Raw genomic sequence first — 144,179 nt, 5'->3', positions numbered from 1 at the left:
AACAGGTTGTAACACCCTTGCCACGCGTGCTGTAGCGCAACGTTCCCCAGCAACACGTGTGCAAGGTGCTAATTTTTAAGTGCGTAAAACTTGTAGATATACAACCGGTAATTCCTCTGATATACTCTGGTAATTCCTTGACACGCATTCTGTTTTTACTTTCTCTTTCAGCCGCAAGGCTGGTTTCGCATTGCTCTTGTATTACATCGACTTGCTTTCTTTTGGTAATTTCTTTTTGAGCCAAAAGCCTGGTTTCGAGTTCTTTAGTGATTTCTCGACATGCCTTCTGTTTTTACTTTCTCTTTCAGCCGCAAGCCTGGTTCTGCGTTGCTCTGGTGATTCCTCGATACGCCTTAGTTGACGTAAATTTGACATTCCTAATCTGGCCCTTTCTCTTTCAGCTGCAAACCTGGTTTCACGTTGCTCTGGCTATTCCTCGACATGCCTTCTGTTTTTACTTTCTCGTTCAGACATAAGCCTGGTTTTACGTTGCTCTGGTGTTTCCTCCTGGTGTTCCCCTTTTTTTGGCATTGTAGAATTAATGATACTTTCTATTTTTTGTGACATTGTAGAATTAATAATACTTTCTCTTTGAGCCGCAAGCATTAATATTGAATCAGGTCCAATTTACAACAATAATTTCTACTAAGCTTTAAACCTCTGGTTTTCCTTTTTAAGGTTTTTGAATTGCTTTAATCGAGTGTCAAAATTTATCCAAAATATAAACCAATGTGTTGTAATTGGTTTGTTAGTTTCCGCTACAACCTGAAACATTTTAGCCACTCAAAATTTTAGCCACTATGAGCTATAGTTACATTAATTTAACTTTAGCATATTTACACACAGGAAGTAGCCTATGGCATTTTCCAACTTGGAATTATAAGAGACGAACCTCAGAGACACAGGCCGCAAACTAAATCTAATAATTATCAAGGTGTATTCTCGACTAGGTTTCAGTTATTTCTACAGACAATCTCTATATTTAATACTAGCTGGGTCCCAGCAGCTTCTCCGCCAAATCTCAGCATGGCACACGGCAGGCTTCTATATATGGATTCTCAATATCCCTTGTGTTCTAACCGCAGACAGTATACTTAGCTGGGTCCCACCAGCTTCGCTGCCGGGCCCCATTACGGCAAACGGGTGGCTCCTATATATGGATTCTCACTGTACCTTGTGTTCTTTTGCAGTTATTGCAAAGATATTTGATTATTAGAGCAAGTCCAATTTCTAACAATGATATCTACTAGCTTCAAGGTTTGGTTATCTTTTTTAAGGTTTTTGAATTCTTGTAATCCCTTGTTTTTTTAATTTTAATTTTAATTTTTTTTTTCTTTTTTGTTTTTTTTTTTCTTTATTTTCCTTTTGGTTTTATTTACTTTTTTACCTTTTTTTAGTTTTTTTATAGTTTTTCTTCTTGCTTTATTTTATTTTTTTCTTTACTTTTTTTCCGGAACGTGCCCAGGAACACGTGTGCAAGGTGCTAATTTTCAACTGCGTAAAACTTGCGGATATACAACTGGTAATTCCTCTAATATACTCTGGTAATTCCTCGACACACATTCTTTTTTTACTTTCTCTTTCAACCGCAAGCCAGGTTTCGTGTTGGTATTGTAATACATCGACACGCTTTCTTTTGGTAATTTCTCTCTGGGCCGCGAGCCTAAGCACCCTCCATAAAGTAACTCGTATGCAAGGTGCTAATTTTAACTTTGTAAAACTTGTGGATATTCAACAGTCCTTGCAGTCCCATTGTCTGTGCATATAAATAGATCCTCCAATTTACCGACTCTAAAAAGTGCAAAATATAATTGTCCATGGGAAAAACAATCCGTATTAAGATCTATACAACATTTTTCTAATAATTGCCCCAGGGCTTTGTTGATGGTGATTGCAAATGCTAATCAAATTGGGAATTGCAGTTTTTCAAATTTGAAAGGCAGATCCGTTTGAATCATTGGTATCCGAGGAATAAGAACAGCCTCACCCTCGGAAGGCCCTTTTAAGATTGTTGCTTCTATGACGTTTTCCATTTTTGTTTTTTTTACGGCAAGTCGCATTCGCAACAGCATTAATGGTAGGCTTAAAGATCCACCGGAGATCCAGGGACTTTAAAAATTCTGATGGATAGTTAACCGCTTCATTTGATTCCAGAACTGTGTCGACTGACTCTTAAATGACTGCCTGGTCTCGAATCTTGCTCAGAATAATATTGTTGATATCAAGGACGTCTTTGGTCTTGGATGCCAAAAGCGCTCGTTCACTTAGCCATTTATGATTTTTATACTTGGTTAGAATATTAGGAAATACTTTTTCAACCAAATCATTTTTTGATGTCACTAAATTACAGAATTCAGGAGGCAGTTGTATACGTCCTGAAATTGAGTGACCTGGGAGCTTTCCGTTTCCAATTGCCAGCAATTGATCTGAAAATATTTCTGCAAAATGATCGTTTTGCAACCACCACGCATATTTATAGTTAATTTAATGTCTTTACGTGTACCAATAGTTAGAATTTCTTTAACCATTAGAATTTCTTAAGGCAAGCATTCATTTTGTCTGCAGGTGTCGATCTAGGAATAACAGGTAATGTTTGTCTCAAATCTCCCGCAACCAATATTAATGTGCTGCCAAAGGGTTGGAATTTCCACGCAAATCTTACAAAGACTGGTCAAGAGCCTCGAGCGATTTTTTGTGTTCCATTGTGCACTCGCCCCAAACAATGAGTTTGTATTGCTGCAATACTTTACTCATCCCAGGTGATTTGGAATTGTTGCACGTGGGAGTTTCTGTAGACTGCATATTCAGAGGCAATTTCAAAGCAGGATGAGCAGTTCTTTCACTAAGCAGCAACGTTGCGGCTATTCCAGACGATGCAAGGGCCAACGCTATGTCCTTTTTGGATCGAATTGATGACGTAAATTAGACATTCCTAATCTGACCCTTTTTCTTTGATGCACAAGTCTGGTTTTGCGTTCCTCAGGTGTTTCCTCCTGGTGTTCCCTTTTCTGTGACATTGTAGGATAATTATACACGCATTGCTTTTGTAATACAGTGACATGCTTTCTTTTTTTACTATCTCTATTAGCCGCAAGCCTGGTTTCATGTTGCGAACATAACATCATTTATAAATTTTTATCTCTTTTTAGTTTTTTTCCTTTTTTAGTTTTTTTAATTTTTTTTCATATTGAATATGATGTCATATATAGTTCTTTTTTAATTTTTTTCTTTTTTTATTTTTCTTTTTTTCAGTTTTTTCTTTTTTTAGTTTTTTTTCATTTTTAGTTTTTTTTCTTTTTTATTTTTTTTCTTTTAAATTTTTTTTTAGCAATTTTTCTTCTTTTAGCTTTCTTCCTTTTTTTCTTTTAGTCTTTTTTTTTTCTTTTTCTTTAGTTAGTCTTTTTGTCTTTTTTAGTTTTCTTATTTTAGCTTTTTCTTTTTTAGTTTTTTCTTTTCTTATTTTTAATTTTTTCTTATTTTTCCTTATTTTTTAGTTTTTCCTTTTTTTAGTTTTCTTTTAGTTTTTTTTTTCTTTTTTCAGTTTTTTTATAGAACATAGTTTGTAATTCTTTTAAGTTTTTTAGTTAGTTTTTTGTATATATTGACGTCATACTTAGTGACAGACAGACGGATGGACAGACGGACAGACACTGCATTTTATATATGTAGATAATCATATAATTTTGATGGGTTCCTTTTTAGCGTATATACTCTAGTTCTTTTTTTAATATAATTTTGTTAATTACTGAAGCACGTAAATGTGACGATTTATTGATGTTATAATAACATAATCAGCTACTTTGCTATAGAAAAATATAGTTTTTCTTATAAAATTGTTTATATTTTATTTTTTTATTTACAATAAAATGGTTGTGGCGATTTACTTTCAAATGAGCCATTAAACCTCTCTCTACGATGTTCCATTGTCCCGCTATCCGAGGAAAAGAAAAAAAATGCGGTATATGTAGAACTAGCTGTTGGGGTGGCGCTTCGAGCCACTCCAACACCTAGTTGGTGGGGGCGCTTCAACACCCCCCCCCCAAGCCCCCCCGCGCGCGTAAGTTGTTACGCACCATGGTAGTTGTGTCCCTGTGTACCACCTATGAATATAGATAAATTTATATATGTGTTTTGAACTATGTAAAACTTGCGAATATACAACGTTCTTGGCTTTTCCATTGTCTGTGCATATAGAAAGCCTTATGTACTAATAATGACGTCATTTGCAAACGCTCTTTTTACAAACAAGCAAACATGCATACACAAAACTCGTTTTTATATAGATAGATAGATAGATAGATACAATACAAATTAACTGCGTAAAACTTGCGAATATACAACATTCTTCGCTGTCCAGTTGTCGCTGCATATAAATAGATTGTCAGGTTTACCGACCCTCCAACATGCAACGTACAATTGTCCATGGGAAAAACAATCAGTATTAAGATCTATACCACATTTTTCTAGTGATTGACCTTGAGCTTTGTTGATGGTGATTGCAAATACTAATCGCATTGGGAACTGCAATCTTTTAAATTGAAAAGACAGATCCGTTGGAATCATGGGAATGCGAGGAATAAGAACAGCCTCACCCCCAAAAGGCCCTGTCAAGATTGTGGCCTCTATTACGTTTTCAATTTTTTTTACGGCAAGTCGCGTGCCATTGCAAAGCTTTGGTGCGCTGATATTTCTTAACTTTATTATTGGTACGCCTATTTTTAGTTGTAGCACGTGTGGTGGAAACTTTGAAAGATCTACGGAATTTAAAAATTCAGATGGATAATTAACTGCCTCATTTGGCTCCAAAACTGTGTCGACCAACTTGTAAAGGACTGCCTGGTCTCGAATCTTTGTCAAAACAATATTGTTGATTTTGTGGATGTCTATATTTTTGGGTGCAAGAATCGCTCTTTCACTTAGCCATTTATTATTTTTATAATTGTTTAGAATATTCGGAAATACTTTTTCAATCAATTCATTTTTGGACGTCACTAAATTACAGAATTCAGCAGGTAGTTGTATACGTCCTGAAATTGAGTCTACTGGGAGCTTTCCGTTTCCAATTGCCAGCAATTGATCTGAAAATGTTTGACCAGAGTCATCATTTTGCAATTGAACACGCATATTTGTAGTTAATTTTAATGTTTTTTACGTGTGCCCATAAATTGGAATTTTTCAGGCAAGCATTCATTTCGTCTGCAGGGGTTAATCTAGGTATTATAGGTAATGTTTGCCTGAAATCTCCCGCAAGCAATATTAATGTGCTGCCAAAAGGTTTCGAATTCCCTCGCAAATCTTTCAAACATTGATCCAGAGCCTCGAGCGATTTTTTGTGTGCCATTGTGCACTCGTCCCAAATAATAAGTTTGCATTGCTGCAATGCTTTACCCATCCCAGATGATTTGGAAATATTGCACGTAGGAGTTTCTGTAGAATGCAAATTCAGAGGCAATATCAAAGCAGAATGAGCAGTTCTTCCACCAGACAGCACCGTTGCGGCTATTCCGGACGACGCAACTGCCAACGCTATATCATTTTTTGATCGAATTGATGCCAGAATCAGTTTTATCACAAACGTTTTACCAGTGCCTCCTGGCGCATCCAAAATGAAAATTTCTCCAACGTTGTTATCGACACAATGCATTATCGTATCATAAATGTCTTTTTGTTCCGACGTTAACTTGGAAATGTTATTTTGTACATACGACAATAGATCACTCGTACTGTAACTTTGTTCACGATCCAATTCTACACATGTCGAAACAGCAGCGGTACGATTGGGTGAAGGCATTCCCAGATCCTGAAGAGGTTTGTTTGCAAGCCAAAAACTGCCATGTCACTGCTTTTGTTGACGTATTTACATATGTATTTGATTGCCTTTACGGAGTTACAGTATTCAACGTTTATGTGTGCATTAAATGAATTTGATAATAATGGGGAATATGGAACAGCCCACTGGTTATCTACTTCGATGGTGGTACCGTTACGCTTCTTTATTATTGCTGTTTTACCACCATCTTCAGTAGATCTTTTTCTATATTGTGGGTAACCATCATTGCCAGTAATTGTGTTGGATACTAAAAGTCGAGGATATTGCTTCGTGCACCTTCCTTTGGCGATGCATGGTGAATTTTTGTTCAGTGCACCGCAAGGTCCATGTATCATATTTTTTACAACAATATGATATAACCCCTTATCGACATTTCATCAGGTATTTCAGCAGAAATCACATCATCAATTTCGTTAGAAGTAATTTTATTAGGTAGCCAGATTAGTATATGTGCGTGTGGCAAATCTTTCCACTGAGTACATCCAGTATCGCACTGAAACAAACACTTCAAGTGTTACTATGTAGTTTATCAGTGATTTCAACTTTTGCCGGAAGACACGGGCCGTAATGTCATGTCTATGAACCGCCGATTGTCCTTGAAGTAAAAGCTGATGTATCTCGTCCCAAAATTGATTACATATAAAAGTAATAAATAAATCTGGACGACCATAGAGACGAACATACGCAATAGCATCTTGAGCATATTTATGCATATGACGGGGACTGCCAGCATGTGACGAAGGTAAAATCGTTAATCTTCCAACGACGTATTGGTGAAACAATTGACGGCATTTTAAAGTATAATTCTCTTCATCCTGCCGAATCATTAGTCTATAGGAATAATAATGCATTGCACTGAATTTCTTATTCATTTCTTTGTTAGTGACTGGATTCATCAATTTAATATTAAAGTGATAGCCGTCGGCTCCATCCCAAAAAATGATAGGATATTTTAGGGCATCGTAGCATCGATGAGTTTCAGCAATTCTTACCAACTGAGCTTTTCGCTTATGAAGAAGAATATGTCGAGGTAAAACTGATCACCGACCATAACGATTGCCACTTCATCGATAGTTGGAGCACTGTATCTACGCACATGTTGGCCAGGAGGCGTTTTGTCAGCGGAAATAACAATTTTATGCGTATCAGTAGGCATCAAATCGATGGCTGTTTTGAACAGACGCACTCAATTATTATTTTCGTGGAAAAGATGTTGCAATTGGGAAACGATTGTCCTTTCAACGTTGGGAGAAATTTTGCAACGTGTATTCAATTCAGAATTTCTATCACTGATGAAGTACAATTGTAAAAATTTATGATTCTCTCCTGAGAATGGTAGAAGGGACCCTGCTCTATGATAAATTTGCCCTTTTACTTTGAAAGTAGATATAAATTGATCTTGATTTTCAATTTGGGCACCAAACGACGTCATTTGGAAACATGAGTTATATTTTCTGATGTTTGATAAAAAAAACGCCTAGATACTCACGTTGTTCCAGTAAGCAAAGTTTTCAATGGCTCTGGGGGTGCAGCCAGTAGAGGAAGTTTAACTTTCCTTGAGGCGCAACACATTCCCATTGTTTCACCATTAAATTTCAAGACCTTGCAATAGGGACAAATTTTAGACATAGTCGAGATTTGAACACATCTACTATTATCATCGACTGGGCTGTATTTGAATGCCATGCGATAATTTTCAGGTTGCTCTTGTGATTCCTCGGCACGCTTTCTTTTCTTACTTTCTCTATCAGCCGCAAGCCTGTTTTCACGTTGCTCTTGTGATTCCTCGGCACGCCTTCTTTTTTCACTTTCTCTTTTAGCAGCAAGTCTGGTTTCACGTTGGTCTGGTAGTTCCTCGACACGCTTTCGTTGACGTAAATTGCACATTCCTAATCTAGCATTATCTCTTGAAGCCGCAAGCCTGTTTTCACGTTGCTCTTGTGATTCCTCGACACGCCTTCTTTTCTTACTTTCTTTTTCAGCAGCAAGTTTGGTTTCGCGTTGCTCTGGTAGTTCCTCGACACACCTTCGCTGATGTAAATTGCACATTCCTAATCTAGCCCTTTCTCTTTGAACCGCAAGCCTGGTTTTGCTTTTTGGTAACATTCTATAACATTGACAGTTGGAGAAATCTCCACGTGCCAAGCTTGCTAAAGCTTAACAATTTATAATAAGCCTCAAAATTTTAAGTATCTTTTTTAAGGTTTTCAAATTACATTAATCTATTGTCAAAATATTTCGAAATATTTATGCAATTCCCAGTTTTTACATTTAAACCCTCAACACAAAAATACATACAACTCATTTACATATATATATAGAAGATATAATCTGGCGTAACAGACAAAGTGTAACAGACATAACACACAGACAGCTTATTTTTATATAGATATCTATAAGATACCATGGTCTAAGTCACTTCTTATGATTTTTAAATCAATTTATTTTCCTTGTTGTTCAATGTGGGGGACAGTAAGTTTCATATATAGGGGGTTTTCAACAAAGTAGTTCTAACAGTGTACTTCTTGTTTTAATCTGACTGTATTCTAAGGAATTATTTGCTATTGCAGTTATTACTAAAGGACGTGATCGTCTTTTACAAGGTTGCTAGCTACCGCTGTAACCTGGATTTTAGCTACAATATTAACTGGCATGTTCGTAGCTAGGTGAAAGCTATCTCTACAGCTATGATAATGATTAAACTTACTTAATCCCTAATTATTATGAACTATACCATTGTTTTATGCACAAATATACAGATGTCATTTTGGCTAACCTCACAATATTGCATTTACTTTTACATCATATATGATTATAACTTAGATTATGACGTCATTCAACAATCTTGTATAGGAAAGTAGAGTTTTTTTGTAATAAAATTGATTCTATTTAAAAAAAATTTCTTAACTACAAAGGATTTTTAAATAAATCAATTTCATTTAAAATGAGCCATTGAATTTTTTCTTATGATGTTCAAGTGGCCCGCTAGTTGTGGAGGAAAAAATAGAGGAAAACATGTGGAAAGATGAGAAAAGAATATTTTATTTCAAGCCCCTTATCTTGTTTTGCCAGCCAATAGATTTTGCTGGTTATTCAAGCCAAGCAGCCCTACAAACTTTCATACATAGGGGTTTCGGACACGACGATTCTCATTGTAAGCTTCTTGTTTCGAGATGACTCTATTTTTGAGAGCTATGAGCTATTTCCTTTCTTAGTATGGGACTTGATCGTCTCTGACCAGATTGCTAGTAACCACTGCAACCCGGATAATTGAGAAGTTCTTTTAACATATATTATGCATGGGAAAAGCTTTTGGATTTTTTTTTATCAGGACGATTAAATAAGATCTACTTTGTCATCTTTACCCAGAACATCCTACAGGGTATTTTACTATAGCGTCATTTATGGTTGTAAGCTACGATTAGGGCGTCATTCATTATCTTTCACATATTTCAAAAAATTGGGTTTTATTTTAAAAATGTTCTTTTCTAGTTATAAAGGGGGCTATAAATAGTAAATTTCTTTGGCTAATTGTATTCGAGCCCGCCTCCATTAGTATAGATGGAAAAATCGAAGAAAAAGAAATCATATAAGTGCTTCCTATACCAGAAAATATAATTTTCCTGTTTTCAAGCCAAGGGACTCATCTCTGTTATTGAAAAAGGACAATATTAGAACGCCTTGTCCAATAGCCCTATATAATAAACTAACAGTCCCTTGGCTTGAATAACGAGGAAGATTCATTGGCTTTAGAAAACAAGAATAGTGGCTCCAAGCTCACTATCTTCAGCATAGATGGAATCTTTTTTCGTTTTTTTTCTCGGCGTCTAGAGGGGTGCTGAAAATCATAAACAGCTATAGAAGAAAGATTTTGGAAACATAATCAATTTTGTACAAAAATGAATTTTTGTTTAGCTCTATAGTAGCAAATGTTAGTAACAACGTTTTTCATACGAGAATCAAAACAGAATTTTTAACATTGTAAGAAACATGTAGATATAGTTATGCAAACTTCAGTAGTTTCTTTTTAGCTTTAATAAAAAGTCTGACTTGTCAACTGAAGCTACAATAATTCCTGAAAATGTTTAATAGAATAATCTAATTTCATCTCTCACTTCGAAGCAATAATTGTCTCCTGGAACCAAACTTGCTTTGGCGTGAATTCTAAAGTAAGTATCTCTCTAATGTTGGGAGATATTTTCATAGAAAAACATTGTATAACTAGCAAATATCTGAAAATTTTTGTATTAGCTATGATTTTTGCTAGCTTCTTACTACTTGACACGTGACTTCATGGGTTTTTAAACATCAAAAAGATATGGTCTCAAATGTACAAAATAAAAGAAAAAAAACGAGATAAATAATAGAGACAAGTAACCGAAACATCTACTTTAAGAAAATAGAACTTGAAAAAAAGAGATAACATCCTAGAATATCAGAGAATTTATCAAAAAAGTGTATTTAATATAAAAATAAAGGCTGCCGAAAGAAATTAGGCTCCAGTACACGTGAGAATGGCTGTATAAGTTGTCTAAGCAGTCTAGTTGTCTTGTGATCCAGGTTTAAAGAAAATAAAATATGACAGTGAAAAACAGAGGTTTTTATCAAACCATAAGCAAAACCTGAGAAAGCCAAACAAAAATCAAAGAGAGTTATCATAATGACGAAGATTATCGAGAGGCAAAAATTGAAGAAGCAAGTCAATCCGAGTTGTGGCGGAAGGTAGGAGCATGGTAAAAGACGACCACGTTTAATACTAGCAAATGTAATAGCCTATTGTTCCTAAAAATAGAGTCAGATAAAAACAATAAGTACACTGCTAGAACCACCTTGTCCAAAACCACTACATAGGAAACATACCGTCCCTTGGATTGAATACAGTGGAAAATATATTGGCTTGAATTACACAAAAGATCGATGTAGCATATTGTCTCATCGAATATAACTGAAACCTAGTAAAGAACAAACCATGGTAACTAGTAACTAAAAGTAAACATTTGAAATGATACTTGTCTTGGGTATAGCACTTTACTGAAGCTCATCTTTTTTCTAATTCAACTAAGAAAAAACCATAGATATTTCCTTTTTTAATCCAACTAAGACAAATCCATAGCTATTTTATGTTTGTAATTCACGTTGTAGCGGTATCAAAAGAAGATACGAAACCATACTGATTTCGTCAATAATAGAAAGTCTTGTCCCCTTAAGTGCTCTTCTCCAAGTACGAAGCTTTTCAGTTGAGAGAGTTATATTTCGAGTTATATCCCACGTCAACTTAAGAATTAAAATAAATTTTACAATAAATAGTCGACTCTAACTTAAAACAAACAGAAATAACTATGCGTAGGGCTGATAACCCCATGCCTTCTCAACACCACACTATAATTTAAATTTTAATGAAAAAAGACCATGTTTTGTCAATATAATTGACATATACTAATATTTATTTCTTTAAGTTTGATAATTTTTCTTTTATGATATTAAAAAAGGTGAAAATATTTGAAACTTATTTTGGTTTCATTAAAGCGCAAATTATGTTGTAATCTTAAGAAGGCATGGAAATAATATTTCACATGTCTTCTCATGTTTCCCAGGCCTAAATATACATCCTTATATAAAGAAATTTATAACTTTATTTTCGTTTTTACTTTCTTTTATTTATTGTTGATGATTTGCGGTAGTTTTACGCTTGGAAGATTATTTGAACTTATTTCTGCTCATTTTTAGCTTAGTGGAGCTCTTTACTTGTTTTTTGGAAAAATGTTTTTAAATAAATTTCGACTTGTTTTTTGTTGAGTAAGTCTTTTTTATTGAAGAAAAATAAAATTTCGTGTCTTTTCAGTTTTACTATAAGAATCCGTAGATTGGGCTTCTTTTTGCGTGTTGGAGAAGCTTTTTCAACGTTTTATAAGAACACTCAGAACCTTCAGTCCACTTAAAAAGCTTTCAGCAAATTCAGTTTCACACTCATTTCAGCAATTCAGTAACCAAAATAAGAACTTCTGTGAGCCTAATACCAAAATTACAAGAATAGCAATTTGAATACTGCTTGATGAGTCACTCTTGTCTCTTTAAATCTGTTGGGGATTGATTTGATTTGCGGTCGGGGAACATTTAAAGGGGTCAGAATTTGAAAAAAAGACCTTATATTACATTATTTATTATTTATTATATTACATTATATTAAAAATTAATAGAAAGCTTGTAAAAGCTTTTCAATTTTGAAAAATACTCCTGATCCTCCTGACTCTAATTTTGTATTTCCTCAAACTTAATCTATTTTCTATTTGCTACAATTTCTGAGTTACAACCTATTATCTATAATTCCTAGTATCAATTTATAGCCTAATAATTCTTTAAATTAAACTCTTTAAAAACAATAAAAGTCTTTAATAAAGTCATATTGACTTTATTATCATATTGACAACTTGCTCTCCTTCATTTCCTACAGAGTTGTGGGAAAAACAGGCAAATGACTAAGGTTATCCTCCACCGAATACGGCTAGAGAGGTCAGATTGACTTTGGACTTTACAACTGAAATTTATAACTGCACTTTAGTTATTGTGCGGATTAAAGATTCGTGCATATCTATGGCAAACAAACTTCTCTAGCATTTGGGAATGCCTTTGCCTAATCGTACTGCTGCTATTTCTACATGTGTAGAATTGAATCGTAAACAAGGTTACAACACGATTGATCTATTGTCGTATGTACAAACCAATATTTCTAAGTTAACGTCTGAACAAAAAGGCATAGTGTTTTAATATTTCACTTATGTGCTTATGTTGGCTAGCTGACTAAAGGCAACAAGTTCGGCAGTTTTATTTTGTGAGATTTTGCTTGATAATAAAGTTCTTCTATTCTATTCTAGATGCAATAAACGCAAAGATTGATATTTAAGGAGCTTCTGTCAAATAAATGTTAAACAGTTAACGACAAACCATAAAACTTTTTGTTCAAAATAAGAATGCAGCAGCCGATGCCGACTATCTTGCTTAGCAGAACAAGAATTTCAAAAAAGGAACAGAGGACATCCTAGCTAGATGTGACAAACAGAAAGATCAAGACTTAAGTAAAAAACCTAGGTAAAAAAATGTTAACATTTAACGGACAGCTATCAAGACGCATCATTTGAAGCTTAGGAGCTGACAAATCTTTTGATGAAAATAATAATACAGCAAAAGAAACATATATTTTGAACAAAATTAAATAGAACGTGATTGAAAAAATGAATCACCACTGCCAGTCAATATTAATCCTGGAAGTAATACTATAATAGGGAGTCTTATGAGATTGAATGAAAATGGATGGCAAAAACAACAAAATAATTTAAACAAAATTAATTTCAATAATTTAAATTAAATAAATAAGTAATATATTTTTGTGACGCTCAATCCTAATGAAATTTACTAAATCAAGATAAAAATACTTTACCTTAGATACAAATTTGGGCTGTATACATGCACACTAAGGTTTTGGGGGCAAATAATTGTTTTCTAACTTCACACTGTCCGAATACTGTACCCCTACACCTAATGTGCAAATATATAGCACTTATTATCTATTTTCCATCTATTCTGTAACAAACAAAAAACAAGATCTAAGAGCTCATATGGCGCTTGTGACAAGGTCGGGAGAACCAAGAGCTCATATGGTATGAGCTCTAGCAAAATTCTAAGAATCAATAGATTGATTTAAAAGTAAAATCAGAGGCTGAATGCCGGTTGACATTTAAAATAAGAGCTCTGAGTCACGAGGTCCTTCTAAACATAAAAATTCATTAAGATCCGATCACCCACTTGTAAGTTAAATATAACTCAATTTTTCAAATTTTTTCTCTCCTTTCAGCCCCCCAGATGGTCGAATCGGGGAAAACTGCTTTGTCAAGTCAATTTATGCAGGTCCCTGACATGCCTACCAGTTTTCATCGTCCTAGCACATCTAGAAGCACCAAACTCGCCAAAGCACTGAACCCCACCCTCTAACACCCCTAAGGAGAGTGGATCCAGTCCGGTTACGTCAATCACGTATCTACGACATTTGCCTATTCTACCCACCAAGTTTCATCCCGATATCTCCATTCCAAGCGTATTCTAAGACTTCCAGTTTCCACTTCCAGTCCCCCCCCCCCAATGTAAACAAACCTGGTCAGGATTTGAAATAAAAGATTTGAGACATGAGTTCCTTCTAAATATCAAATTTCATTAAGATCCAGTCACCTGTTCAGAAATTAAAAATATATACATTTTTCAAATGTTTCCAAATTAATAAAACCCAGCTCCCCCACAGAGAACGGATCTGTTCCCATTATGTCAATCACGTATCTATAACTTGTGCTTATTCTTCTCATCAAGTTTTATCCCGATCTTTTTCACTCTAAGCGCTTTCCAAGATGTCCGGTTTCCAAGATTTCTGTTTCCCTCCTCCAACCCTCTATGTCCCTGGATCCGATTCAAATTCAAAATGGAGCATCCGCGACATAAGATTTTTTTATATATCAAGTTTCATTAAGGTCTGATTACCCATTCGTTAGATACCTCGATTTTCACATTTTCCAAGAATTACGGTTTCACCCTTCAATTCCCCCAATGTCACCAGAAATGAAAGTTTTAAAGTACAAGATCCTTCTAAATATAAAATTTCACTAAGATCCGATCACCCGTTCGTAAGTTAAAAGTACCTCATTTTCTCTAATTTTTCTGATTTAACTGTCCCCCCACTCCCCCCGCATGATTGAATCAGAAAAACGATAACTTCTAATTTAATCTGGTATGGTTCTTGATACGCCTGCCAAATTTCATTTTCCGAGCTTACCCGGAAGTGCCTAAATTAGCAAAACTGGGACAGACAGACCGACAGACAGACCGACCTACCGACAGAATTTTCGATTGTTATATGTCACTTGGTAGATACCAAGTGCCATAATAAACGATTCTATTATGCGTCTATGAATGAACAACTTAGGTGGTAGGGGTTTATCATACATGTACCCCAGCTCCTATATCTGGGGGAAAACACGGGAAGCGTCGGATTATTTTGGCCCAAACCACGTATTGTGCTTCGGGTCGAAGGCTTTTAATCATTAGATCGGTAACGTCACAACGAAAACCATTAGGCAGCATGCGAAAAAAAAAATTTAACAGCAAAATGTAATTTTCGAAACAAACTTAAGGTAAATTTTTAAAAATAGCATGAGATCACTGAAATTGGTATCGGAACGAAACATAAGATAGACGATTGTAATCACCTTGGGAAAGAACCTTGTACGGGATATTTATATTCCCGTGGCTGAAGCAAAAAAGAAATCACTATTTTGTAATGGTTGTACAGTTATGTTCTCTATTTTCTGTTTTTTCTTCTGATGCTACCATGGCTATGGAGTGTCATAAAGAGCTGTGTAAGGACTCATTTTAAAGAAAATTGATATAATTGATACTTTTGAAGTTAACAGAAGCTATATTTACAAGAAAATTAATATCTATACAAAAAAGTACATCTGCGTATGCAAGGTGATCAAAAACGTCATAGTCTTAGGTTAAAACTATAAATGATGTTACACCAAAACTACTTATTATGATGATATTAGTTGCAAAGAACAATTATAAAAGTATGACAGGTCAAGTCATTGATAAAGTTATCAGAAAAATTTAAGAGATTCTTGAGGCGGTATTGAATGTACTTTACCACCTTTAGAGTACAAGAGGCCAAGCCCACTCAGCTTAGGTTTCACTTGTTTGCCTGTGAGTCCAAGCAAATGCAGTCCCAGATTTTGCCTACAAGTCCAGTGGACATTTATCGTCACGTGTCAACCCAAAATCAATTTCTAATTTAATCTGGTCTGGTCCCTGATATGCCTGCCAAATTTCATCGTCCTAGCTTATCTGAAAGTGCCTAAACTAGCAAAACCGGGACACACAGACAGACCGAAATGCGCCATCGAGGTTGTAAAGTAGGTTTTTCAGTTTAAATATACCGGAAGCACAGTAGAGAACAGAGGCAATAAACGAAAAGATTCATCCTCGTATCGGATAGTCAAATGGCTCGTGTGCCAGGGCTAGACAGATTTGGTGCTCACAGAACGTGTCAAACCGGCTAAAACTTCGAGTCTTCAACAGTAATGTCCTTCCAGTTAAGTTGTTTGGAATCAAATGCTGGAAGTTGAATCAGCAGCAAGAGAAGAGACTCCAAGCCTTTGAGAACATTTGTCTACGAAGAATATTCAGCATAAACTGTACACAGCACGTCTCGAACTAGACAATACGCCAAATTACTGGGCAACCTCTAGTCACCGACATGATGGGCATCCGAAGATGGAAATACTTGGGGCATTTTTTACGAATGAATCACGACCAAACACCAAAGTCCATCCTCTGTGGTAACCAAGGGAATGCGGCGAAAGGGAAAACCAAAGAATACACTACGCCGAACGCACCAGAGGGACCTTCTCAACGCGATTACGTCTATACAACCCCATTAGGTAGAGGTTGTGGCAGCAGCCATTTGAGGGACGACTGGCAACTCTTGCATAAAAAACGATCAAGATGGGTCAGAAGTCTGAGAAAATTCGTTAAAAACCTTAATTTTTTTTGCAAATGACGTCCTGTACTATGTTAGTACAACATATAATCATTTCTTATGACATTATATAAGCATTTGTTTATATAATGTTTTGCATAGCATAAATAAGATTGTTGAGTTTCCAACGTATCAATTATTTATGTAATATAATGTCTGTTGGAAGGCCCAAAAATGAAAACTTCGGTTGCAGTTACTATACATGATGATTCTTTGGAACCAACACCTGAACTATCAAACATGATAAGATGTGAAAATCTACAACCTGAACCATCAATTGCAACAATACTAATACGGGCAGTTAAAACAAAATTCATTGCTAAATTGTCGGAAGTAATCTAAATCCAAAAGCGTGTTATAAATGAATATAAAGAGAAAATATATGGGTGGTTAGAAGATATGCGAAAACTATAACTAAGCGTTTGTAAAATTAAATAAGGAGTTAAATAAGGACTTAAATAAGACACGAGCAGTTAGAAGACATACGACACTGAGCAAGTGAATGAGTCAAAAATTAAAATAAAGAGCAAGGAAATACTTAATTTGAAGAGAAGCGGTGTTGTGTCAAAGATGAAAATGAAGAGCAAAGACAAATTTAGTTAGAAACCGAGTTTGACACCGAGCATGTGAGCGAGTCAAAAACGAAAATGAAGATCAAATACACACACATTTAGAAGAACAGCGGCAGTATTTCAAAATTGAAAATGAAAAGCAAAGTCAATGAAAATCAACCTGTACATTAGGAATCAAAACTTGTCAAAATTAATAATGATAGCAATGATGATTGGCCTTGAAATTTTGACACCCATAAGCTCATTAATGCCTACCATACCTTTGTTAAAAAACCAAGGGTTAAGCGAAATGTATTTCATAATGACGAAAGACTAGCCGAGGGAAAAAGAACCAAACAAATTAAAAAGGATAGCAATGATTATTAGATTTTGGGATGGATAAGGTCAGGTAAAACGAACCGATTAGATTGAAAATGGTAGCGATGAATGTTAGGTTTTGGATTTCGATATGGATAAGGTCATCAATGCCTACCATACTTTGAAAATCAAAAAGCTGGACTAGATAAATAGATGGAAGAAAAAGAGGTTTTTGTCCCATTTGAAAATGGCAAAAGAGTCGATACAAAACAAGTTTCTGTCCTGCCACCTGAACAATTAAAAGAAACAAAGGTTTAGCGATATGTCTTTCATTATGACAAAAGACAAGCATATGCAAAAGTTAAAGCTCCAATAAAAAAACGTGTTATTCAAAGGCAATTCATAGGCAATTCATAATGACATCTAAAAGAGGCTCAAATTGTCTCCGTTGACGAGCGACAGTGAGAATCCATATATCCATATAACCTGACAAGTGCCGAGTGCATATATATATATATATATATATATATATATATATATATATATATATATATATATATATATCACGAAAAGAGAAATCACCAATGCAACAGCACAAACACATAAAAAAAAAAAAAAAAAAAAAAAAAAAAAAAAAAAAAAAAAAAAAAAAAAAAAAAAAAAAAAAACATGAAAGAGACAGAAGGAGAAAAGGAAGACTGTTTTCCTAAATTAGTGACTAATATAGACCAGCACTTGAATGAGGCCGAGTGCATATATATATATATATATATATATATATATATATATATATATATATATATATATATATATATATATATATATATATATATATATATATATATATATATATATATATATATATATATATATATATATATATATATATATATATATATATATATATATATATATATATATATATATATATATATATATATATATATATATATATACATATATATATGTTCTAAATATAAACAGGCATATATATATATATATATATATATATATATATATATATATATATATATATATATATATATATATATATATATATATATATATATATATATATATAAATATATATATATATATATATATATATATATACATATATATATGTTCTAAATATAAACAGGCATATATATATATATATATATATATATATATATATATATATATATATATATATATATATATATATATATATATATATATATATATATATATATATATATATATATATATATATATATGTATATATATATATATATATATATATATATATATATATATATATATATATATATATATATATATATATATATAAATATATATATATAAAAATAAGTTGTCTGTGTGTGGATCTGTGGATCAGGTGACGTCATGTTTGTTTGCATATGACGTCTGAATTATTTCACACTAATACAAAAGAAGAAAAAAAACCAAAAAAGGTAAAAACTACAAAAAAAACTAAAAAGAAAAAAAAACTAAAAAAGCTAAAAAACTAAAAAAAACTAAAAAAAAGGTAAAAATCTAATAACTAAAAAAAACTGAAAAAAATAAAAAAAGGCAAAAACTACAAAAAAAATAAAAACTAATAAAAAACTAAAAAAGCTAAAAAACTAAAAAAACTAAAAAAAACTAAAAAAAGGTAAAAAACTAAAAAAAAACTAAAAACTAAAAAAGAAAAAAACTAAAAAAAAGGAAAAAACTGAAAAATAAAAGAGAAAAAGAAAACTAAAAAAATATGAATAAATATATATAAAAATAAGTTGTTTGTGGGTTATGTCTGTCTGTCTGTCTGTCGAGTGACGTCGTGTTTGTCCGCATATGACGTCTGAATTATTTCACACTAATACAAAAGAAGAAAAAAAACTAAAAAAGGTAAAAACTACAAAAAAAAACCAAAAAGAAAAAAAAACTAAAAAAGCTAAAAAACTAAAAAAAACTAAAAAAAGGTAAAAAACTAAAAACTAAAAAAAACTGAAAAAACTAAAAAAAGGCAAAAACTAAAAAAAAACTAAAAACTAATAAAAAAACTAAAAAAGCTAAAAAACTAAAAAAACTAAAAAAAGGTAAAAAACAAAAAAAAACTAAAAACTAAAAAAGAAAAAACTAAAAAAAAGGAAAAAAACTGAAAAATAAGAGAAAAAGGAAACTAAAAAAATATTAATAAATATAAAAAATATAAATATAAATATAATATAAATTAGCAATCAACAAAGCACCGAGACACAAATGACGACCGGGACACAGGGAGTATAAATGACGACCAGGACATAAATAAAAAAAAAAAAAAACTAAAAAAATGGTAAAAACTACAAAAAAACTAAAAACTAATAAAAAAACTAAAAAATCTAAAAATCTAAATAAACTAAAAAAGAAAAAAAAGAAAAAAGGAAAAAAATAAAGGAGAAAAACAAAACTAAAAAACGAATGTATATACAGACCGGGACACCGGGATACAAATGACGACCGGGACACAGGGAATATAAATGACGACCGGGACACAGGGACACAACTACAATGGGGACACCGGGGGGCACAGGGGGATATAAATGACGACCGGGACACCGGGACACAAGGAATATAAATGACACCCGGGACACTCAAAGAGAAATCACAGACTGGAACACCGGGACACAAATGACGACCGGGACACAGGGTATATAAATGACGGCCGGGACACAGGGACATAACTACAAAGGGGACGCCGGGGTGCACAGGGGGATATATAAATGACGATGGCGACTCAGGGAATGGTCGATTAGCAATCACCATCAACAAAGCTCAAGGGCAATCATTAGAATCATGAGGTATAGATCTGAATACGGATTGTTTTCCCATGGACTATTATATGTTGCATGTTCAAGAGTCGGTAAACCTGACAATCTATTTATATGCACAGACAATGGGACAGCAAAGAATGTTGTATATTCGCAAGTTTTACGTAGTTAAAAACATATATATATATATATATATATATATATATATATATATATATATATATCTATCTATATTCACAGGTGGGACATAGGGACACAACTACAATGGCGCGTAACGACTTACGCGCGCGGGGGGGCTTGGGGGGGGCGCGAAGCGCCCCCACCAACTAGGTGCTGGGGTGGCGCGAAGCGCCACCCCAACAGCTAGTATATATATATATATATATATATATATATATATATATATATATATATATATATATATATATATATATATATATATATATCATGAAAAGAGAAATCACCAATGCAACAGCACAAACACATAAAAAAAAAACAAAAAAAAAACATGAAAGAGACAGAAGGAGAAAAGGAAGACTGTTTTCCTAAATTAGTGACTAATATAGACCAGCACTTGAATGAGGCCTTAACCCTACTCATTCATACAATCACATAGCTCAAACAGCATAGCCATACACAATCAACCATAAAGATTAATCCATGGACAGGCAGTCATGTCGTCAATAAGTATAAATCGTCATTTACCAAACAATAGAAACAATAAAGACAAATAATTCAGAGGCAACAACCCAACACCGGGGCTCATCAGGAGAATACACTTGCCTATACGGTTTCGCCACATTAAATTCTCTACCCAGTCAAGTGTTGTGGCTACCACAGAATATCCATGGCATCCCCGTGTCAGGTATCACCCCCAAAATACATGCCTATGAAAAAAACCCAAAAAAACAGCAAATATATATGTTCTAAATATAAACAGGCATAGGCAGTGCAATAATGCTGCCTAAGTACAGAGCGATGTGAGCACAATGTTTTTTTTGTGTTTTTTTTAGACCAGGGCACTTTTTATCGAAGAGGTTGTCACAGAAACTTCAAAAAAGGCTCATTCGGCTGGAAATCCATCTTTCTGTGAATTTCCATATACTCTTTACACTATTTTGAACTAAATTACCATCTCAAAATTTTAATCAGATCCATTTGGGGAAAAGAAGACGTGGATGGGGATAGTTGCCATTTTATCCCTTTTTGACTCTTGAAATGGATAGTAGTACTTCTGATTTCCAATTGAATGAGCCTTTTCTGAAGTTTACACCACCACCATTTCTATAAAACCTTTATTGTTAAAAATGGGCAACTAAAGTAACCTATAGCCCTTGCCCCAAGGACTTTGGTGGAGGGGCTCATCCCCAAAGACATAATTACTGGGCCTTTCACCTAAACGGAACAGATTGGCTATATAGAAATTTTGATTGGATGTATTTGGGAAAATTACGGATGTGGGGCGGGGGGGGGGTGTAACTGCAAAGCTAACATGATTGAAAAGAAATGTTGATTCACTCCATCGTTGGCTCCCCCAGAAAACTATCAATCATCTCTTTGTACATCTCGATTGTTACTTGATGATTGGGTGCCCGGGACTGTGTCGGTATTGCTGTTATTATTCCTATCATTATTGCCATCATCATTACTGTCATTATTGCTCTCTTTAATACTGCCGTTATTACTGAAATCAGAAATAGCTCTAAGATATACTAGAGAAACTGGGAACAATTACGTCGTACATGAGAACAACTAATACTGCTATGGATAAACCACAAAAGAATTTTTCAAAAATGAATTTTTAATAGATAAATAATAAATCAAGCATAAAAAAACGAAATTTACACAAATAATACCAGGAATACCGCTCCATCTACAAATGAAATAATGAATTGGATTTGTGCTTTACTTACATAAAATATATATAAACAGTTTTTCTTTTATATAGAAAATCCACCGTCTAATCATTTGTTGTTTCGTCAATTCGTAATATCATTCTTTAAACTAAACTAATTGCTTCAAAATGAATAATCTTCATTTTAGATGTTTTATTTAGACGTCAATCCTTAAACTTTTAATATGAAATCACGAAGAAAAATTCATATAAAGTTTCGATAAACAGGCCATCTAGAGCAGAGCAAGATTTTACGGTTTGATTTTATAGATCAGGACTTCTTAAACTATGGGTCGCGACCCCATTTGGGGTCACGTAGCAAAATTATGGGGTCGCCACTGGTAAAAATACAATTTAACAAAAAAATGTTTTTTTAACTTGTAAAATTATTGTTATAAAGAAAAATAACAATCATCGTAGATAAATATATCATAAAATCTTCTGGTTCGGAAAGACTATTTATACCAGCATTTCAATTCCGATCATTATAATATCTTGTATAAATTTACTATAAAACAGAAGATGTTATAGAAATTTAAAAAAAATGTAGATTTATTTTTGTCAATATCTTAAAACCGAAATCAGAAACCGAAAACCGAAACCGAAAACAGATGGTGCAAGAGCGATGACGGGCAAAAATATTGGTTTTAAATCATTTTTTCAAGCTGTTCATTATGATCATATAACATTTACCACTGCCTTATCCACCGAGAGGCTCTTGTGGCAAAAAAATTAGCACCAGAATTGAACGATGTGCTTCAGAATGCTGTTAAGGTCATATATTTTATTAAGAGCCATGCCCTTAACAGTCGTTTATTTTCAAATATCTGTAAGGATACAGATTCCAACTACACAACTTTGTTCTTACATGCAGAAGTAAGATGTTTGTCAAGAGGTCAAAGTTTAAAAAGATTATTGTTATTAAAGGACGAGATCGAAATATTTTTAACTGAACGAAAATGTGAATTTGCTGCTTTTTTTTTCAAAATGACTTGTGGCTATCCAAGCTGTGTTATTTGTCAGATATTTTGCGAAGTTAAACGATTTTAACTTGTCTCTTTAAGGTAAAAATTGCGATATATTTACTTCAAACGATAAAATTGAAAGTTTTATTAAAAAGATCAGCATTTGGAAGAGTAGGGTCGAAAAAAATTTGTTTGAAATATTTTCCAGTGTCGACAATTTTGTAATTGAGAAAATTCATTGTAAAACTTTTATTGCAAAAACTATTGTAGATCACTTAAATGCGCTAGAAATACAGTTCTGGACATATTTCATATTAAATATTGATTTACAAAAATTAGTTTAGATTCAAAAGCCGTTTTGGATTTGCTTAAGTGAGATTGATCATCTGCTACTAAAAGCTCAAGAGGAATTTGCTAAGCTTTCGTGTGACTAAAACTTAAAACTACAAATCCAACAAAAGCCCTTGACTGAATTCTGGATCGGAACTAGAACTGAGTTTCCCACAATCGCCGATATGGTGTTAAATGTACTTCTGCCATTCAACACCATCTATTTATGTGAAGTTACTTTCTCAGCTTAAACACACAGTAAATCTCAACATCGTTCAGCGATAACAAATTTTGAAGAGGTCTTACATCTAGCAGGTTCAAACATTACGCCAAGATTTGATTTGTTATGTAACAAAAACAGGCACATCCATCCGATTAAATTTTTAACGTAAACTTTAATTTAATATTTACCACGCAACTACTTATATTTACCACGCAACTACTTGGATATATTCGAGAGAATTAAGACGGTCAGAATCCACTTTTGTTTTGAAACTATAATAAAAACATTTCTATAACATTTTGTGCAAATTTCAATTTTAGATTTTTATATGTGTCAAAACGAATTCTAAATTTATATATTTTTCATATGCATATGTATATTTTTACTTAATAAATATATCATCAACAAATATTAATTTATTTTTCTTTTATATTTGTTGGGGTCGTTAAGAAACTTATTCCCGACACCATTAATGGGGTCGGGAATCACAAAAGTTTAAGAAGCCCTGCTATAGATTGAGCTGCGCCAAATTTTTCACTGAAATACAAAACATAACAAAAAAAAATATTAAGACACAACTTTAAAATATAAAATTTTTTGAACTTACTTTTTTAATTTTATGTTTTTTAAGCTAAAAAAGAATTACATACTATATTGTAGCGAAGCGGTGACGAATTAGGTCTACTTCTGACGCAGTGTTTTTTATATGTTCAGTAGTTAAAGTGATTTATATATTTTTAATTAAGTATTTTATGTGTTTTTTAAATGAACTTTTAATGTTGTTTGTTTTCATTTGTATTTTCTATAAGAGCTTGATATATTAGCGTGTACAATATAATACAACAACTTATGCTATTACTCTTTATGTATTGATATTTGCATTACATTCCCTATTAATGTTTCTATTGTTACGTCCAATATTTTTATCTTTTGTTCCTTTTTTTGTCAGTGTTCTGTCGCTTTCTATTATGAAAGATTTTCAATTTATAAATAAATAGCTTATGAGCTTCTTGGTAGAGGCGAAATTTTACATACCTAATCTAGACATTATTATACATTTCAGAAAATAGTTTGTTATTCAGAAAAGTTTAATTGTTGTTCGCCAAATATCAATTCAATACCCTGAATATTTCAATTCTGATTTACTTGAACGAAGTTCAATTTACTGTGGGTAAAGTTTCTGATATTCCCTAACTTCTACCACAAGTCTTCTGCGTGTGTTATGTTCTTCCCAAACATGTCTCGTTCAAATTTAGTCAGAATATTAAGGCTTGCAGAACTTGGCTCAGCTGATGGTTTAAGTCCCCGTACATAATAAAAAACATCTTCAAGACAAGCCTGAAACAAGATAAAAAAAATATAATGCATGTGATGAATTTATATATATATATATATATATATATATATATATATATATATATATATATATATATATATATATATATATATATATATATATATATATATATATATATATATAGGTAGAGGAAGTACACTTCTCAGAACCCTGTCAGTTCTTGGAAACCGGCAAGAAACCCAAAACAAACACAAATTACATTAAATAGTCGAGTGAAACTCTAAATGAGCAAAAATTAACATAAGTAGGGCTCAAAACCCCTGTGCCTTCTAAAGACTAGAAAATTGGCCCGTGTGGGGCATTGAGGATCGTAGGTTACCTCTACAAATCCCTGAATAGCATGCAATTTATTGAAATTAGGGGGGGGGTCCTGGAACTGTACATGGAGCCTCTCTGAAGCTTGGCCCTTTTGAGGGCTCTGGGTTTGTGTGAGGTTAGGAGGATCACAAATTCCCTTTCAAAATCCCATTTTAAAATATTCATGGGGAGAAGTGGCCGCTAGCATGGAACTCTTTGAGATTGGGAGCCCCCCTGAAGGGATGGTATGGGGGCCTCCAAATGTTTGCACAAAGGGGCAATGGGTTTGCAGTTTTGTAGCAAATACGGTACATTTTGCCAGAAGAAACAGCATGGGAATTTTTGTTTGAGTTTATACGGTAAATTTTAGTTTATAAGTTTTTTTTAGTTTATACGGTTTTGTTTTGTCAGATGAAACGATATAGGAATTTTTGTTATTACGGTCAAGTTTAGTTTATAAGTTTTTTGTTTATTGTAATACGGTTATTTTTATCAGAAGAAGTGCATTGGAAATTTTTATTTATCTGTATACAGTCAATTTTAGTTTATACATTTTTTTAGTTTATAAGGTTATTTTTGTCAGAAAAATCGTCATGGGAATTTTGGTTTAAGTTTATATTCGGTTATTTCAAAAGATGGTATGTGAAATTGGTTTTCCAGTTGAGATTAATCAATTTATGCCTGTTCCCGAGAACTTTCCATGCTTGAACGACTGGTTCAGTCTTGTGTCTCAGTTTATATTTTGGGAGAAGTCAAACCCATTCTTGGTAGATTACAAAGGCTCTCGGATCAAAACTAGTCTTCCGTAAGCCTGGTAGTACGAAAACCCACGTGGGTGATAATATATCCACGAGATGTCCGGGTAGTGTACACGTAAAACCCTGCACATAAGCAAAACCTTGCGTAGGCTCTGTCAAAACAAGTGACAGTGATCCTCAAAGCTAGGCCATCCACATAAGTAAATTTTAGACGTCATTGAAAAGGTCGGTTGAATTTCCATGTGTACTGTCTTGAAAAAAAAATTCTTGAAAAACGTCTTCAAAAACGTCTTGAAGAATAAAAATCTTGAAAAAATGTCTCGAAGAATAAAAATCTTGACGAAAAAGTAATATCTCGTAGAAAATAGTTTTCCGTGAAGGGAGGGAATTTTTCATGGAACTTGAGCCAGATTTACAGGAGTTATTTGAAAAGCAATCAGAAAAAAAAATTTAAGTGAAAGCAAGCTGTAAAATTAAAAATAACAGAAATTTTGTCATGTATAAGGGGGCTGCTCCCACTCCTCGGAGAACGGCTCCTGAAACATCCTGAAATACAAGAATCATTTAACTAGAATTGCCGTTTTAAAAGTGTTAAAGGCTTCAAAGAGCAAGATATTGAAAAGGGGGGCAACCTCTTCATATACGGAATGGTTTCTATGAGTTTTAACGTTGTTCCTTACTTTCAGTTACAAAAGAACATTTTTTAATGGAATACTGAAAAAGATTCAGTTTTATTAATTTTTGAGTATGTCATCTTTAGTATTGGATAAACGCTAAGGTTTCTTACTGTTTTAAAAAGTAGAGGTAAGAGAAAGGGTCAAAATTTAGCGTAAAGAGCGAGGCGTTGAGGAGGAAAAGCCCCTTTCATATACGGAATAATTTCTGTTCGTTTTAAGTTTTATTGTCGCTCCTTACTTACCGTTACGAAAACTTGTTTTTTTTTATTTAATTTTTAACCTTAACGCAGTCTGGATTTGAGCATAAATCTAACTAGTCAAAAGGAAATAGTATTGATACCACAACAGAAAGAAAAATATAAAGAACCAGAAATAGAAAAAAGCGAAAGTTAGAAAAGACAGTTTCTAACAGTCCGAAGTTCGAATTAGCTAGTAATATAGAGCTAGTGCATATAAAGGGCGCGTTTAGATACATGAACCTATAAGGATATTAACATGAATAAAGTTAAATTTAATGTTTAATCATAACTTTCTTTTACTCCTTTAGAGCCAAGTTTGTAGTGTATAATTTTTTATTTTTAATCACAGTTTAATTTTATTTCTTTAAAGCCATATTTCTAGAGTTAATTTTAATATTTAATCGCAGTTTTCTTCTACTCCTTTAAAACACTTTTTTTATTATGTTTACAATACAGTTTTTTTTAATCTGCAACTTTTGAATTGAATATTAATGCCAAGTGGTGCACATATTTTTTCCTAGCAAAATCATACTGCTAGAAATAAATAGTCTCTTCTTAGGCAGAAGCCCATTAATTAATGCTGTTTTCTGGTGACGAAAAAACATATATTCTGCAATATATATATATATATATATATATATATATATATATATATATATATATATATATATATATATATATATATATATATCATGAAAAGAGAAATCACCAATGCAACAGCACAAACACAAAAAAAAAGAAAAAAAAGAGAGACAGAAGGAGAAAAGGAAGACTGTTTTCCTAAATTAGTGATTAATATAGACCAGCACTTGAATGAGGCCTTAACCCTACTCATCCATAAAATCACATAGGTCAAACAGCATAGCCACACACAATCAACCATAAAGAATAATCCATGGACAGGCAGTCATGTCGTCAGTAAGTATAAGTCGTCATGTATGTATCTATATATATATATATATATATATATATATATATATATATATATATGTATATATACATAGATATATCTATTGCAGGGTTTATATATATACGCTTTTTTAATAATCAACGCTTAATTCCTGTACTTACTTTTGAAATTTCTTTTCGCGGACTGTTTTTTTCACAGCCAACGTTTATGCATTTTGAAACAATTTTTGGGGCATTTTGAAACAATTATCTGTAACTGGAGCTCCATGAGCATTTCAGCTTTAACCTGGGCCAGAATGTCTACCACTAATGAAAAAGAAACCGGTCTTAAAAAACAGTTCGTGGTAACGTACTGTAGTAAGGAGCGACCCGGCTCAATAGTAACCAAAACTCTAAACGGAATTTTGATACCAATAGTTACATTAAAAGAATCGCATTTTAATGCTGATTTCAAATATATAAGTTTCACCAAGTTTAGTCCTACTCATCAGAAGTTGTGAGGTCTAAAACAGCTAATTTGGTGAATCCTTAACTTTAGTAAGAAAAAACTTGTTCCTTAACTAGAGTTTGGTATGCTTAGATGTCATTTAATGTTAATTCAACTTGATAAGCCTGATAAAATTTGCCCTATTTTAGAAAATAGGGGGAACACCCCCTAAAAGTCATAGAATCTTAACGAAAATCACACCATCAGATTCACCGTATCAGAGAACCCTACCGTACAAGTTCCGAGCTCCTATCTACAAAAATGTGGAATTTCGTATTTTCTGCCAGAAGACAAATCACGGATGCGTGTTTATTTGTGTTTTTTTTTCTTTTCCCAGGGATGATCGTATCGACCCAGTGGTCCTAGAATTTGTGAGAGGGCTCATTCGAACGGAAATGAGAAGTTCTAGTGCCCTTTTTAAGTGACCAAAAAATTGGAGGGCACCTAGGCCCCCTCCCAAGATAAGTTTCTTTCACTTTATAATCTTTCATTTACTAGGCATGAATCCTGCGAACATTAAAATCGGTGATTTATTCCTAGCCAAATTTGCGGGCTATCCCCTCTGGCCAATTCGAATCCTAGAGGTAATGACGACGAATACCGGATACTGCAAATTTGCTGTTTTTTGCTACGGCAAAAAAAGGGGCTGTTCCCTCTTCAACGCCCTGCTCTTTGCAATAAAGTTTGAGTCTTTCTCTCAACTCTAATTTTTAAAACAGTAAAAACTTTAGCGTAAAGAGCAGGGCATTGAAGAGGGAACAGCCCCTTTCATATACGGGATAATTTCTGTTCGTTTTAATGCTGCTCCTTACTTTCAGTTAAAAAACTTGTGTTTTTTATATTCAATGCCTAGGAAGTCGCAAGCAACATTGGCGAGAAATTTTTACTAATTTAAAGACCATATTTAGCCTAGATTCAATAAAACTAATTAAGTGAAAAGCAAAGCATTTATTACAAGCCATAGTACGGGCTTTAATTTAACGTTTTTTCAAAAATATGCTGTTTTCATGTTTAACTTAATGTTACTTAAAAATGTACCGTTTTAGTATTTAATTTAGTTTTACATGAAAATATATTTTATCGTTTGATTTGACGATAACTGAAAATGTATTATTGTCAAATCGTTTCAAAAGTCATAATTGTTGATATTTATGTCGTTTATTTTTGTCAAAGCAATTCAGTAGCTTACATTAACTATATTATAGTAGCAATAAATCAGACTTCAATCTTATTTAGTGGAGCATTTCTTATCCTTCTTAACGCCATTTCCTTTGGATCATCAGATTATGACAAAGCAGCCAAGATATATAATGAGCAAAAGTATGTTCTCCTTGGATGGCATAAATTATCAAAAAAGCAGTTTATCGTCGGTGCAAAGACATGCATTGAGGCGACAAGGCAACCTGAGAAAGATCCATGAATAGATTCCCAGAGTTAAAATCACTGGAGAACAATGAGAGGATCTTATTTGTATTTTTGCCCAAAAACAGGCCCCTTTCAAGAATGAACATAATGACATAATGACTTCAGTTGAGAAACATGGTTCAAAGTGTCTATATTTGTCCAATCAATTATCTTTTAGAGTGAAACCAGATTTTAACTTCAGTCCGGATTGGTGTTTATTCTTCATACTATTATTCCAGGGGATATTATTTCAGGGATATTTCAGGGACCCAGAAAAACTGAGTCAGGGTCTCTCAGATCTTTATCTGATATCTCTGTATCCCAATCGTTTTCGCAGATCCTGTAGTTTTGGCCATGAATAATTTTAGGTTATGCCAAGGGACAATTCGTGTTTCAAGTAAGACGTTCATTTATTTTCATTGCTTGAGGTTGAAAGGTTAGTTTAACCAGTCCCCTTTGACGTCTGACATTGTCATATATGTCAGAATACCATTCTTTGCTTTCCCAAAATTAATTTTATGAGAACAAGAAAACTCTTGTTAATTTTGCTGCAAATTCCTGATTAAGATTCACCAAAACCTGTAAGATTATTATCCCTTTTGGGTTTTTCCATCATGTTAATTCATTGGGGGGTTTTAATTCACTCTGACTAGGCCAGAAAATTGTTTAATTAGATGGGCACGGTCATTTTCTGCTAACCTTGTGGAATTCAATTTTTCAAAACCTCAAATATTATGCTTGTGCCCATTTAACCCAGATCATTCTTACTTTGCAGTGGAGACATGTTGGATATTGAAAGATCAGGAGAAAAGCTGTGGAAGCAATTAATTCTTGCCATTGAAAAATAATTTATCCGTAAATTGAATTGGATTGGGAGCTATAAAACACTGTGTCGGCCCATCGCGTTACTAAGATCCCCTTACGTTTTTGTACATATACTTCTGAAGCTCAGTACCCTACTAGGCATGATATTGAATTGCGAATTGAAAATGGAATTCATTGGTAATAAAAGTGGATTATTTTGCATCAACTGTGTTGGACTGTATATCCTGAACCCTGGTTTGATTAGGAATTGAGTACTGAAAATGATCACCACAAAGGTATCTACCAAAGAAATTTCGTAGAGTCAATATTGGGGGTCCAGGGAAGCGGCGCCTTAGACCAGACAGGGGTGCACTTTCTCCCCAACAGGTATTAAATTCGTCGTACCGAAACTAGTAATAATATCAGTGCATAGAGAATACGGGGAGAACCCCAACGCTAAGCCAGTACTGGCACATTTGGGACTTTGCCACATACGCATCCACCAACAAGACATTACAACGAAAGTAATTTAATTTAGAAGCTGTGACGAGAGTGACTGAACCCCGTTTTCTAAAAAGGTAGGATCAGAAAAGGGTCCTCAAATGAAAAAGATCAAGTTTTGTTTCAGCTTTATAGCCTAATCCTAGAGAAATCCTGAAACTATAAATTAAGTACCACTCCCTTTCACATAGGTCAAATAATTTACACGCACAAAAAAGGACAACTAGTAAACTAGTTCTTACTACCTATTATGTTTTATTTCGATCTGACACCTGCCTCTCATATCTGATGGCAAGAATTTAGGAGTATATACTTGCCTGGCCCATAAAGAGATTGAAACAGATTCGTATTTCCGATCATACAAGATCGATCTTGTAAAGTACGATCATACACTAATATTTCTCAAAGTCAAATTTCGCTGGTATTTGATAAGGGTGTGTAAAAATAAAATGTTTTGCAATACTATTAATTTCATTTTAGAACTTAATTTAAAATTATGTAATAGAATAACTGACCTGTTTTGACACCATAAGATACGCCATTATAAGTGCGGCACTTCGATTTACTCCTTGATCTCCCAGTACCAAAACCTGACCGTCTTGTTTTCTTGCCTTAGAAATGAAAGCCACGGCTCCCTAAGTAAGAACACCATAAAAGGACATTATAATCTTTATTAGATTATGCAGTTCTGTGTGGGGCAAACCAAAAAGCAATATTGTAAGTCCTTTTTTTTATCGTTGTACAAACACTCGAAACTGAAAAATGCTTTAAAAGGCAGTCTTGTTTATTTACCATCGGAATGCGAGACATGACTTTATCAAGGATAGAAGACACATTACAACCATTATCAAATTTTGGAATTTGCATTATTTTGAGGCAAATCACTAGACGTTACCTCCTCACCTTCACAACGTAATCTTAATTAATCTTAAATAATTTAATAATTAAATAATTAATCTTAAGTCTGATTTCAATTGCTTCTCGAACTACTTGCTTTATGCCTAGATCATTGCTAATAATGGCAGATTCTTCAAAAAGTATTTTGTGGCTAGAATTTTCAAAGACATGGCAACTTAAACCAGAATCAAAAGAAACAGAAGTAATATTAGAATTCAGAGCTTTGGTGATATCATTCTGGTTTAAGTAGCCATGTCTTTGAAAATCCTAGCCACAAAATACTTTTTGAAGAATCCGCCATTATTAGCAATGATCTAGTCATAAAGCAAATAGTTCGAGAAGCAATTGAAATAAGACTTCAGATTAATAATAATATTTCCTTAAATAGGGATTTAGGAGAATATTCACTGAATGCTCTATACACAAATATAATTAAAATGACCTTACGAAATATTATAAAAAAAACCAATAGATATTAACACAGAACCTGTCACAAATAGACCTATGACGTCAGCAGTGAAAAAAGGCTAGGCTGGCATTAAAAACGTGTTTTTAAATCGTTTTCTTTCATTTCAATGAATTGCCGCGTTTCATAACAATTTATTTTTCAGTCCTGGTTGAACTTCGCTGAGGTAAGGATGCTGGGACTGTTTTGAAAAAATGTTCATTTTAGTTTTATTGATTTTATCCTCTTGTAACATGTTTTTTCTTATTTGTAGTGCCGAGGACGGCCCTTGGACATAGGGCCGAAATATTCATTCTAATTTGTTTACCACTGTCTTGAGAAATTCCCTATTGTTCTTCTTGTTTTTGGTGTTTATGATGGAAAGTCAGTGTGGTCTTCGTCGTTATTTAAGTAGAGCTGACAACCCCCATGTGTCCTCAAGACCAGAGCATAATTTGAAATCTTCCGAAAACAAATTTATTTTAAATAAATTCACTTTTTACTTCAATAAATAAAAAAATCATTAAGACTTTAATAAGTAAATATCAGTATGTGTGTATTAAACTGTCAATGCACATTCTTTAGTTTTACACTTGGAAGATTATTTGACTTCATTTCTGCTCAGTAGGTTTAGTTTATAGTAATTGTACGCTTGGAAGATTATTTGACTTTATTTCTGCTTAGTTTTGGCTCAGTTGGGCTCTTTACTTTTCTTTAAAAAACTTTTTGTGTGGAAAAGCTTTTTAAATTATTTTCTGTTCGTTTCTTATTAACATTGTCTTTTTTATGGAAAAGCAAAATATTATTTTAGATTGTTTTGGCATTTCTTTTTATATGAATCCCTAGTTTTAAGTTAGAGTAATCTTTCTAGCAATTTTTAATAACATACACCCTTTTGAAAATCTAGACACAGCTAGTATTTTTTAAATTAGTTTCATACCTCCCAAATTTGATCTGAAAAATGAGACTTAATACTATTCTTCAAAAATTCTATCCATATACTTTGTTAACCTGGATACAATCACCTTGTTTTGATTTGTTTAAATTGTAAGAGCTGAAGTAGTAATTGTAGCGGTCCTGAAAGGTAAAACTCATTTAAAAGTCGCCTGACTTTTCCCTGAATGACTTTTGAATGACTTTTACCTGAAAGGTAAAAGTCATTCTTTAGATATTACTGAGAATATCTTATTGACAACCAGCATACAACAGGTTTTTTTTTAAATTTAGTTTTAAGGAAAAATTTAGTATTATAGCGTGATGGGTAACAGCAATTCTAGTAGTAGTATTAATACTATAAATATAGTGCCTTATAGCTAGTTCAAAATTCGCCACAGCTTACCCTCAAAGGTCTAACTTGGTAATATAAGTCATTCTTGAGATATTGCTGCGTCACCCTTTCGACATTATACATGCTCACAGTTTGCTTTAATTTAGTTCAACATTCGTCTAAATATTCGTGGAAAGCTTCACCTTAATACCCTTACCTTGCGTAGCAGCAATAGTTTTTTTTTCGTTTAATTGAAAACTTCCCCTAAGCATTCCCTAAAAATTTCAACCTAATACCCTTAGTATCGTTAGTTACAATAAGCGTTGAACTAGTATTAACTAAAAGCATACACATAGCCTCTTCTGGCTAGTTTAAAATCCACCGCAATTTAACCTGACAGGTTTAACTTAATAATTTGAGCCATTATTGAGAAGTTGCTTTAGACAATTTGCCTCACTTGAGAAAATAGGGGGACACCCCCCTTAAAGTCATAAAATCTTAACGAAAATCAAATCATCAGATTCAGCATAACAGAGACCCCTGTTGTAGAAGTTTCAAGCTTTTATTTACAAAAATAAGCAATTTCGCATTTTTGCCAGAAGACAGATCATTGATGCGTGTTTATTTTATTTTATTTTTTTTTCCAGGGGTGATCGTATCGACTCAGTGGTCCTAGAATGCCACGAAAGCACTCATTCTAATGGAAATTAAAAGTTCTAGTGCCCTTTTTAAGTGACCAACAAATTAGAGGGCACTTAGGCCCCCTCCCACGCTCATTTTCCCCAGAGTCACTGGATAAAAATTCTGATATCGCCATTTTATATACCATTGTCGAAAAACCTAATAACTTTGCATTTGCGGATGACTTACTCCCCCACAGTCCCAGTGGGAGGGGCTGCAAGTTACAAACTTTGACCAGTGTTTACATATAGTAATGGTTATTGGGAAGTATACAGACGTTTTCAGGGTTTTTTTTTTGTTTTGTTTTTTTTTTGGGGGGGGAAGAAGTTGAGGGGGTTATGTGGAAATATCTTTCCATGGAAAAATTGTCATGGGGGAAGAGAATTCCAATGAAGGGAGCGCAGGAATTTCGAGCATTATTTAAAAAAAAACAATGAAAAAATAAATATGAAAAGTTTTTTCAACTGAAAGTAAGAAGCAGCATTAAAACTTAAAACGAACAGAAATTATTACGCATATGAGGGGTTAACCTCCTCGTAATATCTTGCTCTTTACGCTACAGTATTTTTAGTAATTTCAACTATTTATTCTACGGCCTTTGTGATTTAGAGGTCATTCTTAAGGAATTGGGACAAAATTTAAGCTTTAGAGTAAAGAGCGAGGTATTGATGAAGGGGCAAACCCCCCTCCCCACATATACGCAATAAAAACATATGAATATAGAAGTTTGTTACGTAAGTTAAATCGTAAGTTCCGTATATTTCTTACTAACAAAACGTTCGTAAAAAATTAGAAGTTCTAATTGCCATTTTAAGTAATCTAAAAAACTGGAGGGCAACTAGGCCTCCTACCTCGCTCCTTTTTTCTCAAAATCTCACGATTAAAACTATGAGAAAGCCATTTAGCCCCCCCCCCCAAAAAAAAATATGCAAATTTCCTTTTAATTATTTATGTGCGGAGAGCCAAGATCAAAACATGCATTAATTCAGAAACGTACAGAAATTAATAATAAGTTTTTTGCTTTTGAAAAAAATAGAGTTAATAGAAAGAGTCAAACTTTAGCGTAAAGATCGGGGTGTTGAGGGGGAAAAGCCCTTTCATACACGGAGTAATTTCTGTTAGTTTTAAGTTTTAATGTCGCTCCTTACTTTCAGTTAAAAAAAACTTGTTTTTTGTGTAATAAAATAAAAAGAACCAGAATGAAGACAATAGGTAGCCGTTTTCAAAAAGTATGCCTCCAATAAAGTTTGGTTCATCTGTGATGTGAGATTCAAAAGAAAAATTTAGGGCACAATCGAAAAGAGAGGTAACAACAGCCCTTTTAATTGTGGGGGTCATTGGATTTAAAATGTAGATATCTGTTGTTTTGTGTGGGTCTTCTATAAACTATAAAGTCTATTTTATCAATTCTACGATTAATTAATACATTCAGAAAGTTCAATCTATTTGCAATTTCAATTTTTAGGGTAAACTTTAGATTTCGGACATATGTCCGAAGGTGATTTGGAAATCCCCTAAGTTTATTTTCCCAATAATTCAAGAGTGATATTAGATCATTCATGTAACGCTCCCAAAATATGTTTAAAAAAATATAAATTTGAAGCCCAATTTTCAAGGTGTTCTACATAGATATTCACTAATAACCCAAATAGGGATGCCCCCATTAAGAGTCCCTTTATTTGTTGCTAAAAAAATTACTGGACTGAAAATGCATTGAATGCTTATTACAAATTTTGGCTAGGGACATTAAAACTACACAATCTGCTACTGTTGTTTAAACTTCGATTAAATGATAATTTTCTTCTATTTTATTTTTTAATAATTGTTTGGATATTGCCATTTGAATATTAGTATACATGAAACTATGTTAAAACTACTTTTGTATTTTCTGAAATGTGTACATTTTTAAGTTTTTCCACTAAATCTACCGAATTACTTATCTACGAATTTATGGAATAAAGCAAAGGTTTGAAGGCTGTACGCAGCCGCTTTCCAATTCTGGAAGCAGAAGCTTTCGGACATGATACAATTGGCCTTAAGGGAATACCTTACTTATGTAATTTAGGTAAACCGTAAAATTTTGGATAAAAGCCACCACGGGGAAAAAAATCTATTGTACAATTGTGTGGTGATTTTACCATGTTGTTTTAGATTCTTTAATTTGGTTTTAATTTTATTTGCAAACTTATCAATATGATCGTTAGTCATAGTATATGTATTTTTGTCTTTGAAGTGTGAATGAATTTATTTTCACAATCTAACGTATCCATGACAAGTGAATTGCTTTTGTCTGCTTTTGCTATTATAATAAACGGGTTTTTGCGAAGATTAGACAATATTTTTATGGCTTGCGAAATCCCTGGTGTCAAATTACTTGGAAATAAAACTCTTTTTTTCTGCCGTAAAGGGAGTTTAGAAGACAAGATCTAACTTCATCTGGGCTAGAAATAGATGTGTAGTTTCTGTGCAAAGAGGATTCTAGAGAGGAAACTAACTTTTCCACAGGAACTTTTCTTTGAATCTCTCTTCTAGAGAGATTCGTACCTCAGACTTTCCAATTTCATATAAAGTCGTTCCTTAGGCAAGCGAAAATCCTGACTAAACAAATTCCTTTCCAATCTAACAACCAGAGAATAATCAACCGTGGACAGATCTTCAGATAAAAATTTTTCCAGAGATTTACTTTCTGAGAAAATATTATTTATTTTTTTTTGTAATTAATAATGTGGACTAAGGTTTTTAATCGTAGTGTCTGAGTGAATTGCGCTACTTTCCAGTTATTTAAATGTAATTCATATCTTAAAGATTTAATGAGGTTTTTATTTCTGCAAGATTCCAAAATTTTTGTTGATCGATAATATTAGCGCGTTTTTTCATAAGCTAATGAGATAAAAGATATCATAGGTCAACCGCTCCGCATAAGCTAGATGTAAATAGCGACGAAGACCACACTGCCTTTCCATCATAAACAACATTGTATTATTCCACCAAAACAAGTTCATGTGGCAGATATAGTTTCCTCTCAAGAATCCTCTTTGCAAAAGAACCACTCATCTATTTCTAACCCAGAGGAAGTTAGATCTTGTCTTATAAACACACTTCACGGCAGCCAAAAAAAGTTATACTTTTCCTTCTAACTTGACGCCAGAAGTTTGCACACAAACTAAATTGTATGTATTATTTATAAATGATTTTGAAATCATGAACTTCCTAAACTCTGGTAACGATGTAGCTGCAGTTACTCGCCAGGGTTTATTACTCGCCGGGTTTATCAAATACCACGTGACTGTGTCAACTAATATCTTGCTAGAGCCAATCACAATTTAGATAAATATCTACAGCAGCACAAAGATGACATAACTAATGTTACAAATATTTCTTTTGATTTTGCTTTAAGAAGTCATAGTTTTGATATTTGACTTACCTGACTTAACGCTCTTGCTCAGCAGGGTCGGCAGCGTAGAAAGAGCTGGTTGACAACACCGTCAGTCTTCTCCAAGTAGCCCTGTCCAGGGCTAAGAATGGGGACTCATTTGGGTTGATGTTGCGATTGAGCAGGCGTTGGTTTATTATATCAGCCCATCTAGTGCGTGGCCTTCCTCGAGGGCATTTCCAGCCATTTTCCGAGGGATTGAAGTCTAAGATAATCCTTGCGGGGGTACTTAGTGGGAGACTGAGTAGGTGGCCGTAAAAACTTAGAGAGCTGGCTTCTCCTTGGGTAGAGAGGTTCGCCAGCTTGAAGGTCTTCAGGATCTCAGTATTGCGGATCTTTTCATACCATTTGAAGCCTTCAACTCCACGAAGGGGTCTAGCCTGAACAGGATCAATTCTTCTTAGCTGTGTTTGGGTTATCGGCTAGGTCTCAGATGAGTACAGCATCATGGTTGAGACTGTGGCGCTGAAAATTCGGGCTTTGACATGGTGGCTAATTTGCGGTTTGTGGAGGACTGCTCTCAGGAGTCGTCCGAACACAGAGCTTGTCTTGGCTGATCTGGCTGAGATTTCGGCATCAAGTGTGCCACTTGAGCATATAATTGATCTGACATATGTGAACTGCCTTACCACATCGACAGCTTGGCCGTCGATCTCAACAGTTGAAAGTGGTGCTGACGCGATATTTTCTATGGGCACGATCTTTGTTTTCTTCCAGTTAATTTGCAGCCAAACTCTAGAGGCTGTGGAGGAGAGCGTCTCGATTTCAGGCTTAAGTTGGTCGAGACTGTCACTAAGGACAGCTACATCGTCCACGAAGGCAACATTGGACAGAGTCCTCCAGGCATAACTGATGCCGAAAGGGTGGGTATGGTACGCCTCGCTCAGGATGTGGTCAATGACGCAGTTAAACATTTCGGGTGCAGCAGCGCATCCTTGCCGTACTATATTCTGTATCGGGAAGGAATAAGAAAGCTTACCGTTTACCAGGACGGCGCTTTCCGTGTTGCTGTAAAGTTCTTTGAATAGGCTGACAATCTTTGTGGGTAGGCCCGCATTTTTCAGGATTAGCCAAAGAGACGATCCGTCAACAGTGTCAAAGGTAGAGCGAAAGTCAATGAAAGCTATGTAGGCTTGTTTGTTGAGTCCCACTGTCCTCTCAACGATCTGTCTAACCGTGTGAATCTGCTCAATTGTCAATCTTCCCTGCATGAATTTGGCTTGTTGGGGGCGGCACAAAGCATGTAGAAACTCGTTGCAGGTTGACAGTAGGGTGATACCGTGGTAGTTGCTGCAGTCCTTCATGCTGCTCTTGCGCTTAATGCTAGCACAAGGATTCCGTTCTTCAACTCTGATGGTATAACTTCAGTGCGCCAGATTATTATGAACACCATCTGCAGCCAGAGTATCATTATAGGGCCGCCTGTTGTGAGTAGCTCAGAAGTGATGCCACAAGTGCCGGCTGCCTTATTCTTTTTAAGTTTCTTTACGGCCGATCTGATCTCCTTAAATAAGATCACCGTCAAGGGTAGCGGTAGCTTCTGCAGCCGCAGCAACAAGCCCTGGGTCAATGCAATCGGGTGGATCTGAGTTGAGCAGTATGTCGAAGTGTTTCTTCCATACACCAAGACATTGTGGCTGATCGTATATGGTTTCTCCATTCGCTGCTTTCAGGCTTGTGGACACCATGGTGTGTTGGCTAGTCAGCTCACGCAAGATCTTGAATGTTGCGCCTATGTCTTTCTTTTGAGCAGCTTGCTTGAGCTCAGTGGTTTTGCCTTCATGTAAGTCTTTCTTGTCTTTTTGAAGCATAGAGTTGCGCTGTTCTTTTAGCTGTCTGTAGAGTGTCATATCTCCTTGTAGTCTCGCTCGCCGTCTCTGCTCGATCACTTCGAACGTCTGATAATCCTAGCCATAAAATGCTTTTTGAAGAAACTTCTCTTATTAGCAATGATTTAGGCATAAAACAGGTTGTTTGAGATGCAATTGAAATTAGAATTAAATAAATAGTAATATTTCGTTTAAATAGGGATTAGGAAGAATATTCATTTAATGTCCTATATACAAATTTAATCAAAATGATTTAGGAAATTATATTAAAATTCCAGTAAACAATACCACTCAACCTGTTATGGACATACCGAACTTCTAGGCTGGCTGCCAGAAAGACAAAATTAGCTTTAAGTGCTTATTTGTAATTTTTTTTTATTCCATTTGAATGAACTGTCTTTTTCCCTTCGCTTAATGTACCAATCCTGGTTGAAATATCCTTAAATATTGATGTTAGGATTATTTTGAGAAAATATTTTAGTTTTAAAAATTGTATTTTAATGTGAGCTCTTTTTCGGTTTTATTTTTCATTTGTTTTGCTGAGGACGGACCTTGGATATAGGGTCGAAATATTCATTTGAAGTTGTATTCCTCTGCCTTATATAAAAAAAATCCCTATTGGTCTTCTTGTTTCTTATGCATAATGTCTTAAGAGACAATAAAACACTCAACAAGAATCTAGTACTGAACTAACATACGAATGCTAATACAACAAACATACACAGAACGTAAAATAATAAAGCCCTGCTTTTTAATGATTACTTGGCAATGTTGAAAAAAAACTTGATTATTAAAACAAGAGCTATCAAACCTTAATAGTCTTCAGAACTTCATCATCATTCGTCTTGTCGCTCCACTTGATTGTCAAACACGTCATTCCAGGAAGAGCCAGTACTGGTCGAGTATCTCCTATTGTTAAGAGATGTGTTATTCCAAGTTTATGGAGAACCAGTGAATTTGCTCCCTGTTCGATTCTTCCTTGCCAGAGGCCGTCATCAATGATGGAAGGGAACCAATTTAAAGCGGCAAGTTGCTCCTATTAAAATAATTTCAATAAGTAAAAACGCTAGAGTTTTATTTTTGTGCAATGTTAAGTCTTAAAGCTGAATAACGACCCTTCAATTTTGGACAATAGCGTGAATAAGGCAAATAGTGGTACTAAAATTAAAGCGAAATACCACACTGTTTTACATTCATTTTAGGGACCGGTTTCATTTTAATACAAGCTATTGATTCGTAAGGATAGAAAGTTGGAATCTTTCGAAATTGACCTATGCGACCTACATGGCTCTTTACTTTTCAGGGAAAAGTAAAGAGCTATATGAAAACTTAAAACGAACAAAAATAGAGTCCTATAATTCAACCTAAAGACGACCAAAAACTTTTAACAATGAATAAAAAAGAAAAAAAATGAACTGAAATAAAGATAAATAATCAAATCAGATGTAAAGATAACAGATACTGATATAGATAAGCCCCAAAAAAGTAAAATTTAAAATGAATAATCAAGTAAAAATTTCAACGGATAGAAGTTACCGCAAACAGGAGTAGGGCTATTGCTTCCACTAAACCCTCTAGACAGTATTGTGTCATTTTGGCTTTACGGAAAACCAAATGTATAACCGTGCATCGACAAAAAAAATAATTAAAAATCACCTAAATCATACAGACGACTGAAAACATTTAATAGAAATCAACTGAACGTCTAATATATAATAATATAAATTTCTGAAAATCTCAGCAGTTAAAGTTTCTTTCTCAAAAACGCAAATAACGCAATACCCTTTTGAAATAATCAGTTTAGTTTCGTTAAACCCCATATGTGGTGTATTTTTATCAGATGTTTCTTCTTTAACAAAATTGAATTTTAAAAGCAATCTTTTTTCAAATTTTTCAAAACTTACTTTCATCTTTTCAAAAGATGCTGTTTGAGCACCTTCTTCTAAAGATGTATTCAAAGGTAGAAACTCATTATTTTTAAACAATCAATTTTAAATATCTAATTTAGACACAAGTCCGGGAAATTAAAACATCATATAAGCTTACATTTCTTTTTTAATTTTTTTTAAATTCTTCTATTTGAGGAAATACAAAAAGTGGGACAAGCTTTGAGCTCTTAACAGTCTGCAAAGTAATTTTATAAGAATTAGAGGATTTATTTTTGCCATGATTTTGGCAGTTTTAGTCCATGATTTGGTAATTTTTATCAGTTTATATTTTCATACCTTATGTAAGGGTGGAGAAGTCTTTATTTATTTTTCCAGAATTGTAGAAGGCCAGCCTGCTCGCTTTTATTAAACTAGATTGATAAAAATGGATACCAAATATTAATAATAGTCTTTTGGTAATACGTAAAATTTTAATAATACAGAATTTAGATGCAACATTATATCAATAGAATATATTAATAGGATAATAAAGAATAAGTTTAAAATTTTAATAATATTGGATTTTGGGTGAAGGGGAGGACGAATGCTATTCAAGTGAATTGATTAAAAACTTTCATAATATTGTATCTATTATGGGGTGGAACTTCCATCCTACTAAAACCTTGAATCGACGAATATTGATCAAATATCTTATTGTGAAAATCTTACTGAATTTTATTGTTTAGGTGTTTTCTAGATTTATGGAGTGGATTGGTTTGCATAGTTGCCAGATATCTTAGTAACATCTTTTATTAAACTCTATTTAGGAAGAGTGTCTAAAGTTGAATTTTTTTTTTTTTTTTTTTTTTTTTTTTTTTTTTTTTTTTTTTTTTTTTTACATTCCAAATATAATTTGAAAGAGCGAACCATGTTGCATTAATGGAACTTCTCGTAGAATCATAACTTAAAGATCAGAGTCGAACTATGGTCGCGTGCTGCGTACAACATTCAAGTCTTTTATTTGAATTTTTAATACAATGAGAGTATAGTCACAATTTTTCCTACGGAACAGACCTTCCAACTAGAATGATTTTCTTTAAGAAAAAAAAACATAGGAAGAACATTCAAGGTTACTTAAGCTCATTAGCCTTAAATGTTAAATCGAGAAGTACCTTGACTTCTAAGGCTATCTATAAGCATATTCAATATTATTGTGGCTGAGTTAAAATTCTGTAGGTATAACAATCCATTTATAACCAATGCAGTGTCTGGTCATAAAATGACCCATAACTTAAAATGGTATTCACGTGATGGTAATTCAGCAAACCTTATTGATTACGTTATAGTAAACCGAAAACTGCTAGGATCAATACAAGATACTAAGGTATATAGGAGTGCTGTTTCTGATTTTAAAAGTAAAGATCACCATCTAGTGGCGTCTACGGTTAATTTATAGCTGAAATTTTGGAAGGGTAACTACCTCCTGGGAAGTTGCGATGTTAATAAACTCCAGAATGGGAATTTGAGAAACCCATTTCAGGAGCAACTGAATACTTAACTTGAAAGTTTAAAATTTGACAATATGGAAGATGGTAGGAATAATAAATAAATAAAAAAGAATTTTTTAAGCTTCTGATGGTGTCTTGGGGAAGAAAGTTAGGACTGCCGCAAGGAATATTAGTGAAAAAGCCTTATATTTAATAGAGAGAAGAAGTGGCTTGTACAAGAATTATTTGAGTGATAGATCATTTGAAAACAAAAAGAATATTAAGAAAGCGGAGAAAGCATCAAAATATGAAATAAGGAGGTGTGAAGTGGAGGCCATATATAAAATTTCCGAGTACCTGGACGATACAGCTAGACGGCATAATAGTAAAATACTGTACTGGCATGTTAATAAATTGAGATGGAATAGTCAATCCAGAATTGGCGAGTTAAAGATATGAACGGACCACAATTAGTGATAATGAGATAGACAGAAAATTTTGAGAATGCGCTAAACCGAAATAGAGTTGCAGGAACAGATATAGAGAGACTTAAAAAAGTCTAAAATACCTTGGACGTGAAGGAAGATTTGTTTTGTGAGGAATAATTAGCGACTATACTAAAAGAATTAAGAAATAATAAGGCTCCAGCTGCTGGCAGTGGGGTAAATGAGTTTCTTATATATGGTGGCTCTGAGGTTTCGAATAAGCTGCTGAAGATTATGAATATGATTTTTGAAAAAGGTGAAGTACCTAACGATTCTAGGAAAACCTTGATTAAACCACCGTATAAGAAGTGTGATAAGAGTGAGTGTGGTAATCATCGGACAGGAATAAGTTAAGATGGAAAGTTGACGTTTGGCAGCGAAAAGATTAGTCAGGTGGGCTGCTTGACATACCTTAGTGGCATTATTAGTAAAGACGGTGGAAGCAGAGAAGACGTTAAAAGTAGAAAAGCCAAGGCTCAGGGTGTTTTTCCCAGTTAAATAAAAAGTTTGGAAGAATAGAAATCTAAGTCTGCAAACCAAGATTATAATATTAGAAGGTATAATGATGACAGTGGCCAAATATGAATCTGAAGCCCGGGTGCTCCAAAAAGCGGATGAAAATATCTTGGATGTTTTCCAGAGAAATTGCCTACGGATTGTTGTGGGTATCAGACTGAATGACCGTATTTAAAACAGAAGGCTGTACGAAAAATGTGGTTCGATCCTGCTTTCTAGGGCTATACTGAAAGAAAGGTTGAAACGGCTAGGACACGTTGTGCGGATGAAGGGTGACAGATTGCCGAAGATTGTCCTTTTCGGCCAACCATCTAGGGCTAAATGGAAACTAAGTCGTTCTCGTCTTGGGTGGGAGGACATCATGAATAAAGATTTAACGGAAATGGGAACTTCCTGGGAGGGTGTAAAAAGGGAGGCTTTGAACATATTGGGATGGAGGAGGAGCAAGCGTATATGTGTTGGCCTCAAGCGGCTTGATGATTTGGTGAGTTGTTACTAGTAGTAACAGTAATTACTACTTTGTTATTAACTGGAAAAAATTCCTGAATTGTTTTGAGGTTAATTTATATTGTTGTTTACCTCTAAAGATATACTTTTTGCTAATTGTTGTTTTTAAGAATTCTACGATTATTGGAATAGGCCTTTCTCCCTGGGTATTTTCACCAGTGCCATCTTTATTTCTTAGGTAGATTGGCCCAACATCTATAGTATTAATTTTTTAGCTCCATTTTTTATTTCGTATCATTAAGATGCGTACTAGGAACTAGCTGAAAAGGGGAGGGAGCTTTGCGCAAGCGACTTATTGTGCCCGCCGGTATTAAATTACCCGTAAATTGCTGGGAACAGTTGAGGGTGTCATTTCATTTTCCTTGTTCCTATGCTCCTTCATTCAGTATTTATTCAGCGTTCAGTGCTGATGGTTTGGACGACTGGATTGCCCGTCTATAGTGTTGTTCTGAATTTCGTAGAAAATAGTATAAAAAAGGCTTCTCTCCAGATATTATGGAACATATGTCTGAATTTCATACTTACACCCTGAAAGTAATATACACTCAAATATCACATATTCAGCATTTTACTCACAGTTACTTAGATATGCAAGGGTTTATAGTAACTATATTGATTTTACAAATAAATGTAAAATTTCAAGCCAAAAATTGATTTTAAGAGGTTTATTTTGCAAATAAATTAACTTGGCAATTTAAAAAAATTTAGTGTTCATTATAACGATCTTTAAAATAAATACCGAAAGAATTATCTTGAAATACTTAGTGAAATCTTTGGTTGATTTTCTTTAGTTACGCTCCTTTGTAGTTGTGTCCCTGTGTCCCACCTGTGAATATAGACATATATATATATATATATATATATATATATATATATATATATATATATATATATATATATATATATATATATATATATATATATATATATATATATGTATATATATATAACTACGTAAAAATGTTTTTAACTACGTAAAACTTGTGAATATACAACATTCTTTGCATATAAATAGATTGTCAGGTTTACCGACTCTTGAACATGCAACATATAATTGTCCATGGAAAAAACAATCCCAATTCAGATCTATACCTCATTATTCTAATGATTGCCTGACCTTTGTTGATGTTGACTGCTAATCAAACATTCCCTGTGTCCCCGTCGTCATTTATATATCCCCCTGTGCCCCCCGGCGTCACCGTTGTAGGGGGACGAAGCTTCAGCACACTTTAATGCATGTTTACGAAAAATTAAGCAAAGAGAAATCGGGTTTTAGTTTCGACAAAGCAGTGAACAAAAAATAAATTATGAAAACAAAACTACACTGTAACTAAAAAAATTAAAATATTCCGAATATTTCGGCCTTACGTCCGGGAGCTTGTCTCAACGAAAAAAAAAATACAAACGATACAAAAAAAGAAAAAAAAATGTTTTTTTCAAAACATAACACAAAAAAACAACCAAAAAAACCCACGACAACTAAACACACTAAAAAAAAGGATAAATAATTAAGAAACAACTCACATTATAAACAAAACTCTCAGCACTGATTGTAATAGCTTAAGACAAAACCAAAGCAAATATTTATAATGAAACCATGGGTCTCTCTCCTCTGCAACAATTGGTGCATAAATTGGAATCTATTAAAAATGAAAATTATATTTAATTTTAATTATAAAGTTACAGTGACTATAGTAGTTACAGTAATAAATAGTTATAGTTACAGTTATAATAATAGTTACAGCTACAGTTATAGCAGTAATAATTATAGTAGTTATAGTTGTTATAGTAATATAGTAAAATTATAGTAAATATAATTTTCACTTTTAATAGATTCCCATTTATACACCAATTGTTGGAGAGGAGAGAGACCCATGGTTTCATTATAAACATTTGCTTTGGTTTTTTCTTAAGTTGCTACCATCAGTGCTGGGGGTTTTGCTCATAATGTGAGTTGTTTCTTATTTATTTATTGTTTTTTTTTCGTGTGTCGTGTTTTTTGTTGTTTTTTTTTCGTTTTTTTTATGTGTTATCTCATTAAAAAAAATGTTTCTTTTTTGTCGTTTGTATGTTTTTTTTCGTTGAGAAAGGCTCCAGATATGGGGCCGAAATATTCGGAATATTTATATTCTTTCAGTTAAAGTGTAGTTTGGTTTTTATATTTTATTTTTTGTTCACTGCTGTGTCGAAATTAAGACCCTTTTTCTTTCTGCTTAATTTTTCATAAATAGAAAAGCAGTGTGGTCTAAGAAATTATTTAATGCATGGTTAATTTCTGCAAGATAGGTGGTAAGTCTGATGGCTATTTCTTTTTCGCTAAGGCCCGAGTGTATGCACAACAAATGAAAGAGCACTTTTATTGCATTCAAGACGAAACCTCTCGTGGTTAACTTTTTTCCAGTCTTTTATATAAAACGACTTTTTATCCTGCTGTTTAGAGGCATTAAACGAATCATTTATTTTCAAATGTATTAGAAGGTGATCCAAATAAAAGCCATTACTAATTACCTTGACAGTTTCACAGGGGAAAGATGCAATAAAATGATCAAGGTTAGAAGTCGCTGACAGGACACCTATAAACGTGAAAGTTTCTGTTTTTGTGGCAAATGAGCAGTAAGGGGGGAGAGAATTCAGAAGGAGTTGTGTTCTTGGCGATGAACTATCTTTTAAGTCACAATTATGGTCTACTGCGATCACAACTTGAGCATTTGGACGCTTTGAAACTCTCTTGCTAAGAATCGCTAGCCTTTTGCAAGCATTTATAAAATTATTCTCTGATTGCAAAAAGCTGTAATTAGTTGGCAGGTAAACATTTACACAGATTAGGTCCAAAAATTCAGCAGCACTAAAATGATCATTGAACTCAAGGAGATTGAGGGGGAAATTGCGAAATGATAGCTAATCCGCTTGAAGGTCGGCCACGGCACTTGTCCATTTTTGCTGGATTAAATAAGAGATAAGAATTCTGTGAAATGTAGAGTAGATTTTTCCTTTCGATAAAATATAAAATGTTTTTGTGGATAAAAATGTTTTTGCAGAAAAATTATTTCATTTGTACTTAAAATTCAGAGAGGACTAGGCCTTTGCCAACCACTTCACCATTGATATTCTACGATAAGAAACTTAAGGCTCGAGCCATTATGCTGACTTAACTTTGCTTAAAAGTCCTTAAGGGGAGACTGGACATTTGAAGCTGTAACATGTGATCTGCACTATGCACATATCTTAGGTGTTTGACAAGGAGGTTGTCAAACAAGGAGGTTTTGGAGCTTGAATGACCATGATCACCGCAGACTGCGCAAATAGCTTCATTTTTGCAGCTGATGGATACATGACCGTAACATTGACACTTGAAACATCCCTCAGGGAGGGTGAGATACTCAGCTACTTTGATCCTCTCATAGTCTATGACTGGGGGGATTTTTTATGGCCTTCATAAGGTCAACTTTGGTTTCAAATTTCAATCCAAACGAGCGGGTATTGCCAATCTATTTTGAACTGACACATTTCCGAATCAGTGCGCAAAGTTCATCGTCATTTATATTGCTGGGGACATCGAGCAAATAGAGATTTATAGCAAATATATATATATATATATATATATATATATATATATATATGAGAAGTCCCTTTCTATTATTTATTTATTGCCTTATATTATATTGTATAATATAACATACACTATAAGACATAGCTATACGACAGGCTGACATCCTCAAATTCTTGTTTACCCATTATTTACCAGTTTTATTTTTAGACGGGTAACCTTCACCTATGATCAAGTTCAACAGGCTGTCACCTTCAAACCCTTGTTTACCCATTTTTATTTGTCTGCCCGTATTTACCTCGAGCGTTAGATAACCTTCAACCTATAGTCAAACTTAAAGCTTTAATTTATTACAAAACCGGACCGGAGAGGGCGACCCATAAAAGCGAATGTTAGAACAATATTCGGGGAATTCTGATTCACAATTTCTGGACGACAGATAGATATAACAGCCCTGCTACTTTGATTTGGCTTATCTACTTTCCTCTTGGATCATCATTCTTTCTTGGATACTAACTTTTCAATTAATACGAGGGACAGCCTGTCATGTGTATTTACAAGATTTAACGTAAGTTTTTTATTTCCAGATTTATATTTCTTCGCGTAAGCAAGGATTTTTCATCAACCAGAAAGAACTCTCCAGCTCAACTTCTTTCCACTTTATATTTCTTTACCTGTTTTTTACATACTCCTTCTCAAATAAAGTTCCTTGTTGGGAGAGATTGTGACTTATAATAGGCCTTAGGAAACAGATAGACTGTTGCCATAGTAGATAGAAAAGTGAACCTATTCACACGTTGAATACTAGTACACGCTACCATAATTCCAAGCACTAGTATTTGCTTACTCACCCCATAGGGTGGGACCTCATATATATATATATATATATATATATATATATATATATATATATATATATATATATATATATATATATATATATATATATATATATATATATATATATATATATATATATATAGCCCATTATGTCCGCTAGATGTTGGAGAAGCGTCCAGCTGAAAGTCTATTGACACATTGAATGATAGTTGTAAAAGGTTAAATCCTGATGATTGTGCTGTCCAAAGAAATAGCCTTGCATTCAGAGGGCAACAAATGTGTCACCCTTGTAACCCCACAACATCAAAACTTTGATAGATCAACAATATTGTGATGAAGATAACTCGCACAAATAGTTATGAAGGACAGTTCGTTTGTTAGAGATTACAAATATTAAAGAGTTAGATGTAACTAGGAAGAAGATTGTTTAATGTGAAATATTGAATCATACCTGTAAAATGATTGATTGACCAGTTAACATATGAGGGGCTCTTCTTCCAACATCGGCTATTCCACCGATGAGACAAACAGGGTCCAACTTAAGCATCTAATAAAAAAAAATTAGCTTCTAAATTTGATTTGATTAGATACAACGATTTAATATACACTAAACGTAAACTAAACACATCATCATCGCGTATCATCTTTATTTCGGTGATAAATTATTAATATTACCAAGAATATCATCTTGACCACCAAAGCCAACAGTTTATCACTAGTTTTACCAAAATTTGTTCCATCCCGAACACCATCATCAACAAAGCTTCTAATACCTTCAGCACAAGCGTCTTAATCATCGTTATGTCTCCAAAATCTTATACGCTTACACATGTGATTCATGAGTGATTCAAAAGAAATGTCGGTTGTTAATTTGGAACTGTTTAAGCTGCTGGAACGCATTAGGCTTAGAATATCCTAAGCTTTCACAAAAAAAATGTTCAGCTTCCAGTGAGCGTTGGCACAATCTCTTTCAATTCTAGCCTTGAATGAGTCTACAGTGGCTGCCCGGATGTTCTTTTCTATCAAGCCATTCTGCAGTGGCACAATTCCGACACCGAAAATGTTTTGTCACCCTCTTCTTCCAGACCAGGCCAGATAGAGTTTTCTGCTGTGGCAGAAAGGGTGGTAAAACTTTTCTAGAGCTCTAGCATCTATTTTAAATTGCGGGAATGCCACTGCCATTCCAAACTCAAGACGAGGATGGCCATAGGGCTTACGTAGCTTCTTTACCACGTATAGTTTTCTTATGAAGAAATAAACTTTGAACAAAGTGCAACAAAACGATTTTTATGCCATTCGATAGAGAAAACTCACTTACTAACATATCTGAAATCGGCATCCCTACTCCTAAGCGAGATAGATGAAACACACCCTTAGCCTACAACGTACAGGGTTGTAGACTAAGGAAGTGGACATAAAAATGGTCCATCACAAGTATAAAACGATGTTCTTTTTTTTGGAAAGTGGGAGGTGCTATCTCCAAAAAACAATGACATGTCCTTTTTTTGCGAGTAAGGTGTCCTTTCTAGGGGTTACTTGGTCAATTACGAAAAAAGGAAAAAAAGAAACTGGAACCTACAAAAACTGACACTTATGCTATTGAGTGGCAATAAAGAAAAAAACAGAAGCTATCAACTTCGTAAAAAACGCAATTGGAACATAAACTTGATTCTAACCTCTTGACTCTCCTTGATTCTAAGGTTCTGCTTTATTTGCCTGATTCTGCTGAAGATATAATGTGCGTGCCAGAAAAAAGTGGGTCTTTCGTGGTAACTGCTTATCAGCAACATTTTTATGTGCTATTTATTTAAGAAAAAAATTACTCATTTGCTTTAAGAGATTCATTTGCATTGCCAGTAAGAAAAATATATGTATTTCAGTTTTTCCACCAAAAATTGGCTCTTAGCAAAAATAAACAAATCAAATATTTAATTCAAAAATAATTCAAATGTCGCAAATATTTTATTTGCACGATGATTCCTTGTCCATCACTCTTCTTGTTTCTAATCGGTCATGATAGAAGAGCTAGATCTTTTCTATCTGGAGAAACACGTCTTTCCTCAATCTGATTTATTTATCTTTTTCAACTTTTTCAATCTTTCATTTAGTCTTTTGATTTCAGTCTTTTTCTTTATTTGTTATTTAATCACCATTCACAACAAAAGATGAGATCTTTGCCGATAGGAGAATTATTTCTGTTTCTGATGCTGACATTTTCTTAGATGGGGTCTGTCGTTAGTCCAATATGCTTTAAAAGTGTAAATAATTATGCCACAATGAGTGCCATCTGCGAGATGGCACTCATTTTTGAATAAATGAATCTGAATCTGAGAAAGGGATTCCGAATACAAGTACACCCATTCGAAAGCGAAGAGGGAATCTTGAAGTTCCTTTAGGATACACATTGATTGCTGAAGATCTTACACGAATCAGAAAGACTTAAAACATTATACAAGCAGAGGGTATGATCAGGGCTAGAGAAAATTACATAAGAAAAATGTCCTATAAAATCTCATTCGCGGCAATTTGATTTCGATTAAACGAAGACAACGATTAAAAAAACACAAAACACTTCATGAGTCAGTTTTTCCTCCCCCATGAGGATTTATCACATGTTGGTGGTGTACATCCTTTTTTGTTCAGTTTTTCACCACTTTTGAGCAAAAAATGACCATACACTCTTGTCCCTTGAATACACCTATCATTTAATTCAAAATTGTCATTAAAAGTAAATTACTACTGCAGAAATGATTCCTCAATAAAAAGGAAATTGGTTGGTTGTATCCACACTTCAGATTTTCAAAGCTTCACGCGATATACTGATGTTGATGATGAGGGGAAAGGGACTGCAACTTAAGCCATAGAATAAAAAATATCAATTCAGACATAATATTCAAATTCTATTCAAAAGAATGAAACTTGGTACAAAAGTCATTAAATATTTTTTCGTATTTCTGAAAAATTTACCAAGAAACTTACTAAATTTCAAAAATGATCAAAAATTTACTAAATTTGACCCCGATGTACTAAATTTACTAACTCGTGTCCGTTTTTACTAAATCTAGTAAAATTTAACTATATCTGGCAACACAGGATGCACTAATTGCCCATCCCAAAGGAGAATCATATTCTATTTAGAACAACAAATACACCGATACGATCTCTTTTACTCGAAGTGTTACTAAGCAACGCTTAAAATGGAGATTAAAGAACAAGAGGTTGTAGCCCCCTTATAACTTATATTTAGGTTAAACCCAAAAATGGGTCGAACGAAACGAACAGAAATTGGATATATAAAAAATGAGTGAAAACAGAAGTCACATTACAGATAACCAAAACTTTCATTTATTGTATGGAGGCCAAGAGCTATTGCCCCACGTCTTTTAAACTGAAGAATAAGTGCTTTCCCTATAGGCTACTTCGTGCATAAGTTTTCTAACGCAAGAGTAATGTCACAGAATCAAGGTCGTATCCAGGGTGGATTTAAGTCCACCCCTCTCCAAAATGTTTTTGTGTACCCCCCACCCCAATGAAAAATTTGTTGTGTAAAATATCCACCACCACCACCCCCCAGAAAAAATCCTGGATATGGCCCTAGACAGAAGTGTAATTGCTCTTATGAAAATGCCTCGAGAATATTCATATTTCCACAATTAGTGGGAATAGTTTTAATAATGTAATTTTAACTCAAATTTTGCTAGAGGTACTCAGCAAATCAGATATCTTCAATTGCATACTGGTTATATGTGCTACATTCATAACAGGGGGACAGTAAGCCATTGCTTCAACTTTATTGCAAAGAGTTGGTGACTGAAAAGGGAGCAACGGCCTTTGCCAAACGCAAAATGATTTTGGTTATTTTTCAAGTTTTAACATCCCTCTTTGCTTTCATTTTAAACTAATTTTTAATTTAAATCATTTAAAATTCAAACTTTGCGTACAATAGTGTCGATTCCCAACAATACAGAAGGGGGGAGGGAACTCTTCTCAATTTCATGATGATGTAATGACAAAATATTCTTTTTTAAATGAAACCCCCCATCTCTAGAGAAGGGGAGGTATTTTGTTTCTTTAAAAAGTAAAACAATATTTTTTAAGCCTAAGAGGTGGACGTATTTTTCAGGGTGTATTTATAGGGCCTTGAGATGAAGATGAGCACCGCCGGTGCGGACCTTAAGGGTCTAGTGCCGTTTCCCTTACCTTTATTTTACATATTTCTTAAACACTAAAAATTATTTTTTAAAATCTAGGGTCTGGTTGTCCCCTGTCCCCGCCTTAACAGGAGTCCTTGTTTGTATATTTTCAGGGGCAGTTACCTGGAGTTTGTCAAAAAGCTTGTTAATGGGTGATTGATCCTCATCTATGCCAGAGCCATCTTCATCATACAGAACAATATGCATATGTCTTGTTAGGGCAGTAGTTATTTCATCTGCAGATATAAGCCCATACCATCTAGCAGTAAGTACATGCTGATCCAAAAATGTGGTTTCATCGCGACAGTCGATTATAAGTAGGTAGTCCTGATTTGTCATATAAGGTGCATAGAAGCCATCGTAAAAAATATTGTGGAATTGGCGAGCAGATATGAGACCCGGTTTGTTGTCAAATTCGTCATCGATTGGAAGGAGTGCTAATTTTAGACCTTTAAGTTCTTCGTAAGAAGCTGTAAGAAAAAGTTGTATAAGCCTAATTAATTACTCTTGAGAAGCAAGTATGTTAAAAAACAATTTCTACTTCAAAATATGCAGAATAATTGCTGCCAACACGATTTGCATGCAGTATCGGTTTACTCTACCCCCAACCACCGTAATGTGTAAAAATATGGCCCCAAATTATATATTTCCATTATATCATTCCAACACCTATTACTCTTGTTTTTCTTATTATTCTTATTATTTTTCTTGTTATTCTTATTTTTCTTGTTGTTATTTTCCTTATTATAAGGAAAAGTCGTGGAAGTCGTGGCTGCCACGACTTCCTCAACCCTTGAGTTGTGATTTCCAAAAACATGACTAATAAATTTTCCTGGAAGTATTTAGAGTGCAGTAAATATTACTAGCAGCTAATTTCAGGGTTGCTAACTAATTGCTCTTCAAAGCCTTTCAACTAAACAGTTTGTATCTTCAATTAGTAGTAAATAAATAAGTCATTGAATTATTGAAGTACTTTAACAGCGGACTTTAACAAAGAAACGGAGATCAGCACCGCCGGTACGGACTGTAAAGTCTAATGCCGTATCCTTTTTTTTTCTTCTACTTTAACAGCAGATTTGAACTTTCATCGAAATGTTCTCGTGAACAGTAAGGGCATAAGCCGTACTATGGTTACCTCTTTCTGCTGTTATCTATTCTTTAATCGTCTTGATGGTTATAAGCGTCACCCCACCTAATGACTGAATATTTACAAGCAGAACAACATACTTCCCGTCAAACTAATCTTAAAAACCCCTCAGTTTTGAAGCAACAGTTATTGGCAGATGTTTTTTTGTCGACTGATTGTCGTTTTTTGGGTGGATATCCTTCAATTATCAAGTTGAAGCTTTCTGAGGTTGTTAAAAAGGGATAAAGAAACTAAAATCCTTTGTTATAACTGAACTAATATTACATTGACAACGGCACAGTACATTTTGCAAATGTACTTTGATTGTTTGCAAATATCATATCGGTTATTTTTTAATACAGATGACGCAGAAAGAATGTTGTTACAATCGGTTTCTAAATTGCTTTAAATCTTGTAAATTATCAACTTGATGGAAGGGATAAAACACTTCAGAACCATGGCTAATTACAGGAAAACCTAGATAGATAGTCTCTGCAATATGTAAGGCTGGCACAAAATTTTCAGAGTTGCGGAATAATGATTAATTTCACTTCTTAATTATAGACTATCCTCCATCCTAGGGTAGAATTAAACCCTTGACAAGGGCTTACATTTTTTGCAATTATTCTTTGATTGTTCGCAAATCTGTTGTCAAATATTTTTTAACACTGGTGGCGCAGCAAGACCATTTAATTCACCCTTTTTAGTTTATTAAGATTGCGAGGACAGCTTATTAGTTTATTAAGATTGTGAATGAAGCAAGAGATAAAACTTTTGAGAAGGTGACGGGAAATGAAGGACCCTCCGTGGTCTGTCCCTATCTACCCCTCCATCTTAAAAATCTCCATACCCCGTGGTCCTTTCGCCAGTTCTGGGTCCCTCCATGCCCCTGTGATTCTTTTTATTACCTTTAGATCCTCAATAACCAGTATGGCCCCTAGCCTGTGGCACTAAATACTCTATGGCAACTAAATAGCTAATTATTCTCCATTGGCTGTAACTCTAAATAACCCGTAGCACACTTAGTCCTGTGGATCATCGTGGTCCGTGGCTCATCATAAACCAGGGCAGTAGGTGATCCGTGGAACTCCATGTCCCGTGAGTCATCATGGCACGTGGCACTCCTTGAACCATGCCCCTCGACTCCCTCCCAAAGAACTGTATGATTTGTAATATGATTTTGGCCCTAAATGACCCCTCTCCCTCCAAAAAAACCCCACAAGAATAAACATCTAATTTTCCGAAACCCCCTGGACCTCCAATGCTCGTGTTCCCCTCCATAAAAAACCACAAAAATATTGACGATATTTGGTTCAAAATTAATTGGAACTTACTCCTGGTAACCCATTGCCCATGACCAGCACCCAGTCCCTCCCTCGTCTAAAAAGAGATCATTTTGAGAATTTTGGGTTGTAGTTTTCAGAAACAAGTTGCCCTCGTATCTCAGTTGGCATCTTAAGGCTAAAAAGTATATCTCGAGTAACTTTTGGAAAATGGAAATTTCAGACCCATAAGTATAAAATATATCTGGTTTTGTTGCTATTGTTAGATCGTCATAAGAAAGTTCGGTTTCAATCTTGAGATATAAAATACCCCCATGTCCAGTTGCATCTTATGGCTGAAAATTATTTTTCGAGTAACTTGCAGAACGTGAGCATTTAACACGCTTACGCTTAAAATATCTGTGATTTAATTACTATTGCAAGATCGTTCAAAGAAGCTAGGGTTTCAGTTTTGAGAAACAGAGTATCTTCATGCCTCAAGCGGCATCCTGTGGCTAAGAAATATATCGCGAGTAACTTTTGAATAATAGACATTTCAAATACATGAGCTTAAAATATGTTTGATTTTATTACTATTGTTATGTTGTCTTAAGAAACTTGGGTTTCAATATTAAGAAACAAGATACGTTCATGTCTCAAGTGGAACCTAATGGCTAAAAACTATGTCCCAAGACAGATGAAATTTTAGAACATAATCAAACAATGAAGAAAATTTTCGAAAATTCAGAAGCACGCAAACCGAATTTTCAAAGACAGAAACATGCAGACAGAAACTTGAAAAATCACAAAGAAAACGATAAAAACTCCAAATAACGAAGAAAACACACGAAGAGAATTTTTAAAATTTATTTTTGTCATCATACCTTAAATAAGACTTTTTTATAAGACCATACTGCCTTTTTATGAAGAACAAATAAAAGTTCATACAGGAATAAATTTGTTTATTAGACGGTGAAAACAGATACAAAAATAGGGATATTTTGACCAAAGACAACAGTAGTCGTCATGACCATAAAAACTAAAGCATTACAATTTAAACAAACGTATTTATACGGAAAAAAACAATTAGTTTAGGCTCACAAACAATTTCAGGTTCATTCGCTAGATTTGTCTGAGAGAGTTTATTTTCAGGGTTCATTTAAAATCTTGAGCTGTAAATTTTCCTTGTTGAATTTATCGTTTTTGATTTTCGTTGTTGAATTTAAGGTTAGGGAATTGATTGGTCACGTATCCCCAGATGCATGACATATTTTCGAGGTAATACCTTAAATTATGAATTTTCTAAGACCACGCTGTCTTTCAATGACGAACAAACAAAAGATCAAACGTGGGCAAGTCATTTTATAAAACAGTGAGAACTGACACAAAAATGTAGATGTTTCAACAACATGCACCAGTGGTTGTCATCAACAGAAATATTAAAGCATTATAATTAAGATAAACGTATTTATACAGAACAAAGTAATTACTTTTGGGTCACAAAAAATTTCCGGTTTATCCACAAGATCTGTATGAGAGATTTCATTATAAGAGTTCATTCAAAGTCTGGAGTTGTGTATTTTCTTCTTTACTATTGCCTAAATGTAAGTTGAATTTCTAATTAAGGTGGCACAAAGTTCTTTTTTCCAATTGCAAATGAAATGTTGTTGAATTTAAAGTTTTATGCTTGTTGGTCATATCTGCCATTATATATGACATATTTCTAGGTAACACCTTGATTTGGGTATATTTCCTAAAAGTCTTGTTCATTCAAAGTCTTGAGTTGTGTATTTTCTTCTTTACTATTGCCTAAATGTAAGTTGAATTTCTGATTAAGGTGGCAAAAACTTCTTTTTTCCAATTGTAAATGAAATGTTGTTGAATTTAAAAGTTTTATGCTTGATTGGTCATGTCTGCCCTTATATATGACGTATTTTCTAGGTAACACCTTGATTTGGGTATATTTTCTAAGACCCTACTGCTGTTCTATAGCAAACAAATAAAAGTTGAAATGGGAGTAAGTACTTTTACTAGTCAGTTAAAACAGATACAAAAAATGTAGATATGTTGATCACAAACCCTATTGGCCGTCATCAATAGAAAAACTAAATCATTACGATTAAAACAAATGTATTCACACAGATCAAAATAATCACTTTGGGGTGATAAAGAGTTTCCGTTTCGTTCTGTAGATCTTTCTGATAGAGGTTAGGATTGAAATATACACCTGTGGCACCAGTGGTCGAAATATACAATTCCTTTAATCTGTTTTCACTGTTATGTTGGCAAAACTCATGAACATAATAAAATAGTGAACTGGATTCTCAAAAAGTAAAAACAAACGAAATTTTCAAAAAGTAATAAACTTGCAAGACAAATTATCGAAGACAAAAATAGTGAACCGTAGCTAGAAAAATCAGAAACATGCGAAGAAAATTTCAAAATTCAAAACAGACTTAAAATTTTCGACAAGTCTGAAATACACGAATGTAATTTTCTGAAAATTGGAAACAAGCGAACCAAATTTTCAAAAAGGTAAGAAAAATGTGACGAGAGATTAAAAAAACAAGCAGAAGAGCAAAAGAATTGCCGAAAGCAAGAACATGAGAAGAGAAATTAAAAAATCAAGAACTTGAAAAGTAGCTTGAAACAGTCTAAAACACGAAAACAGAACTTCCAAAAAGTAAGAAACAGGTAAATGGAATTTTTAAGAATTCAGATACATGCGAGAAGAAATAGGAAAAACTCAAATACAAACGAGCAGAATTTTCAAAAGTCATATTTATCTAAGTTAAATTTGAAGCATATTAAATTGGGTTAAACGTTCCATGTTTGCTTCTTAAACATGCACATATAGTTTCAAAAAGTCAGTTTTAAAAACAAAGTTAAAAAACAGCGAACATAATCAAACAGTGGAAAGAATCTGAATACAGTCAAGATACGCTTCTAAATTTTTTCAATTGAAGACACGTAAGTGAATGAATTTGACCTAAATATTCAAAAATTTTGGAATTTTTGAATTTTCTCTTCGTTCGTATCCAAGCTTTTGAAAAATTGGCTCTCATTTTTGAATTTGAAAATTCTATTTGCGGGTTTCTGACATAATGAAAATTTTTTAAGCGTGTTTTGAAATTTTGATAAAAAATTTTTTATGTTTCTGACTTCTTCAAGTTTCTGTTCCGATGAATCTAAAAATTTGCAAAATGAATTTATATGTATCTGACTAAAAATTTTGTAAGCGTGTATCAACTTTTTGAAAATCCTTTTCATCCTTTGGTAATGTTCATGTGTTTGTCTGAAATTTTTAAAACTCCGCTCCTGCGATTTCGGAGCCAAAATGGAGGGATAACTAATCTAAAATAGTCGAATTAGTCAACATAAAATAAAATAAAATAGTCAACAGCTAACTTAACTTAAACTAACCATTTAAAAATTTTGCTCTTATTTTTTATAGTGATTGAAGTCTCTATTCATATGTATTGAGTTTCCAGAAGATTTATTCGCTTGCTTCATACCTTTTGAGATTTCCAATCCTATGTTTCTGACTTTTTTGAACATTCAGTTCGCATTTTTCTTACAGTTAAAAATTCTGTTCGCGTTTCTTAGATTTAATTTTTCCTCGGGTAGTTCTGACTTAGTGGAAATTTTTTCGCAATTTCTGACTTTTAAAACATTCTGTTTGTTTGTTCCTGACATTCTGAAAATTTTATACGGAATCTTTGACTTTTGAAATTTTGGTTCACTGTTTAATTGCGTTTATGTGCTTTCTGAGTTTTTTGAAAACTCTAGTTGCATGTTTTTAAAGCTAATATTGATAAATGTCTGTTAAAAACTAGTTTGTTAGCAAGAAACCTAGGTAATTCTGACTTTTTCGAACTTTGTTTATGTAGTTTTGAGTTTCTAAGTTTCTTGTCACCAATTCTCAGACTTTTTAAAATTCTGTTTGCGTGTTTACTTCTTTTTGAGAGTTATGTTCACGCGTTTGACTTTTTTGAAATTTCCTGCTATTACATCTGAATTTTTCAACTTTATTTTTAATTTTTTAGGATTTTTTAGTTACGTTTCTGAATTATTAGTTACGTTTATGAGTTATTGAAAGTTCTGTTTCCGTGTTTTGGCATGTTTTCTATTTACTTGTTTCTAACTTTGTTAAGTTTGATTCTTGTGTTTCTGATTTGAATTTTTTTAGCGTATTTTGAAATTTTGAAAATTATTTTCGTGTGTCTCTAACTTCATCCAGATATCGTTCACCTTTTTCTGACTTATTATAAGTTTGATTTGCGTATTTCTGACTTTTTGAAGAGCTTCAAATCGTGTTATAGCTTTTTGAAAAGTCTCTTCCCCGTTTTAATTTGTTCACACATTTGTCTGACTTTTTTCAAACTAGGTACCAGTGTGTCAATAGCTAACGTGAGGGGATAATTTACCAAGATTAAAATAGTTAATAGCTAACTTTGGTAAATCTTGACTTTTGAAAATTTTGTTTGTATGTATTTGAGTTTTTAAGCTTATATTCGTATATCTGACTTGTCCAAAATTATGTTTGTATGTTTCTTACTTTTCGAGAGTTTCGTTGACGTTTTTTAAATTTTATAAAATTATATTCCTGTCTTCATGACTTTAGCATAATTATGTTCGCACATTTCTCAAGTTTTAAAGTTACTGTTTTTATCTCCCTGACTTTTGAAAATTAGGTTCACCCGTTCCTTAGTTATTGCAAAATCTGTTCTCGTACTTTTTTTAGTTTCTGAATTTTTGAAATTTAGTTTTTGTTTCCGACTTAATATTCTATTGGTGTATTTCTTACCTGTTAAAAATTCTACAAGCGTGTTTCGATATTTTGAAGGTTCTCTTTGTTTGTGTCTAACTTTTTCAAGTTTCTATCCACGTGTTTCTAACATTTTGAAAATGCAGTTTGTGTGTTTTGACTTTTTTTAAACTTTTGTAAGCACATTTCAACCATTTGAAAATTCTCTTCACCGATTGATTAGGTGTAATTTCATTTGCTTTTTGAAAATAGTGTTAGTGTCTTTTAAAGGATAACATGGGAATATTTAACCTAGGTTAAAATAATTAGAATTTAAGTTAGGTTAGGCTGGCTTTTGGAAGATTGTTTTCGTTTTCCGTTTTTGAGTTTTCTAGTTTTTCCAATTCCAATTCGTATGTTGCTGCTTTTTTCGTGAATTCTCTTGATTTGTTTCTTGGTTTTGAAAATTTTTGAAAGGGCATGGTTAGACCCCGCGCTATGAGGGGGATCATGGCATGGGTTAATTTTTTTAAGTAGGGGAGGAATCGAGGGAAAGTGCAACATAGGGTCATTCCATATTCGTCATATGCTGGAAGTTTCATGATTGTTTTAAAGGGTCAGTTTCGCAAAAAAATCTAGTCATCTTACAATTGTAACAAGACAAATTAACAAATTAATTGGTCTTACTACGTTATCCGTATCTAAAAATGATCGGTGACAGATTTGAAAACTATCAAAGGAAATGGGAACTTCTTGGGAGGGTGTAAAGAGGGAGGCTTTAAATAGATTAGGTTGGAGGAGGAGCGTGCGTAGCTGTGTTGGCCTTAGGTGGCTTGGTACTGCAGTGAGTTAGTAGTAGTAGTAGTAGTAGTAGTAGTAGTAGAGTTTGTTTGCAAAAGAATATGCCCTTGTCAAAATGAAATCGATTGGGTTAAGGAAGAGGATTTAAATTCCTTTATTCCTTTCGTAAACCCAGAAAGTATGATCTCGATGAACAAAAGATATCCACCAACAAAAAGATACTGAATTGACAAATACACCTGCCAATAACTATTAATTCAATATTAAGGGATTAGTAACATTAATATGATAAAAAATATACCCAATATTGATCTGATAGTACAGATTGAGGTATTAGGCAGGGGCATCCGTACTAACTCTTAATACAACATTGGAATAGATGGTAGCAACAGAAGACCACATTGCTAATGTCTATTCCCGTACTCCTCTTAAGCTAAAGTTTCTTTTTCTGCAGGATTAACAGAAAAAACTTTACTTTCAATAAAGAGTGGGAGAAAGTCACATTTCCTTCACATACATGGTAGTTTCTGTCTTTTCAAATCTGAATTTCAGCATTGGAGCCTCACTGGAAGTAAAGATAGGCACAGAGGGTGTACTATTGAAACTACTATCTCCTCACGATGCTACTGAACCCCTGGGTATTATGCAATACTACATTATATTTATTTTTTATGTAATTGTATAGTAAACCTTATTGTTACGTAATACGGAATTTTTGCTTACTTATGCAAATGTTTTCTTTAGGATTTGGGTGATTGTTACGTAATAGACGAAAGGTTGTATATTTTCGAAAAAATTTTCTTAATGATATCTTTGGTTGTACCGCAATAGGACTTGTTAGAGTTTCGAATTCACTAATCAAGTGAGGAAGTCCCGATTGTACAAAAATTGAACGTTGTAAAATATCTACATTTGAAGATGACCTAATTTTACGTGACTTGTTTCGGTTCCAGTGGACCTTTATAATCCAGAAAACAAACATGGTTTAAAGATGAATGACTCATGATATTTAAGACCTTACGTTTCACCCAACTCAGTTTTGAAAAAGAGCTCTGTTTATCAATATTATTCTTGGCATATTCCTTAGTAATGGAAGCTTTTACTATATTAAATACTGAAGGCACCCTCAATGGCAAAATAATGACTATTGTGTTTTCCTTGAATCTTGTCTAGAGTCAAAAGATCTGTTTGTAATATGTACATTGGGAAAAAGGCTTTAGTTTTTTTTATAAATACTACCGCAAACTCTATGATTTCGATGAAGACTGTTGCTGGTATCACTCTGTAAATACTCTTTAGCTAGATTTTTTTCAACTCCGTTGAATCGAACAAGTGCGGTGGGAGAACTTAAACTTCCCACTTAACCAATATTTTCATAAACACGTTTCAAAACTTGAGCCATTTTGAACGGAAAAGTGGTTTGAAGTCTTCGCAACCCTTTTGCATACTAATAGGTGAAATGACAATATTAAGACGCCTTCGCTTGACGCCTTTTGAATCATTACCACATTTTGCGTGCTAGCATTTTCCGAAAAAGATTTAAAACATCTTTCGCTATTTCTCCATAATCCTTTCATCAATTTAAAATGCGGCAATTAACAATAATACTTTTTTGGAAAGTTTGATGACTCTAAAAACTTATAAAATGACTATGAAATGATTCAAATTTTTACAATTTGCAATTAAATCTTATACCAAATCAACTAGATTTTAACTCTTGATATGGATTATAACTTTACTCTTTTTTCATCAATTTTTACGTGTTCATTTTTTGTGAAATAGGTCAAGAGTCTTTTACTTTGCTCACGATACGATCAAGGCATTAGGTTTACTACACTTGTTAAATCCTTAGGGAAATGTTCCTCTTGTTTTGGCGGTGGTGGTAGTGCTGGCGGTGAATTTTGAGATTGAGATTGATCAATGGCATTCACTTTGAGCGGTTTTTCACGGTATGTGTAATAATTGTCAACACGTCAAAGAGCATTTCGAACCAAATATAATTTTTCATCGTCGGCAATTGTCTCACTGCTACTATATTTATCAAGATTATGTTCAAAGTGTTCTGTTGGTTAAAAAGCAAGTTCTGTTGGAGTCAATTTGTAAGATTTGTTCATTTTTCTACAGAGTACTGTTTACACGTACCGCGATAATTGGCAATAAAAGTGAAAAAAAACTACAGCCCGCTTGAACAAGCCGTTTTGTTTTGAAATATTTTCTGTTATCTTACAAGCCTAAGTGCGTACAAGGGAACTATGTTGATTTTTTTGCTGCTGAACTACATCTGGGAGTGAAAATTGCCTTCAGTTAAATTTAAGCAAAGCTCAGATAGGATAATCCTGAATTACGAAAAAATCACGAACATCTCCGATATAGTAAATACAATTCAGGGCAAGTGTCCTCAGACATTTGCTCTGATAAAAAAGATTGAGGAGAAAAACAGTTACGAAGACTTTTCATAATGAGATCGACTAGTTAATGGCTCTAACATCTTCTGAGACCATTCTTCAATGGATTCAGCTAAATCACAAATAATCAAAAACGAGTTGATTCAATAGTATTAAACACAGCGAAACACCGCATGAATTTTATCTCTGTTGCAATAGTATTTATTTTATCATAGGAATCTTGGCAGACACAAAAGCAATAACAGATATTTTTCAGTTTTAAAAAATTATTATGATTTTGTATTATTTTCGTTCAAAGTTTTATTTTGCCAGACATTGATAGACTGCTGAGAAATGATCTGAATGGAGTTTTGAATTGATACATATTACTCATCTTGCTTTAAGAAAAACTAACCAAACCTAACCTCAATCTGTTTAATAAGTACCGAAATAAATGCACTATAAATTAAAAAAAAATAAAAACATAAGGACTTGGGAATTAAACAACACTCAAAATACTAGAACATATTTACAGAGGCAAATAAAATAGTCAATTGGGCATTAAAAAAGCACTTAGAAATAGACACCCCCCGGATGGTTAGGTGGCCGGAAGATGCAATGGCAAATGCAGCCGTCCAATTCTGAGCCCAGACGGGAGCAAGCCGGTGGCCATAGCGTTGTTGGTGAAATAATAGTATAATATTAATCACTTTTATGATAGAATGACTCCGCCTTGCGCAAAAAATAAATAAATAAAACATTAATATAATGTTTATATCTTTATATATAACATAATTATATATAACATAATAATGTTTATAAAAAATTAAAAAAAAACGGACCCTACTCCCACCAACTATTAAAATTTCTCCAGACTAAGAATCTGTGTAATTTGTACACATACGTCTAGATCTAAAGTAAGGTAGTAGCCGTGTGGTAATACTTTCACACCGTCCGTGTGCACACAGACTTTGGCTGATATGGATGACAAGGCAATTTCTAAACTCTAACTGTCTAGTTTTGGTATTTTTAAGGGCGAATTGTCATAACCTTCAATCTTGGAATTAAATTATGCTCTACACAGTTTCTATAAGAAAAATGTCAAATTTTTCTTTAAATAGTGTCTAGGAACTCCATTGCAGACTTTTTATATCCTAATTATGCGTTTACACACAGTAAAATTTCGGACCTGCAAGCACACCTTTGGGATCCATGTCGCTCCCCACCTCGGCCTTATAAAATAAATCTTGTTTGGGGCCTGGCACTTCATTAGTTCCTGATAAATGGACTCGTTCCAGTTATTATAGTCATTCAAGAGCTAATGTGCTCACCATTTTTCAAATCGTCCAACGGATGGTCTGTTTTACCTAATAACAGGAAGAATCAGTGTCTCATAATACACTTCATTTTGCATCTCCTAGGGCCATTGTAGCTTGTAACAAAATTCCGACATAAGTTTCTTGGAGATTTTTAAAATTGCGCTACCTGTGGTAATATTTATATTAAGACTAAACTTCTTTTTTTCATATAAAAGGAACATATTGGAGTCTTTGATCGTGAACCAGGTGAAATTTGAAGCGGCAATGACTTGGGTACATTCTTTTGGGTCGGTTACAACGTCACCGACTCCTATGACGCAGACACTCGCACATCTTACCGAAGGCAGACATTAAAATGAGTTTAAATATCTCTTTTTCAACCTTCGCTTTTACCTCAGAGCGTTTACTGACAAAGGTGTCAGAAATGTCTTCACATATGGCTACTGATCAAACTGGAGGGATCTATGCATATTTGTGACCTCAAAACCATTGGAAAGCATCCACCAAAAAAGAACGTGATGTACAACAATGTACCATTTTGGATCAAGGTTGGCAATAAGCTTTTGCTTTGATGTTGGCCAATCCATACCCCATCCTCTACCAAAGAAATATTATGTGGACTCTATGAGTCCCTAAATAACGGTCTGCCCATGCATGGGAAAACAAAATCTTTTTACCAAATTATGACATACTACTGGTATTTCACCACCTATTTCGAAAACCATCCCGGCAGCCCATTCTCATCAACAGTAGAAATCTCCGAGAAATTTGGATCGCAAGGACTGTAAAGCCATTTGTAATTTCAACGCGGCAAACGGTAGTAAGACGTTGACGACGAATGAACAGAGTTCAAGTCCAGAAAAGGTCCATTTAAATTTACACCGGTGTGTTCACCAGTTGGGTCAGTCTCCAGTCTACGATCTCCATGAAAAAAAACACCCCACACGGAAAACTGCATTTGAAATTACACCGGTGTGTCTCGGATACGATCTCCAATAAAAAATACCCACCCTGCTTAGACCTTCCTACAAATTAGTACCAATTTACGTCGGTGATCAAACCTATTTTTCCTTTACTGATTTTAAAGAAAAATCCATCATCAGGTGAGGAATTGAAAAACAACAATTGAAAACCAACCCAAATTCCCTGCAAATTTTATCCGTGTTTTTACAGACAATACCCAAAAATGCCAATACGTCACTTTCCGGTTACACTTTAAAATAATCCTCCCCATTTTGAAACCCTCATCTGGACAAATATTTTTAGAAAATTCATAGTCGGGAGTAGTGCATTGTCGATTTTGAACTGAATCATAAAACGCTTAGAAGGGTGGTAATTTTTCCTCACGTAACCTCGAGGTGTGGCTGCAGTACTCATATGGGTATATTCCCTAGCACATTCATCAATCTATCAATTTCATCATCTGGAAAAAGCTGTTTAAGGACGGAAAACCTGTTAAAATTGTCACTCTTCTGTACTTGATTAAATTAACTTTAAGATTTGAGGAAAAAACTAAAGAAATCTAAGAACAGATTTTGTTCAAGTATATATTATTATTTTGAACGTTTTTTTTATTTAACTTCTAAGATCAGAAACTTCTCAAATGATTTGGGTATGATGTTATGCAAAAGACCGACCTAAAAATGCGCCATCTACAACTCTATCTTTCTGAAAATGTACCAATGCTGGTAATATGAGTTTCAAACCATAGTTCGAATTGTGCTTGTAAACCGGTAGAAAGTACTGCTATTTAATGTTCAAAATACTATATATATACACACACACACACACACATATATATATATATATATATATATATATATATATATATATATATATATATGTATATATATATATATATATATATATAGTATTTCAAACATTATTTCATATATATATATATATATATATATATATATATATATATATATATATACATATATATATATATATATATACCAGTCCATGAAAATAAATCCCTTCCGATACATTGGGATGACTTAAATAATCATGGTCGTGGACTGTGCACTTCCCTTCTACCCTTAACAAATTCCCCTTACATACCCACCACATTTCTTTATTTCTCATTTCCAACTCATTCTCTTGTGATTAAGTCATTGGGTAGTTTACGTTGCGCAGCCGTTAAATTGATTTATTGACTGTTTTAATAAGTGCAACCATAGCTGCGCCTACACAATCTTCCCCTTCCAATGTCTGAAATACCTCTACCGATTGCATAATATTATTAGTATCTCTTTGAGCATGGCCATAAGAGACTAAAATGGCCTCTTGGTTCTATAACACGACTCAAATTCAGATTATCGCACACATTCATGAGTTTGTCTTCGATGTCTAAGTCCACCTTGTCACTCTGCAAGAGTAAATTTTGGAACTTCTTGAAACTCAAGATGCCACTATCACCAGGAATAGTCTCAATGGACTGGTACCCATGATAATGAAAGTGCCTCATGTGATGTTTTAATTTTAATTCAGTATGGAATATTGAAAGACACATTGGAAAATAGTAGCAATTGCCCCCTTTATTATATTTTGAGCCGTTACTTTAAACCCAAATAATATAAGAAATATAAGAAATGTCCCATTGAATCAGAGTCTTTGGCAGGCTCGTAGAGAAGTTATATCCAGTGTTTCACTGATTCAACAGACTGACCCCTCACTGAATATATATATTACCTTCTTTTTATCTTTCAGTTCCCCCTCTTTGTGCTCTGTATCGTACTGTTGCACTGAAACAAGAATATTTAAATGCACGCTAACCCTCTTAAAATTTCTATCCCCTTAAATGTTACAGGATACTGCCCCTTTGAACGGTTAAAATCTACGTTAGGAAACTCAGCCCCCTATCAATCCTTTTTACTGGCTAAATCAGCCAAAAGTCTGTACAAAAACGAAAGCGCTGTATACCTCTTCAATCCTTTAAATCAGTATTACGTTTTTTATAAGATTACCCTTCCCGCCTAAAATACCTTTTCAATAAAAAAACCTAAGCTTTCAATAAACACAAAAACAGAACCGACCCCATTTTCATTATATTTTCTACCCTATTAAAAACACTTCCCCTCCACTCTGAAAACTACCCTCAAAATTGTCCAGGTCCAGATGCTGTGTCTGCATTCGTGCTTGCAGTTGATGCGATTTCATCTCACCAGATTGTTCACATAAAAATTAATTTTTAGTGATGGATGCTTTTACGCTATTCCTACCACCCACCTCCTGAATTTGTTTTTAAATAAGGGTCAGAATCATGCCTACGTAGGAGTGGACTATTTCAACCGGATTCACATGAGTACTGCCACTTGTAAGGGTGTTGAAGGGGTCTCTGAAATCATCCCCAAAAAGTGTACACATTATCCAAGGCAGAACCGGCTAAGTAAAACTCAGGCAATGTAAGTGTCGAGGCAGCAACACTTTGTTCAGCTTTGCCCTGGTCATTATGTCAATTATTATGTCATTATGTCAATCATGTCATTATGTTATTACGCCTTCAAGTACCCTCTCAATGTTGTTAGGGGTATTGTTAGGTATTAATTGGTCAAAAACTGGATTTAACTTTTGCGGATCGAGGCAGAGATCCCTCAAAAAGTGAAGACTGAGATCCCTCACTCTTAATCAAAATTGGGGGTAGGACAACTAAAAGGGCTCGTCCCCATGCTAAAGTTCCCCTTAAGTTCACTCTTCATGGGGCCCGTAAATAGATTGTCGTGAAATTCTGATGGCGGTAACAATGTGTTCTTAATTTGGGCTCCTTAAGTCGATGATTGAAATCATTGAAAAAAGCCATTGTAACACTTTTGTTTTCTTTCTGAAAAAGAATTTATATTAGCCTGATAGAGAATTTATTACTAGGCTGAAATATTTCTCGAGGTGGCAAAGCACCCGCTCGGACATTTTGAGGGTCCTCAACTAGCTAAAGGTTTAAGACCCACTAATTATTCTTGAATTGTACCAAAGTTGCCCTTTAGATTTAGAGACCCCACAGGACTATCTAAAAGCTTAACGACCAGAAATGACCCCAAAAATGTGGGTAAGTTTCTCCCCTTTACGCTTCAGCTATATTTTGATATTATGAGTCTTAGAAAACACTTACGGAGGGAATGGCAGTGCCTGCTGGTTCTGTATTCTCACCAAAGACATAGAGCAGTAGCTGGTCGATACAAGCTGTATCACCAATGGGAGCATAAGAAAAGAAAAAGGCTTATTATCCCTTGAAACACTTATGATTTTAAGTTGTAAAAATTAATACGTTCTTAACCTGAGGATCAGGAGCCCCTCAAGTCGAAGTTGCCCCAGCAAAGCAGAATTTGTAAACAAAAATATCGTTTGGCAAATTTAAAAACATCTTATTTTCAAAACATAGAGTTAATCTCTTAAGGAATAGTTATTTTCATCGAAGTGAAAAGCTTCTTTCTTTGACAGCCAGGGGGCCACCAAAACGGCTTTAAACTAAGGGGTTGTGCTTAATAGTCTGTAACTTTAGGCCAGTCTTGGACCCTCAGAGCTTTAATAGACTAACAAATTTACCTCGTATAAAAATCTAATTTTTAATGTTAAAACAAGGTGAAAAATCCATTTATTTGGAGGCTATGGGTTCCTTGAAGCCACCAAAATTATCTAGAGGACCCTCTCTATTATTATACGGAAAAAAGCAAGTATGATAAATCTATTTTATTGGGTGGACAATGCCATCAAAAATCCCTCCAGGGATAGCGAACATGGGCTCCCAACATCCTGTTGCTTTTTCACCATTCCGTCATGCGTAAAACATTAAGTGTTTTGGCGCTATAACATTAAGCTTTTCGAGAAGTATCAAAAACTCGTCAAAATTCTTTACCCGCGATAAGATTGGCTTCTCCATCCTGCTTGGAGGGCAATGAAGAGTCGTCTCCAAGCTCTTAATGCTAGGAATAGCTCGCGAATGTCCCGCATCTTTGCTTTTTAGGGGGAGCAGAGAACGGCACATATTCTCGCTTTACAGGGTTAAACCAGGTCCTACCCTTGCCCTATTGATGGGAGGAAGCTTCGAATTTTTCTTTAAATAAAAAATGCTTTTAGTTTTTTGTGAAACAAAAGGGCTAGAATCCATCTCATTTTCATAGAAAATATTTGATCCTTTAAGAAAGTTTTAATTTCGATTTCATAAAAAAGACATATGCGGCTAAAGTACTCCTTTTTCATAGAAATGTGTAAATATTTAGAAAGTTTATTTTTCGATATTATATTAGAGTTTATTTATCAGAAATAACTCACAGCCATACCCTCCTACCCACCTCAATGGGTCCAAAGGTAACAAGAAATGTGGTAATGGTATAAAAGTATGGGGAAAACATTAGCAAATGATGCGTAACCCCTTTTCTCTAAGTGGGATTGAACTTTGATTGGATTAAAGGGGCAAGGGGTTTCTCGTCAACCTTATAAGGGGGGGGGGATAGCTTCTTGCACTAATGATTGTTCTTGTATTCCTTAAATATTCGGAAAAAATAAACGTCAACTGGTCGAGTATTCTGAGAGAAAAATATTTTCAGTCGAATAAAAATCCACGTACGCTTGCGCAAATAATATTTTTACTTTAGTCTATCCTTAATTTTCATCCTTAAATAGAGTGCATAAATATAAGCCATTTTTTATAGTTTTTTAGGTAAAAGTCAATTTGATAAAACCTTCAAATCAAAATGTATATACGGACACTTTTCTTTACAGCGGCAGATATTAAAAACGACTTCTTTTTTGGCAGTTAACTAACGAGTGTATCCCTAATGTTTATCCTTAAACTAAGTAAATACATAAAACATACTTTTTACATACTATTTACGCAAAGATTAAATTTGATAAACCTTCAAATCAAAATTCATATTTTCCTACAATTTATGACCTTTTTTGGTAATTAACTAACGATTAATAAGTTACGCTCGATCCTTACCCCCTTACCTGAATAATCATTGACTAGTTAACCGTTTTTCATGTTCAAATAGAAGTCAGAACTGCTATCACCCCCTTAAAAATCAAATATTTAGTCTCATGATATGTTTTTTAAACCATTTTACGCAGAAATTTCACGAAAAATATCTTATTTTGCAGAAGAGAGAACCTGTTAAAAGGAACCTTTTCTTTCCAATTGTTTAATCCTACATCAAATGATACCTGCTCACGTTTATTAAGTTTAACCTGGATAGGGGAAAGATTGGTACCCTATAGCGAGCTGTCAGAACCTGTAACATGTAACGAAAAACCAAATTTTAGTAACAGTTACAGTAAAAAGTTTATGTTTTGCAGTAAGAATTAGATTTGTCTATCGACAATAGAGCTATACAATAGCAGGGGTAATAGGGTTTTACATTTTAATTCTATATAGTGAGTTATACTAGCTCCTATTTGAACATAATCTCGCCCCCTTTTGACGGGGTAGGGGGTATCCTTAATACACATAGGCTTACCTGCATATAAGCAGACGTTTCCTTTTTTAAATTTCTTGGTGAACTTCCCACATCTAATATAAGACTTTTAAAATTCCCTCTCTAGCAGGGGTTTTATACCCCCGAGAGGACAAAGAAAGTCACCTGGTCCTACTATGCGAGTGAACAAGCCATTGTATAACGGGCCATGTTTATTCAAAAATAGTAGAAAATTCTCTTGTGAGCCAGCAAGAATGAAAACGAAGACCCTCTGTGTAAAGAGAACCTATTTGAATAGGCTATGATCATTTTTTTTGTATGACCCTACTTGGGAGGGCTCTGAAGGTTTTCCCCGTACACCCTTAGGTTTTTAAGGAGCCAACGAAAAAGTTATGACGGAACGCCTACGTTTGCATCTTCATTGGTGGTTTCTTAAGGTTTTTTCCTGGCCCTCATTCGTTTTTAAGCATTTAAAATAACAACAAAAGAAATCTTGAAGAAAACACTTGCATAACTAAACAAACATTCCCTATTATGTTTACTATACCATTACATAACAACCAAATGCACTATGCAATTGCGTAATAACATCTTGAGGGATTGGCAGCTCCAATAGTTCATCCATATGGTTGTTTTTAAAACCAGTTATACCCCACTACTGATGTCACTCTTTACTTTCAGTGGGATTTTTTTGCTGCATATTTTTCAGTTATTTGAGGAAAAGGTAATTAAAGAAACATAACGAAAACAATAAAAAACAAAAAAATTTGTTTGTATAAAAGAGAATTTCTTATCTAAAAGCGCAAAAAGATTGCCCTTTTTTAGGTGTTTTTCACATTTTTCCAAGTTTATACAATTTTTTTATTCAATTTTTATTTTGATAATTTCACCAGGAACAGCAGGCTCTTATGATTAGCATGCTGTTATCACTTTTGATTTTAAATGTTTGATATAGAATTGACATGGGTCACTTTTGGCTTATTTTTGTACCACCATCTTATTGAAAAATATAAAGTTAAACCCCTGCTCGAGGGAACTCAGAGGTTTAAAATTTATTTGTGTAATTTAGTCAAGATTCAACCTGATAGAAAGAAAATCTTGCTATCTTTTTCTTGAATTATGAAAATTTTCACGTACTAATAACTCAAGAGGGGAATATTGAGCATTAACAAATTGTATATATATGCAACCAACATTAGAGAGATTATCTAAAATTTATATATTGGTACAAGACTTTCGTTTTATTTTAGAATGTCGGTTTCTATAGACATGAGTCGATTTTTACCTACGGTTCAAAGCAATAAACGACTTGAAACAATTTTTCATTGAAGATTTGACGAGCTACTTATTTATTGAGCTTCGAGGGGTAAGTGACTCCATTCATTGTGAAAAATTTTTTCTTGCGGAGCAGAATTTTCAAGTTGGAGCCCTGTAATACAAAATTATTTTTGTGCAAAACAAATTATTTCAACACATGTCCCTCGATTCACAGATGATATCCGAATCGTCAGCGTATATGCAGGGACTGACACTTAGGTAAAATCTCTAAATTAATAGTTTTATACGCCTGTTATGTTTTCTTAACGGCCTACAGGGTGCAGCTGAGAAAAACAAAAAGAAGATGTACCACTAATTAAACAGGTAAATGTCAAAGAGGTTTTACAGTTTGCGTATATGCTTAACGTAGATAACGTTCCTTAGTGCATTCTATTCTTTGCTTTCTTCGTCTTTTTTTTAGCCAGAACTATATCCTGTGATGTTAAGAAGGGTAGACGAAGAAGGCTTGGTACTGAGGCCCTTGTTCAAGTTTGGCAAAAATGTCAAATAGATTTTACAGTAGGTGTATGTGCTTAAACGTAGATAACGTTCTTTAGTGGATTCTATTCTTTGCTTTCTTCGCCTTTTTTTTAGCCAGAAGTATATCCTGGGATGTTAAGAAGGTTAGACAAAAGAAGGGTTGGTACTGAGGCCCTTGTTCAAGTTTGCGGAAAATTTCAAAGAGGTTTTACAGTAGGTGTACGTGCTTGAACGTAGATAACGTTCCTTAGTGCACTCTATTCTTCGCTTTCTTCGTCTTTTTTCCTTAGCCAGAATTATATCCTGTGATGTTAAGAAGGGTAGACAAAAGAAGGCTTGGTACTGAAGCCCTTGTTAAAGTTAGGCGAAAATGTCAAATAGATTTTACAATAGGTGTATGTGCTTAAACGTAGATAACGTTCCTTAGTGCATTCTATTCTTTGCTTTCTTCTTCTTCTTTCTTAGCCAGAAGTATATCCTGGGATGTTAAGAAGGTTAGACAAAAGAAGGGTTGGTACTGAGGCCCTTGTTCAAGTTTGGCGAAAAATGTCAAATAGATTTTACAGTAAGTGTATGTGCTTAAACGTAGATAACGTTCCTTAGTGTATTCTATTCTTCGCTTTCTTCATCTTTTTTTTAGCCAGAACTATATCCTGTGATATTAAGAAGGGTAGACAAAAGAAGGCTTGGTACTGAGGCCCTTGTTCAAGTTTGGCAAAAATGTCAAATTTTTTTACAGTAGATGTATGTGCTTAAATGTAGATAACGTTCCTTAGTGCATTCTATTCTTTGCTTTCTTCGCCTTTTTTTTAGCCAGAAGTATATCCTGGGATGTTAAGAAGGTTAGACAAAAGAAGGGTTGGTACTGAGGCCCTTGTTCAAGTTTGCGCAAAATTTCAAAAAGGTTTTACAGTAGGTGTACGTGCTTGAACGTAGATAACGTTACTTAGTGCATTCTATTCTTCGCTTTCTTCGTCTTTTTTTTTTAGCCAGAAGTATATCGTGTGATGTTAAGAAGGGTAGACAATCAGGGTGACTCGATTATAGGGGGTCTTGGCTCCTTTTCCTCAGGGTATATATTATTTATTATTGGTACTGAGAACCTTGTTCAATTTTGGCTAAAGCAGGTAAATTATTGAAGAGGTTTTATGGCAAGTGTATGTGCTTCAACGTAGGTAACGTTCCTTAGTGAATTCTATTCTTCTCTTTCTTCGTCCCTTTTTTGAGCCAGAAGCATATCCTGTGATGTCAAGAAGGCTCAATCAGGGTGACTCAATAATAGGAGTCCTGGCTCCTTCTCCTCAGGGTACATATTATTTCATTATTGGTACTGAGGCCCTTGTTCAAGATTATTGAAAATTATTGAAGAGGTTTGTTCTTTGATCCAAGACGTTTTTTTTTTAAAGCCTATCATTCGATGGAAGAACATGCTCTGTAATTTATTAATTGTTTGTCATTTTATTGTTTTCATTTATAGTCAACATTGTTGTGATTTTGCAGAGTAAAAGAGTTATGTAGGCGTTTTAATGGGAGGACATTGAAAAACCAACTTCAATGGCAACAACCTCATTGCCTTTGAAACTCTGAATTATTTTCAAATACTAGGCATAAAATGCCTCAAATGCAAGGGAACGTCAATGTATCTTCCCGAAAGGAGACGGGTAGAATTCCTAAAGTACGGATGACATAGAAAATGCATCCCATTTCCTGGCGGCTCACTTCAGTGATTATGAATGACAGATTTCATCGCCGGTATTGTGACGAACGGCGGGTTGTAGGCTCTTTGACATTTTTCCGACGGAATTCTGCCAACAAATTTGTCAATTAAATGACATACGATCTGACACGATAAGTTTATGCTTCTTTTTATTTAACTGACATTTTTTTGTCTTTCGGTAGTCGGTCATCGGCACCTTCGGTGACTTTTATTCCACAAGGACAACTTTTGACCCAGTTCTGGCTATGAATTTCTAAGAAACCTTTACAATTCTAAATTTATTTTTTAGTCCTTCTCTCTAGTTAATTGTAGAAGTAAATATTAACGTCAGGTTTCTTTGACGATAATACATTACTTTTCTTTTATCTTCAAAGCTCAAGTAAATCTGACTTTTCTTCGACGTAAGACAGAAAATAGCTGAAACCTCTCTTAAAAGATTAATAAGCAGGCCTTAAGGGGATCGTTTTTTAACAGTGAGCCATGGCTTAGTAACAATAATTCTTATATGCTTCTAGTTTCACCCGTTTCTCTCTCTAACTAGATAAATCTCAGTTGCAGACAAAATCTTGGAGGCGAGCTATGTGACATGAGGGCAAATAATTAACCAACTTTAGTGAAAAATAGGAAAAAAATTCGAGGAGGCTCCCCTAGATCCACCATTTGTCAGCTACATGGATAGTTGGTTGTTGTTGCAGCGTATAATATATTCAGCTAAAAAAGAACCTTCTTTGTTGTACAAGAAACCATTAATGGCTCTCACTAAAAAAGAAACCATTAACTTACTTCACTAAAAATAATGACAACCCTTGAAGGGATCATAGGGTAAAGCATTTTTGGCAATCATTCGTGCCTGAATTAATCCTGGTGGTTGTAAGCACTGCGAATAAAATCAGGATGAATTTCTTTCATTGCCTTAACTTTGCCGAGGATAAAATTGGTAATTAAAACAAGAAGAGAAAAGCAAATACTTGAAGAATGCGTAATACTTTCCATGCCCAGACGATTGAAATACGAAAGAAAGAATTTTATAGGGTAATCACCAAAACTGGCATTTGACTTGAACAAGCAGCCGATATTTGGGGACTTTCTGGGCTTTTTCGTCAAGCCTAAGATAGCAAGTATTTTTAGTAGCCTTAACAGTTGAGCCAAACAGGAAACCCAAGGAATTCAGAAAGAAAAAAACTTGGAAATAGTTGCTGCTCGAGCGCTGATAGTTACAAGAGGTTGCTGAGGCGACGCTTTAATGAGAATCTCACTTTCTGAGTAGGCTACTTGCATAGGCGGACATAGAATGAATGTTTAGGTAGGGCACCAAGGAAATTTACACTCCACCAGTGGTATGTTTCGCCCCTCTATACCTGAGATTGGAGCCACTTTTGGCATTCTGGGAGCTGTACATGTCCCCTAGACCAAATCCCTCATCCGCCCTTAGCTACTTGGATGCCAATTAAACTGAGGCCAGAACAAACTAGGTCAAAGGAATTTTTAGAGAGTCTGAAGATCGTCTGACATTAAAGAAAGTTTATATACAAAAAATGGCAATTATCAACATAGGGCACAATCAGACATGGAAGGATGATTTTAATGACGGTTCAGATAGCGTTACTGAAACAAGTTGAGAAGAACAGATATAGCTAGCCATATCTGTATGGATCCATTACCATATCAACTCCATAGAAGACGACAAAGAAAAGGATTTATTCCGCCCTACTTATGTTAATTAAATGAAAAAAAAACAAAACAAGTTTTTCAACTGAAAGTAAGGAGCGACATTAAAACTTAAAACGAACAGAAATTACTTCGTATATGAAAGGGGCTGCTTCCTCATCAACGCCCCGCTCTTTACGCTAAAGTTTGACTCTTTCTCTCAACTCTTCTTTTTAAAACAGTAAAAAACTTTAGCGTAAAGAGCGGGGCGTTGATGAGCGCCTTTCATATACGAAGTAATTTCTGTTCGTTTTAAGTTTTAATGTCGCTCCTTACTTTCAGTTGAAAAAACTTGTTTTTTTTTATTTAATTTCTGAACGTTTTTGAATCAATGCATGTTTTGATTTTGGCTCTTCGCAGAGGAATAATTAAAACGAAATTTGCATTTTTTTTTTTTTTTGCTAAATGGCTTTCTCATAATTTTAATCGAATGATTTTGAGAAAAAAAGAGCGGGGGAGGAAGCCTAGTTGCCCTCTAATTTTTTGGTTAATTAAAATTATTATTTTGGTAATTCTCATGTTTTATTACATATATGAGAGGGTTCGCCCCCTCGTCAGTACCTCTCTTTTTACACTGAATCTTAAATTTTGTCCCTAGTTCATTAAGAATGACCGCTGAATCACAAAAGCCGTAGAATAAATAGTTGACATTACTAAAAATACTTTAGCGTAAAGAGCGGGGTATTAGGAGGAGATAAGCCCCTCATATGGGTAATAATTTATGTTCGTTTTAATGCTGCTCCTTACTTCCAGCTGAAAAAAAACTTTTTCATATTTATTTTTTCATTGTTTTTTTTTAATAATGCTAGTAAATCCTGCTCTCCCTTCATGGAAATTTTCTTCCCCCATGACAAATTCCTTGACGGAAAGTTCCCACAGCATGTCCCCCTCTTCTCAACCCCTCACCCAACCAAAAAATCCTCCTGAAAACGCATGTACACTTCCCAATAACCATTACTATATGTAAGCACTGGTCAAAGTTTGTAACTCGTAGCCCCTCCCACGGGGACTGTGGGGGAGTAAGTCGTCCCCAAAAACATAGTTATAAAGTTTCTCGACTATGTTGAATAAAATGGCTATCTCAGAATTTTGATTCGTTGAGTTTGGGAAAATAATTAGCGTGGGAGGGGGCCTAGGGGCCCTCCAATTTTTTTGGTCACTTAAAAAGAGCACTAGAACTCTTCATTTCCGTTAGAATGAGCCCTCTCGCAAAATTCTAGGACAACTGGTTTGATACGATCACCCATGGGGAAAAAAAACAAAACAAAACAAACAAACAAATAAACACGCATCCGTGATCTGCCTTCTGGCAGAAAATACAAAATTCCACGTTTTTGTAGATAGGAGCCTGAAACTCTACAGTAGGGTTCTCTGATACGCTGAATCTGATGGTGTAATTTTTGTTGAGATTCTATGACTTTTAGGGGATGTTTCCCCCTATTTTCTAAAATAACACAAATTTTCTCAGGCTCGTAACTTTTGATGAGTAAGACTAAACTTGATGAAACTTATATATTTAGAATCAGCATTAAAATGCGATTCTTTTGATTACCACGAACTGTTTGATATAATTATAGTGGCCCTAGACTACTTAACAAATAGGTATCCGTCACCTTTGATAAGAATGTTTGAAGAATTTTATGGCTGAAAATATGACAAATATCCGAGTTTATTTTGAGGATTCAGAGGGAATAGTCTTCCATCAAAAATATAAAAAAAGATGACTTTTTGAGGCACTCCGGTAGTAACTGGTTATTTTTTTTTAGAGCAAACCCGTCTAGGATATTGAAAAGTATGTGGTGCTGTAAAAAAAAAGAAAAAAAAACTTGATAAATTTCACCATAATTTCAAATTTCACATCCGCCTGATAGAATTCTACCCAATCTGTTAGTAGACAGACTTCTCTTGGATCAAATTCATCCGTAACGCGAGCGCTCAATTGTCAAGAATTTCCCCTAAGCAGTTTTTCACCACTTCTTTTTTATAAGTGTATAATTGAAACAAAAGGTTTACATAAGTCATTATCTAGCCAAATTCGGTTTCTATAAAATGATTAAGGTTTGTCTTGAGAAAAAGTAATCGAATGATTCACAAAAAAGTTATTTCGGCATCATAGTTGAGAGTGGGGTAAGGGTGTAGTTTCATTCTGAAGAGATATAACAATCTAAATGTTAAGCGGTTTGTTTCATTTATTAGCTATATAAAGGCCTTATGCATGAGTAAACCATCTCTAAGTAAACCTGATCGTTTTGTTTAGTCAAAAGCAGTGGCATAAATTCATAAGAATTTAGGGGGTTGTTGGCAAATGTTCTTTTCAGTATCTAGGGATGGGCGAATTATTCATTTTTCAACGAAAAAGCCAAAAAAAAATCATTTTCAATGAAATTTTCCTCCCAAAAAGTTAGTTCTCAAAATCTAGAGGTGGGGACAAATGGTATTGGGAAAGACACAGGCCCTCCATACCCTTTCCCTCTCCAAATTGACGCCAATGGTTAAAAGTATCAAGACTTTATTGAGTTTTAAGAAACAGGGAAATTTGGTAAATATTTCATGGAAGAGACTAATAAGAGATACGATTGACAAACTGGCGCATTATGTGTCCTGGCGGCACATTGACATTTCCATGTCAAAAACACTGATTATATTTGATAGATCTCTTAAGCGATTTCAGTTATAAGCGGAAAGGTGGTCAGTTTTTTGAAGCTTGAGGGTAATGAATTACTCCCCCATTGAAGTGTATCGTCTATCGAATATAAACTTGGTCAGACCTCAGCCAAAATAAATGATCGTTTCTTGGTCTGGCAGAAAATTCTAAGCTAAGAGGAGAGATAAAGAGACAAAAGAATGACATCTACTCTAACAGAGTAACATACTAAAATCATTAAAACATCAAAAGTTGATTTTTTTTTTAAGGCTTTCGTTAAATGCAAGTTTGGTAAAACCTCTGCCAAAAAGAAAACCTAACAAATAATATTTGAAGCGGCAACAACAGTGAAGCTTTTTAAAGTCAATATAATAACTAATTGACATATTTACAAGCGGGAAAAGTAATTAATTTTTAGAGCTTGAAGCTAAAGTCAATGAATTACCCCCCCCCCCCCAAGAGTTTCTCCATCGAATGGGAAATCGGTCAAACCACTGCCAAAACGAAACCCCGTAAAACGAAATTTAGTCTGACAAATAGAGTGAAACCCAAGAAATATGAGTGAAAGAAAATGCAAAAAATAGCTTAAAAAGACAAAGGAAGAATATTTTAAGACCGCAGAGATTTCCTTGGAAAGTATAATTGCTTTCAGAAGATCACAGAATGTTAATGCGTGAATTTTTATGCGTGAACAGCGTTGTCGAACTTTATCAAATATTTTTCCATATTTCCTTTCACAGTTTAACGTGGAAGTACTGACAAAATTTAGCTCTATTCTAAGAACTTGACGATCTCAAAACAACCCAAAGAAATATCTTACGAAACACACGAAACAACAGTTTTCAGATATGAATAGACCAAACATGGATCCAGGGGGATACTTGGCTCTTTAAGCAGGAATTACTAGGAACTAATTAATAAAGCACTAATTAACTAGCTATTAACTAGCACTATTAACGTTTTTAGGCATTTACAAGTTATGACGAAACATGGCAAATAACAACTTTTGAATTGGAATTTTGCTAGTTTTTACCTTTCTACTTTTGAGATTCCTTACTTCTAGGTATAGAAAAACTAGTCAAGGATAAAATTAATCACTGCCCGTTTGACCACCCTGGCCAAGCTATATACTTCTCAAACAGTTCGTGGTAACGAACTGTAGCAAGGAGTGACCCGGCTCAATGGTAACCAAAACTATAAAAAATTAAATTTTGATACCAATAGCTGCATCAAAAGAATTGCATTTTAATGCTGATTTTAAATATATAAGTTTCATTAAGTTTATTGTTACCTATCAAAAGTTACGAGTTTGAGAAATTTCGCCTTATTTCAGAAAATAGGGGGAAACACCTCCTAAAAGTCATAGAATCTTAACGAAAATCATACCATCAGATTCAGAGTATCAGATAACCTTATGGTAGAAGTTTCAAGCTCCTATCTACAAAAATGTAGAATTTTGCATTTTTTGCCAGAAGGCAGATCACGGATGCGAGTTTATTTGGTTTTTTTTCCAGGGTTGATCGTATCAACCCAGCGGTCCTAGAATGTTGCGAAAGGGCTAATTCTAACGGAAATGAAAAGTTCTAGTGCCCTTTTTAAGTGACCAAAAAATTGGAGGGCCCCCTCCCACGCTAGTTATTTTCCCAAAGTCACTGGATCAAGATTCTGAGCTAGCCATTTTATTCAACGTAGTCGAAAAACCTTGTAACTATGTCTTTGGGGGACGACTTACTCCCCACAGTCCCCATGGGAGGGGCTACAAGTTACAAACGTTGATCAGTGCTTACATATAGTAATGGTTATTGGTAAGTGTACAGACGTGTTCAGGGGAATATTCGGTTGAGAAGAGGGGGATATGTTGGGGGATCATTCCATCGAGGAATTTGTCATAGAGGAAGAAAATTTCCATGAAGGGAGTGCAGGATTTTCTAGCATTATGAAAAAAAATAATTATGAAAAAGTTTTTTCAACTGGAAGTAAAGCTAAGTTTTTCCACCAAATCTGCCGAATTACGAATATAGGGATTTTGAGAATACAATAAAGGTTTGAAAGTTGTTCAAAGCCATTTCCTAATATTGGCAGCGGGGACTTTAGTACACGCTACGATGGGTCTTAGGAGAATACCCTGTTTATGTATTTTTGGTAAACCGTAGAGTTTAGGACAGAAATTGACACGGGGAAAACATTTATTGCATAATTGTGGTGTGATTTTACCATTGTGTTTTAGCTGCTTTAATTCATTTATAAAATTATTAGCAAAATGATCAGTAGGATCATGAGTTATTGTTTTATATGTATCATCATTGATCGCGCCCTGAATATTTGCTCCTATTTGTATATAAATGCAGAATTAAACTTTATCAGAGATATTCTTGTTGGTAATGGATACCCCATTCCTGTTTTTTTTATGCTGTTTTAAAAAGAAGAGTTGAGAGAAAGAGTCAAACTTTAGTGTAAATAGCAGTTTAATGTCGGTCCTTAATTTCAGTTTAAAAACTTGTTGTTTTATTTAATCCTTGTACAGAAATCAAAAAGAGTATATAGTACTATATAGCTGGGACTTGTGCAGTACTTTTCGTCAGCAATAATAAAATATAATAATTTTAACAATAACAGAATATTCTATTTGATAAATTGAATAAGGGGCCCTGAAATTGGAAACATTCTACAATTTTTGGGAAAGCTCTGCCCCTCCCCTTTTGTGTTGTACAGTATAATTTGTGTGTGTGTGTGTGTGTGTGTGTGTGTGTGTGTGTGTGTGTGTGTGTGTATGTGTGTGTGTGTGTGTGTGTGTGTGTGTGTGTGTGTGTGTGTGTGTGTGTGTGTGTGTGTGTGTGTGTGTGTGTGTGTGTGTGTGTGTGTGTGTGTGTGTGTGTGTGTGTGTGTGTGTGTGTGTGTGTGTGTGTGTGTGTGTGTGTGTGTGTGTGTGTGTGTGTGTGTGTGTGTGTGTGTGTGTGTGTGTGTGTGTGTGTGTGTGTGTGTGTGTGTGTGTGTGTGTGTGTGTGTGTGTGTGTGTGTGTGTGTGTGTGTGTGTGTGTGTGTGTGTGTGTGTGTGTGTGTGTGTGTGTGTGTGTGTGTCTTCAGCTTAATAAAGCGAACCATTTCAAACACGGAAAAAAACTTCTCATTCACCCCCCCCCCATTATTGATATAGATACCCTATCTACTGGTCTTGGTCTTGATGGTGAGTTTGTGTCTCAGGTGGTTGAAGAATTAACAACAACAACATCGCGAGACTGCTAGAAGACCAGGGGCCACATACTCTTCCTCACACCCGCTTTTTTGTAACCAATGCAAATGGATGATAATAATACCAGCCCTCTCGTAAATAAAACGCAGTTATTGAGTCACAATGCAATGAAACTTTGCTCCTTGATAATTATTAAATACATAAAAAAGTTTTTTAACTGAAAGTAAGGAGCGACATTGAAACTTAAAACGAACAGAAGTTAATCCATATATGAAATGGGCTGTTCCCTCCTCAGCGCCCGCTCTTTACGCTGAAGTTTGACTCTTTCTCTCAACTCTACTTTTTAAAACAGAAAAAGTAACTTCAGCGTAAAGGGCGTTGAGGAGGGAACAGCCCCTTTCAGATACGGATTAATTTCTGTTCGTTTTAAGTTTTAATGTCGCTCCTTATTTTCAGTTAAAAAAACTTCTTTTTTTTATTTAATTTCTGAACGTTTTTGAGTTACTACATGTTTTGATTTTGGCTCTCTGCAAATGAATTATTAAAACGAAATTTGCATATTAATTTGTTTTGGATAAATGGCTTTCTCACAGATTTGATCGGACGATTTATTTTTTCATTGTTTTTTTTTAAACAATGCTAGAAAATCCTGCACTTCCTTCATGGAAATTCTCTTCCCCCATGACACGATCCTCCATGGAAAGATCTCCCCGCATTAGATACCCCCTCAGCTTCTCCTCTCCCAACCTAAAAAATCCCCCTGAAGACGTCTATACCCTTCCCAATAACCATTACTATGTGTAAACACTGGTCAAAGTAGTAACTTGCAGCCCGTCCTACGAGGACTGTGGGGGAGTAAGTCGTCCCCAAAGACATAAATTGTAAGTTTTAAGACTATGCTGAATAAAATGGCTATATCAGAATTTTGATCCGGTGACTTTGGGAAAAATAAGCGTGGGAGGGGGCCTAGGTGTCCTCCAATTTTTTGGTCACTTTATAAGGTCCACTAGAACTTTTAATTTCCGTTAGAATGGGCCCACTCACGACACTCTAGGACCACTGGGTCGATGCGATCACCCCTGGGGGAAAAAAACAAACACGCATCCGTTATCTCTCTTCTGGCAAAAATTACAAAATTCCACATTTTTGCAGATAGGAGCTTGAAACTTTTACAGTAGGGTTTTCTGATACGTTGATTCTGATGGTGTGATTTTCGTTAGGATTCCATGACTCTTAGGGTTTTTTTACCCCTATTTTCTAAAGCAAATTTTCTCAGGCTCGTAACTTTCGATTGATAAGACTAAACTTAATGAAACTCAAATTAAAATCAGTTTAAAATCAGCATTAAAATGCGATTCTTTTAATGTAACTATTCGTATCAAAATTCTGTTTTTAGAGTTCCGGTTACTATTGAGCCCGGTCGCTCCCTACTACAGTTCCTTACCATGAACTCTTTGATCAGAAATCAGAGAGTAGAAAGCCCAAATGGTTATTATATGTGACCTTTTCACTGCGTGAACAGTATTTTAAAGGCAAAAAACATTTAACATCTCAATGTTAAGAATTTTACTCGGATAACAGGGTATCGGGGGTCCAGTTTGAATATTTTGACCCTCCTAAAGTTATTGGTTATTAAACACATTGTCGAGAGAAATCTTTGTCAAGGGTTCTAGCCTTCTTAATAAATACAGACTTCTCAATAAGGTGAATGCATTCTTTCTTCAGCTTAAAATAACTATTAACCCCCCCCCCATAAGAATTAAAAGGTTATTCCTAAGTTACGGACAAAATTTGTTCTGTAAGATTACATAGCGTAACGTGAAGTAATAGATGATGCTAAAGAGAAAAGTTGGACGGTGTAATGTAAAAGAACCATTAATTGTCAAATTTAAATAATTGTTAATGACGAGAACTATATAGAGAATAAAATTAATTGAAAAATGATTGCATTTAGAAAAGTAGTCAAAATTTGGGTAATTTTCTTGACAAAATTGTTCACACAAGCAATGATTAAATAAGCTTTGCAAGTTTTCCTAGCTATTTTAGCATAAAATTGTCCTAATTTAAAATATCACTTAGTACTATGTTAATATCCCTGAAATTTAAATAATAGTTAATGACAAGAACTATATTCAGAATACAATTAATTGAAAAATGTTTGTATTTAAAAAAGAAGCAAAAAATTTGGGCAAGGTTCGTGACAAATTTGTTCAAACAAGCAATGATTAAATAAGCTTTGCAAGTTTTCCTGGCTATTGTAGCATAAAATTGTCCTAATTTAAAATATCACTTAGTACTACCTTAACATCCCTGAAACACGTATTTTAAGATTAGCAATTAAAAGCAATATCATTGGCACAAAGCTATTGTATTGTACCAAAGCTATATTGTGGATCCCTCTAGATTACTCCAATCAGAGGTGCCATTTGGGGGGAAGGAGGTCAGGGGGGGGCAAATGCCCACCCCAAATTTTTCAGGGGGCCCAAGCTTCCACCACAAAGGGCCTTTGCCGGCCATAATAATCCATTATGTCCAACATAATCCATTCTGTCCAATTGATTTGAAATTACTGCACGCCTATTACGTTCACCGACATATTGTTTACTTAAATAAGAAAGTTTCTCGCTGAGGAGTGCCAGCCTTTAGTCTAGTTGAATTTTCCACTTTCAGTTTAATCACTTAACCTCGTTGATTATGACCTTTGAAGTTATAATTAATCTTAGAGGTCAGTATGGCTGAGTTCCACATTGGGTTATAGTACATTTCCATGCAACACACGGGGCTGAAAATGAGTTTTTACTTAGAATATTCGATCGATGTGCTGCCAAAACTCGCATTTTTTACGTGAAAGTTGGGGGGGGGGCAAAATGGAGTTCATGCCCACCCCAACATTTGGCCAAAATGGCGCCTCTGACTCCAATTGCTTATAACAAGCTCAGGAGACGCAAGACAAATGTGGGAAGGCGTTTGTAATGGAACATAAATTGAGAATAAACGGTGTTGCTGAGCAACATCAAGACTTCACAACATATCTGTCAATAATTTACTCTTTTGTCAATTATTGACATATTAAGGAGTGACACCATGCCTTCACAACATATCTGTCAATAATTTATTCTTTGGTCAATTATTGGCATATCAAGGAGTGACACCGTGAATAGAAAAAATAATTATCTAATCTATCCTATAGGCCTGATTAAATTTTCTGTTTTAACGCAAATGATAAAACAAAATAACCGATAAAACCACCAGTAAGTGATTTCAATCGATCAGCTATTTTTCATTGGTTTCTTTTATACGGATAATATATACGGAGAAAAATATATTTGCCACGGATAATAGAGTATAAAAACAGAGCTGTAGATAACGCCAAGCATTACATATGAATAGAGTTGCCCCCTCTACAACCTACATTATCTGTTTATAGACCGTTTACAACAGTCTATAAAAAGTATTTTTAGTAATTTCAACTATTTATTCTACGGCCTTTGTGATTCAGGGGTCATTCTTAAAGAATTGGGAGAAAGTTCGAGCTTTAGTGTAAAGAGCGAGGTATTAACGAGGGGGCAAACCTCCACATATACGTAATAAAAATGTACGAATATAGAAGTTTGTTACGCAAGTTAATTAGTAAGTTACATATATATATATTTTTTTTTTACTAATAAAAGCATTCGTAAGAAATTAGAAGTTCTAGTTACCCTTTTAAGTAACCAAAAGATTGGGGGTCAACTAGGCCTCCTCTCCCGCCCCTTTTCTCAAAATCGTCCGATCAAAACTAAGAGAAAGCTATTTAGCAAAAAAAATAATATGCAAATTTTGTTTTAATTATTCATATACGGTAAGCCAAAATCAAAACATACATAAATTCAGAAACGTTTAGAAATTAATTAAAAAAACAAGTTTTTTCAACTGAAAGTAAGGAGCGACATTAAAACTTAAAACGAACAGAAATTATTCCATATAGGAAAGGGGTTGTCCCCTCTTCGACGCCTCGCTCTTTACGCTATAGTTTCTTATTGTTTTAAAAAGTAGAGTTGTGAGAAAGAGTCCAACTTAGCCTAAAGAGCGAAGCGTAAAGGAGGGGACAACCCCTTTCATATACGGAATAATTTCTGTTCGTTTTCAGTTTTAATGTCGCTTTTTACTTTCAGTTGAAAAAACTTGTTTTTTTTTTAGATTCAATTAGAAACGGCTTGAAAAGCTTGTTGGGGTGTGGAAAGTTTAAAACTTCTATCCATGATAGTACATACAAAGAATCTTACTACGATCCTGCATAAATTGTGATGGGGTTTACTTCCCGTTGAAATTGTCACTTGTTAACAGTATTTTGTAGCCTTATTATTCGCAGCTGAGGTTAGATCAAAGGCCATTTTAATTATACTAAAAAATAATCAGGCTGAGCTGGAGCCTGATCAAGTTGTGTTCACCTGGCATAAAGACATTAATGTTTGTTCATTCCCCCCTCCACTGAGACTCCTAAGAAAAAGAGTTACTTACGAGCCTGTGGGATAAATTTAAACTAATCTGACAGTAGTATCTAGCTCATCTAGGGCAAGTTAGCATTTGAAGAAGTTATGAACCTCAACAACACATTATACTGTAGCTTGGATTATAAGTAATTTTTATTGTTTTTAAATGAAACAAAATTTTCAACTCAGGAGTTAGTTCAACTGATTCTATTGCAAAATAAAAGGATTAGATACATCTTTGGCCCGTAGTGTGATAATAGTTTCGAATCAGTTAAAGTAAATGAACAATGCTCACCAATACTATACTTTGAAATCCTTCCAAGCACAGAATTCCTACTTCCAACACACCCCATTTTCAAATAAGTTACTAGAAAGACCGTCACATTAAGTAATAGGTTTCATGGACAAAATACACAAGAAGGAGTAACCTATTTCCTCTGTAGCTCAAATCTAATTAGCCATATTTTTCTCCTGTTTTCTGAGTGAACTCATTTTTTTAATGGACCTTTGGCACGAAGAACTAAAACATTTTTCCCTGGAAATGTTTCCGGACAATATGTACGAACCAGAACTGAAAAGTTTCTAAGCTTTTTCAAAGTTTAATGGAAGCAATATTATCTTGTTTTGATACAAATTGCCTTCTGCTAATATGTAGATTCTGGATCAAAACTGTCAAATAAATCTTGACTCTAAACAGCTTAAGTGCCAGGTCCCTCAAACAAAAGAGGTACCACTTTCTATTTATAGAATTTGTATAACTGAATCTTTACGCAGAAGTTTTTAAAATTGTAATCTTAATGAAAATATAATATGAATGTCAATGTGCCTAGAAACCATGGTATAATTATATTCCTACAAATTGTAAATAGACAAGGAACCTTTGGGGGATTAGTAATATTATATTTGCATATCATTATAAATAAATCTTGTATTAAAACCCTTAAATCCAACAAATCCTCCAGCCGCTCCTTACACACAAGTGCGGATTAATGTTCTTGAATGTGAGCTATATATCAGAGAAACAGGCAAAAATTACCAATTATAGCCTTGATTATTACAATGCCACTGTATCTCTATTATTTTTAATTTCCTATAAAAAAAAATTGGGTTCCTGAAATTCCCTCGAAAATTAACGCTGTAAAAACTAGCGGGTTCTGTTTTACATTGACATTCCTTTCTTTACGCACATGAATTTTCCGGAATATTTTGGAGAAGCCACTCTCTCTTTGAGAATAAACAAAAACAAGTTTTTTTCAACTGAATGTACAGGGTGCCATTAAAACTTAAAATGAACATAAATTATTATATTTATGAAAGGGGCTGCCCCGTCCTCGACGCCTCAATCTTTACGCTTCGACCCTTTGTCGCAACTCTAACTTTTTAAAGTGATAAAAAACTTTTGCGTTAAGTGCGTTGTGTTGAGAATAGGGTAGTTCCTGTCATATAACGAAATAATTTCTGTTTATTTTAAGTTTTGATGTTGCTCTCTACTTTTCTTTTTTTTTTATTTAATTTCTGATCGTTTTTCAGACAATGCTGGGAAATCCGTGAGAAACAAAATGGTGTAAAAGATTTTTGAAGACCGTGTGGCAAAAATAATCCGTCGAGAATTAAAAACTGAAGTTCGTTTTTAATAAGTTGATAATGCAAATTAACTTTTTGTTCTTGAATTTCCAAATTTCCTATGTGCCCTTGGTTGTTTTCTTCCTTTTTTTTTTACAGAAAAGAACTGCAATATTCCATTATATGATGTGTTTTTCATTATACGCTTATTGTTTGATTACATAAACTATTTTTTTAAATATTCAAACATGACTTGGTTAATTTTTTGAAGATGGCATTATAAGAAATTGAAAATTGTTCAAGGTGGGACCAACTAAATAAATTTCGAAGGAAAAGCTTAAACCTCCAGTATACTTTGCCCTCAGGGCCCTAATATCCTATACATTTTGCCAGATATCACTCTTGTTTTCATTGTGTACTCATAAACTAAATCAATGATGATAAGATAAAAAAATAAAAAAAAATAGAAAAACACTAGAGGAATATATATATATATACATATATATATATATATATATATATATATATATATATATATATATATATATATATATATATATATATATATATATATATATATATATATATATATTTTGGGCTATATATTTCCCCAATAAGGAGGGGATAGGGTAAAGTATAGGAATGCCTGCAAATTATGTTAAAAACGAGTTTTATTTACATATAACAAAGTAAGAATCATTTTCTTAACGTATCTTATTCTCAACAGTCAAATTGACTTTTTGTCCCGATTTCTTAAGAACGGATCTTTAAAAACAAGGGCCACTCAACTAGTTGGAATAACAAGCTCTTTTAAAAGTACTCAAGCACTTTAGTATGAAAAATGAGGCATTGAGTAGGTAGCATCCTCCCTAATATATGAAATAGTTACTGTTCGATTCAAGTTTTAATGTTGATCTTTACTTTCTGTTGAAAACAGAAATTTTTTTCAATTTATTTGTTTTTCAAATAATGCCTTGAAGTTAAGCCTCCCTCCACGGAAAATTCTCTCCGCACAGAAAATTTTATAAAGCTGAGCAATGGCCACGTAAAGCACCCCCAGCCACCCACCTAGAGATTACTCCCAGACAATTCCATCCTAGCTGAAAAAAAAACACAGTGAAACTTCTCGTGGACGTTTTAAAATTATGTCGGAATTCCCCCTTCCTTAGAAAATTTTTTCCCGGAAATACCACCAGCACCAGTGTTTTATTTTATGTCAAAATCCAAGTCATATTTCCTTGTTTTTTTTCTAAGAAATAGAGAAAATCAGTTTTTGAACTGGTAACTTCTCAACATACAGGCGAATGCTGTGCTCCAAGGCTATGAGCTAAACACGGCAATTACGAATACTATATTTCGCAACTTAGAGCCCTATGCCAAAGAGCTGTCGGGGGCTATGTTTCTCCCAAAGTATTTATTTATTGGACCAAACAGCTACTCTAAATAAAATGGCTATCTTACAATTCTGACAGGACGACTTTTTGGGAGGGGGAGGAGTAGGCTCACTCTTAGAAGGTGTTTCCCTCTTTTTTTGAAAATTAGGCATATTTTCTCAGGTTCGTATCTTGTGATGGGTTGCACTAAACTTGATAAATGTTATATATTTGAGATCAGCGTAATAAGCCAATCATTTTGATATATCCAATGATGTAAAAATACATTTTTTAGAGATTGGGTTACTATTAAGCCGCATCACTCCTTATTGCAATTCGTTAGCACACAATTCTTGAAAATTCAAGAAGTTACGAATAATTTGGGGTCTAGGAAATCATTGCAAGACAGGTGAGGGTTGTAACAAAAGTCTAATCAGATTAGAGGTGGGCCATTAGTTTGATAGTCACCCCAGTTGTAAACAGTCTATAAATAGATGAGGTAGGTTATAGAGGGGGAGACCCTATTCATATGCAATGCTTGGCGTTATCTACAGCTCTGTTTTTATACTCTATTGTTTTTATCCATGATAAAGAAAAAAGCATATCAACCAATGAAAAATAGTTGATCGATTGAAATCACCTATCTGGTGGTTTTATCGGTTATTTCGTTTTATCATTTGCCTTTAAACAGCAAATTTAATCGGGCCTATAGGATAGATTCGATGATTATTTTTTCAAGTCATGATGTCACTTCTTGATATGTCAATAATTGACAAAAGAATAAATTGTTGACAGATATGTTGTGAAGTCATGATGTCGCTCAGCAACACCGTTTATTCTGAATTTATGTTCCATTACAAATGCCTTCCCACATTTGTCTTATGTCTCCTGAGCTTGTGATAAGTAATTGGAGTAACCTAAAGGGATCCATAATATAACTTGTTACAATAGAAAAATATGACAGCCAATAATAAGTAACGATATTGCTTCTAATTGCTAATCTTGAAATATATGTTTCAGGGATGTTAACGTAGTACTAAGTGATATTTTAAATTAGGACAATTTTATGCTACAATAGCCAGGAAAACTTGCAAAGGCTATTAAATAATTGCTTGTTTGAACGAATTTGTCACGAGCATTACCGAAATTTTTAACTTCTTTTTTAAATACAAACATTTTTCAATTAATTGTATTCTTTATATAGTTCTTGGCATTAATTGTTATTTAAATTTGACTATTAGTGGTTCTTTTACATTACACCGTCCAACTTTTTTCATTAGCATCACCAAATACTTCACCTTACGCTATGCAATCTTACGGAACAAATTTTGTCCGTAACTTAGGGAGTGCCAAACAGACCTGAGCCTTAGACAGAATTCCATGCTACGTGTATTTACGTTACACTTTGGATAAACCAATGTAGAAGAGACAAAACGTAATTCTTGGATGAGCATTTCGCAAATTCAAATAAAATAACAAGCTTGTCTGAGAAATCCGTTCACGCAAACAGTTCTGAGCTTAAACTTCTATCTCTATTCCACATTTTTAATTTATAAATAGTTTGCTCATGATGACTGTAATGATTTTAGACGATTATGATGGCCGTTGATTTTTGTAAAATTAGCAAACTTTTCCGAAAAATCCTTTCACGCAAATAGTTCCGAGCTCAAACTTCTATCTCTGCTCCACATTTTTTATTTTTAAATAGTTTGCTCCCGATGATTGTGATGGTTTTGGACGACGATTATTATGACCTTTGATTTTTGTGCCAGTCTGGTGTGCCAAGACAGGTTTAAACGTAAAACCATTATGCTTATCTTAACGAATTAGTACAAAAAGAAACGTAATGTAGGCACCACTTAAACGAGGCCGTGACTACGAAACCAATATCTGATTCAGTGTCAACTAGACTATCCACTAGTAGTGACTCATAGCGGGTATCTAACACTGGATAAGGTTGAGAAAATTCGCTGGTAAAATAGTTGATCCAGTCACTGTCACTTGGAAGCTGTGAAGCAATGGCTTTTGACTCCCCCCCCCCCCGATGAATCTGAATACCATCCTGGCCGAGTTGATTGGTGCGCTGGATTCAGGATCCTTTGTCTGAGAGAACGTGGGTTCGAATCCCAGTATACCTAGTTGTTCAGTTTCGGACGGGGTCAATGGCGTGACTCTGTAAGCTTAGCCAGAGTCGACCCACCTCTAAATGGAGGGTCCCCGATCCTCCATTGCACTTCCTGGCTGAAGGGTTGAGAAACGGAGATCAGCACCGCCGGTAGGGACTGTAAAGTCTAGTGCCATATCCTTTACCTTTTGCCTTTTATGAATCTCTTGATCTCGTTTGGGTTAATTGCGAGACGCTCGCTCCTGCAGTCAATAACCTAAGCTTTGTGATTGGCAAGACACTTAGTAAAATGACGAATGGTATATAGCCGTATGTCATTAAGGGCACCAGATTTTGGCCGATTGCAATCATTCCATATTTGGTGCCAAAACGTTGAAGACTTACAAGTTTGTTGTAAAGCCGGATCCATCGACCAGCCAGGTATTTCTCAACCCGGACAAGCGTTACGTACACGAATGGCACAACGCTCAGCACAACATATTGCATGTGTGATTTCCCTACAGTGAATTTAGATCAGATTTTTTTTCTCCGACTAGGTCAGTTCTGAGCTGATTGTTACAGCAGTTGGAAAAGTATCTTAATTTTGTCAAGTGTGACATCAAGCTCTGCTTTATACATAACAGCATTTATTTTCTTCCAATCACATTTGAATTCCCACTTCCTTCTCTTTTCATCTTTTTTTAAAGAGAACACTATCAATAACGAAAGAGTTGGAGATTGGTAAATGATCTGACACCGAAATGCCAAAGTCAACATGGCTTGAGCCATTCGCAGTCACGCCGTTCGAGCAGAGCATGAAATCAAGCGAACTCGTCACTCCGGATTTATTGATATACGTATACGAACGGTCATTTGGGACAACAGACAGATTCGATAGAGCAGACTGAAGTATTTGAGATCTTGAGTGATCTGGAACTGAGAGGTAATACGTGTTTGATAAACCAAAACCGTATGAAAAACAGCCCCCATCCGTTAATCACGCAACAAAATAAATACATAGATTACGGAATTTTTTTCAGTTTTATATTAAAATATATATCAAAACTTCTTTTATCATAAATCTTGTCCCTTCAAATTCCCTTCAAGTATTGATAGCAAGTTTTACTTTCTTTATACCAAGACTCAAGACTACAATAATTATATAATGCTCCCAAGATTTTCAGGTCTGCTCCATCAGAACATCGTGTTTTGGATTTTACGATATGAGGCTGTCTGAGTACTACAGCAGTATGTTGGACAATCAAATGCTTGTTTTCGTAAACTGATACCTCAACGGCAAGACCAGACGGTCGACATACCATATGCGAGGGGCTGGTAACTCCATTTGGTTACAGGTGCCAAAAAGGGTTGGGCTGTCATGGGTCTAGAGAAACCGGGCTGTCATGGAATTAAAGAGGTTTGACTGTGGCTAGATAAATCTATAGGATTCTACTATACTGCCTGGAAAATTCTACAAAACACTTGGCACAGTTCCGGTATGCCTGGCATGATCCATGATTTCTGAAAGAGAGAGAGAGAGAGAGAGAGAGAGAGAGAGAGAGAGAAACTCCCAAAAGATTTCAAAACTTAAATTAAAAAAAAATTAAACTACAGATTATGAAGAAAAGGGAATCACATATTCGTATACAGTAAGTTAAAATTAGGTAAAGTTTAGTTTTGGCATCAACGGCAAATTTTTTGTTCCCCTACGAGGAAAAAATTAATTTGTCAATCGGTGATAATCATAATTTATTTTGGCTTCTCTTTTTTCTTCATGGGTATGATTTTTATTTGAACCGTAATTTGGCAGTATATTAGAAGGCCCATATTGTAATCTGATGAAAAAGATGTTTAAATTAAGAAATATAATTAAAACTAACATGAAAAGAGTCAAACAATTTTGATGCTAGCAGAGGAATTCACCCCAAAAATTGTTATTGTTTCTTCAGTGTCGTCACTGCTTCCACTGACATTAGCATCATTGTTGGGAGGGTTTCAAAAATCAATGCAGGAAAATGTTTGATACAAACTTTCCTGCACAAGTCGTAAAAAATACCCTAAGAAACTCACACTTGTATTTATGAACTGAACGTATAATCTGTTCTTTAATTGAGCAAGAGTAAAAGTAAATTCCAAATTTATTATCAAAACTTTTTTATAATCCTTCCATTACAGTCTTCTTTCTTCTTTTGTTTGTCCAAAAACTTCATCGCCCAAAGCAAATGGCGACTCAGCATTAGTTCTGAGGTAATAAGTGCCGCTGGCTCTGGAAAGTATGAGCAAGGATCAACTTAAAAGCAGGGTTAAAGATAATAATAATCATCGAAAGCCGAGGTTTTGTTTCCAATATTTTTAGATTCCTTCTAACCTTCTTTTGAGATAAGTGGACAGCCATGAGGAACATATTTAAGTTTGTTACATGGGATTTTTACTCTCAAATAAAAACTGCAGACACTTATTTCTAAGAAAGAACCATCATAGCTGTGATGTGATGACTGAAAATGGCCAACCATACAATTTATGTTACCTCGTCCTTTTGTGCTAAATATCTCCACTTATGGGTGTGACTGGCGTCTAATAACATGAAAAAATTCATAAAACCGTGTATATTTTGGATTAAAAAAAGTAAAAATAAGTTAGTTATGTCAAAAATTTGATGGAAAATTTCTTCTATCAAATTTGACTAGCGTAGAAACCTCAAAAACAACTAAAATCGAAATTTGACAAATGCACATTTTACAATCCAAAGGCAAGAGAAGATAGGGGTAAAATAAATAAAATTCAACCTAATATCCAGACGGCCAATAGCTCTCAGCAATCCACAAAAAGGATGAAGTATGTTGTAATACGAAATAAGTTCAAGCAAGCCTGAACACTTAGAGGAAGTAAGTTACGAGGAACTCCTACCAGTTTATGGTTTGTAAAATTTTGACAAATATCAACCATTTCTGATTTCCCCAATTCCCTCTTTTTTGGTGCTGAGAACTCTCTAAATTTGTTTCATTCCACAGCCTTGAAGACGGACACCTCTTGTTCAAAAGCAAAGGCATTGGAGCTAGCCCCAGCTTAATCGGAGTTAGAATTTCGTTTATTTTGTTTCAACTCACACAGACCAAATTGGTGCCCGGGAAAGTACCTACTTTTAATCCCTCTACTAGTAACGGATTATAGGTTCTACTGTGACAGGAAGACATCTTTCTTAAAAAAAGAAATAAGGGATGAGGTATGGATATACGAGGCCCGTATGCTTATTGGATAGCCCAGATCTATAACTCAATTTAATTTATAGCCCACACATCTTCCCATGTACTTATTTTGGCTATGGATCTTTTCCTGTAAATTGGATTCACTTAGCACAAGCTATTTTTAATTCTGAGAAAAGCTAAGGGTCAAGAGAGATTGGGATGAACACTTGTACAAATACCGTCCCAGTCCCTAGTTTAGGTCAAAGGTACGTTCTTGGAAGTGTCATTCACCCAACACTAAAGCTCTCGATTTGGCAGTGTCCCTATGTTACAATTTTACCATTAAGTTTATAGCTTGTTAATATCATTTTCCTGGAGTTTCCCTACAAATTTGCTTTTAAAAATACATATGACAAATGATCTCTTTAATTTCTCTTCCAAGCTAACCCTTTTTATCACCAAGTTTTGTCAAATTAAATCCCCTAACAATAGAGAGAAGGGAGGATTTTTTTGCTCAAAATACTTTTTTTCTACTTGTTTCATCCTCGCTCTGTACAAGTCTTGAATCAGATCAAAATGACAGGCTACCTTATGCTGGGGGTCTGAAATCTTAGTGCTGTCTCTATTAAAAATCTATAACAGCACTATTAAGACAAGATGTATTATGCCAAGAAAAATGTCACCTTAAAACCAAATTTTATTTCTCTCTAATGCCTGTCTTTCGCACTTATATCTATTTACCTTCTGCCGAGATTCTTAGACCCCTTGTGCCTCCGATTACTGAGATGAAGAGGCAATTTATGAGTCGTGCAACTCACTCTAATTACTTCAAGGAGGAAATTAACAGGCAAAGAATTAGATAAATAATCTTGTTCAGTGTTTTATATCCATCTAAAACCTTGAGCCTGAGGGCTTATCCTATCAAAGTCATCTAATTTTTATAAGTTTTTTAGGTATAATTGTACACACCTAGAGTTTATGCAATATTTTCGTCCATATAGTTTATAGTTAATAATCCTCCCATATTAAATTTTCAGTTTAGAAAGTATTTTGGATTATCGAGATGACAAGAAACCTGGAAGTTTTTCAAACGTGAGCTTTTGACTATTTTAGTTTCTTTCATCGAAAACAAATTCATAAGAAAACCCTCACGTCTCAGCTTACTCTTCCAGCACAGTAAGTAGGCATTAGGTGAGCCAGAAAAAGGTTTGATGGTCCGAAAAAAAAACTAGGAGACTAGCTGTCTAATCCCTCCCCCACAAAATACCAAATCCAAACATGTACTAATTTGTATACCGTGTAAAATTGAATGAACTGTAAACTGTATTTGGTTATGAACTTTAAGAAAAAGCACTATAGTCCATTTTGAATCACAAAAACATATCAAATTTGGTCAGGGATGAGTAGGGATGGACGCTTAAAGGGAAGAAGAGGAAGGTGGAAGAGTCAGAGTCCACTCTGGAAAGCCATAATTCAGGTTGGACGAGACAAATATGCTATTCCCACCATGCATAACCACTAAGTATTTTCTTTTAAAAGATCAGGGACATATATGAATGAATGAATGAATGAAATTTATTACCCGTAAAAGTGTAAAAAACACAAAGTACGGAGTATTATAAATAAACAAAAACAAAAACGATAAACAGCGAAGAAGAAAAAATTCCAACTAACAAAAGACAACATGGACTAATTAACCAGTATCAATATGGAAAAAAGGCTGCAGAGGGTCATAAACGTGAGTAAAGTTGACAGTCTTTTTACATAAATCATCACTGGAAGACCGAATCCGAGAAGGGATATCAATTAAACCAAATCGAGCAATTTTTTTTTGTCGGTGCCATCTAGGAAGCCGGAGGAGGAATTTGCAATATCTGAAATAAGCCGTACGTAGAGTGTGTCGATCTTTCTTACGAAACAGATGAGCCGTGCCTGATAAAAACAAAAGCACAGGGGCGCAATAAGCGTTATAAATCATGCATGAACCGTTGCGGTTGTAACGGCTTTTGTTTGGGGATATTTTTCCGTAAGCGACGCGTAAGTTTTTCACGGCTTGATTCTCTAGGGATGAACAGGTAGTGGAAAGTGTTGGGCCAAAACACAGACCAAGCCAACTAACCAAAGAAGAACATGGTAGAACTGCAGTCCCAGCAACGAATGGAGCGACCGCATAAGGGCTATTAAGACAAATAAACTCGCATTTAGACGCATTAATTGACAGTCCAATCTTAGATGGTTCATTGGTTAATATAGTAAAATTTGAAAGCAATCCACGGCGAGTCCGGACAACAAGAAGAACGTCATCTGCATATGCAATAGAAGACAAATCAATATTACCGTAAAAAACAGAACTTCTAAGGGGACGCAGGCACGATGCAAGCACACACATGAATATACTAGGAGACAATACGGCACCTTGCCGAACTCCCTTATTAATTTTTAACGGGTCAGATATTTAGCCATTCCAGGTAACTTGAATTTTAGACTTTGAATACCAAGAAGACAATAAACTTAGTACGGAAGGACTAACACCTAAAAACACAAGGGAAAATAGAGCCTGAGAGTGCACAATATTGTCAAAAGCTCTAGAAATTTCAACAATAAGACAGTATAAAAGACATTTTAGTTTTTACGGCATCTTTCATGAGTTGGCTTAAAACATGATGTGCATGGGAGCAACCAAAACTTTTCCAAAAACCAAATTGAAAAGGCGTAAAATCACAATTCGACTCAATTTCTGGTAGTAACAAAGGTTCAAGCAACTTACTTAAGAAACACGATACTGTAATGGGACGATAATTCACACATGACGTGGGGTCCTTACCTCGCTTTTAAATAGACGTTACGCGGCCACAAAGGAAACTATCAGGAACAAGCGACTCTGCTAAGCAAGACTGGAAAAATATTTGTAGATGGTTAAGTAGAGCAGGACAATCATAAGCAAAAAATCGGTAAGAAAGTCCGTCGCAATCAAGGCTATTTGAACGCTTAATCAAACAGTTCGTGGTAACGAACTGTAGTAAGGAGCGACCCGGCTCAATAGTAACCAAAACTCTAAAAAATGGAATTTTGATACCAATAGCTATATCGAAAGAATCGCATTTTAATGCTGGTATTAAATATATAAGTTTCATCAAGTTTAGTCTTACCCATCAAAAGTTACGAGCCTGAGAAAACTTGCGTTATTTTAGAAAATAGGGGGATACGCCCCCTAAAAGTTATAGAATCTTAACGAAAATCACACCATCAGATTCAGCGCATCAGAGAACCCTACTGTAGAAGTTTCGAGCTCCTATCTACAAAAATGTGGAATTTTGCATTTTTTGCCAGAAGGCAGATCACGGATGCGTGTTTATTTGTTTTTTTGTTTTTTTTTTTTTTTTTTTTTTTTCCCAGGGGTGATCGTATCGACCCAGTTGTCCTAGAATGTTGCAAGAGGGCTCATTCTAACGGAAATGAAAAGTTCTAGTGCCCTTTTTAAGTGACCAAAAAAATTGGAGGGCACCTAGGCCCCCTCCCACGCTAATTATTTTCCCAAAGTCTACGAATCAAAATTCTGAGATAGCCATTTTATTCAGCGTAGTCGAAAAACCTTATAACTATGTCTTTGGGGACGACTTACTCCCCCACAGTCCCCATGGGAGGGGCAACAAGTTACAAACTTTGACCTGTGCTTACATATAGTAATGGTTATTGGGAAGTATACAGGCGTTTTCAGGAGGATTTTTTTGGTTTTGGGGAGGGGTTGAGAAGAGGGGGATATGCTGGGGGAACTTTCCTTCGAGAATTTGTAATGGGAGAAGAAAATTTCCAAGAAGGGAGAGCAGGATTTACTAGCATTATTAAAAAAAAAACAATTAAAAAATAAAAGTGAAAAAGCTTTTTCAGCTGGAAGTAAGGAACAGCAATAAAACTTAAAACAAACAGAAATTATTACCCATATGAGGGGCTCACCTCCTTCTAATACCTCGCTCTTTACGCTAAAGTATTTTCGGTAATTTCAACTACTTATTCTACGGCTTTTGTGATTCAGGGGGTCATTCTTAATGAATTGGGATAAAATTTAAGCTTTAGTGTAAAGAGCGAGGTACTGACGATGGGGCGAATCCCCTTATATATGTAATAAAAACATGAGAATACAAAAGTTCTTTACGTAAGCTAATTTATAAGTTACGTAAATCTTTTACCAATAAAAAGATTCGTAAAAAATTAAAAGTTCTAGTTGCCTTTTTAATTAACCAAAAAATCGGGGGGCAACTAGGCTTCGTCCCCCGCTCTTTTTTTCTCAAAATCATTCGATCAAAATTATGAGAAAAACATTGAGCCAAAAAAAAAATATGCAAATTTCGTTTTGATCATTCCTCTGCGGAGAGCCAAAATCAAAACATGCATTGATTCAAAAACGTTCAGAAATTAAATAAAAAAAACAAGTTTTTTCAACTGAAAGTAAGGAGTGACATCAAAACTTAAAACGCACAGAAATTACTTCGTATATGAAAGAGGCTGCTTCCTCATCAACGCCCCGCTCTTTACGCTAAAGTTTTTTACTGTTTTAGAAAGAAGAATTGAGAGAAAGAGTCAAACTTTAGCGTAAAGAGCGGGGCGTTGATGAGGAAGCAGCCTCTTTCATATACGAAGTAATTTCTGTGCGTTTTAAGTTTTGATGTCACTCCTTACTTTCAGTTGAAAAAACTTGTTTTTTTTATTTAATCACAAAATAAGTCTTCAAAGAGAAGTAAAAAACTCCATTAAACCAAAATGAGCAAAAATAAAATAAAATAGTCTACCAAGCGTAAAACTACCACAAATTAGCATCGACAAATAAATGAAACGAACAGAAACATAAATGAAACGAACAGAAGTTATAGTAAATAACCGATTTAAAATAAAAATGAGCAAAAATTAAAAAATAAGCAAATGTGCAAAAAAAATAATGAAACATAAATGAAACGAACAGAAGTTATAATAAATAACCGATTCAAAATAAAAACGAGCAAAAATTAACACAAGTAGGGCTCAAAACCTTTATGCCTTCCCAAGGCCAGAAAATAATTTTCACTTTCCTGAAAAACATACAAATGAATGTCCATTGTCAGTTCTTGCTACATATGCTGATATTTACCCCTTGAAATACTAATAAAGTTTGATTTATTAAATTTATAATATTGAAAAAATTAAAAAAAATATCAGTGAAGTGCAAATTATGTTTTGGCCCTGGGAAGGCATAAGAGTTTTGAGCCTTACTCACGTTAATTCCTGTTCGTTTTGAGTTTGACTCGGTTATTCATTGTAATTTCTGTTCGTTTTGGGTTTTATTTATTTATCGATACTGATTTGTGGTAATTTTACGCTTGGTAATTAATTGATTTTATTTCTGCTTATTTTTGGTTTAATGAAGTCTCTTTAGTATTCTTTAATAGAATTATTTTGTGAAAAACGCTTTCTGATTGATTTTTGTTCCTTTTATATTGACATAGTCAATTCAGGGAAAAAGAATTTTTTTTTAAATTTTTGGGTGTTTCTTTAAGAATGTATAGTTTCGCTTACTATTTGCATGCTGAAGAAAATTTTTAGCAACATACACCCTTTTGAAAACTGGACAAAGGTCAAAACTACACCTATCAGACATACACAATTTTGAGGAACTTGCACTGCTTACGAAACTTGCAGAGACTATGATTGAAATGGTTACATATCACGTTTTCCCGCTTATTCTTGTATTTCCTTTCGTTACATTTTTCACAACTTTCTCAAAAACAGTTACTATATCATCATCTGCATACGATTTAGCATTGACCTTGTTAGACCTTAAAATAGCAGTGTTATTATCACCTTTTAATGTTGACACACAACCGGATGTCATTAAACTACTAGTATATTCGGAATCTTGATCCGTCACCATAGTAATAGAAAAATTTTTGCTGGGATTAATCTGTTCACGAATAATTGATTCAGCTACAATATTATTTTCTTGGCGGCTCCGGTCAGCGGCATTGCTAATAAACTGGTTTGACACTAGTTCGACTACACTTGGCCTCTCACATGAAAGTGGAAAGGCCAGATTAGTATTTTCTAATTTTCCTTGAAAGGAAGAGGAAATGCTGCCAATTTTGAAGAAATCCAGTTGTAGAGGAATATGATTGTTTATTATTGCAAATAGGGGGTCAGAAATAATAGTCGAAACGTACCGTAATGTCTCTTCTAGTCTGTCCTTTAATTGCAACAGCCACAACGCAGACTCTGGTTTAAAAATTCTAAGATTAGTAGAGCAGATTTCTGTCTGGCAAGCAAAATCTTTAACACAGGGTTTTGAACACGTTATATTATCACTGGCAAAACGTAAGAAGGGTTCGTAAACGTAAGAATTGAACAGAAACCTCACGTGAGCGAGTGTTTAATTTTCCATTGGTGGTGTCAAGAGTGGAGGATGGGTCGACGGTAAAAACGGCAGTGCCCTCAATTCGACAAGAAACTTCACGAGGGGGGCATCACTTCATGTTTTAGGTAGGGAAAGGAGAAATCAACTTCTGCGAAGGGGGGCAACGGTGATTTAAGCCTCTTTAGAATCTTAAGCATCCTAGCTCTTGAATTTGGAGAGCGAGGGGGGGTGCGAGGTGAAGGTAAAACAAGGGAGTTTAAAGAATTTACCTGTATGATTGAAATTTTTTAGAGGACACAGCTCTCACTCCAATTAACTGTATCAATTTTGGCATACTTTTCTACTCCTACATGGAATGAACAATGCCACCCTCCCGATTTCACAGAGTTCGGAAAGAATTCTCAGCCTAAATTTGGGACAAACAGGTCTTTGTCTAACCATATTCTTTTAAGAGGTTAACGGTACGAAAGAAAAACTTGGCTCACCGGGTAACAAGTAAGATACTCACAGACTGAATGTGATGTACACTGAAAAGAGGGGGAAGAAGAGGGTCTAAATGCCCTCCTTCACTTTTGACGCTTAAAAAAATGAACTAAAACTTCTGATTTTTAATCGAATGGGCCTCTTCTAAAGTAAAACAATTATCCCTTTCATATAAGCCTTAAATTCCTAACGGAATAACTTATAACCCTTACCTTCAAGCTCTGATAAGTTTAATCAAACCCAAAAGCCTTGTTATATGATTTTTGGACTATTTTAATACAACAAGTTTCTCAAAATGACTATTGGATATATTTAAGGAAAACGTGACGTGTGGGAGGGAGATAGCTGCTCTCTGGTCACTTTGACTCTTAAAAAGGGCACTAGAAATTCTGATTACAAATCCAATGAGTCCCCTCCGAAGTATATACGATCGATCTTTCTATAAAAGCCTTACAGGTCCCCGGGGCATAACTTACAACCTTTGCCTTGAGAGCTGTGGGGAGTTTCTTCCTCAAATACGTAATTCCCGTGCACGTCAACTGCAGTAAATAAAATTGCTATCTCAGAATTTTGATTGGATGTATATGGGGAAATGATTAGCGTGGGGGGAGGGGGTGTCTGGTTGCTCTCAAATCACTTTTGACTCTTAAAAAAGGCACTATAAATTCCAATTTCAAATCAAATGAAACACATCTGAAGTTTATAGGACCACCCATTCCATAATATTATTAAATTTCCCAAGGACATGACTTACAACCCTATCCCCAAGGCATTGAGGTGTTGTGACAACCCTGGAGGCATTGTTATATGTACTTTGGATTATTTTGAGCAAAATCACTATCTTGCAATTTTAATCAGATTCGTTTGGTGAATATAGGTAGTCGGGGAGGGGGGGCTAGCCCCTTCCATCACCTTTGACTTTTAAAAAGAAACTAGGGCTTCCAATTTTCAACCAAACGAGTCTCCTCTAAGGTTTATAGAGCCATACTTTCCATAAAAACCTTAAATACCCCAGGTTGTAACTTACAACCCTTGCCCCCAGGTTCTGGGGGTTTGTTTTAACCGTAACCGCCTTGCTGTATGATATTTGACTATTTTGAATAAAATGGCTATCTCAAAATTTCTATTAGATACGTTTTAGGAAAATACGACCTGTGTGTGGGGAGGAGGAGGGTGTTATTGCCCTAATATCGCTTTGAGTCTTAGAAAGGACACTAGAGCTTTTGATTGCGAAACCGAAAAGCCCCCTACAAAGTTTGTATGACGAGGCTTTCTATAGAAACCTTATATACTTCAGGGCATAACTTAAAACCCTTGCCCTGAGGCCTGAGGAAGGGGGGGGGTTGTTGCTGTCATATTCAAAGACATAATTTCTGGCACTTTTTACTACGTTGAGCAAAATGGCTATCTCAAAATTTTTATTGGAAGTGCTTGGTGAATTGATGGATCTGAGGGGGGCATTTGCCCTCCAATCACTTTTTAATAATAAAAAAGAGTACTAGTCCTCTCAATTTCCAGTCAAATGAGCCCTATTTGAAGTTTTTACGACAATACTTTCTATAAAAACTTTATATGCCCGCTGGGAATAATTTACAGTCCTTGCCCTTGGGCTCCAGGGGGGGGGGGGGGCTCTCATCCTCAAAGACATAGTTTCAGGACCTTTCAACTACGTTGAAAAAATGGCTATCCAAAAATTTTGATCAGAGGTGTTTGTTTGGAGAAATGATCGGCGCAGGGGGGGGGGTATTTGTCCTCCTATCAATTTCAAATACTAAAAGGGCACTGCTCCTCTCAATTTCCAGTAATATGAGCATTTTTTTTTTAATTTTCTACGACAACATTTTCTATAAAAACTTTATATTCCCCCAGGTTACAACTTACAAGCTTTGCCCTGAGGGGACTGAGGGAGAGGGTTATCCTCAAAGACATAATTTCTGGACCTTTCAACTACGTTGAACAAAATAGCTATCTAAATTTTCTGATCGGATGTGTCTGGGGAAATCGTGGGCACGGGAGGAGCTTTGTTGCCTTTCGGTCTCTTTGCCTATTTAAAAAGGCCCTAGCCCTTGCAATTTCCAATGAAATGAGTCCTTATTATAGCTTCTACGACAACCACCTCGATACGAAGTTACCTGGTCAAAGAAAAATACATAAATAAATAATACATTGTGCCAACATTTTTGTCACCTCAGGATTCTGGTCTCAGAGTTATTCCCAAGGACATAATTACTGAGCCTGTCAACAATGCTGAAATAAATTGATGTCTCAAAACTTTGTTTCGATGTTTATTTTGAGAAATGATGGGCGTGGATGGGGGCTTCCTTTAAAATCACTTTGACTCTTAAAAAGGGGGCGAAAACTTCTAATTTAAAATCAAATGAGACTCAGCCTGAATTTAATATGACAGCTCATTCCATTACAACCTTATATGCCCCAAGGACATAACTAAAGCCTTGCTTTAGGGCTCTGGGGATTGTGTAAACCCTGAAGGCATTATTGTATGTTCTTTGGACTATTCTAAACAAAATTACCATCGCTCAATTTCAATCAAATGCGTTTGGTGACAAGCGGGGTAGTTGGGGGAGGATTAGTCAACCTCCATCAATGTTGACTCTTAAAAGGGAACTAGAATTTCCAATTTCAGCCAAATAATCCACTTCTAAAGTTTATACGGCCATGCCATCCCTTCCATAAGAACCTTAAATGCCGCAGGGGCATGACTTACAACCCTAGACCTCGGGCTCTAGTGGTTTGTATCAACCCCAAAAGTCTTTTCATATGATCTTTCGACTATTTTGAATAAAAGAACTGTGTCAACATTTCTATTGGATGTATCTCGGGAAACCACGATGTGTGTGTGTGTCAGGGGGGAGTAGGGGGAAGTAGCTGCTTTCTGATCACTTTGACTGTTAAATCGTGCTCTCAAAATTATGATTACTAATCAATAAGTCTTCTTCGAAGTATATGCAACCACCCATTTTACAAAGACCTTATATGCCCCAGGACATAACTAACAACCCTTTCTGTGAGAGCTGTGGGGGCGGTGTGTCTTCCTCAAAGACATAATTTCCGGACCCTTCAACTTCAAAGAACAAAATTGCTATCACCAAATTTTGATTGAATTTCAATGGGAAATGATGAGCGGTGGGGAGGGGGGCTGGTTGCTCTCAAATCAGTTTTAACTCTTAAAAAGGGAACTGTAACTTCCAATTTCAAATCAAATTAGCCACATATGATGCTCATTTGACCACCTATTCTCTATTCTATACCTAGAGTTAGGATTAGCAAGAGTCCCTTTTTACTTGCACTTTATTACCACGAACTATTTGATATTTAACGGATCTTAAAACCGCAAATCTGTGCTTGAAACAGTAGACTAAAGCCGAAAAAGCTTGTAATACCAAAGGCAGTTTTTAAATTTTAAAGGAAAACTTAACGTGAATAATCACTTAATATATATGGATTTCGATGGTTAATTTTAGTGGTGCTAAGATTAAATACTCAAGCTCCGGAGAAAAAAAAAAAAAAAAAAAACAAGAAAATAAAAACATCCACTTGTGATTCATCTGGATGAAGAACAAGCTATATCATTTTTCAGAAGACAAGAAAACCATTCTTAGAATGGCTTCGCCGATTTAAAATTACACCCTAAAGTTTTTTCTGTGGGAAAATCATGATGGAAAGATTACCACGAAAAATTTTCACGAAGAAAACCTGCATTGGTGTAAAATTGTACCTTTAGAAAACTGTACCCATCAAAATAAGGACAATCTAAAAATCTCTCTTAGAATTTGGATAAATATCTGATACCTGAAATCTCAGGATCTTGTCCAAGATCATCTATATAAATTGTCCCTGCATATATGTCCCTGATCTTTCAAAAGAAAATACTTAGTGGTTGTGCCTTAAATCAGCTTCCAAAGCTGCAGTGCCTGTGGATAAAGTTCGGATTGGTACAAGAAAGCCTAATTGCAACGTTGATCCTGAAGTAAAACGTGCTAAGCAAAAAGCCACATTTTGGCTACGTATGTGGATATCATGTGACCGACCATCGTCCAGAGCTGTTTTCTCTGTGAAACAAAAGTGTAAACTTGAATATAAGGCCAGTTTGAAGAGAGCACGCTTGAATGCATGGCCAGGCACCACCGATAAGGCCTCCTGGAATAAGGTTATTAATAGTGAGAAATGATCCCCATCTGCCCTATCTTGTCTCCAGCTAGCTAATTTTGTTGATCATTATAAGTGTGTGCTCAGTGTATTTAATAGTTTTCTTCAGTCTTTTTATTGTAAGTTGCTTGGGCCGCTTTTAACATATCGTCTCTTGCAGGCTCATGTCCAGCCTGTAGCAATATCTAAAATTAGCCGGGCTTTAAGAAAAATTAAATAAAAAAAAACAAGTTTTTTCAACTGAAAGTAAGGAGTGACATCAAAACTTAAAACGCACAGAAATTACTTCGTATATGAAAGAGGCTGCTTCCTCATCAACGCCCCGCTCTTTACGCTAAAGTTTGACTCTTTCTCTCAATTCTTCTTTCTAAAACAGTAAAAAACTTTAGCGTAAAGAGCGGGGCGTTGATGAGGAAGCAGCCTCTTTCATATACGAAGTAATTTCTGTGCGTTTTAAGTTTTGATGTCACTCCTTACTTTCAGTTGAAAAAACTTGTTTTTTTTTATTTAATTTCTGAACGTTTTTGAATCAATGCATGTTTTGATTTTGGCTCTCCGCAGAAGAATAATCAAAACGAAATTTGCATATTTTTTTTTGGCTCAATGGCTTTCTCATAATTTTGATCAAATGATTTTGATAAAAAAAGAGCGGGGGACGAAGCCTAGTTGCCCCCCGATTTTTTGGTTAAGTAAAAAGGCAACTAGAACTTTTAATTTTTTACGAATCTTTTTATTGGTAAAAGATTTACGTAACTTATAAATTAGCTTACGTAAAGAACTTTTGTATTCTCATGTTTTTATTACATATATGAGGGGATTCGCCCCATCGTCAGTGCCTCGCTCTTTACACTAAAGCTTAAATTTTATCCCAATTCTTTTAGAATGACCCCCTGAATCACAAAAGCCGTAGAATAAGTAGTTGAAATTACCGAAAATACTTTAGCGTAAAGAGCGAGATATTAGAAGGAGGTGAGCCCCTCATATGGGTAATAATTTCTGTTTGTTTTAAGTTTTATTGCTGTTCCTTACTTCCAGCTGAAAAAGCTTTTTCACTTTTATTTTTTAATTGTTTTTTTTTTTTTAAATAATGCTAGTAAATCCTGCTCTCCCTTCATGGAAATTTTCTTCTCCCATTACAAATTCTCGAAGGAACGTTCCCCCAGCATATCCCCCTCTTCTCAACCCCTCCCCCAAACCAAAAAAATCCTCCTGAAAACGCCTGTATACTTCCCAATAACCATTACTATATGTAAGCACAGGTCAAAGTTTGTAACTTGTTGCCCCTCCCACGGGGACTGTGGGGGAGTATGTCGTCCCCAAAGACATAGTTATAAGGTTTTTCGACTACGCTGAATAAAATGGCTATCTCAGAATTTTGATCCGTTGACTTTGGGAAAATAATTAGCGTGGGAGGGGGCCTAGGTGCCCTCCAATTTTTTTGGTCACTTAAAAAGGGCACTAGAACTTTTCATTTCCGTTAGAATGAGCCCTCTTGCAACATTCTAGGACAACTGGGTCGATACGATCACCCCTGGGAAAAAAAAAAAAAAAAAAAAAACAAAAAAACAAATAAACACGCATCCGTGATCTGCCTTCTGGCAAAAAATGCAAAATTCCACATTTTTGTAGATAGGAGCTCGAAACTTCTACAGTAGGGTTCTCTGATGCGCTGAATCTGATGGTGTGATTTTCGTTAAGATTCTATAACTTTTAGGGGGCGTATCCCCCTATTTTCTAAAATAACGCAAGTTTTCTCAGGCTCGTAACTTTTGATGGGTAAGACTAAACTTGATGAAACTTATATATTTAATACCAGCATTAAAATGCGATTCTTTCGATATAGCTATTGGTATCAAAATTCCATTTTTTAGAGTTTTGGTTACTATTGAGCCGGGTCGCTCCTTACTACAGTTCGTTACCACGAACTGTTTGATTAAGCGTTCAAATAGCCTTGATTGCGACGGACTTTCTTACCGATTTTTTGCTTATGATTGTCCTGCTCTACTTAACCATCTACAAATATTTTTCCAGTCTTGCTTAGCACAGTCGCTTGTTCCTGATAGTTTCCTTTGTGGCCGCGTAACGTCTATTCAAAAGCGAGGTAAGGACCCCACGTCATGTGTGAATTATCGTCCCATTACAGTATCGTGTTTCTACAGTAGGGTTCTCTGATGCGCTGAATCTGATGGTGTGATTTTCGTACTTTTCAAAATTCCAAAATTCAAAATTTTTAAAAACTTTTAAAAACTTTTCAAAATTTTGTACTTTTCAAAATTTTTTTTATCAAAATTCCATTTTTTAGAGTTTTGGTTACTATTGAGCTGGGTCGCTCCTTACTACAGTTCGTTACCACGAACTGTTTGACAGAAGTTTTTTTTTAAATTAATATCTGGCAAGGCCATGATATTAATTAACGTTGTTCTTTTCACGTCAAGATGCAACAATTTGTTTGAAACTTATTCTTCAGGTAAGTGGAGAGGAGAAGGATAGAAAGGAGTTAGTAGATGGAAGAAAATTGGCCATAAGACACATCGAATCAAATTCGTAATTCATTCATAAGTCATTATTTCAAGTTCAATGTAACGTCGCTTTGACATATTAATCATTACGTAAATAAGTGGTAGTAGATAAGTTATAACTTAATATATAACTGAAAATTATCTTGGCAACAGCGTCATCATGTACTTAAAATTTAAATATAGTTAGTTTCAGGGGTGAGCAATCACTTTCCAAATAAAATTCTTTCAATTTTTTCTAAATGGCAGATCCAGCTGAACGAGACTTACATTAAGTTCACACACAAGAAGTTGCTACGATAGGTAATTTTTGTCGATCGCGACAATTGGCCATTTCTGTTGCCTTGTTGTTCAAACAAGATTTTCGCATTGGTCAATTTTTATCATTAAAATGTTCGAAATTAAAGCACTGCAGAAGAATTAATCAAAAAGATGTTCTGCTTCTCTTTTTGCAAGGAGGAGAAACAGAAAGAGGAATTCAGTAAGCTTTCCTAGTCATGTCTCGCACGATTTCAAGTTTTCTCAGGATAATGGTGGTAGTGGGGTCTCCAGCTTTACTTTAATTATCACAAATTAGAAGATAGTCACATTATTTGCTTAGAATTTCATATATTATAGGATTAAACTGAACCACCATGATCAGCTTCTCAATAATATTATCACTATCTGCCATTAAGTTGTTGTTGCGCGCAGAAAATTGCTATAAAAATTGCTTCGTCCCCCGATAAAAGTTGAATTTTTTCAATGCTGTGAAGTTGCTCGACGGAGCAACTAAAAGTGCTCAAACTGGCAACTAAATTGCGGCGATGGGCAATTTTCGCTCCTGTGTGAATCCAGAGTCACAGTAATCATTTCAAAAGTCAACAAAAAATTCCTGAAAGTATTATTCATCAGGCTAAACTATTTGCTTTAGGATATTACAAAAAAACGAAAGACATTTGTTACCCTATGCACAATCACTCAAATATACAGTTAATATAGGTAATGTTATGCATCGTTAAAACATTTAAAGGCAAGACATTATTTCAAATTTTTTTTGACTTGACTACCATTTTATGGATTTGATGATGGAGAGATTTTTGCTCAGAAGACCATAAAATGCGAAATTCTCATGAAGTATACTAAAAGGTCAATCTTAGGTTAAGCAAAGAACGACCAAAATTTTACAATCCAAAAATGCAAAATACACTCTACTACGGAAAAAGAAATAGATATAGAAATAGATAACATTTATACTGTTTCTTATGGGTTTATTAAAAACAGTATGTGATTTTATTTTCTATTCAGCGGCAGCTGTTTTTGGCTTTTTTTATACTGAAGAACCCGTTAATTATCCAATTTTAGATGCGTTTGATGTAATTTATGACAAATGTGAAGCTATTCTTAATTCACAGTGGTGTACTCCTAAGGATCCAACGGTACAAAACGAGCAAGGTAAGGTGTCATCACAACGAAGCAAAAGTAAAAGCACTAGCACTTCAAGAAGCAGAAGCATTCCAAGCAGCCAAAGCATTCAAGAAGCAGATATACTTCAAAAAACATAAGTCCTTCAAGAAACCAAATCATCTCCAGAAGAAGAAGTACTATAAGAATCACAAGTACTTCAAGTAGCAGAAGCATTTTTAGACGTAACTTTCACTCGAGCATTTCCAGCTGCATAAACATTTTGAGGAGCCGAAACATATCTAGAAGCAGAAGCATTTCAAGAACGAGAAGCAGTTCCGAGAAGCAGTTCCAGAAGCTGAAGTACTTTAAGAAGAAGTACTTAAAAAAACAAAAGTACTTCATAAAGCAGAAGCGTCTCTATGACGAAATAGAAGCAACAAAAGCTTCAGTGCCTTTCAACCACATTGATAAAGGGATTAATATTAGCCATTTATAATGACCAATCGGCGTGAGCAATGTCACTTAATCAATATTTAAAATTACTTATCACTTGATATTATTTTTCACATTACCCGGTCATATTTAGAAAATACTGTTATTAGTCATTTGGCTTATTACCCGGTCACAAGAGAAAATGCTGTTATTAGTCATTTGACTTATAGACTATATACTTACTTTGTAGAAACTCCATTTCCCATGATAGCAACAGTATTTGAGTCACAGTTACCAGATACATAGTTTTCATAGGAGTCACACTCTTTTGATACGAATAAGTTTGAATTAATCGATTCAGTGAAGTAGCTAACGGCACGTCTATGGGAACAGGCATCTTAAAATAAAAATAAGATAATAGGTACAAAACCGACATAATTTTTAATAAATAAATATTAATAAGCAAAACAGAATAAATTAATGCAAACTAAAAAGGGTCAAAGCACATATGTCATCCCAAGGTAAAAAAAATGTTGTCACTTACGGGCATATTGAAATGGACATATTGAAAATAAAAATAGACTAATGTATTACATACAAAATTATAACTGTTATGATAAGTGGCCACCTATGAGAAGCTGCTGTGATTTTGACTGCAATTTTGCTAGATTTAAACTATTTAAACAATTTTATTTTTTCAATTTACAATTTATTTTTCAATTTAAATTTTATTTTAAATTCCATTTTGACAGACTTAAACAATTTAAACTAGATTTACAAAGAGTATTGAATAGAAAATCAGTTACTATATTTATTTTTTCTATTTCATTTCTTGTGAAATTTAAATGAGTTAAAATAAAAAAGAACGAAAACAGGAAAAGGAACAAAAAAGTTTACCAAACAAAAAAAAATATAAACGTTAACTAATTAATCAAAACAATGAAGAAAAAACATCATGAGCAATCATGTCTGTTGTCTGACATTTTCCAAGTGCCAAGCTGAAATTCCAAGTGTATTTTCCAAGTGCCAGTACCAAATTACAAGACTTTGTCCAAATTACAATTTTCCAGTACCTATTTTCTAGTACAATTTCCCAGTACCAGGTACCAAATTTTCGTTCCTGTTACTGGCTTAAAATTCTACACAGAAGCCAATCAGGCTTTAAATAGTTGTGCTTTCCTTTCTGCAACATATTTAGGAAAAATAAGAGAAGCTGGCAAATTGCGTCAGTGACATAAACCAATGAAATCAAAGCGCAAATCTAACCTAGAACTATAGAAAATGAATCTCCCTTACCACCTAGATTAAAAGCTTCCTCCATCTTCTTCTGTTCTTCTATAAGCTTCTGTCGCTTTTTTTTTATCAACCTTTTATTCTCTGCTCTTTCTTCTTTAAATCTTAACTACATGATTTTCCTCAGAGAAAGAGTAATTTTTAACTGCCTCCAGTAAATCTTCTAAATAATGTTTCATAATTTCACACTCATTGCCAAAGAAATTTACATTTATTTTCTTATTTAACCTTTTGTACTTTTGAGCACAATTATAAACAATTGAACCCAATTCACTCAGAGCCATATCAACCTCCATTGATGATTTGTACATAATTTCAAGCTTTTCAATTATATCGAGCCTTAAAATTTCATTTCCTAACACTTCCAGCTCCTCATCACTCTACTCTGTCTTTAAAGGCTTCGTATAATAATAATTTTTTTTCAAATCATCATTACTCTTCTTTATTACATTTTTTCCCGCAATTCCTGTTATAAGGCTTAGTTTAACCTCCAATGGAAAATGATCTGACGTTATAATACTTAAAACCTCAATGCACATTGTGTATTTCACAAGGTCAAAGTCAACCAATATATAATCAATTATGCTTGGATGTTCCCCTGACAGGTAAACTAACTCACTTCTGCAATTACCAACCAAATTTGCACTATCAGAGCATAGCTCTAGAAGCCTCTTACCCCAACCATTAAACTTACAATTAACCTCTTAACCCAACAATCTTTTGTCCACCCGTCTTTTGTCCACCCGCATCTCGAATAAGCTTGTCCAGTTTGGCACCCAGGCCTTCCGCGAACTTTCCGATTTTCCATGAAGAATTGGAAAAAACGGAATCTATCCAAAAAAGAGCCTTACGAACACAAGGTGCCATGCTCTCTGCTCCTAAGAAAAGCTGGTTTGGAAACCCTTGAGCACAGGAGAGTTTTTTTGTGCCTCCGTTTTGCAAAAATGCAAAAACAAACCCTCGCACGGCAAGAATTTCCTCCAAACATCTCTCTTTATCCGGATTACGACCACCTCGATCTGTTTCTGAGCAAACCCTCTTTTGTCCCCCATTCGCTGTGTTACGGTCAGATATGAAAAAAAAGCCTTTGTCCTTTTTATTACATGAAACATTTAATAAAATACCCCACTATTTTCTCCCTTTTCTATTGGATGATGGTGCTATCCAGGTTTTTGCAGTTATTTGCTTATTTTGCCCCCCCCCCCCCTTTTTTCAGTGGTTATTCTAACTTTTACATATACATGTATATACATTTATAATAATAATAATATAATAATAATAATAATTTATTCCAGAAAAAGCCCATGGGCCATAGGAAATTTACATAACAAAAAAGAAACAACAAATTAACTAAAATAAATTAATACTATTTAAAGAAAACGCTTCCAATGTGCCGCTGCAATCCTTACAAATCTTGCTATCCTTTTAATACTCAGGAAATTTGTCTCTTTCATTCTATCTACCATCCATATCTCATTCAATTTTTCTTTACCATACATCTCTCGCCTCCATTCATTCAATTCGACACATTCACACAAAAAATGTATTAAACTTTCATCCTGAGATCCACACATAGGACAAGCAATAGATTTTACCTTCTCCCCTTTTCTCCCTTGATACTTTCTTTTCTCACCAATCGAAAATCCATTTCCCCTCCAATCCAAATAAGCCTTCAAATCCTCTCTACTTATTTCGTCCTCTTTCTTGTATTTTTTTGCTTATTTTGTCCCATTTCTTTTTTTCATTTCCCTTTAATCCTATTAACTCGAGTTTATTGTATTTTTTACATTAGTATGACCAGTTTTTATGTTTTTAACTCTTTAATTTACTTTCTACTGTTAAATTTTTGACTTAGTGATGATTATTCATTCTCATTTTTCTTCTTTGTTGTCGTTTTGGTATTTATGCCAGTTTTCATGTTTTTTTTGTGTTATTTTCGAGTCCAAAATTGACCCTTTGTGGGCTGGTGATAGCGATTTTTCAAAACAAATATCTATGTATCTATCTATCTAAATGCATTTGATTGACATTTTGAGATTTTTGAGCCATTTTGTTCTAAATAGTCCAAAGATCATACAACAATGCCTCCAGGGCTGACACAATACCCAGAGCTCAGGGACAAGGGCTATAAGTTATGCCCTAAGTTTTATGGGGGTTTTAAAAGGAGTGAACATATAAGCTTTGGAGGAGGCTTAATTTACTGGGAAATGAAAGTTTTAGTTCGCTTCTAAGAGTAAAAAATGAATGGAGGTTAACCAGACCCCTCTTACAGCCTTTTCACCAAATGGATCAGATCAAATTTAAAGATTACCATTATGTTCAAAATAGTTTAAAGGCAAAATAACTATGCCTCCGGGGTAAACTGCAGCCCATGGCATTCGGGACGAGGGCTATAAATTATTTTAGTTGCCCATTGTTAGAATACAGGGTTTTTATGGATGGGTTGGTTGTAAAAACTTTGAAGGAAACTGATTTGACTGGAAACAGAAAGTTCTAAATCTCTTTTTAAGTTTTATAAGGGATCGGATGGTAGGTTCTATAGGTTCTATGACTATCTTAGCTCTATGACTATTTACCTTAGTTCTACTGCCCTAGGAATGACGGATGGACGGATAATAGATAGACATATCTATCTATTAACAAATGAACTAATAACATTTTTTTGCAATCCTAATAAGGGGGGTTAATGCCAGAATTGCCACTCACTTAATTTGACTATCTGTTTTGGGTCTTTTACCATTAGCCATGACTTGATGCCAAAATCTATTCGATTTAAATCCAAAAATCAACGATAAAAATTGTGAGATAGCCATGTTGTTCAAAATTGTAAAAAGTTAAAACGACTATACCTCCAGGGTTGGCAACTAGATCCAGCCCCTGGGGAGGAGTCATAAGTAATGCTAGTTGCCTATTTTTAACATATAAGGTTCTTATGGATGGGGTGATTGTGTAAACTTTGGAGAAAACCCATTTAATTGGAAATTGAAAGTTTTAGTTTCCTTCTTAAGAGCCAAAAGTGATCGGAGAGTAATCTGCCTCCATCTCATACCCTTAATTCATCCAATGAATCCGATTAAAAGTTCAAGTTAGCCATTTTGTTAAAAATAGCCCAAAATCATTCCAGTAAAAATCTTGCATAGTCTCGAGGTATGGTCTTAAGAAAGCTATATCAACCGTGGGGGCAATTTGATACAATCTTTGGATTAATTTGAACAGGATGGCTATCTCAAAACTTCGATCAGACACAATGAAAGAAAATACAGCATTGGGAGGGGGGCTGGTTTCCCTTCAATCAATTTTGAATCTAAAAAAAATGAATTAGAACTTTCAATTTCTGATCAAACTGAGCCTACTGCAAAGTTATTACTAACACCCCTTCCAAAATACCTTTTGTGTCCTCAGGGAATAACTTAAAACCCTTACCTTGGGGTTCAGGGGGTAAATATGAGCCTCACAGGCATTATCACATAATTTTGAATAGCGTATTCATTGAAGTGATAGCGTTTGGAGGGGGCGGGAGGGGGACTACTTGCACTCTGATCCCTTTGAATCTTAAAAAGAGCACTAGAACTTCGGATTTTATTTTCAAAAAAATAACAGATTTTCGCTGAGAAAAAACTTAACATAAACAATAAAACGAACAAGCTTCTTCATTTCAGAAATAACTTTGGAAGAGCACTGTTTTATTGCTTTTTTTATATTCGTTCTGGAGTTTAAAATACAGTTTTAAATTCTGTTTTGACAACCTAAAGCTCAGCAATTAACTTTTTCGATCCATTCAAACATTTCCATGAACCGTTAAGATCAGATTTTGCTAACACTTCGGTTCTTTCCTTCGTATTTTTTTGCACTTTTAAAATTTGTAATTTTTCTTCACTTCCGCAATATCTGTTCGTTTGTATTCATCTCCAGTTCGTATTAATATACATCTAACTGTTTTAGAGCGTAATTAAATAAATAAAAGGTTTTTTGAGCTGAAAATGAGGAGCAAAATCAAAACTTAAAACGGACAGAAATTATTCCGTAATGAAGGGAGCTGCCCCTTCATCCTAACTATTTACATTAAGGTCTTCAAGTTCTTTGGAAAATACTTCTCACTCAAAATTAACGACCCTTTGGTTTGCACAATCTTTCTTAAATAATTATGAAAAATCAAACTTTAGCTGAATGATTCGAGGAAGGGGTAGTCCCCCTAATAAACGGAATCATTTCTTTTTTTTAGGGTTGAAAAGAAATGAATTGTTGGGACTGGACATGTTGGTGAGCTGTTTGCCCTCCAATCATTTTTTACTCTTAAAAAGGGCACTGGAGCTTTCTATTTACAATCGAATAAGTTACCTTGGGAGTTTTTACGGCATATCCTTCTATGCGAAGACTCTTGGTCAGAAAAACAACAGGAACAAAAAAAATAGTTGCAGTAGTAGTAGCAATATCAGTGTTAGTAGCATTGGTAGTAGCAGACACGTATTGTCTTTTGGTCAATTGATCCTTCCTCTTAAGCGTTCCCAAAAAGCTCTAACTTAATTCCCCAATCCATTCCTTAGATCCACACATAGGATAGATTTAAGTGGGGAGATTTAAATCTCCCCACTACATTTTCTCAAACTTTCACCTTCATACCCTTAGTATTATTACTAGTCGCATCATGGTAGTATTGGTAGTAGCAGGAGCAGTAATAATGTCGAATTATTAGCAGTAGTAGCAGTAGTAGTTGCAGTATTAATTGCAGCAATAGTACGAACATGTTGACATTTGGCCAGTAGAACATCCCTCTCACGATGCGCTGGAAGTTTCGGCATGATACGATAAGACATTCCAATGATATTGCTGATACTCTCTTTTGACAATCTGTATGCACATATTAAGTTCTGACTTAGTTCAGCTTTCTCCTCAAGATCTTCGCAAATTTCAACTTCAATATCCATAGGCTTGGAGGTACTCGCTACAAAAACAGTAGTTGTATAGGCAGTAGTGGTAGAATTAATAGCGTTAGTAGTTGTTTCGGTATCTCCGAACACTTTTTCACTTTTGACTTTTAAAAAGGGTACTAAAACTTCGGTTTCCAATCAAACCCAGTCAAATAAAGACTATTAACGTGATAATACTTTTAACTTTACATGTAATTGCAATTGAAGTAGTTGTTGAAGTAACTTAGTAGCAGTAGCCCTAGTAGTAATAGCAGCAGTAGTAGTAATGGTAGTAGTAGATGTTGTGGTAGTAGTAGTAGTAGTAGTAGCAATAGAAGTAGCAGTGGTAGTAGTGTCGACCATCGCTTCCATAAGAACTTTATGTGGCCCAGGGGTTTAACTTACAACCCTTGACTCCAGGTTGTGAGGGTTTGTATCACCCCTTTAGGAATTGTTGTGTATTGCTTGGGCTATCTTGAACAAAATAGCTATCTTAAAATTTCGATTTAAAGCATTTGGGAAAAAGACGGTGTGTTGGGGCTAGTTGCCCTGTCATCACTTTTGACACTTAAAAAGGGCACTAAAATTTCCGATTTTAATCGAATGAGACCCCTTCAGAGTTTAAACCACCAAAGCTTCTATAAAAATCTTATATATTGGCAATGGGCAACTATCATAGCTTATAACCCTTGCTCTGAGGGCTATGGAGGAGCTGAAAACCCCATAGAGGATATTACTGGACTTTTCAACTACACAAAACAAATTAGGTATCTCAAAATTTTGATATGATGTGTTTGGAGAAATGGTGGGCATAAGGGGGGCTGGTTGCCCTCCAATAGCTTTTTTCTCTTAAAAAGGGGCACTAGAAGTTTCTATTTTCAATTGAATGAGCTCCTTTCAAAGTTTTTACGACAACTCCTTCTGTAAGAAGTGCATTGGTCAGAAAAAAAATATACTTTGTGCCCATATAGCTCTTTACTTAGGTAGTGCTATTGGGGTGCCTATGATTTTCATTTTAGTGATCTTGGTGTTAGTAATAGTTTCAGTAGAAGTAATAGCAGTAGTAGTTGAGGTAGCAGTTGAAGCAGAATTTTTAAATTATGGAGGCCTTGTTACATGGCCTTTAGAGTATTCTGGACAAAATTACTATCTCACATTTTCGATCAAATGCGTCAAAGGAAAAAAGCGGCGTTGGCTGTGGGGAGGCTGTCACCCCCAAGGACATAATTACTGGACCTTTCAAGTATGTTGAACAAAACTTCTACCTCAAAGTGTTGATTGGGTGTGGTTTGGAAATGAGGTGGGGTGGGGCTGATAGCCCTCCAATCACTTTTGACTTTTCAAAACGGCACTAAAACTTTCAATTTCCAGTCGAATAAGCTTTTTTCGCAGTTTCTGCAACACCTCCTTCCGTACGAAGCACCTAGGTCAGAAAACAAAAAATAATAATAACAACAATATATTGTACCCAGATAGCTCTTTACTTCGGCAGCACTATTACACTGCCTATGATATTTAGTTTTCATTGTTTGTTTGTTTAAAACGATAAGTTGAGGTCAGTAATTGCGAAGGAATCTATTTCGCTGTTTCAAAAAAGGAAAGACGGTTAATTCAGAAAAATTAGAAAAAATGAGGTATTTTTAACTTGTGAACAGGTTATCGGATCTTAATGAAATTTGATATTTAGAAGGATCTCGTGTATCAGAGCTCTTATGTCAAATCCTGGCTGTATCTGGTGACATTAGAGGGAGTTCGAGGGGAAAACCAGAAATCTTGGAAAACGCTTAGAGTGGAGAGATCGTAATGAAACTTGGTGGGAAGAAGCTCTTGGATCTTCCGATCTTGTCACAAGTGCCATATTAGCTCAAGGCTCCTATCTTAACTTCGTGTTTCAATAGAGACCCTCTTACTCCTAAAATTTCAATTAAGGTATCCACATGGTTTTTTTGAAGCAGATCATCGTAAAAATAATTTTTCGTACCAGGACTCTAATACACTACTTATCTCTTCCAAAATTCATTTTTTTCATTAAGGTCCCATTGGTTGAGCCTACTTACTCTGAGTCAAATCTTTTGGGGTAACACAATTCAATATAATCCATTCCTTTTTTCTTTTTTTCTTTGGTTCGTTTCACCAGCCATGCATGACCAGTAAGCTAATAGCCAATCGGATGAAAAATAAGTTTCTGCTTGTTTTGGGTGCTAAGAAACACTGCAAAAAAATCAGTAGCTTTCTTGTTCCGTTTTAAAATATAATTTCTAAAATTTATAATTTGGTCAATATTTTTAAATCTTACTTACAAATCATATCTAAAATATCTGTCACATTGTCAAAGCAGCCTGGTTGTTCATGGCCACCATTAGGGTAAAAATCAATGTGACCAATTGGCTCAGCAAATGCAAGCCCTCCTTCCAGCAAACTTCCCATATTTGTGTGTATAATATCCACAAAAACTGCATCTCCGATGTCAAGTCGACGATCTATGCCTTCTATAGTATAAGAAGGTAATGCTGGATCAAGCCCTAAAAGAAGACTAGCTAATGATATTCGTTATAACGGAAAAGTTTCTATATTGTGAAATAAGCTAATAATAGCCTATTCCTTTCGTTTTGTCATTGATGCGACAGTGTTTTCAAATAAAAATTATAAGTTATTCATCCTTTAAAATATCAAGGATACCAAAACGAAAACATTTCTTGCCCCCTGGATCCATCTTAGGTCTGATCGTACCTAAGAACCCAGATAAAAAACCGAGAATTTTTTAGAAATGTGCGATATTTTTTCCAGTGTTGCCAAGTTTAACGGTAAACATAAAGAAGGGAAGCTAAGTAATTTAATTTGAGAGTATTTTCCTTTGGTAAGAATCCAAACTTTAACAATATGTTGATTGTCAGAGATAATTGGACATTCAAAGGTAAGCTACGCCCTGTAAAGTTCTTTACTGCCACACATTTTTAGTTTATAATTTTTCTTCGGTGTATTTTTTTTTATTTGGCACCCACTGCTACCAACAACAGTATAATTTCACATGAAGATCTTTATGTTTAAAAATTGAACTCACTAATTTTTCCTGATTTGTAAAACCTTTGCGGTTACATATTTTTTCCCTCGACCAACTAAACTCACTGTCATTAGTACTTAAATTCCTCTGACAGTCTCTCATTTATTTGCGCTTGCATCGAGACATAAGCTTCATCAGTTCTCCCTCGCACTGAAAAGTCGACCAACTGTTTGCTGCCACATGGATCTCCAACCGCGACAAATTGAAATTGTATCTACTGTCATAACATCCAAAGCCACCTAACGTCGAAAGATAATTTTATAAAATAATACAGACATATTATACATCTTCATGATGTTTGACTGTTTCTCACAACTCTACTTTATAAAACAATAAAAAACTTTAGCGTAAAGAGCGAGGCGTTGAGGAGGGGACAACCCCTTTCATATGCGGAATAATTTCTGTTCGTTTAAAGTTTAATGTAGCTCCTTACTTGCAGTTGAAGAACTTGCTGTTTTTTATTTAAGTTCTGAACGTTCTTTAATTAATGTATGTTTTGATTTTGGCTAACCGCACATGAATAATTAAAATGAAATTTGTGTATTAATTTTTTTGACTAAATGGCTTTCTCACACTTTTTTATTAGTAATAAATATATGTAACTTACAAATTAACTTATGTAAAAAAATTATATATTTGTGTATTTTTATTACGTGTATGTGAGGGGATACGAAAGGGGAATCATAAAGGCCGTAGAATAAATAGTTGAAACTACTAAAAAATACTTTAGCGTAAAGAGTGAGGTATTTTGGAGGAGACAAACCCCATTACCTACGTAATAATTGCTGTTCATTTTAGATTCTAATGCTGTTCCATACTTCCACCTGAAATTTTTTTGTCTATTTTCTCATTATCCTGCGGCCTCTTAATGGAAACTTTCTTCCCTCATGATAAATTCCTCCATGAAAAGATACTTCCACGTAAACCCTCCCCCGACCCCCCTTAAACGAACCCCCCCACCTACGTAATAATTGCTGTTCATTTTAGGTTATAATGCTGCTTCTTACTTCCACCTGAACAAAAACTTTTTTTTATTTTATTTTCTCATTGTTTTTTTTTAACTAATGCCAGAAAATATCGCGGCCTCTTAATGAAAATTTTCTTCTCTCATGATAAACTTCTCCATGGAAAGATACTCCCACGTTTTCCGACCCCCCTTAAACATGAAAACTCCCCCTGAAAATGTCTGTACACGTCCCAACAACCATTACTATATGCAAACAATGGTCAAAGTTTATAACTTGCATATCCTCCCCTGGGGACTGTGGGGTATTAAGTCGTCCTGAAAGACATAATTATTAGGTTTTTCGACAATGTTAACAAAATGGCTATCTCAGAATTTTGATCCGGTGACTTTGGGAAAAATGAGCGTTGGAGGGGGCCTAGGTGCCCTCCAATTTTTATCACTAAAAAGGGCATTATAACTTTTCATTTCGGTTAGAATGAGTCCTCTCGTGACATTCTAGGACCACTGGGTCAATACGATCACCCCTGGGAAAAAGAAAAAAAAACAAATAAACACGCATCCGTGACCTGTCTTCTGGGAAAAAAAATACGAAATTCCACATTTTTGTAGATAGGAGCTCAAAGCTTCTACAGTAGGATTCTCTGATACGCTGAATCTGATGGTGTTAATTTCGTAAAAACTTTTGATGTGCTAAACTAAACTTGATGAAACTTATATATTTAGAATCAGCGTAAAAATGCGATTCTTTTTTCTTGTAACTATTGGTATCAAAATTCCACTTTTGAGAGTTTTGGTTACTATTGATCCGGGTCGCTCCTTACTACAGTTCGTTACCACGAACTGTTTGATAATAACCAAAGGCAGAATAAACGCACACAACTTTTCGCATTCAAAAGGATATCAAACCGAAAAATTAACGATTTACAGAAAGAAATGAAAGTAATAGCCGTTGTTGTTTTTTTTTTTTTTTTTTTATTGAAGTTGGACAGTCGAAAATTCAGCTTAGCTCGAAATGTCACAGAATCGCTCTTCTAGTTAGCAGGATTACTTATCGCCATATCATACTAAAAACTGTATAATCTCTTAATCCTTCGTATTCAAAGAATATAGCCCAAAAATAAGCAATGCTATTCTTGTTAGAATAGTCAAGGTAAAAAAAGGTAAATAATACGGCATTAGACTTTACAGTCCCTACCGGCGGTGCTGATATCCGTTTCTTGGCCCTTCAGCCAGGAAGTTCAATGGGGGGGCTGGAGGCCAACCATCCTGTGCTTTCGTACACCCTTCCTGTTTACCTTCCCCAGATTTCTGTAGGTACCCATTTAGAGCTGGGTCGACTCTGGCTGAGCTTACAGAGTCACACCACTGACCCCCGTCCCAAACTAAATAATAGAGTACGCTAGGATTCCAACCTTCACCCTCTCAGACAAAGGGTCCTGAATCCAGCGCACCAATCCACTCGGCCAGGATAGTTAGATGTTAAGAATAGTAATTTACCATTAATTTTTATTTAAAAGCAAACAAGATGAGTTTTAATCAATTTTTAACCATTGAGATATACTTTTTGGTTTTTCATGTAATACACTTATTTTCCCTCTTTTTAAGTCTCCCCCCCCCCGAAAAAAACACGGAACCATACTTCCTGCTCGGTTACTATACGTGTTAGGAATAGTAATTAATCTTAGATTGTGCGTCGGAAGGCAAAAAACATTTGCATATCGAGCTTGATTACAGTACGCATCGTATTTCAGAAAGAATTCTGAAATATTTCAGAAGAATTTATAATATTTCAAGAATTCATATAATTAAATATAATATTAATATTATAATATATTATATTATTATCATATTATATCATATAATATTAATATTATATCATATAATATCATATATTATATATATATAATATATATATTATATATATATATATATTATATATATTATATATATATTATATATATATATATTATATATATTATATATATGATATAATATATTATATCATATATAATATATATATTATATCATATAATATTATAAATATATAATATTGATATTATATCATATATAATATTATAAATATATAATATTGATATTATATCATATAATATTAAATATTTCAAGAATTCATCGTATTTCAGAATTCGTATTTCAGAAAGACTTTTGCCACTCATTCTAGTATATGAAATGAGAGCATATCCCTATTTCACTTCTCGTCAGAGCGGATTAATCACTGAAAAGTTCCGTGCACCGTTTAAGCTCCATTATCAAGAACGATCTGAGAGTAAATTATATATGCTGTTGAAGGCATTTAATTCTTGTAAATGCATACTAATTAAATTTATTTTCAATCTAACACTTATTAGCCTACATCAAATAATATCATTTTCAAATATCTGATTAAGAAATTTCGATGCATAGATATATCAATGCTGTCTAACATCCTGTGCTTCTAATTTCAGATAACTAAATAAATAACTAAGTTCATATAAAGCTTCTAAGTTCTAAATAAAGCTTCTAAGTTCATATAACTAAATTTCACATAACGTTCTTTCATTTTACATGGTCAATCAATTCTTACAGAAGATAGCAGATTGCTAGAAACTAATCTCCCACGGTCGAGAAAGAGATATCTTCTAAACCATCTCTCGAGGATGGAAACATACGAAAACGTCCTTGTCTGGGTTGGGAGGATGTCATAAATAAAGATTTAAAGGAAATGGGAACTTCCTGGGAGGGTGTAAAGAGGGAGGCTTTAAATAGATTATGTTGGAGGAGGAGCGTGCATAGCTGCGTTGGCCTCAGGCGGCTTGGTGCTGCAGTGAGTTATTAGTAGTAGTAGTAGTAGTATATGTACCAGTGATCCTTGGAAGAATTCCAGATTCTAAATGAGCACCAGTGCTTCCAGCTACATGAGCACCAAGGCTTGATCCAATCACGTGGATGTCCTCAATTTCTGTACCATATTCAATCAGGGCATCTAGAAAAGCTGCTACTGTCTGACCAACGTTTACTACTTGATAAGCAGAGGAGAAATAGTCGATAGAAGAAGCGTCTATGCTCCAGTCTACGCTAATGACATTGAAATCGCCTTGTGTCAAGAATGCTAAAACACAAAAAAAAATCTGTTAAAATAAACAAACTTTAGAGTACAAACTTAAAAAGTTTTTATCTTCTTAATGAAAGGGCTGATTAAAATTTTAAACTAAATTTGGTGTTTTTATAATGCCATTTGTAAAAAGGATAATCGCGAGTTTTCATTTATATTGCAAAATAACTGCTACAATAACCAAACTCCATAATGACTCCAAAAAAAAAAACACTCCAAAAGAACTGCTGGAACATCTAAACTCTTAATTAATGCTTAATCTATTCTCTTAATCTTAATCTATTTCTGGGGTTTAATAAATCCCCCTCTCAAATTGGCACCTCTGAAATTAAGCTCATTATAGTTTCTTTTCTGGGCACATTTTATCTAATTTCAGTTTCATTAGTATTTGAATAGATTATTTAGGATTTCCGTTCTTTTTTTACTAGTTTTTTTCAATTGGTGTGCCATTTTTTCCATGAAGTATACAATTAAAAGCTACATAAAAACTAAACACTTTTCCCTTAAGGGTCAAACACAATTGCAAGATCGAGAGTCATGGATTGGTTACCTCGTGAACATTTCAGTTCGGAGTCATGGATGTAGGGCCGCTGAAAGTACAGTTACAAAACATAAATCGCGCACCGGAGCAGAATTTTTCATTTATTTATTTTGATCTGACTTAGAAGGGGAGTAAGAGCATGACTTGTAGCTTGTAAGGGTACAAGTTTCCCTCCAAACATTGGGGATAGGGGTAGTCTTAGCATTTTCCAGAACAAAATCTAAACAATGATATATGTTTAAAGTCTCTTCAGGTGAGTATGCATTTTCATCTGATTAAACACTTTCGAAAATGATACTACCGGCAGAAATTTAAATTTGAGACAGTAAGTAAAGGAACAAAATCTTTTTTAAATGAAAGCAAAGAATGACACTTTTTGATCGTAACACTAAACTTAATGACTATTATACATTGAGAATCAGAATAAAAGTCAACTCTTTTTATCAATTGATATCAAAATTCCATTTTTTTGGATTTACTATTGAGCAGATTCGCTTCTTACTTACATTTCGTTACTATTAACTGTTTGATCACCGGTAGGCTATATTGATCATGGGTATGCTTTCAGTAACAGGGATTCAGTAAGCTAACGAGGCAATCAGTAAGCCAGCTGGTGCTCCCTGGGATCTAAAATCAGGGTAGTAGCTTGTTGATTTCGGGACCCAAATGAATAAAAGACTAGGATAGCAGCGTACTACTTCCGGTACCGTAGGAAGGCTAGTGATTACAATATATACCATTTTACACCGCCTTGGATATAACGCAGAGCACCCATGGGTATTTCTTAGGAAAATAAATGTTTAATCCTTACAACTTTTCATTTTTAGTTCTTTAGGGATGTGGGGGAAGTAGCATATCAAAGAAAATTTCCTAAAATGTTTCTTCCGTTTAAACGATTGACTTTTGTTATCGGATTTTATCTAGCAATAATCCCCGGGTACTCCATTTTCTTCACTGGTAATACCATGTTATCTATGCTACGTCACTAAATTTTTAGAATACCAAGATCAGCGTTTGGCATACCAACTTTTCTAAACTTTTAAACTTCCAATGGTACCGAAATTAAAAAACTGCTGCTTCAACTTTACATTCAGATTCCTGATCAAGGTACCGAAGAACTAAATTTAATTTTTCGGAACTATTTGAGATGGCTTCAAAACTAACTAACAAACAATTAACAAGTATGATGCCCGAGCCATGCTAGAGTCAAACTTATGGATAGAAACATTTTATAGACAATTAAAGGGTACTAGTTTATAATCACTCCTTTTTAGAGAGAAGCACTATAAATTCTGAACCAATTTTTAAAAAATTATATAATAGTTACGTATAGTATTGCTAAAAGCACCTTACGTTACTCTACCCCCTCCTCCTAATATGCAAATATAGTGCAAAAAATTTGCTCGATTTTCAGCCATAATTGGCCAATGAATGTGACGATGCAAGGTATGGTTTTTAAAATTGGAGAAGATGGAGGCTTTCAATAGAAGTTTCCCATCAATATGATTAATCTACGAAAGATTAAAAGGTATATTATTATAATAGACAGTATTTGACAGCAATTTTGTGTTGATATAGGAACTGTAAAGCATTTTCTAGTCATTTTAATTTCCTACTTCTATGACACAAATGTGACGTTAAAGTCTTCGAAAAAAAATAGGCCATTCACAGCCTTTTTTAAATTAGTCTATGTGACAAAGATTTGGCTTGGGCATAAGAAAACGGAAAAAAATGACCTACCATCTTTCATTCCCATCATCCATTCAGATTGTCCATTTGAAACCCAGCCATGGATAATAACTTTTGTTTGTTTTCCTTTGCTATAATTCGATTCTAGAAGGGTGGTAGCAGTGATATTTTGAAGTTCAGTTGGGTTCTCCCTAGATGAAGTAACTAATTAATTTACTTTAAACCCGCTTAACTATACAACAAATACGACACTACAAAAAATTATCAGTCAGCCGTTGAGGGGGATTGTCAACTACATGTCGAAGGACAGGTTTCGATTTTTTTTGTTGGCTTACAATGTATTTCTATGAATATAATTTCATCACTAACTTGCTGACTCAGTCGAGTAATGTGTCGTCCTTATCCCACAGGTAGTAATGGGTCTCACTTTTGATTCCTACTTTATACATAAATTTCTTAAAATCAATAGAAAACTGCTTAGAAGCTAAAGATGTTGTTGGCTCAGTTGTTATCTCAAAAGACTATATGTGAGGGCTGTCACAGAACATATTGTATTGTTTCATCGACAATATGAATCATTACACAATACTAGATAATACATCATTCTTGAAATTCTCAAAAACATACCATTCTCGGAAAATTATGATATGGGCCCGTTTGTATTTGTTGTATTGCTTCTCTTTATCAGAGATGGACCAAACCAGGTCATCTACAAGACGTCTCCTCAAAACAAATGTAACATATTTGCTTTGAATATAATACAATGCATTTTATATTACAATTTTACATTTGTTATATAATATAGTATATTTAATATATTATATAAATAAAGTAAGAGGCCCAGGAGAAAGTTCAGGTATTTAAAAAGGCCTGAATGCCAAATGGACGTGTATTTTTTCAGTGTTTGTCGTTTTGGAAAAACGTAGCAAAACTAGACCTACGTTGCCCGAGCAACGTGAAGTGTTGCGGCAACCTTTGTCCGGCTTCGCTGACTAAAGTGTTGCGAGAGCAACAGTTTGGTTTTTTCTTCGCTATCGATCAGTAATCACATGATCAAAGGCTATTCCTCAGCGTTGAAAAAACAACAGCAAAATAGTATCGAAGGAAGGGACTAAATTGACTTTGCAGCCAGTTGAACTTTATCCTTTTCAATCGTAGACATCGTTACGGATGAAAACTCGGAACAATATCTTATTTAATCTAGTTGGTATTATAAAGCTATCCTTAACTTTTCAGGATCAAAATACCATAGATGACATTCTATTAATTATTACGAAACTATCCCATTGTTTTACATTCTCGTTTTTGCTTGTTTCTTCACTATCGGTTAAATGATGAAGTTGTCAGCCTATCGAAGTTTTTAAAACGGCATGTTCAAACAAGAACGCAATCAGTTATCACATGACAAAAGGCTATTCCTCACCGTTGAAAAAACAACAACTACAAAATAATATCGAAAGAAGGGACTAAATTGACTTTGCAGCCAGTTGAACTTTATCCTTTTCAATCGTAGACATCGTGACAGATGAAAACTTGGAACAATATCTTATATAATCTAGTTGGTATTATAAAGCTATCCGTAACTTTACAGGATTAAAATACCACAGGTGACACTGATTATTACGAAACTACATTGTTTTACGTTATCGTTTGTACCCGTTGCGTAAACACTTGATTCTGTCAGATTTAAAGAGATGGAATACAACGTGCACCAATTTGCACAAATTTCTAGCCCAAAGTGAATAGATTCTTACTCCCAAGTCCCTCTCCCGTGATACACATAAAGCTCACCGGAAACAAATAAATGGGTAAACTAACTAGCAAAAGTTGCAAACCCCTCATCGCTGAAGATGATTGTAGCCCAACAGCCAATCATTACTTACAAGTCTCCTACATGTCTCTCCACTGGAACTAAATTGGTTTAACCATCAAATACACTGGAAACCAATAATAGGTGCACCAACTAGCAAAAGTGGCAAACCCCTCGTTGCCGAAGATTATTATGAGCTAACAGCCGTTTCTCGCCCAAAGTGAACCGATTCTTAGTTATAAGTCCTTCTCTCGTGATAGGCATCAAGTTCACCGGAAACAAATAAATGGGTACACCAACTAGCATAGTTGCAAACCCCTTTATCGCTGAAGTTGACTGTAGCCTAACAGCATATTATTACTAATAAGTCTCCTACATATCTTACCACTGGAACTAAATTGGTTGAAAGTTCTTAAGCCGAACTGGCCAGACAGGACAAAAAACAACAAAGAGAGATAAAACTCTACAAAAAGAAAACTTCAAACGAGACAATGGTCAGTAGAGAGGAAAAACTAAAACAACGCGGATATTTCGTCTGTATCCAAACAAGGCGTCCTCAGCACAAGATAAAAAATTAAAAGAAAATTAATCTAAAAACAAATAAAAACCACCACCGATAATAGTAAATACAATTGTTGCTACTTATCCACGTAGGGAAAAGCATTTTTTTGAGTTACTTCAATGAGAATCAAAGAGCAACTGAACTCTCTACTGGCCGTCGTCTCGTTTGAAGTTTTCTTTTTGTAGAGTTTTATCTCTCTTTGTTGTTTATTAAATTGTTTTCACCATCAAATACACTGGAAACAAATAATAGATATGCCAGCTAGCAAGAGTTGCTAACCCCTCATTGCCGAAGGTGATTATTACCTAACAGCCGACTGTTGCTTACAAGTTCTCTATATGTCTCACAATTTGTATCGGCCTAGATTTCGTTTCAGTGTGTACCTTACTACTGAAGTTGTCAACCCCTTGAAACTTTCAAAGTGGTATCCTCATGAAGGAATTTTCGTACCAAAAAATGGATGTCATATACTTTAGTCAGCTCATAAAGAGCTGTCGATTGCCGTTGAAAAAAATTCTATCTGTCTTAGTTCAAAAGTTGATTATTTTTTTGCCGTAGGCCAAGTTTCTAACGTCACCACTTAGAAAGGAGCAAAGGATAAGCTCCAATTTCTTTGGCAATGAGAGAGCTTTTAAAGTATATTAGGCACATCTGATACCATTTCTCTACCGCAATCCTAAGTCCGAAAAACCGACTGATAAACTCAGCTGAAATCACAAACAGAAATGGGTAGAAACAATAGATGGCACAACTTCCGGACCCGTAATGCCACATTTTCGCTTCTGTAAATTTTTCTATTTATCACTCGAAGAAGGCTGTGGGGCCGGGTAACTGCCGCTTATATTTAACACTTATAGATTTTAGTCCATCCTCAATTTGAAGTGGTGCCTGCCTGCTTGCCTACTCGAACGGAGCTTTCCACTTTAAAGCAGAAATATGGTTCTATGAAACGAAAGCTCGGCTGTTCAACTTCAGATACCCCTCTCTGACATAGGCTATATAACTCCACTTCACTTCGCACACCATAGGCTCTGGCTCGTGGACAAGCGAAAACTACCTTTTTTAGCCCCAGCCAAGAGTTCTGCGGAGCTTTCCAAAATGTAATGTCATATTCATCAATCCGCCCTGAGGTCCACACTTTTCGTAAAAACCGCACAGGTTAGACCCTTACCAGTTTCCAGGAATAAGCTGAGATCGGCGGCATAGAAAAAAAAAAACGGGACGAAACCAAAGTGTTGCTCTCGCAACACAACTAACGACTTCAACTCCGGAATCAACCAAACTAAACTTTGCGAGGTAAATTCTAACTTGAGGGCTGCCAATTTTCGGGGAATTAAACTTCCTTCAAGTACTATACAAGTACTATCTTTCAAGCACTATTCAATTACTTCCTTCAAAAGGAAGTACTATCGACACTCACACTTTTGAAGACAATACTAAGAAGATGAAATAATAAAAGAAAATGATATGGAATTGTTCCAAAATGAAATAACAAAATAAAATAATATTAAGAAAAGAAAATAAATTATGTCATTTACGGTTGTTAGTTTATGTCCAGGCCAATTTTTTTTATTTCGAACAATTTCTAATTAATTATTTGTATGACTGTTTTTCATACCCCTTGTGGATAGGGGCTATCCATTTGCCCGGTTTAATAAAAATTTCAACACATATCTAACTCTGTGTGTGTTTTTTTTTTTATGGACAAATTTTTGTGCCTACTTTAGCCCCACAGGCTCCCTAGAGCTCACTGTCTAACTATTTTTACACACTTACTCCTTGTGCTTAATCAATTCCTCTCTCTTGGTCTCTTTTTTCTATCTCTTTATCTATATTTCTCTTTTTCTCCCTTTGAGAAACTGTAGATTGGGCAAAATATTCTGATAAAGTTCATTCAAAAAAAAGAAACTCAGTTTTGGTCAGACTGACACTCGGTTACTTTATTTTCTTAAAATTAAGTAACTATATTAAAATGTTTTACAAAACTTCAAAATTTTAGAAATTTGAGACAGAAAAGGGATTAATGGCTGAAGTAAGCAATACTATAAAGGTTAATTGGCAGCTCGAATCACACTAAGATTTGTTTTGCAACTTCTTTTGTCATCTTTTTTTTTGGGGGGTGGGAGGGGGGAGAGTGTGATCCAAAAGTGTCATAGTCATTTTAAAAGTAACTTTTGCTATTTTGACTAAAAACCTTCCACACTTTCGATGCGCATTCATAATGGGTATTAGAAAATACACCAGAAGAGTCAAATTTGAATGGGAAGGATCGTGATTGTCTTTGATTTAAATGAAGTGGTCGTGTGACATTTTCAGCTTATCAAAGGCAGATTTCAGCTGATTCAAATCAGCTGATTTGAATTTATTCAAACCTATGAAAGCTACAGGTGTAGAGTTATTGAAAGAAAAAGCTTGTTTCTAATACAAACCATATATGTGCATGTACAATGACATTGGACAAGAGCATTAGTCCAAAATAGTGGTCCTTGTGTGTTACGAAAATTAGACTTGGGGATCAAATTCGCCACCCTGTCACTTTTGCAACATGTATTTGTAAGTTATACATTTTGGGGCTGCTGATTTTTTTTTTTTTTTTTTAGCAATAAATGATTGTACTACTAAGAAAAGTTCATATTACCTTGTCCATAAGAAGAAAAATACATTTTGAGGGTTAAATTCTTTTACTTGCAAGCTTGAATCGCGTTCTGCTTTCCATTCTAATGGATTGCTTCTTCCCAAAATTGGCTCACCTTGAAATGTATATTTTAAGTATTGTATCTTTCAAAGTCGATAAGACTGACACTTAAATTTTTGTGTATTTAGCTCAGAAAAGGAGATTACAGCTTGAATAAGGAGAAAGGTGAAAATTCAACTGGAAAAGGAAAATATCATATCTAGCCTGATATATGGAAATACAGTTTGTCACACTGGCTTTTATGTAGAAAATTTTCCCTTCTTTCCTTATTTCTTATGAGTCTAGGAGATTAAAATTGTCATATATGTTTCATGTAATTCAAATAGTTTTTTTCAATTTTATCCCCACCCCTGCATATACGCACACAAAAATTTCCAAATTTCTTTACAACACCAAAGTTTTCGTTAAGAAACATTGCTCTTTAAGACATAGAATGTATATTCGCCTCTCGATCAATATTACTACTACCAATGCTAACAACCCAATGCAGCATCAAGCCACCAAAGCCCAAATCAGCTGTGGACACTCCTCTTCGCCCATATTGATTTTCCTTTAAATGCTCCCTTATGATCTATTTCCATCCCATCCAAGGATACCTGCTTTTCCTTGGACCTCAGATAAAATGCCAAAATTCGCCAGATTATACTATCTGTCAATTTTTATCCGTAGAAACTGTCTTATTTACAATAACACTTCGTTCATCATAGCTCTTGAATGTGGGATGGAATGACAATTTTTGTACAGCTTGCTATTTGTGTTGTGAGAGCAACACTTTGGTTTTGTCGTGTTTTTTTTTGTTCCTAGCACCCCGATTTCAGCTTATTCCTAGAAAGTGGTAAGGGTCTAACCTGTGCGGTTTTTACGGAAAGTGTGGACCTTAGGCCGGACTGATGAATATGACTTTACATTTTGGAAAGCTTCGTAGAACTCTTGCCTGGGGCCAAAAAGGATGGTTTTTGCTTGTCCTTGAGCCAGAGCCTATAGTGTGTGAAGTGAAGAGGAGTTGTATAGCCTATGTCAGAGAGGACTATCTGAAGTTATGCAGCCAAGCTTTCGTTTCATCATACCATGTTTCTGCTTTCGAGTGGAAAGCTCCGTTCTAGCAGGCAAGCAGGCAGGCACCAGTTTCAAATTGAAGATGGACTAAAATCTATAAGTGTTAAATATATGCGACAGTTACCCTGCCTCACAGCCAATATATCTTCTTTGAGTGATAAATAGAAAAAATTAGAGAAGCGAAAAAGCGGCATTTTCCCACGGGTCCGAAAGTGCTGCCATCTATTGTTTCTACCCATTTCTGTTCGTGATTTCAGCTGAGTTTATCATTCGGTTTTTCACACTTGGGATTGCGGTAGAGAAATGGTATCAGATGTGCCTCTTAAACTTTAAAAGTTCTCTCTTTGCTAAAGAAATTAGAGTTTATCCTTTGCTCCTTTCTAAGTGATGACGTTAGAAAGTTGGCCTACGGCAAAAAGTCAACTTTTGAACTAAGACAGAAAGATTTTTTTTTCGATGGCAGTCGATAGCTTTTGATGAGCTGATCAAAGTATATGTCATCCATTTTTTTGTACAAAAATTCCTTCATTAGATATACCAGTTTGAAAGTTTAAAGGGGTTGACAACTTCAGTAGTAAGGTACACACTGAAACCAAAAATAGGCCGATACCAATTGTGAGGCATATAGAGGAGTTGTAAGCAAGAGTCTGCTGTTAGCTCATAATCATCCTCGGCAATGAGGGGTTCGCAACTCTTACTAGTTGGTGTACCTATTTTTTGTTTCCGTTGTATTTGATGGTAAGACCAATTTGGTTCCAGTGGTAAGACATGTAGGGGACTTGTAAGTAATAATCGACTGTAAGGCTACAATCATCTTTAGCAATGAGGAGTTTGCAACTTTTACGAGTTGGTGTACCTAGTATGTATTTTAGCATCCTTACAGATTAACAACTTCAGCGTTTAGTCGCAGCAAGGAAACAAAACCAAAGTGTTGCTCTCGCAACACTTTACTCGGCGAAGCCGAGCAAAGGTTGCCGCAACACCTCACGTTGCCCATGCAACGTAGATCTAGTTTAAATACAGTCAGTCGTACTTGACTTGCTTGAATTAAAGCTCCCACCGGTGTTCCAGGGTAGAGAAAGAAATGACTCTTCACCTACATTCCAAACGATCCTACGCAAGCCATTCGAGTACCTAAAAATATCCTAAAATTCCTCTGGATATTTCCTATGAGACTTCCAATGACAATTGTCCCCTCTTAAAAGTCTTTTGACAATTAAACACGTGATTCCTGGACAATTCTGACAATTCCTATTGTTTGATATACGGTCAGACAAATAAGTACCTAGAGCTATCCTTGGACAATTCCTCTTGGAAATATATCTTCCTCAGATTTCCTAAGCATCCATGTCTCAGAGTCATACTTGATTACTATCATGACCAGGCCTACTGATATTTAAACTTTATTTTGCAGACTTATCTCCCTATTCTCCAAAACTTTTTAAACTGCAATAAAATATTTTGCACGTTGGGTATTCTACTTTCTACAGATTCACTGTGTCCACGATTTTTGCCATTAAAGTCAGGTGTGAGGTAGAGTAAGTATTAAAACCAGATTAATACCCGGCTAATTACTCATTTAAACAAAACTGCCCTTCCTCAGGTAAGTGAACCAGTCCTATCTTATCTACATTTTTCTTATCATTTTTCTTATCTTCTTGTTATCTGACATCATCTCTTCACCTTTATTCATTCCAGATTTTAGCGATGTACTGGAAAACGTCTTTTCTAGAATTAAGACTCGGGAATTTTTTTTATCAAACTCGGAACCTATCTAGATCGTCTTTAAGGCCATAAAATCTTAGCGTGCTGACTTGAAAAAAATACTGAATAATTTTTGAGAAAAATACATAAATACATGAATAAATATATAAGTACAAATATTGCCTTAAGCTTTTTTTCCATTCCCATTACTTTAGCTGTTAGGTTGTCAAGTTGGATAGTCCAGGTTGTAAGACAAAAGTCTGTAATTGTTGTTAAAACAACGGGTCATTTCACTTCAGTCACTATCAGATAGTGCAAGTCGTCATTGCAATACTATCATGCGTTGTTTGTTTTTTAAATGCCTATGAATGTGACGTCATTCAAAGAATTTTTTTACAAAGACTTTAAACGAATTCTCCCAAACTCATTAATAGCATCCTATAGATGGTTACTGATTGAGCCCTATCCCGATGTATTATTGGAGTTGCTAAAACCTTTTTGGCATCAGTCCAAGGATATTCATCCCGGTTTGGAAGAATTGATAAAGTTATCGTAGCATTGAATTCTGACAAAGGCAAATATTGGAACTACGAAACAAGTAGCAGTGGTAACATTATTGGAAATGTATGCGTGTATTGTCATGACAGCCAGAGATTAAATTCCTTTGAAATATCGAAAAAATACAACATTACTGATAGTGAATATGCGAGTAATAATTCCGGAGATGATAGCACTTAAAAAGAATGTAAACATAGATATAATAGTTGATGACGAGGGGGACCTTCTTGCTACTACTAGTGGTAACACGTTACATGTTGATAAATCCTATCGACATCTTTTGGGTATTAGCTTTCAACAGAAGGTAAAGGAAAAGCAGGCCTACTGCTCTACCAATATCATAAGCTATACCTTGTCTACATGTTGAATCTGCTGCCTTTCTAGAAATGATGTGGTAATGAACAATGAAAGTGCAAGTAAAATAAAAATGGCACTAGTAGATAATATTACCAAGGAAATTAAAAATATTTCTACGAAAAGCAAAGTGCATGCGAACATTATAGGTACCATTGATACTGTACCCACAGGTATTGTCAATGAAATCAATAATACCAAAGACATAACGCATATTGAATCTGTGGGTGACACCGCATTAAAACTTGTTTATGACCAAGAATGGATTAATGATTATTCCACTAATTACGAAACTAAAAGAAGAGAATGGCTACACAGTCAAGAGAGAACATGATGAATTACATTTTCAACATTATTTTATGGAACAGGCTCAAGATTTTCTTGTTTTTAATTTTTCAAGACACAGGAAAAGGTATTTGAAGACATGCGAATGAGGTTTTCAAAACCTGAATACATATCAAAATAATTTTTCAACACTTGGAGGGATGTAAATGAGATTTTTTCGAAAAACAGAACTTGAATTCTTTGGATAGGAACAGAGACAAACAAACACAAACCAAGACACACTAGCACAAGGATCGAGAGAGACATAATAACATACGAAACACACAAAGTCAGACACAAAAACACAGAGAGATAGACACCGAGACAATAAAGCACCCAATCAGACACACAGGCACAGGAAAAGAGAAAAGATATCGAGCAGCCAATCAGAAACAGGTGATTAGAGAGGGAGTAGGACAAAAACATATACAAACACAAAGAAACAAACAAACAAAGACAGACGCAAAGACAAGAAAATACCGGCTCAGACACACAGGTACAGCGAAAGAGAGACAGAGAGAAGCAAACAGCCCTTCAGACGCACAGGCAGAGAGAGAGAGAGACAGAGACAAAAACACTTACGTCTGTTTGCAGGTTTCTCTCTCTCTCTCTCTCTCTCTTTCTCTCTCTCTCTCTCTCTCTCTCTCTCTCTCTCTTTCTCTCTCTCTCTCTCTCTCTCTCTCGGTACCTGTATATCTTAGTGGCTGTTTGCTTGCGTCTCTCTCTCTGTACCTGTTTGTCTGGGCAGGTGTTTGCTTCCCTCTGTATCTGTCCTTTTGTGTTTGAATCTGTTTGTTTATGTTTGGTTTTGTCTGTCTCTCTCTCTCCCTAAGTACAACGGGCCAGGTATCCTTTTTTTGTAATGTCATGTTCCTAAATTTTTCACTACCAGGGCTTGCGCATGAGTTAAGGTCCCCATATTCCCATCAAAGGCCCCAAGTCCCCTTCTGGGGCCGATCTCCCCCTAGAAAGCCCTAATCCCCTGCAATTTATTTAACTTTGATTTTTTAAATTAGAAATTTGTTGACTTATAAGTTTTTTGGACCTAAATTTTTTTAATTACATTGCCTCGCTGCTTACCCTAAGAGATGAAATCAAGACCAGAGTAGTTTTTTCAGATTTTTCGTAGGCCAGATTTTTAGACATAATATATCGCTGCTTGCTCTAAATGGTGAAACCAAGACCATAGGAGTTTTTTAGATTTTTCATCGGCCAGAGTTTATTTTTTTTTTTATTGACATCCTGATAACATGGAAAAGAACGACTATTGAATACCTCATTGATTATACTAAGAAACCAAGACCAGAAGAATTTTAGAAATTTTTCATAGGTCAGGTTTTTTTCTTAATGATATTCAAAATCCATGGGAAAGAACGATTTTCTATTTTCATTAGAATCATGAGGTATAACTAAAAAAAAAACTAAGAAAAAGGTAAAAAACTAAAAACTAAAAAAGACCAATTCAAAAACGAATGTATATACAAACCGGGACACCGGGACACAAATGACGACCGGGACACCAGGACACAAGGAATATAAATGATGACCGGGACACTCAAAGAGAAATTACAGACTGGGACACCGGGACACACATGACGACCGGGACACAGGGAATATAAATGCCGACCGGTACACAGGGACACAACTACAACGGGGACGCCGGAAGCACAGGGGGATATATAAATGACGATGGCGACACAGGGAATGGTCGATTAGCAAAAACAATCAACAAAGCTCAAGGGCAATCATTAGAATCACAGGGACACAACTACAATGGCGCGTAAGGACTTAAGTGCGCGGGGGGGGCTTGGGGAACGAGAAGCGCCCCCGTCATCTAGGTGTTGGAGTGGCGCGAAGCGCCAACCCAACAGCTAGTATATATATATATAAATAAGTTGTCAGTGTGTCGAGTGACGTCATGTTTGTGTGTCGACTGACGTCATGTTTGTCGACTGACGAAATTAGAGACCGGGACATCGGGACACAAATGACGACCGGGACACCCGGAAATAGGGAATATAAATGACGACCGGGACACTAAAAGAAAAAGCGACCGGGACATAAGGAATGTTCGATTAGCAATCACCATCAACAAAGCACCGGGACACAAATGAAGACCGGGACACAGGGAATATAAATGACGACCAGAACACTCAAAGAGAAATTACACACCGGGACACCGGAATACAAATGACGACTGGACAAAAATGACGACCGGGACACTTGGAAACAGGGAATATAAATGACAACCGCGACACTCAAAGAAAAATTACAGACTGGGACACCAGGACACAAATGACGACCGGGACACAGGGAAACAACAACAATGGGGACGCCGGGGGGCACAGGGGATATATAAACGACGGCGGGAATACCGGGAATGTTCGATTAGCAATCACCATCAACAAAGCTCAAGGGCAATCATTAGAATAATGAGGTATAGATCTGAATACAGATTGTTTTTCCCATGGACAATTATATGGTGCATGTTCAAGAGTCGGTAAACATGACAATCTATTTATATGCAAAGACAATGGGACAGCAAAGAATTTTGTATATTCGCAAGCTTTACGTAGTTAAATATATATATATATATATATATATATATATATATATATATATATATATATATATATATATATATATATATATATATATATATATATATATATATATATATATATATATATATATATATATATATATATATATATATATATATATTCACAGGTTGGACACAGGGACACAACTACAATGGCGCGTAACTAATATGGCGCGGAACGACTTACGCGCGCGGGGGGGGGGGGCTTGGGGGGCGCGAAGCACCCCCACCAACTAGGTGTTGGGGTGGCCACCAACTAGGGTTGGGGTGGCAACATTCGTTCACGGAAAAATGTTTAATTGTGAAATGACTGAAGAACCTACAATGGCAACAGCCGAGGAAGCTGCTCAAAGAGTCTATGCCAAAAAACTTGCTGCTGATAGAGAAAGTAAGAAAAGAAAGAGTGCCGAGCAATCACAAGAACAGCAAGCAAACAGGCTTGCGGCTGATAGAGAAAGTAAGAACAGAAAGCGTGCCAAGGAACTACCAGAGCAACACGAAACCAGACTTGCTGCTAAAAGAGAAAGTGAAAAAGAAGGCTTGCCGAGGAATCACAAGAACAGCAAGAAAACAGGCTTGCGGCTGATAGAGAAAGTAAGAAAAAAAAGCGTGCCGAGGAATCACAACAACTGCGTGGAATTAGGCTTGCGTCTCAAAGAGAAATCACCAAAAGAAAGCGTGCCGAGGAATCACAAGAGCAACCAGAAAATTTTCGCTTAGCATTCAGGTACAGCCCAGTCGATGATTATAGCTTGAGTAGATCTGTTCGAATCGGGACTATGTCTAAAACATGTCCCTATTGCAAGGCCTTGAAATTTAATGGTGAAACAATGGGAATGTGTTGCGCCTCAGGAAAAGTTAAACTTCCTCTACTGGCTGCACCACCAGAGCCATTGAAGACTTTACTTACTGGAACTAAGTCAGAATCTAACCGTTTTTTATTACAGATCAGAAAATATAACTCATGTTTCCAAATGACGTCGTTTGGTGCCCAAATCGAAAATCAAGATTAATTTATGCCTACTTTCAAAGTAAAAGGGCAAATTTATCATAGAGCAGGGTCCCTGCAACCATTCTCAGGTGAGAATCATAGATTTTTACAATTGTACTTCACAGTGATAGAAATTCTGAATTGAATGCACGTTGCGAAATTTCTCCCGACGTTGAAAGGACAATCGTTTCCCAATTGCAACATCTTTTCCACGAAAATAATAATTTAGTGCGTCTGTTCAAAACAGCCATCGATTTGAAGCCTACTGATACGCATAAAATTGTTATTTCCGCTTACAAAACGCCTTCTGGCCAACATGTGCGTAGATACAATGCTCCAACTATCGACGAAGTGGCAATCGTTATGGTCGGTGATCAGTTTTTACCTCGAGATATTATTCTTCATAAGCGAAACGCTCAGTTGGTAAGAATTACTGAAGCTCATTGACGCTACGATGCCCTACAATATCCTATCATTTTTTGGAATGGAGCCGACGGCTATCACTTTAATATTAAATTGATGAATCCAGCCACTAACAAAGAAATGAATACGAAATGCAGTGCAATGCATTATTATTCCTATAAACTAATTATTCGGCAGGATGAAGAAAATTATATTTTAAAATGCGGTGAATTGTTTCACCAATTTGTCGTTGATATGCATGCTAAAATTGAATCAGAACGTTTGCTATATATCCGCCTGAATCAGACCACGCTCCGCTCTGAACAATACATTCATTTGCGAGATGCAGTTGTAAATGACGGTAATACCACAAACGTTGGAAGATTAACGATTTTACCTTCGTCATATGCTGGCAGTCCCCGTCATATGCATGAATATGCTCAAGATGCTATTGCGTATGTTCGTCTCTATGGTCGTCCAGATTTATTTGTTACATTTACATGTAATCAATCTTGGGACGAGATACAGCAACTTTTACTTCAAGGACAATCGACGGTTCATAGTCATGACATTATGGCCCGTGTCTTCCGGCAAAAGTTGAAATCACTGATAAACTACATAGTAAAACTTGAAGTGTTTGGGTCAGTGCGATGCTGAATCTACTCAGTGGAATGGCAAAAACGAGGATTGCCACAAGCACATATACTAATCTTGCTACATTATAAAATTATTTCTAGCGAAATTGATGATGTGATTTCCGCTGAAATACCTGATGAAAATGTCGATAAGGGGTTATATGATATTGTTGTAAAAAATATGATACATGGACCTTGCGGTGCACTGAACGAAAATTCACCATGCATGGCCAAAGGAAGGTGCGCAAAGCAATATCCTCGACTTTTAGTAGGCTACCCAACACAATTACTGGCAATGATGGTTACCCACAATATAGAAGAATATCCACTGAAGATGGCGGTAAAACAGCAATAATAAAGAAGCGTTATGGTACCACCATCGAAGTAGATAACAAGTGGGTTGTTCCATATTCCCAATTATTACCAAAAACATTTAATGCACACATAAACGTTGAATACTGTAACTCCGTAAAGGCAATCAAATGCGTATGTAAATACGTCAACAAAGGCATTGACATGGCAGTTTTTGGCTTGCAGTACGAAATCGAAGATATCGTTGAAATCGTACAATATCAGGCTGGAAGATACATAAGCAGTAATGAAGCTGTTTGGCGAATTCTTTCATTTCCGATACATGAACGTAGTCCAGCTGTTGTTCACTTAGCGGTACATTTACAGAATGGTCAACGTGTTTATTTTTCGGAATCCAACGTGCAACAAAGAGCCTTGAATCCACCGGATACAAAGTTAACTGCTTTCTTTTCGCTGTGCAAAAATGATTCTTTTGCAAAAAACTGCTGTATACTGAAGTTCCTTCGTATTACACGTGGAATGCTAAAAATAAAGTATTTGAACGTCGAAAACAGGGTAAGTCAGTCGACGGCCAGCCTACCATCTACAAAGATACCACGATAGGAAGACTCTACACCGTCCACCCCAATCAACATGAATGCTTCTTTCTAAGCCTGCTTTTGGTGAATGTACCCGGTCCGACGTCCTTTGAGTATTTGAGAATTGTAAACGGTACTATACATGACACTTACTGTAGTGCATGCCAAGCTCTGAATTTATTGGATTATGACCAACACTGGGATAAGTGCATCAATGACGCGTGCGAAACGTCAACTCCAAGTCAAATTCGTGCATTGTTTGGAATCATTCTAACAACTTGCTTTCCTTCAGCTCCTACAGAGTTATGGGGAAAATATAAATAGAAAATGTCCGAAGATATACTCCATCGAAAACGGTTAGAGACGTCAGATATGACTTTTGATTTTACATCAGAAATTTATAACTACACTTTAGTTATTATAGAAGATTTGTGCGTATGTATGGCAAATAAACCTCTTCAGGATTTGGGAAAGAACTGCTCATTCCGCTTTGAAATTGCCTCTGAATTTGCATTCTACAGAAACTGCCACGTGCAATATTTCCAAATCATCTGGGATGGGTAAAGTATTGCAGCAACGCAAACTTATTATTTGGGACGAGTGCACAATGGCACACAAAAAATCGCTCTGGATCAATGTTTGAAAGATTTTTCAAACATTGATATTGCTTGCGGGATATTTCAGGCAAACATCTACCTATAATACCTAGGTCAACCCCTGCAGACGAAATGCATGCTTGCCTAAAAAATTCTAATTTATGGGCACACGTAAAAACATTAAAATTAACTACAAATATGCGTGTCCGATTGCAAAACGATGACTCTGGTCAAACATTTTCAGATCAATTGCTGGCAATTGGAAACGGAAAGCTCCTAGTAGACTCAATTTCAGGACGTATACAACTACCTGCTGAATTCTGTAATTTAGTGACGTTCAAAAATGAATTGATTGAAAAAGTATTTCCGAATATTCTAAACAATTATAAAAATCATAAATGGCTAAGTGAAAGAGCGATTCTTGCACCCAAAAATATAGACGTCCACGAAATCAACAATATTGTTTTAACCAAGATTCGAGATCAGGCAGTCCTTTACAAGTCAGTCGACACAGTTTTGGAACCAAATGAGGCGGTTAATTATCTATCTGAATTTTTAAATTCTGTGGATCTTTCAGGGTTTCCACCACACGTGCTACAACTAAAAATAGGCCTACCAACAATACTGTTAAGAAATATCAACCCACCAAAGCTAGTATTCTTATAAAATCATAAATGGCTAAGTGAGCGAGCGATTCTGGCAGCCAAGAACAAAGACGTCCAAGAAATCAACAATATTATTCTGACCAAGATTCGAGACCAGGCAGTTATTTACAAGTCAGTCGACATAGTTCGGGAATCAAATGAAGCGGTTAACTATCCATCATAATTTTTAAATTCCCTGGATCTCCCAGGGTTTCCACCACACGTGCTAAAACTAAAAACAGGCGTACCAATAATACTGTTGCGAAATATTAGCCCATTAAAGCTTTGCAATGGCACGCGACTTGCCGTAAACAAAAACAATGGGAAACGTAATAGAGGCAACAATATTGATAGAGCCCTCCTAGGGCAAGGCTGTTCTTATTCCTTGCATTCTCATGATTCCAACGGATCTGCCTTTTAAATTTAAAAGATTGCACTTACCAATTAGATTAGCATTTGCAATCACCATCAACAAAGCTAAAGGGCGACCATTAGAAAAATGCGGTATGGATGTTGATACGGATTGTTTTTCCCATGGACAATTATATGTTGCATATTCAAGAGTCGGTAAACCGGACAATCTATATATATATATATATATATATATATACATATATATATATATATATATATATATATATATATATATATATATATATATATATATATATATATATGTATATATATATATATATATATATATATATATATATATATATATATATATATATATATATATATATATATGTATATATGTATATATATATATATATATATATATATATATATATATATATATATATATATATATATATATATATATATATATATATATATATATATATATATATATATATATATATATATGCGCCCCCACAAACCCCCCACACGCCCCCCCACGCGCGTAAGTCGTTACGCGCCATATTAGTTACGCGCCAATGTAGTTGTGTACCTGTGCCCCACCTTGCATATAAATAGATTGTCAGGTTTACCGACTCTTGAACATGCAACATAAAATTGTCCCATTTATATATCCCCCTGTGCCCCTGGTATCCCCGTTGTAGTTGTGTCCCTGTGTCCCGGTCGTCATTTATATTCCCAGTATCCCGGTCGTGATTTGTGTCCCAGTGTCCTAGTCTGTAATTTCTCTTTGAGCGTCCCGGCCGTCATTTATATTCCCTTTGTCCCGGTGTCCTGGTCGTCATTTGTGTCCCGGTCTGTAATTTATCTTTGAATGTCCTGGTCGTCATTTATATGTCCCGGTCGATATTTGTGTCCCAGTGTCCCAGTCTGTAATTCCTCTTTGAGTGTCCCGGTAGTCATTTATATTCCCTCTGTCCCGGTTTTTTAGTTTTTATTTTTCTCCTTTATTTTTCAGTTGTTTCCTTTTTTTTATTTTTTTTATTTTTCAGTTTTTAGTTTTTTTGAGTTTTTTTTATTAGTTTTTAGTTTTTTTTTCTTTTTAGTTTTTTTTGTAGTTTTTACCTTTTTTTCTTTTTTTTTTTTTAGTTTTTTACCATTTTTTTAGTTTTTCAATTTTTTAGCCTTTTTAGTTTTTTTAGTATTTTCTTTTTAGTTTTTTTTGTAGTTTTTACCTTTCATAGTTTTTTTCTTCTTTTGTATTAATGCTAAAGCCAAGGTTCGAACCTGGAACCTCTCGGACCTAGAACCTGGAACATACAGCACCCACCCCCTAACACCTCTTATTTTCTTGAAATGAATCTGATAGAAATTTCGGGATAACCATTTCTAGTCGTAGAAACTTTGAAAAGAGCTCATTCGATTGGACAATGAAAGGCCTAGTGCCCTTTTTAATAGTTGAAAGCCATCGGAGGTTAACTAACCTCCTTCCCACGCCCATCATTTCTCCAAGAAAATACCATCAAAATTTTTATATCCCATAATCATGTCTTTGAGGATGACAAGCCCCCGTCAGCCCTGAAGGCATGGGCTATAAAATATGCCTCAGGGGATATAAGGTTTACATAGAAAGGGTGATCGTACAAACTTCGGAAGGGGATCATTGGATTACTGATCAGCATTTCTAATGCCCTTTTTGAAGATTCAGGATTATTGGAGGGTGAATACTCCCCTACACCTCGTATTTTCTCGAAATGCATCTGAGAAAAAATTTTGTGCCCTGTTTATTATTCAAAGGGGATTGGAGGACAACATGCCAACCCCCTCGACCACACACCCACACATTCCCAAAACATATCTAATCAAAATTTTGAGATTGCCATTTGGTTCAGCGTGTTTGAAAGGCTTAGAAATTATGTCTTTCAGGATGACCTCCTTTCCCCAGCCGTCAGTGTAAGGGCTGTAAGTTATGTCCTGAGGGCATATAATGTTTTTATGGAAATGGTGGTAGTAAAAACACCAGAATGGGCTCATTTGGTTGGAAATCGGTGTTTTAGTGGCCTTTTTATGATTCAAAGTGATCGGAGGGAAGCCACTATCACCCTACTTCGTATTTTCCGCAAATGCATCCGATAAAAATTTTGAGATAGCTATTTGTTCAAAAATAGTCCAAAGATCATATAACAAGGCCTTTAGGGTTGACAAAATTCCACAGAGTCTGGGGGTAAAGGTTGTAAGTTATGCCCAAGAAGCGTATAAGGTTATTGTAAAAAGGGTGGTCGTCTGAACTTAGAAGAGACTCAATTTATTGGAATTGTATAGTTCTAATTCACTCTTAAGAGTTAAACATCATGGAGA

General features: G+C 34.9%; 2 protein-coding genes across 2 annotated transcripts in view; both read right to left on the bottom strand.

Moving 5' to 3' along the window:
- Positions 1-24,549: 24,549 nt before the first annotated feature.
- Positions 24,550-86,992, bottom strand: LOC136035972 (serine/threonine/tyrosine-interacting-like protein 1). The gene is made up of 6 exons (XM_065717871.1): positions 86,779-86,992; positions 53,031-53,377; positions 49,166-49,261; positions 40,276-40,500; positions 31,428-31,547; positions 24,550-24,817 (listed from the first exon to the last, which is right to left on the bottom strand). The coding sequence occupies exons 1-6, from the start codon at positions 86,834-86,836 to the stop codon at positions 24,677-24,679; spliced, it is 987 nt and encodes a 328-aa protein (XP_065573943.1). The 5' UTR covers positions 86,837-86,992; the 3' UTR covers positions 24,550-24,676.
- Positions 86,993-93,595: 6,603 nt separating this feature from the next.
- Positions 93,596-144,179, bottom strand: part of LOC136035971 (pancreatic lipase-related protein 2-like) — a 51,425-nt gene continuing 841 nt past the window's right edge. The window contains exons 2-7 of the mRNA XM_065717869.1: positions 130,649-130,760; positions 125,690-125,829; positions 123,157-123,405; positions 118,572-118,793; positions 110,315-110,468; positions 93,596-93,789 (exon numbers count right to left, since the gene is read on the bottom strand). Coding sequence (XP_065573941.1) covers positions 93,693-93,789; positions 110,315-110,468; positions 118,572-118,793; positions 123,157-123,405; positions 125,690-125,829; positions 130,649-130,760 — 974 coding nt within the window. The 3' untranslated portion in view covers positions 93,596-93,692. The remainder of the gene's footprint in view (positions 93,790-110,314; positions 110,469-118,571; positions 118,794-123,156; positions 123,406-125,689; positions 125,830-130,648; positions 130,761-144,179) is intronic.

Source organism: Artemia franciscana, chromosome 15, assembly GCF_032884065.1.
Source record: "Artemia franciscana chromosome 15, ASM3288406v1, whole genome shotgun sequence".
Classification (NCBI taxonomy): domain Eukaryota; kingdom Metazoa; phylum Arthropoda; class Branchiopoda; order Anostraca; family Artemiidae; genus Artemia; species Artemia franciscana.
Note: the sequence above shows the minus strand (reverse complement) of the source record. Positions and strands in the feature narration are given on the sequence as shown.

Bases quoted from the DNA above. Each gene is read 5' to 3' on its own strand.
- LOC136035972 (XM_065717871.1), bottom strand. From the start codon at position 86,836: ATGGGGTGTGTTGGAAGTAGGAATTCTGTGCTTGGAAGGATTTCAAAG. The intron at 53,378-86,778 runs GTGAGCATTGTT...TTTTTCTTACAG, and splicing joins GATTTCAAAGTATAGTATTG to CTTCTTACGAAGAACTTAAA. The intron at 24,818-31,427 runs GTCAGTTATTCT...ATCTTGTTTCAG, and splicing joins ATCTTATGGTGTCAAAACAG to GCTTGTCTTGAAGATGTTTT.